Here is a 140,934-nt window from a genome sequence, read left to right as displayed (position 1 = left end):
GTCATATTATGGGGGTGTGGTCAAAGCAAGGTTTTATTTTGTTTAATTTATAAATATATTGCACCTGTTCAACAACATACTGCAAAGTGCATGATGCAACAAGAGTGCAGGAAGTCCAGTGATAATAAAATATGACAAATACAAACATTAAATTAGATCTCTGCATATAATTTCACAGGTTTCAAACAGGCATTAGAGTAATCCTAATCTGCTCATTTATATGAGGAGATAATGGGTAGACTGGTCTGTCGCTAAGCAGTTAAAGTCATAGCAGACTGAAATCATAATATTATTTATTTTTATTAATATTTACATGTTTTCATGTATTTTCAAAAACACAAGGGTTACAGTCAGTAGTGCATGATTCCTACAGTAGACATTAAAAAATACATTAAAAAAGCAACTAAAAATATACAAAATAAAATACATGATAATCATCCAATATTTGTAAAATATCCATCATCATTCATCATTTAACATCTCTAAAATATACAGGATCCACTCCATAAATGTGTTATGATTTTATCAACCAAGGACTTGAGAAACTTTTAAAAAGTGCTTTTTTAAAATAGCAGGTATCTCATTTAAAGCTGCAATAAGCCAATAGAGGGCGACAGAAACCACAACACATTTGTAAATAAGCAGCAAAGCCACTGGACTACAAAGACTTACAAATGACAAACATTGCAAAGCACCGTGGTAAATGCTAATTGCTAAGGGAATGGCTGAAAAACATTTTCAGGCTTTTAAACAGCGAGGGAGGAGCCAATGTAGGTTTTAAAAAATTAAAAGCTACTGAATGGACCAGGACAGGCAAGCAACAAGCAACAGTAAAAAACAGCAGCACAGCTGCTGCTGTGTGGATATTGGTTTCTATCATTATGTCTCAATGAAATCTCCACATAGCACACATTAGTTTCAGGACTGGTTATAAGGTCTGATATTGCTTATTGCAGGTTTAAGTACAAAACTCTTCATATACTGCATAAAAACACCAAACACTGAAGTGCACATTTACCAGCTGCATGGAGCAGTAAGTGTAGGCTACATATTCCCCAAGGAAAATATGGTAAATCTGTGCATAATGTGGACAGAAAACAGTAATCATGGCAGTGAAAGGCTCTCAGACAGTCTTTCAGTCACATACTGACTGTACGTCATGGTATGTTGGTTTTTGCATCACCTCACACACACAAACACACACACACATACAACTTTAAATCTAATCAATTCTATAGTCCCCTACCTGTTAAAGATCAAAGATTTGCATACATTTGGTTTTGTTTTGTTACTGGTTTGTTCTTTTTTCAGAGGAGTTTTCCGTTGTCTGATCTGTTCGTTCTCCTGTGGAGTTTGGGTCCTTGAGATAAAAAGGAGAAACAGTTAATACATTTCCACTTATTAACACATTCTCCCATACATATATCTATAACAAAATTACAAAAGCATTATCACTAGCCTTATTTTGAGACATTAAAATGTTTACATTAAACATCAACAAGAAATGTGGCAGCCTTTACCAGCCTCTATATTGTACTTTACATTGTGAGCCACCAGGTCAGATTTGGCAGGAAATCTGCTGTGTTGCTTTATTGCACAAAACAGGAAGAGGCTGCTGTAAAGCTTATGGACTTTCTGGCAAAGACAGAAAGTGGAACTAGTGAAAGGCCTTTGAAAAAAAAAAGATCACTTTCAAATTACTTCCATGTTTATCTTCTTCAGTAAAGCAAAAGAGAAAAGTTAACCCGAATTAGCAACATCGTCTTATATGGTATGGTATAATATGGTAAATCTGTACATTGCCCGGTTAATGTGGACAGAAAACACACAGAGAACACACACATACACACACAACTTTAGTCCCCTACCTGTTAAAGATCAAAGATCTGTGTGCACTTGGTTTGGTTTGGTCACTGGTTTGTTCTTTTTTCAGAGGAGTTTTCCATTGCCTGATCTGTTCGTTCTCCTGTGTGACTAAAGGAGCTTGGGCCCTTGAGATAAAAAGGAAAAACAGTTAATACATTTCCACTCTTAACACTTTCTCAAATACATATATCGATAACAAAATTAATTTGTGCACATCTCAGAATAGCAATTATGTGAATAAAGGTGCTAACTATGATTACACAGTGGTGCAAAATCTGGGTATATGTGATATGCACCAGGATTGGCTTCATGAATAATAAATATGCAGTAGGTAAGTAAGTAGGCACATAGGTGGGCAGGTAGCTAGGTAGTTGGCTAGGTAAGTAGGTGGGTAGGTAAGTAAACAGATAGGTTTGTAAGTAGGTAGATGGTCAGGAGATACTTCTATATACAAAATTGGCATGTTCGCATGAGCATGACAAAGTGCAACAGAGTAAACATTGAAAAAAGAATTTAAAAATACATAAAGAAGCAATAAAACTAAAAATGTGAGAGTGAATAACAGTAGTATGAAAGTGTCTTACTCTTGAGTTTCTTTGACTGTTGTCTTTTTCTTCTCAGGGTCCCTGTGCGACCTGGTGGAGGATATATAAAGAGTCAAGCCTGAAAAAACTATCATGCATGGATGTAGTCAGACAGGCCTCTGCTTTAAAGGTGCTACGTGTTTAATTTGTTTATTTTTTTTATCTGTTTATTATTAGGATCCCCATTAGCTGACGCCTAGACGACCAGCTAGTCTTCCTGGGGTCCAAGACAACATTACAACATTACATGATACACATACAGAAAACCCTAACAAACAAAAGAAACAAGAAAAACTAAAACATTAATCTAAAACCAAGACAAGACAACATTACACACAACACATAGACCTTAAAATTAACATCTGGACAGCGCAAGACATTGAATTAAAACAGAAAATAAAGAGCTGATATCGAGGACAAGAAAATGTAGGGAATCATCAGGATAGTGTATGTAAGTGTAGGTTGGATCTGAGTTTCTTTTTAAAACATGCCTTTCCTTTGATAGAACGTATATGACTTGGAAGGCAGTTCCATGACATGATAGCCCTGTATATGACAGTTTTTTTCAAGTAATTGGATTTTGGTCGGGGTAGAGTCATCTGCCCCCTACTGGCCCCTCTAGTGGAATGGGTATGAATATCAGAGCTGTAAATTATATCGTTAAAAAGAAATTTGAGTTTGAATGAGTCTTTGAAAATGTATAAGTAAGCTGGCAGATAGTCTTTTCTCCACAGTAAGCCATGTAAGACGTGAATGCATATCTGCTAAGTTGCACCTAGAGGAGCAGCCCAGCCTTGTTTTGTGCTACTTGTAACTTTCTGAGGAGACCGCATGAAGCAGCGGACAATAATACAATACAATAATACGTGACAGAGAACCAAAGAACCAACAATTTGGTGCAACAATGAGGGAGAAATGGTGCACATTTTCTGGTAGTGGCAACCGCTCTGCCCATCTTAGAGACTATTTTGTCGATGTGATCAGACCAAGACAGTGAGCCGTCAAGCCAGAGTCCCAGAAGCTTAGCTTTCTTTACTTGTTGTATATGTACATGTAACATATTATCATCAATAAATCATTAACACATTAATTTTGATACATTAGCATTATTACATTAAACAAATGAGACCATCACTGAGAAGACTGGCAGCCTCTACCGTCCTCTACATTTTACATAGTGTGAATAATGTGTTGGACTGCTGTGCAGCACAAAGCAGGAAGGAGGGAGCTGTTCTTTCAGTGCAAATGGAGGTAAAGCTTTCAGAGTTTCTGACGAGGACAGATGGTGTCTTGAAAATAGATTGAAACACACACCAGTATTAGTGGAACAGGAACAAAGATTCAAAGTAAAAATTGTAGCCACACATCGCGTTGCTGTGGAAACGTTTTTTTTTTGTGACCAATTTTTTGATTCATTCATACATGGCTATCGTTCCCCTTCCCCATTCCCCCTCTCAGGCTTCTTCAAAAAAATAAAAAAAATAATTTAGATGTACAAGTTTTGTGTATGTGAGTGTCAAGCTATCAATAGTACAACATTGTTTGGCCTGTTATCTATAAAACATCTATAGTATGTTAATGAAAACATTTACATAATTAGGCTGGGTTAATTAAGTAGTAAATGTATAACTGTAGTACATAGTCCATGGGAATAGATATCGGAAACATATTGAGATCGTCTTAGGTATTACTTATTGACAGAAACACGGTAAAGTACAACAATAATAAAGGCAAAATAAATAAATAAATATAAAACATATATTTAAGTATGTATATACATACACATATATACGCACACATACATACATACATGCAATACAATACAGTATGATATACTTTACACCCCACTAGTATTATATACAGCGTTTGACTAATTGGGCCGCATCTGTAAGTGCTCCAACTGTTTCCTTTTTTGCACCATTTACACTTGCTATTAATGATTCTAGAACAAGTATACTATAAAATAGAGACATCCACTGATCTAATTTAAGGACGTGTGGTGGTTTCCATCTCATTACTAAAATCTTTTTTGTTGCTGTAAGACCAGAGAAGAATTTTTTTTGTGTGTTTGTCTAATATATTGAAGGAGGAATCATCATTCAACAATAAAACATTAGGTAAACATGGTATTTCAGTGCCAATAATATCTAATAAGACCTGTGCAATCTGTACCCAAAATTATCTTACGCCTGAACATTCCTAAAACATATGGATGTAGGTGCCGATTGACCTTTGTGAATATAGCGAGCAAATAGGGCTGGGGGTTATCTGTAGTTGGCAACACTTTCTAGGCCATAGATCAAATCTATGAATCATTTTATTGTGCAACAGCTGATTATTATAATTGCGGGAGGTTAATGAAATGTTCCTCCATACTCTTCCAATCTATTGTCAATCCATATTTTTTCAAATCGGTATTCCAAACTTTAACAATTCCCATGTAACCTTGAGTGTTTTGTTGCATCTTTTCGTACACATATGACACAAAACCCACACCTGGATGGAGAGTTCTCATCATTTCCACCACTGGGTGCATTTTGAGGCTGATTCCATGGCACGCCATATGTGCGCATAGCAGTGCGTAAAAAAAAGGCAAATTGAAATCATGTTTCAGATCTTGGAAGGACCTTAATCCTTCGTCATTCATAATGTCTGGTAGAGTATAAATCCCTTGATTTTGCCACTGTGGGAAGTAGATTGGTTTCCCCCCAACATTCAAAAGGTTATTCCTGAATATTGGAGTATCAAGGTGCCAATCCAATCCCCAAGCGCCCAGTTTTTCTACACAGTTCCATATATAGATAGAATGAGCAACAATCGGGCCAAAATGTTCGAAACAATAATGGTCAGACAAGGCAGAGAACAATACGTCTTTAAGTGAAAAGGGTGACACTATTTGCTTTTCAACCTCTATGGCACCTTTGAGTTATCATGAAACCAATTCTTTAAATTGAACAGTTCACCTGGAGCCCACCCTCCTCCTCACTCTTATTTGCAGCCATAAACCCTCCCATACCCCCCTCAGTTCCCTGCTTCCCAAGAGAAGGGGAATATTTGTCATAATAACATATGACAAATGCCCTCCTCTCTGACTCCCCTTACTCTGCTTCACGTTGCAAAGCTGTGGCATGGAAAAGCTTAACCCATCAGCCCTCTGATGGTACCACCCCCAACCAGTCACTCGATCAATCAATAATATCATTGTTCACAGCAATGGAGTGGTAGTTGTTTTGTTCATACCAACAGAAAATAATGAAATAAAAAATAAAGAAATAAAGAAGAAAAAAAAATGCACTTCTTTAGGACCACACTGGAGTGTCTCATTATGCTGGTATAGATTGACGGTCTTTGGGGTAGTCCAATATCACCTCAGAAAAAAAAATATATAAACAACAACAACAACAAATGAAGATAATTTCTGTAGTAGTATAATAATAATAATACTAAGGAAAAAGATACTACTGAACCAGCAGACAAACAGAACAGCCAGATGGTTAAGCGGACATACCTTTGGAATTGTCTCTCATGAGTGCAAATATTAATGGAATTCAGTCTAGGTCTGCATCTGCATGACAGTCGGCCCCGAGTCATATAGGCAGAGAGCGCATCTAGGATTCCAGCGTTGGCTTGATCTCATATAGAAGTATTTCGCTTCAGATGCCTGCGTAAAGGAATGCGTCTTCTTGTTGAAGGTGATCAGAAGCTTGGTTGGTTGCACGATTCCGTATCTTAAGTTGGTCTTGCGTCCTAGTGCTCTCACCTCGTTAAAAGAAGCGTACTGTTCCCGTTGTTCCGATGTCATGTCGGGGTAGATGCTTATCCTATGGCAGCGGTACTGTAGCCCTTGTTTCCCCTTTTCTGAAGTCATGCGAAGGATGGTTCTTTTCACTTCAAAACTATTCAGCCTTGTTATCACGGTGCGCCTGTCATGTTCCGCTGGTCCGGTGCGGTGTGCAATATTAATTAGAGGAGACGGTCCAAGCGCGTCTTGGCCAAAAATCTCATAAAAGAGTTTGTTCACAAACTGGGTTGGCTTGCCCTCTTCTATTCCCTTTGGCAGTCCGATTATTCTCAGATTAAATTTTCTACTATGACTCTCCAGAGCCAGAGTCTTTTCTTTCAATTTGCACACCTCCGTCTTGAGCCACTTGTTTTCCTCCTCCAAAGACTTTGCGGTCGTTACCATTGCATTGGCTGCGGTCTCAAGTTCTTTTACTTTACTCATGCATGGCGCAACATTTGTTTGTAAGTCATTTAGAGATTCTTTGATAGGCTTAAGATTGTTTTCGAAGCCTTCTGTTATTTTAAAACGTTTTTTTAAGACAATAAAGAATTCTGCATCAGAGCTATGGGAGTGCGGCTACAATATTTTACTTTGAGAGGACAGGTGGTGGAACAAGTAAGAGGCCAATGAAAAATCATCCTTCTCAGTAAAGCGAAAGAGAAAATGTTCACCTAAGTAGCAATAACACCAATGTGAGATAGAGGCTACCAATCATCTCAAACATGGTCTCCATTATTAATTTGACAATAATATATTGATGTTTAAACTGTAAGAGAGCTGTAAGTCAAAGATTGTGTTGAAGCTGTTACCTGTTCCTACTCTTTTGTATTATCAGGGCAAAGATGACTGTTATCATAGTGATAAATACAGCACCAGCAACAGCAACAACAGCCGCTATACCGATCATAGTGGCACCTACGAGAAAAAGACGACAGTTGCTGATATGGCACACACAACATTCATAAAGAAAGCAACTACAAATCAAATATGAAAATTATGTTGAGATGACTTGAACACAAACTTACTGAAACCGCTCTCATCCACTGCAGATTCCTTATCCAAATCTGGAAAAAGAAAAAAGAAACCTCCTAAACATCAGCATCATGAAGTAATTAATCAAGTATCTATGTATCCATCTATATATAATATATAATCTATCTGTATATAAATGGTAGCATTGAAAGTGTTTCTCACCAACAGTTGAGGACTGACTGGACTCAGGAATCGTCTCAGGAATCGTCGTAAACACCTCCATCAAAGCACCAGAGAACAGTCGCACCTCACACCCGACCTGTGTACTGTTACCATGGAAACCTGACAGTACAGCGGTGGCAGTGACAGTGACTGTACCGTTGGCGTTGGTGACACTGGCAGTGCTGTAGTTTGAAGAGCTGAAGTCACGTCCAGGAACCATCAGCGTTACAGCGGGAGCAGGCCGGCTTGTGGCTGAGCAGGACACAAGTGACCGCCCAGAGTTTGATTTAGTGATGTGCAGTGTGGGCTCATGCTCTGTAGAGAAAACACATTAAAAAGACATCCGCTGGATTAAGTTGTTATCATGTATATACAGGATGTTCTTAAAGGAAAACAGTTTTTGGAAAATAAGCTCTTTGAACTACTGGCATGGTACCTGTGTGTGCCCAGTATTTTAGTTCAATCAGGAGAGACTAGGTTGAGCGACTGGAATGACAGCAGCAGCATAGATCCATGAGGAGCACATTAGCAGGTGACGTGTTTATACTCCCGTCACTTAGACGATTGGCTCTCTGAAAAAGAGAGGGAAGTGACGGCTAACTCTGATTGGTTCTCTGGAAAAAGAGGGAAAGTGTTCGCCAACTCTGATTGGGTAAAGAGAAAGCATGAATGAATGAATGGTTTAGGTAGTCTTCTCTTTCACACGTGGTTCCTTTTCTATAATGGGATTAAGGATAAATTGATAAATTAGTGAAACAAAATCATCTCAATAACCACAACTCCTAGACACGGCGTAAGAGGTTGATATGGAATTGATATGGACCCCCGTACCCCCTAGTCACATCACAAAATGGACTGATGGCAATTCGCGCGCGCGCACACACACACACACACACACACACACACACACACACACACACACACACACACAAGGATCTTACCATAGACTTTTAGGCAGGTTTTTCCAGCCAAGGTTCCTTCAGGATAGGTGTTAAACAAACAGCGATAGCAGCCTTCATCCTGCTTCGTTACACTGCTGATAACGATGGAGCAGTTCTGCAGTCCTGCATCTTGAAACTCCACTCTCCCTAGAAAGTCAGAATTAACCCTGGCGCCAAAGACTTTATTGTAGGTGCCAATATTCTTGTCCCCCTCTGGTAAAACCTTTTGCCATGTAACTTGATGAACTTCTTTAGACAGTGTGAGTTGACAGTTGAAATGTGCCTCCTGTCCCATTGTTGCCATCACAGTCTGCTGGGTTCGTATCGTCTCTGTTAGACCTGGTGGAGGAATTGACAGTTACAGAGTTGTGCAGAGATGTAGGGGTTGAGGTGAGTGTGTGTCAAGTTTATGTACAGCCCTTCATCACAAAAGCATGTCTCAAAGGTCTGTACAGAGAATGAGCCTACCTAGATCTAACTAATCAACAATCATAGAACGAAATGATGCGATACAATATGCAACAAAATAAAACACACTGAGGTGTGTGTATTTAGGGTTGGTAAGATGATTTCAAAATGTACTCTGTTACAGATTGCTGTTACCTGCTCAAAATTGTAATTTGTAATGTAATCTGCTAGAATATTACAACTCAGTGACGGAATCTGGTTTGTTTTGGGGGCAATTTTCTCTACAAACTGTACGAAATACACAGGCAAACACACAATTTACTCTAGACTGTAAATTGAAGAATGTTATTACCATGACCCACAACCACCATCAACCATTATTTCAAGATGTGCAAAATAATAATTAAAATCTCACAAACTAAATGCCCCTTTCCCTTAAAACATATGTTTGACGACTAACCTAATCCAATAGATGAAAACTTTTATTTTTTCTTTCAAAAACAACTGTGTGATCTGATTACTGTTTCTTCCTGTAACAAAAATCTGTGAACATTTACTGTTAACATCTCTGTAGTTAGATCAAAATCTGGCTAATCTGTCACATCCTCTGTAAGTGTTTTTTAAGAAATATACATTTATATTCATCAAAAATATTTAAAAACGAATCAAATAAAAAGTATTTCAAAACTTAAAACTCCCAGCAGAATTGCACCAACAGCCATCATTGTTGCATATGATATGAACTTCATTAGAACCTCCTTGATATGAAAGCAATGGAGCTTTTTTCAAATTTTCAGGCAGGTACGGCAGGTACAGTCCTTCACGGTGACGTCACACACGCACATGCGCACAGTCCCCGCTCTCAGCAGAGAGAGGAGGGCTGCAGTGTGTGTGAGAAACGGTATGATCATCAGACCTTTTTGGATTAGACAAACAAGAAGTGCAAACTGATATCAGCGATACCAATCTGTCACCAAATACTTTAGGAACCAACACATTATTGTTCCCATTGGCTGGAATCAGTCGCCAGATTTGTCGCTGTCACTTTTGAGAGATAAAGTCGCCAGGAAGTCTGTAAAGTCGCTCAATCTAGCGACAGCGTCGCCACGTTGGACCAATCCGACTGTGCTCAAAAAGTTGGTGCACTCTTTTGGTGACAGCTCAACCGCGACTGAGGTGAAGAAGACTCCATCTGTCATGTGTAGGGGGGAGGGGGGCGCGGGGTTGCAGGTCAAAGTTCACTAACCGGTAATGTGCTTCTCCCACATGAGGACAATTATAGTGCCAGCATCAGTTTAATTATGTTTAACTCTTATCAGTTTAATTATGATAGTACTGGTGGGCTATTATAGTTATTATACTGTACAATCCCACACTACACAACACTATACTATACTATACTATACTATACTATACTATACTATACCATAGGCCTACTACACTACACTACAGGTAGGCCTACTAGCTATACTATCCCACAGTACAATAGAATGCAATACTATAGCTACTATAATGCAGCTACACTGCACTATAGCTACTGTACGTTAGCTATTATACTATACTACTGAAAAGTAATGGGATGAAGAGAACAGCATGGACCGGCTATTTAGGTGTAGTGTCCTGATTGGCCTACAACACCAGAGAGAAGGATGATCTCTAGGCCTGATTAGGTTTATTCAGCAGCAATGGCAAGGATGGATTGTACTGAGAAACAGCTAGAAAAGGAAAACTCAATTGGAATTGAATCAAAATCAGAATTTGATTAAATGGCATATTTCAACTAATAATCTGTCACAGCATCTGTACAGAAGTTCAACAACTTAAACCCCCCCCCCCCCCCCCCCCCCCCCCCCGAATCAAACAAAAATAAGGACGATTACTTAAAACCAACTAGCATCCACTCTGTCTCTTAGGTAACATGCTGTAAAATCACTTTCTTACCTCCTTGAAAGACTCCCAGCAGAATAAGACGTATGACTCCACCTACAGCCATTGTGCATTTGAACAGGATGGAGGGAAATTCAAACTGAAGTTTGAACCAGTGAAAGTGAAAGAAAGAATAAGTTGCATCACCAACTGTAGCTCCTCCTCCTGTGTGTGTGTGTGTGTGTGTGTGTGTGTGTGTGTGTGTGTGTGTGTGTGTGTGTATGCACGCGCGCATGCGATTCTGTGGTAAGTAAAGAAGTAAAAATAAGTAATAAATAACAATATTTAATGTTCTATAGTACACACAAACATTGAAAAAGTGCAAAATATGCTAAGGCTTAGGTGAACATTAAACAGAACAAAATCAATAAAGCTGCATTCAGTAAGATTGGAATGCGGACCATGTAGAATGAATGAGTGAATGAGTCTGCCCACAAATTACATCCATATATATTCATACCAGTGCATTCCAATGTATTTTTGGAAAATGATATGCAGAGTATATGTTATATCTATTAAATACAAATGAAGACGTCCAACATTCCAACATGCTTTATATTCATTCAGTGTGCCATTGAACCTCACACTGCAAATTCAATCCCCATTCCCCTATCCTTTCTTGTATTACCATCAAAAGGACACCAGATGGCACCGTCACCCTCTCTGTCATGCACAATGCTCCAGCCTGTCCTGTCTTCAGCCTCCCCAAATTCTCCCATGTCACCAGATCGGCCTGCGCTCTGCGACCATCCCACCCAGAAGAGTCGCTCCCTGTCTTGTTGTAATTTAAGAACTCATCGTTTCAAGATATCATTTTCATCCTCTGTTCCCTCTCAGTAGTCAGCAACAACCATGTGGAAACTGTGCTGGTGAGGCTGAGGCTCTTAATAACTCAAAGCTCATTAAGCTTTGAAGATAGTCAACATCCTCAGCTCTTCATTTTTTTGTTGCATTAACCCCAATCCTCCCATCTCCCTGCTCCATAATAAAGATATAAAGTGCTTAACATGTCTGGATGCAAAAGAAATGTGAATGAATATGAGAGTTCATTTTCCAAACACTGGAAAAAAACAATCATTAGCTTAAATTCATTAAATATCTGTAAAGTATAGATGATCCAGTGAGCAAAAGCCTTTTCATTTTGTCACTCGGACATCCAAATCTTCATAATGCAGGAATGTCGCTTACTATCCAAAGTAACCACAGGCTAAAACTGATGTCTAAGAGGCTAAATGTTACACTTTTACATTTCCATCTCCTCTGTGGTAATATCTCACCTTTTTCGCCTCACCAGAGCAAAGATGACAATACAGGCAATGAATATTATAAGAACAACTACAACTGCAATCCCTGCTTTAGAAAGTCCGCCACCTAGAGAATACAACAAAGGATTCCAGTTAAGTAAAGGAATAACGTCAATAACATTTCAATAATAATAGCAGTCAATAACAGTTGTAGGTGCCAATATTCTCCTCCCCCTCAGGTACATTTTTTTGCCATGTAACTTGAAGAACATCTCTAGACTGTGCGAGTTCACATTTGAAACGGGCCTCCTCTTCTACTGTTACCATCACAGTCTGCTGGGTTCGTATCATCTGTGTTAGACCTGGTGGTGGAATTGACAGTGACAAGTGTGCAGAGATGTAGGATTTAAAGTGTGTGTGAGTGTGTGTGAAGTCAAGTTTATTTATAGCCCTTCATCACAAAAGCATGTCTCAAAGGACTTTACAGAGAATGAGCCTACCTAGATCTAACTGATTAACAATCCATCACAGAACAAAATGATGCAATACAGTATATGCAACAAAATAAAACACACTGAGGAGTGTATAATAGTAATTATATATCAGCTGTGTGAGAAGTTTCATAAGTGCTAGGCAGGTTTCCAGTTCTGCATTAAGCCACTATTTCTGAAATGTTTTCACGCAGACCACAGGTGTAAGGGAAGTGGTGTTGGGGGGTGGACAGTGAGATGAGGGGCGACTGCAACACATCACAGTCAGGAAGTAGCATCACTTTGTCATTTCATCTTCTTCATAGACCAACCAAGGGAAATCATTACTTTAGATTACTGGTCAGTATGGGTGGAAATACTGTTAAAGTGATGTTGATTCTGCTTGTTGAAGTATGCCACGCTTCTAAAGGTAAGAGATGTCACTCTGTCTTCAAAGCAAATACCATACTTTACTAAACTATATACTATACTGTACTAAACTATATACTATACTGTACTAAAGGCACGGGCCTACCAACATGCAGTATGAAGAAACACTTGTAACATGGTCTTTCTTTAGAGGAAAATTTATATTTGGTTAAAGTTCTCGTTTATTCTAGCAGGGAGAAAGACTTTTGATCTGCAAGCTTACTGACAATAATACTGATATCTTTTTAAAAAAAATCAATTTTCTCCCTATTTTTCTTTACGTAACACAACTTAATCTTTACAGACAATGCAGTCACTGTGGAGTGGCTGCACTGCCTGCAAGGATACAGTAGCTACTTTTTATATCATGCAGTTTATTTATTGCCTTATTCATTCTAGTGCATCTAAAAATGTATCAAGTGATTAGTCACATTTATTTGCATAATATATTATACAGCAACTGCAAACTAAATCAAAGTCTACATTTCCTATTGACTGCAGTGACTCTTGTGAAAACCATTGGGAGAGAACCAGATGTCACTCCAGTGTGCCTCAATAAAACACTGGATATCATCATATATACATTCTGTAAGATCAGCACAGAAAGGAACAGAGGAGAAGAGTGTCGCCTGGCATATCGGCATGGGCAGGACTTTGAACAAGGTTGTGACTCCAGGATCAAACTTATAAAAGAAGATCAGACTTTGTTTCTTCACCTGAACAATTTAACACCAGTGGACAGTGGGAACTACACTTGTGAGTGTGCATATCACGGAGGAGCAGATTTTCTTCATCTCAATATTACTGTGGAAGGTAAATGTGTGATTTATGTTTTGGTTTTTGTGTTATACACTTCATGTGTTTCAGTCAGATTCTGACTCAATTTAAAGTGGTTATTTTCCTGTATATGATAACATGAAGAATTTAAATGTCTGCAGTATCCTGTGTTTCTAGAAAAAAGCAGACTTGGCTGAATATGCAAGGTAAATCACAGTATAGAGTAATTGGGCCAACAAAACCAGGCTGCAGCATTGACATATGAAGAAATTGTTACTTACAGTAATGTCTTTAGGTCTGTTTTAACTTCTGTCATTTTACTGCATACTGTATTGATAGCTTAATACTGTCTGATTAGAGATGTAAAGCAGTGTGTAAAGCAGATTTTCTGAATGTCAAAATGAGATGTTGGGGTGCAGATATTAAATATTTGATTCAGAGAAGATGCTAGTCAATACTGCATAATACTGTGGATGGGAGAGAGTAAGGGCTTCATTTTCCTCTCCACATGGAGCAGATACTGATGCTATTTTCCCTGACAGAGTTGCTTGTTCTCTTTCACAATGTTTTAGAGGATGAAGAGGCCGGCACTTCTACAATAATGCTCATTGCTACAGCTGTGATCTGTGCTGCTGCACTCATCATTTTAACTGGAGTTATCCTTGGATTTACCTTAAGAAAAATTCATCATGGGTGAGAAATTCTTATAAAGTGACCTAAACCTTAAAAATAAAAATTATAAAAAAGTAAAATAATATTGCTAATTTATATATTGAGTAAAGCAATATAATTAGAAATGCTCAATGACTTCATAGCAGTAAAGGAGCTACATCAGCATTGCAGCTTTTGTTGCCAAGCAGAACAGTGTTATAATATTCTCTGTACAAATGAAGAGTTCATTTCCTAAACTTCATACCTACCCATAGACTACCCATTTTAGGGATCAAAAATTACCTGAAATTCATAATTAATGGCTTTAATGTAGAGGATCCTGTCTGTAAAAATGTTATGTTGTGAACCAAGGACTTAAGTTATCAACTATCTTTTAAAGAAGTACCATCATTTAGTTTAATTTTATGCTATAATTTTGTTAACATAGGTTTCACTGTTGCCTATCTCAGCTGAGCTCTTATTTTGAAGAACTTGACCTTGTTTTTGGTTACGTCTGAAACAGTGATGAGGAACATGGTGTTAACTTTTCATCCTACAAATTACTAGATAGACTATAATTCCTTCTTTAATAGTCTTGCTATGTTCAGTATTCTACTAACTCTGACATTCCTTCTAATTTACAGAAAAAACACCAGGTCAGAAGCATCTGAATTACCTGAATATGCAACTCCCTGTTCTTTGGTGAGCACTGTATATATTTTTTTTATACTTTTCAACTTAGAAAGTACCTAATTTAATGTATGCAGTCATTTACACTCAGCTATCCTGGCATGAGAACGTCTCCACCGTTTTTCAACCGCATTTAATCAGACTTTAAGAGTTTGTTGTTTTTATAGGACCAAGACGACCAGGACCCCTACACTAGCCTTCAGCACCCAGCCGGTGATCTCTACCAAACCGTCTCCTCAGGGCGCCGTCTTCATGATGCTGCGGCAAATCCAGCCAGCAGCAGTGACATGATCGCCCACTTGGATAACCAGGGAACAGATGGAAGAGAGACAGATTCCCATCCACACAGCAGGACAAGCTGCAAAATCTATCAAAATACTTAAACCCAAAGTCAAGATAATATTGTATAATGTCAATATTTTGAATTTTGGACTTGATTTTGTTCAAAGTAAATTCATTATGGAATAGCATTGACAGCCTGCTAAAGGAATTAGCTTTGCAAGAGGATGAAGCGCTAATGCATAGGTTTAGTTTAGTTGAAATAAATGTAAACATTTTCTCAGACAGGCAGATTGATTTGGAGACCAACGATTCATCACAGCACTAGAAAACCTTGCTTTGGAAATTGTCTTTAACAGGTTTCCCTTTAACAAAACATTGCAGCCTCTTCTGATTTTGACACTTTTTCAATTTGTTGTACATCCCTAATAAGAATAAGACAACTATATGATTGATTACCGATAACCTGTTTTGTTGTTATTTTACAAGAGAAGAAAATCCACTTCCCTCTGTGTTTTTACCTTCATCACTCAGCAGGAAGATTGACAGGAAGACGGGGGAGATTCTGGGATTCAATACTTGCCCTTTCATAGATGGAGGCCTTAACCAGAATACCATCTCTGGCCACCCAAACAGTCTGTTCTGATGTAAATACCAGGATGTGGTTCATGTTGGCTCTTGCTGACTGCATGCTGTTTCAAAACCGCAAGCTGACAGCTGCATTTCACCGTTACAGGTGTCAGCTAGGGAGGGCAGGTATTTCTCAGATGTATCAATAACTGCGAACATTTTGATGCAACACTTCCACTTCTTTCATCTTGTTGTTGAGAATTTGTTGTTTGTTGATAGGATTAGATAGAAGGATTTTGTAAAGATGCCCAGAAGACAAAAAGTCATTTTTCATTCAACAAGCTGATTCTTTTTATAGTAATAATCTGCAACCTTTTAATGTAAATAAAGGTCCATTTTCTATTTTCTATCAGTGATTGATACTATACAATACACTACACTATAGCTACTATACTATAGCCTACAATACTATACTATACTATACTATACTAGCCTACTATACCATAGCTACTATAATGCAGCTACTATAAGACACTACAGATAATGTAGCTAGGCTACTATAGCTACTATAATGTAGCTACTACACTGTTCCACAGTAGCTACACTGCACTATAGCTACTGTACGTTAGATATTATACTATACTATTGTAAAATAATGGGCCGAGGAGAACAGTCTGGAACAGCTATTTAGCTGTAGTGTCATGATTACAACACTGGAGAGAAGGATGATCTTTCGGCCTGATTAGATTTATTCAGCAGCAATTGCAAACACAAACATTGAGGATTAAATGATGAGGACAGCAACAAAAGGAAAACACATTTGGAATTGAATCAAAATCAGAATAGGATAATGTGTCACATCCTCTGTATAGAAGTTGACTTAAACGAGCACGAGATCCTTTGCAGACCCACGGCGCGCCAAGTTCTAAACATAAAATTAGGTAACATACTGTAAAAACTGTAATTACTGTGTGTGTGTGCGTGTGTGTGTGTGTGTGTGTGTGTGTGTGTGAAGTCAAGTTTATTTATAGCCCTTCATCACAAAAGCATGTCTCAAAGGCTACCTAGATCTAACTGATTAACAATCCATCACAGAACAAAATGATGCAATACAGTATATGCAACAAAATAAAACACACTGAGGAGTGTATAATAGTAATTATATATCAGCTGTGTGAGAAGGTTCAGAAGTGCTAGGCAGGTTTCCAGTTCTGCATTAAGCCACTATTTCTGAAATGTTTTCATGCAGACCACAGGTGTAAGGGAAGTGGTGTTGGGGGGTGGACAGTGAGATGAGGGGCGACTGCAACACATCACAGTGAGGAAGTAGCATCACTTTGTCATTTCATCTTCTTCATAGACCAACCAAGGGAAATCATTACTTTAGATTACTGGTCAGTATGGGTGGAAATACTGTTAAAGTGATGTTGATTCTGCTTGTTGAAGTATGCCACGCTTCCGAAGGTAAGACATGTTACTCTGTCTTCAAAGCAAATACCATACTGTACTAAACTATATACTATACAGTACTAAACTATATATCATACTGTACTAAACTAGATACCATACTGTACTAAACTATATACTATACTGTACTAAAGGCACGGGCCTACCAATATGCAGTGTGAAGAAACACTTGTGACATGTTTTTTCTTTAGAAGAAAATTTGTTTTTGGTTAAAGTTCTCGTTTATTCTAGCAGGGAGAAACACTTTTGATCTGCAAGCTTACCGACAATAATACTGATATCTTTTAAAAAAAAAAAATCAATTTTCTCCCTATATTTCTTTACGCATCACTACTTTACATACAATGCAGTCACTGTGGAGTGGCTGCACTGCCTACAAGGATACAGTAGCTACTTTTTACATCATGCAGTTTATTTATTGCCTTATTCATTGTAGTGCATCTACAAATGTATCAAGTGATTATACAGCAACTGCAAACTAAATCAAAGTCTACATTTCCTATTGATTGCAGTGACTCTTGTGAAAACCATTGGGAGAGAACCAGATGTCACTCCAGTGTGCCTCAATAAAACACTGGATATCATCTTGCTTATAGTATGTAAGAGCAGCACAGAAAGGAACAGAGGAGAAGAGTGTATCCTGTTATATCGGCATGGGCAGGACTTTGAGCAAGGTTGTGACTCCAGGATCAAACTTACAAAAGAACATCAGACTTTGTTTCTTCACCTGACCAGTTTAACACCAGTGGACAGTGGGAACTACACTTGTGAGTGTGCATATGATGGAGGAACACATTTTCTCCATCTCCGTATTACTGTTGAAGGTAAATGTTTGATTTATGTTCTTGTTTTTGTTCATTGGTGTTTCACTCATATTATGGCTGAGTTTACAGTAGTTATTTTCCATTATATGGTAACATTATGAAGAATATCAGTGAGTGTGATGCCTGTGTTCATCTCTGTGTTTCTAGAAAAAAGCAGACTTGTCTCAGTGTGCAAGGTAAACCACAGCTTAGAGTAATGAGGCCAACAAAATCAAAACTACTGACATATGACAACGCTATAAAGTAGTCTGACTTTAATATCTTCTACAACTCAAGTAATGTTGCTACATATTAACAGCTTAATACTGTCTGAGTAGAGATGTAAAAAGCAGATTTTCTGAATATCAAAATGAGATGTTGGGGTGCAGATATTAAATATTTGATTCAGAGAAGATTCCAGTCAATACTGCATGATACTGTGGATGGGAGAAAGTAGGGCCTATAATTTTCTTTCCAAATGGAGAAAATATTGGCAATAATGTCTCTGACAGAGTTTTTTTTTTTTACTTTCACAATGTTTTAGAGGATGAAGAGGCCGGCACTTCTACAATAATGCTCACTGCTACAGCTGTGATCGGTGTTGCTGCATTCATCATTTTAACTGGAGTTATTCTTGGATTTATCTTAAGAAAAATTCATCATGGGTGAGAGATTCTTATAAAGTGACCTAAACCTTGTAAAATAATATTGCTAATTTATATATCGAGTAAAGTAATATAATTAGAAATGCTCAACAACTTAATAATAGTAAAGGAGCTACATCAGCATTGCAGCTTTTGTTGCCAAGCAGAACAGTGTTATAATATTCTCTGTACAAATGAGTTAATTTACTAAACATCATAGACTATAGCCAATTTAGGGAACAAACAATACCTGAAATCCATAATTAATGGCTTTAATGTAGAGGATCCTGTCTGTAAAAATGTTATGTTCTGAACCAAAGACCTAAGTTATCAACTATCTTTAAAAAAAAAGTACCATCATTTAGTTACATTTTATGCTAGAATTTTATAGGTGTCACTGTTGCCTATCTCAGCTGAGCTCTTATTTTGAAGAACTTGACCTTGTTTTTGGTTATGTCTGAAACAGTGATGAGGAACATGGTGTTAACTTTTCATCCTACAAATTACTAGATAGACTATAATTCCTTCTTTAATTGTCTTGCTGTGTTCAGTATTCTACTAACTCTGACATTCCTTCTAATTTACAGAAAAAACACCAGGTCAGAAGCATCTGAATTACCTGAATATGCAACTCCCCGTTCTTTGGTGAGCACTTTTTATATTTTTTTTTATAATTTTCAACTTAGAAAGTACCTAATTTAATGTATGCAATCATTTACACTCAGCTATCCTGGCATGGGAACGTCTCCACCGTTTTTCAACCGCATTTAATCAGACTTTAAGAGTTTGATATGTTTTTATAGGACCAAGACGACCAGGACCCCTACACTAGCCTTCAGCACCCAGCCGGTGATCTCTACCAAACCGTCTCCTCAGGGCGCCGTCTTCATGATGCTGCGGCAAATCCAGCCAGCAGCAGTGAAATGATCGCTCACTTGGATAACCAGGGAACAGATGGAAGAGAGACAGATTCCCATCCACACAGCAGGACAAGCTGCAAAATCTATCAAAATACTTAAACCCAAAGTGTCGATTACCTACCAATGCTTTAAGATAGCCAAAGGAATTAGCTTTGCAAGAGGATAGAGCGCTAATGTAGTACTGCAGCGTATTGATGCCACAGTGGGAAAAAAAATTGGCTCAGTATCTCGTTATAACGAGAAACCTTTCTCGTTATAACAAGATCTTTTTCTCGTTATAACAAGATATTTTCACGTTATAATGACATATTTTCTCATTATTACGACATACCAACTTATCTTATTATAACGAGAAACATTTCTCGTTATAACGAGATCTTTTTCTCGTTATAATGACATACCAACATATCTCGTTATAACGAGAAACTTTTCTTGTTATAACGAGATACCAAGAAACTTTCAAATGTTATAATGAGATAAAGATCTATAGCCTAATGAGAAAAGGCCTTAACCTCTCTGGCCACCCAAAACCCTGTTCTGATGTAAATACCAGGATGTGGTTCATGTTGGCTCTTGCTGACTGCATGCTGTTTCAAAACCGCAAGCTGACAGCTGCATTTCACCGTTACAGGTGTCAGCTAGGGAGGGCAGGTATTTCTCAGATGTATCAATAACTGAAAACATTTTGATGCAGCACTTCCACTTCTTTCATCTTGTTGTTGAGAATTTGTTGTTTGTTGATTGGATTAGATAGGAGGATTTTGTAAAGATGCCCAGAAGACAAAATGCCATTTTTCATTCAACAAGCTGATTCTTTTTATAGTAATAATCTGCAACCTTTTAATGTAAATAAAGGTCCATTTTCTACTCTCTATCACTGATTGATACCGTACAATACACTACACTATAGCTACTATACTATAGCCTACCATACAATACTATACTATACTATACTAGCCTACTATACCATAGCTACTATAATGCAGCTACTATAAGACACTACAGATAATGTAACTACTATAGGCTACTATAGCTACTATAATGTAGCTACTACACTGTTCCACAGTAGCTACACTGCACTATAGCTACTGTACGTTAGATATTATACTATACTATTGTAAAATAATGGGCCGAGGAGAACAGTTTGGAACAGCTATTTAGCTGTAGTGTCATGATTACAACACTGGAGAGAAGGATGATCTTTCGGCCTGATTAGATTTATTCAGCAGCAATTGCAAACACAAATATTTAGGATTAAATGATGAGGACAGCAACAAAAGGAAAACACATTTGGAATTGAATCAAAATCAGAATAGGATAATGTGTCACATCCTCTGTATAGAAGTTGACTTAAACAAGCACGAGATCCTTTTGGCGCGCCCTCTAGAGGCCATCTGACAAAGTGCAGGCTCTGTGCAACCCGTCCCTGACCGAGCGACTGACCGAGCGACTGACTGACTGACTGACGGACTGAGTGACTGAGTGACTGACTGACTGACTGACTGACTGACTGACTGAGTGACTGACTGACTGACTGACTGAGTGACCTGAATTTGCCACTTTCTGCCCCCGGCCACATGGTGCGCCGTGGGAAAAAATAATCAAATAAAAATAATTAAGGACTATTACTTAAAAACAACTATCGCCCACCCTGCTTTCAATCAAAGCCCTATAAATTCTAAACATAAAATTTAGGTAACATACTGTAAAAACTGTAATTACTGTGTGTGTGTGTGTGTGTGTGTGTGTGTTTCTGTGTTAGAGGCCATAAAAAGAAGTCAAGTAAAAATAAGCAATAAATAACAATATTTAATAATTAAGTACACACAAACATTGAAAAAGTGCAAAATATGCTTAGGCACAGGTGAACATGAATCAGAACAAAATCAATAAATTAAAGCTGCATTCAGTAAGATTGGAATCCGGACCACATAGAAGCAACCATGATAGGCTACCATTACATTGAATATGGACATAATTTCATGAGTCTGTCCGCAAATTACGTCCATATTCATATATTCATGATTTTTAAGTGTGCCGTTGAAACTCACACTGCAAATTCAATCCCCATTCCCCTATCCTTTCTTGTATTACCATCAAAAGGACACCAGATGGCACCGTCACCCTCTCTCACTCTCTCTGCTTCAGCCTGTCCTGTCTTCAGCCTCCCCAAATTCTCCCATGTCACCCCTCTCCTCCCTGCTGCACTCCTGTTCCTCCAAGCCGTCGTCCAGATCGGCCTGCGCTCTGCGACCATCCCACCCAGAAGAGTCGCTCCCTGTCTTGTTGTAATTGAAGAACTCATCGTTTCAAGATATAATTTCCATCCCCCTCTCCAGTTTCCCCTGCCGTGACTGAAAATGCTTCCCCAGGGACAAAAATGTCCTTTCTACCTTTTCTTCCTGACTCATATTTCTTCACCCAACACTTTCCTATTGTACATGATTCCAAGGACAAAGGAATATTTGTTTCATGCACTCTCAAGTCGCACTCAGTCGCATCATTCAGAACTCGGCTGCCCGGATCATTACTCGCACCAAATCATCCGACCACATCACCCCCATTCTCATCCAACTACACTGGCTCCCTGTTCAATACCGAATCGACTACAAAAACCTCCTGCTCACCTTCAAAGCCCTCCACAACCTAGCCCCCACTTATCTCTCTGACCTCCTCCAGGACTACATCCCCTCCCGCTCCCTGCGCTCATCCTCAGCTGGTCTCCTGACCATCCCCACCTCCCGTCTCAGCACCATGGGTGCCAGGGCTTTCAGCTGCACTGCTCCCAGGCTCTGGAACTCCCTGCCCCCACACATTCGACAGTCTGATACCATAACATCATTCAAATCCCACCTCAAAACTCACTTGTTCAAACTGGCCTACTCATTGTAACCCTCACCGTACTATGCGTTTCCCCTCTTATCCTTACAGTTTTACTGTTTTTATTCCCCCCCCTACACGTGTCTGCCCACTCTATGTCATTTGTCTTGTCTATGCTGTTGTTGTTGCCATGTTTCGCTGTTTTTATCTGTTTCGAGTGTGTTTCTCTTTTATGCATTGTAAGGCGACCTTGGGTGTCCTGAAAGGCGCCCTCAAATTAAATGTATTATTATTATTATTATTATTACTGATCCATGCACTCCTCACTAGTATTTGTGTGTAATATTGGTGATCAAGGAACTGAAGCTTATTCTACTGTTAATCTGGAATAGAGTGTTAGTTAAATGCCTAAAATATAAATTCTGCATGTACAACAACTGTAGACTCTTTGTAAGCCTCATCGAACTAATTTGGTCTTCTCACAAAGGTCTTACCCGTCTGACACTGAGCAAAAGCATCATACTAAAACACGTTTCCTCTTATCATATTCCTGCAAAACCTTTTATATTTCCTGCATTTTCACTTCCTATAAAGAGCCAAAAGTGATTAACTGTCAGCAGTCAGCAACAACCATGACACTCACCAGCACTGGAAACTGTGCTGGTGAGGCTGAGGCCCTTAATAACTCAAAGCCCGTTAAGCTTTGAAGATAGTCACATCCTCAGCTCTTCTTTTTCTGGTTGCATTAACCCCAATCCTCCCATCTCCCTGCTCCATAATAAAGATATAAAGTGCTTAACATGTCTGGATGCAAAAGAAATGTGAATGAATATGAGAGTTCATTTTCCAAAAACTGGAAAAAAAACAATCATTAGCTTAAATTCATTAAATATCTGTAAAGTATAGATGATCCAGTGAGCAAAAGCCTTTTCATTTTGTCACTCGGACTTCCAAATCTTCATAATGCAGGAATGTCGCTTACTATCCAAAGTAACCACAGGCTAAAACTGATGTCTAAGAGGCTAAATGTTACACTTTTACATTTCCATCTCCTCTGTGGTACGTGACAATACTGCCGCCCTGCAACCTGTTAGAGAGAAAAGAAAGCACAGTTTATCATAGTGTAGGTGCACATCACACACAGATAGGACTCTGCTACTAGGCTTACATTCACCAATAAGTTGAATTCTAAATATCTCACTACATCTACTGGTAAACAATTGTCTGACACAGTTTTAATAAGTAATATCTCACCTTTTCCACCTCGCCAGAGCAAAGATGACAATACAGGAAATTAATATTATAAGAACAACTACAACCGCAATCCCTGATTTAGAAAGTCCGCCACCTAGAGAATACAACAAAAAGATTCCAGTTAAGTAAAGAGATAACGTCAATAACATTTCCAGAGAAGAGGAAGTTGGCATGTTTCCATGGTAGTCTTCTTTATTTTGTATGCTAATACTTGACTTCCCCCCCCCCCCCCCCCACTGATCTAATCAACCACCTATCAGCTGACTTCCACAGACAGCTGGTGTTTACCTAATTTACTCACGGTCATGCGTCAGAGTTTTTCTAGAACATGAAACCGAACTAGTGAAACTGAAACCAGTGTCTGTACTGTGATGATGTCAGATTATTAATGAGCTCTGGAGGCTGCAGCACTTTACTGCAGTGTAAAGCTTTAGAGGAATATATACAGCACAGGTGTGTAAATGTTGAATAACCTGTGCAGTACACACTTAGTATACTATACTGTACTGTACTGTACTGTACTATACTATGCCACACTACGCTGTACTATAGGGTATATACTTTACAGTAGCAACTATACTATACTGTATTGTACTATAGGTATTTTTCAGTAGCAAGTAGGCTATACAATAGATAGATAGATAGCTAGATAGATAGATAGATAGATAGATAGATAACTTTATTGATCCCAGAAGGGAAATTGAATCGTCATAGCAGCCAAGATACATTAAAACACAACAGATAAGAACACAAGATGCTATGATGGCTAAAGAAGAGTGACTAAATGAATAAAGATATAAATACTTGACTACTAGTGAGGTTCATAAAACTGTACTATACTATAGCTACTATACTGTACTATACTATACTATACTGTAGCTACTATACTATACTATAGGCTACTATACTATAGCTACTATACTATACTATAGCTACTATACTATACTATAGGCTACTATACTATAGCTACTATACTATAGGCTACTATACTATACTATAGCTACTATACTATAGGCTACTATACTATACTATAGCTACTATACTATAGCTACTATACTATACTATACTATACTATACTATACTATACTATACTATACTATAGCTACTATACTATACTATACTATACTATACTATACTATACTATACTATACTATAGCTACTATACTATACTATAGGCTACTATACTATAGCTACTCATACCTCTTTCTCTTTCTGCCAGGGGTTGTGTTGTGACAGTATGGCAGTATAGAAACAACACTGATATATTTACCCTGGTCCACTGTCTCCTTGTCACGCCCAGATAAATCAGGAATGTGAATCCGCTCCTGTCTCTGCCCCCTCGTCCCTGTGTTCAGCAGACAGTCCACATTTCCCCCCCAGTGTGGCGGCAGCCGCAGAGCGACGCTGCTGTTGGTGGTAAAGGTGTGGTCGTCGTTCGTCACCGTCCTGTGACTTGGCTCCTTGTCGATGCTGGATGGGATGTCCCACTGAACGGCCGGAGCCGGTTTACCTGTGGCAGAGCAGCTCACCACAACTTCCACGTCTGCCTCGGGCCCACTGCTGGGAATTTGCTGCACGTGCGTTGTCACCTCAGATATGCCTTGGTAGAGAAATGAAACTTATCATTTTGGTGCCATTCTGTGAGCTAAAGTTTCATTTATTTGGATGTCCTATATTTAGACTGTTACTTTTAGTGTTGACCTCTGCCCAAAAGACTGCTATTACTGTACATCGGACAGATGATAATATTTAATATATCTATGCTGCCATTTACCTTGCACAGTGAGGCAAATCTGCTTTCTTTTGGACCCATCGGGAAACACATTGAATGAGCAAATATAGCAGGCTTCATCTCCCCATGTTACATTCTTCACAGTGATGGATGTTGAGCTGAGAGACGCTTCTGTGAAGATCACTTTGCCCCGGTGAGGCTCATTTATTTGTTTACCAAACCGTTTGTTGTAGGATGCCAAGTTCTCTATGGCCTCGTCCTTGTAAAGCCTCTGCCACGTCACCTGCAGCACACCTGTTGGGAAGCCAAACGGGTCACATTTTGTCTCTCTTATGCATTCATGGTAATAACTGAAAAATGATTTAAAAAATGAGTGAGAAATTATATGAATATAACTCAACATACAACTCAAAGCACATACACAATCAAAGTCATTACTTCATCTTCTCTTTAAATTCTATAGATTTATTCATTCATTTACTCATTCAAACGTAATTGTCCCATAAGGGAATTGGTTTGCAGACAGTGTTTACAGTAAAAACACAGCCTAAAGCACAATGAAACATAACAAATTGCCCACATATAGTCTACCTACCATACAGGCAAACATCAGTTGGTAAAACAAGACAAGGGGTTATAGCTCCACATAATAAGAATAGCCTAATAATAAACTTTATTGTACAGCACTTTTCAGTTATAAAGTGCTTTACAGTGAGCTGTAAGAAAAAGCAATATGTAAAGTGGTAACCTGCAAATTAGCCTCAATTAAATTAATTAGAATTTAATAGAACAAATTAAGCATGAAAATAGACTTTAAAAAAATACTTTTTTTTTTTTTTTTGCTAGAACCTATAAAAGGAAATTATAAAATCGGGGATTATAAAAAGGCTTTTTCATAAAAATGCTTTTTAAGAAGAGATTTAAAACATAACCCTGCCTCTGGCTTACAAGCCATAATGCAACAATCCCCTCCCCACTATAAAAATAACGATCCCTGGAGCAACAAACGCATTTTTGGGCTATCTTATAAAACGGACCAAATCTGAAACATTCCATAGTCACCTGTTATATCTGTCACCGCGCACCTGTAATGTGCGTCCCCTCCGAAGTCAGCTGTGGCGTCTCCACTGACGATGACTTCAGAAGAGACGGCTATGGAAAAACAGCAGAATGTCGGTAAATAGACTGATAGTAAATTACACTTTGGTAATCAAGACTGGTGATCAAGCCATTATACAGATTTGTAGTGGTAGTCTAAATTAAAATTAGTGCGCACGCTTTGACCCCATGCAGGCGGCGATAAGCTAAGGTAAACAAATAAGGTAAACAACCAGCAATATAGACAAATATACTTTTTGTAAAGTAGTACTTATACCTATTTTCCATAAAAGACCGTGTTAATACATCAGTTTCATAGCAGGCTATACTTACCATCATGCAGGCTATATAGGATGAATTTTCATCATAAAGGTTAACATCCACCTAAGCAGTAAAACAAACCTTCGACATCCTGTAGAGTTGTGCAACCTACCTTTAAACAGCACGTACACGAGCAGCAGGACCTGCAGCATTATCTGGGAGTGTTCAAACCCTTTAGGTTTTCTCTCTGTGACAGGGACTTTTAAACAGAAGCAAACAAAACCAAAAGTGAAACTCAATAGGGGATTCCTTCTTAGGTTGGCTAATTGGAGAGAAACCTTCAATCAAGTCACAACATTCTATATTCCTATAATTTAAGTTGTAAAAACTGCTTTAAAGCCATTTTATGATCATTGTCTTATTTCAAAACTCAAGATAGAGCGAGGACTTCCAATTTGACTGCATATATTTTCCTTACAAGACCTTATGAAGAAGGACTAAAGTCCTATAATAATTTTTTATAAGGGTACTGTACAGAAACTAAAACCATAGGAGATAAACACATACTATAAAGTGTGATAAGGTCACTGTAAACTCATTAAGTACCACAGATGCACTGTAAAAACCCACAGGAATATTATAGTCATTTATGTTAGAAATAATGTATGAAACTTGTTCACTACAGCTCACACTACTGTATGGTGAAACTATGATTACTGGAAAGTGCAGTGACATACTTACTGTAGATTCATTCATTCATCATCTGTCACACTTGTTGAGAAGTCTCAAGTGGTCCAAAAAAAAATTTCCCAGAAGCAGGAAGTTCCCATGTTGTTCAGCTTGGCGGCCTCTGGTGTTTTGTTCTGAACTTTGTCATGTGGTTCATGTGTTGTCAGATCTTTGCCCCAGGTCAGAGTTCTAATGTAAAACTGGACCAGTACAAACCTACTAGCAGCAAATGTCTGATGAGCGTGTGATGATGGTAATCTGAGGTTTGAAATATGCTTTTCCTTGCTTTTACCTTATTCCCTCCTCAGCAGCCATTTTGAACTGCGTCACACTCAATGGCCACCGTGGGAATAAGGTTCTTGGCACCACTTAAAGGAATAGTTCACACAAAAATGAAAATTCAGTCATTATCTACTCACCCCCATGCCAGCTGAAACTCTAGTAAAGAATATAAAAGTCGCGGAGCTTTCCAGCACGACTCCATAGCAGCCTTCTCCAAAACAATTGAAGCGTTGGAGGACCGATCTTTAGAGTTCCAAAAATAACTCGTGAAGTATAATCCAAGTCGTGAAGTATAATCCAAGTCTTCTGACACCACACGATCGCTCTATGAGTGGAAAAAAAACAAAACTAAATTTGATCCATTATTTCATGAAAATCGAGTCGATCGGCAATGCGGAAGGAAATACAATGCAGATCGCCTTGGGTTTTATGAAATAACGGATCAAATTTAGTTTTTTTTTCCACTCACAGAGCGATCGTGTGGCGTCAGAAGACTTGGATTATGCTTCAGGAGCGGTATGGAGTAATTTCATGGTTATTTTTTGTTATTTTTGGAACTCTAAAGATCGGTCCTCCATTCCTAATTGTTTTCGGGAAGGCTGCTACAGAGTCGTGCTGGGAAGCTCTGCGACTGTCATACGGACTAACAAACTTCACTAGAGCTCCAACTGGCATGGAGGTGAGTAGATAATGACTGAATTTTCATTTTTGGGTGAATTAGTCCTTTAACATATCCTCCAGCGTTAAAATGACAAAAGATCGTCCCCCTCGGCCATCCTGTATGCATGCATGACTCACTCACAGCATGCTGGATTGGTGTTGTCATTCTGAAACTTTTCTCACTCCTGATGCAAGAGTTAAATATTCTATGATTGTATAACGTCCAGGAAATGGCTGTCAAAGATAAATTGTTACTGTAGTACTGAGAAGTCCTGTTTACTCACTGTGTTCCTGTGTAGAGCAGCAAAAAACCCCATGTCACATGATTTGAACTCAGGATATACGGTATGTGCCTTAACCAATTAACCCACCATTGTCCCGGAGCAGATGGTTTACCGTAGAGAAAGCACACATCAATAACAACAATTAATCTCATATAATTCAATCTTGCATGTGAAACCTACATGTTGTGTACCAAAACATTGTCAAGGGGAAGTTAGAATTCCTATTTACCGTTAACTACAGTAGGAAACTACCTAACTTCTGCTGACTATTGTTTATGTGTCTGTCAGGGATTGTTTATGAGCCACAGCCTTGAAAAAAACAAAGGTTGCACTTCAGTGGTACATTTGAAGAGATTTATTAAAGCAATAAGCCCCAAGAGGCTGTGGTTTACAGTGATTTTAGAACAGCTAAGGTGCCTAACAACAAACTGACAACTACTCTTAAAAAGTGCTTGGTAATACAAAAATGATAAAATATGGAGCTCATTAAAAGAATATGCACCTATATACATTATAGACAGTTAATGATGAACTTCAGGTAATGTTTTTTTTCACAATGCAAGTACAGCTTTTTGGACGTGAACCCTTCATTTTCACTTTTTAGCACACATGAATTTATCAACAATCACGTTCAAAACTAGCTACTGTTATCTGCAGTGATGCCATTTACTGACTTTTACTTTTAGATTTCAGGCATTAAGAGTTCAATCTTTAATTCCGGCCACAAAGGCGCTGATTGGCCCGATCGTTTTTTTTTCTGATCGAGAAATCGCCGTTCAACAGAGCGACACCAGACTCTCTGAATCGCTCGACCAAATCTGAAGAGTGGGCGGGTCACGATTCAGGAGTCTGGAACACAGGCTAGATAAGAGCAGATGTTACAACCTAAACCTTTCTCACGGTATTGTACTTTCAAATGAGTGGTTTTGCATTTATAATGAAGGTCAGAAAAAGCCAGAACTTTGATGGTGGCTGCCTGAAAGAAGTTCAAGGGTCCGGGGCTTACTGTACAAGAGTCATAACAAGGTATGTGTGTTCAAAAATGAAAGTGTTCATTCCAAAATGAATCATCCTTAAAGCATGTTGTGTTGCACGGGAATTGCATTTGTAGTGGGTGACACATGATGTGGTTTTCATTCACCAGCTAGCCTTTAAAGTGATAAACCACAAGATTCTTGGTTTTCTTGATTTTGGCGATTGAAGACACTCAATGTAGACTGCGGCTTCTTCTATTTATTCTGCCTTCTATTTATTCCAAACAAACCGCTGTTGCTTCTGTGCAGCTGAATCTGTATTTCCCAGGGGATCCCCTCAAAGGTGTTCAGAACAGCAAATGTAAAAGCTTTCATTAAGTGGCTGTAGGTTGAATCACTATTGTATGGTATCAGTCGGTGATAGAGAGTAGCAAAATTGACATGTATTTATCTGAAAATGGTGTGGATTACTACTTTTAAATGAATCATCTTGTTGAATGAAAAATGCTATTTTGTCTTCTGGGCATCTTTACAAAAAAAGCCTTTATCGACAAAAAATCCTCAACAAGATGAAAGAAGTAGAAGTGCTGCATCAAAATGTTCTCAGTTATTGATTACATCTGGGAAATACCTGCCCTCCCTAGCTGACGCCTGTAACAGTGATCCAGCATCTGACGCTGAAATGCCAGCTGGCAGCTTGGGGTTTTGAAACAGCACGCAATCAGCAAGAGCCAACATGAACCACATCCTGGTACTTACATCAGAACAGAGTTTTGGGTGGCCAGAGATGGTATTCTGGTTAAGGCCTCCGTCTATGAAAGGGCAAGTATTGAATCCCAGAATCCCAGAATCCCCTCCTGTCTTCCTGTCAATCTTCCTGCTGAGTAATGAAGGTAAAAACACAGAGGGAAGTGGATTTCCTTCTCTTGTAAAACAACAAAACAGGTTATCGGTAATGTCACAGCCCAGGCACAATGGACTTGACAAAAAGGGAGACCACACATTTTTCAAAGTTATACAACAAAAGATTTATTGTAACCTAAATAAGTAAATTATCCAAAATGAGAAAAAAAGTGTGTAAGTCTATAACATCAGTAGTGAATGCATTGCAGGGATGAGTGTAAAGTGTGGTGTATGGTGGAGGAAAAGAACCAAAAAGGAGCATAAGCTCAAACCATCCAGAAGGGTGGAGAGGAGAGACTGAATGAGGGAGAGAGAGCAGCCATGTTAAATAAGCTGGGATCCACCCATCCCAGGTGTCCCACATCAGCATCATCACCTGTAATAGAAACACAACCAGGAAGCACGCAACAGAGTGGGAGGGCTGTCACAGTAATCTCCAGTCAAAGTTGTTTTATGCTTATTAGGGATGTACAGCAAATTGAAAAAGTGTCAAAATCAGAAGAGGCTGCAACGTTTTGTTAAAGGGAAACCTGTTAAAGACAATTTCCAAAGCAAGGTTTTCTAGTGCTTGGCCTACAAATCAATCTGCCTGTCTGAGAAAATGTTTACATTTATTTAAACTAAAAGAATCCTACGCATTAGCACTCTATCCTCTTGCAAAGCTAATTCCTTTGGCTATCTTAAAGCATTGGTAGGTAATCGACACTTTGGGTTTAAGTATTTTGATAGATTTTGCAGCTTGTCCTGCTGTGTGGATGGGAATCTGTCTCTCTTCCATCTGTTCCCTGGTTATCCAAGTGGGCGATCATTTCACTGCTGCTGGCTGGATTTGCCGCAGCATCATGAAGACGGCGCCCTGAGGAGACGGTTTGGTAGAGATCACCGGCTGGGTGCTGAAGGCTAGTGTAGGGGTCCTGGTCGTCTTGGTCCTATAAAAACAACAAACTCTTAAAGTCTGATTGAATGCGGTTGAAAAACGGTGGAGACGTAAGCATGCCAGGACAGCCGAGTCATTCCTGTTCTATTGTAGACTGAAACCACAGCTTTTCAAATACTTAATGTGACATCCTCTCCCACTTATTCATATCCTCTTACCTCACTCTGATGGCTCTCAAAAAAAATCCCCCTGTCGTCTCTCCTTAGCCTTTATTGTCTTCTCCTAGCACTTCTCTTATACATGACACATCAGTCACAGGAGTTTTGTCACTGATCTGGAATTTAAAGAGTAACTAAACCCCAAACCCAAATCTGTGTAAAGCCTGACATCTAAAAAACATGCTACTGAAATCTGCTTTTGGCTGATCTTTGGTACCAAAGGTCACCTGGCACCAAAGATCAGCCAATAGCAGATGACATGAGATGGCATGCTTTTTACCATTAGATGTCAGGCTTTACACAGATTTGGGCTTGAGGTTGAAATAGCTTCTTCATGGTAAGTCAGCAAAATTCTTAAAATGTAAATGTGTAAATGACTGCATACATTCAATTAGGTTTCTAAGTTGAAAGGTATTTTATAAAACTATACAGTGCTCACCAAAGACCAGGGAGTTGCATATTCAGGTAATTCAGATGCTTCTGACCTGGTGTTTTTTCTGTAAGTTAGAAGGAATGTCAGAGTTAGGAGAATACTGAACACAGCAAGACAATTAAAGAAGGAATTATAGTCTATCTAGTAATTTGTAGAATGATAATTAAACATCATGTTCCTCCTCACTGTTGCAGACGTAACCAAAAACAAGGTCAAGTTCTTCATACAGAATCACTACAGTGTGTATTTGAAGTTTTGAGTTTTTCAAATAAAATAAAATAAAATAAAATGACAACATATGATGGTACTTTTTAAAAAGATAGTTGATAACGTAGGTCCTTGGTTCACAACATAACACTTTACAGACAGGATCCTCTTGTGTTGAAGCCATTAAATTATGAATTTCAGGTATTTTTTGATCCCAAAAATGGGTATAGTCTGTGATGTTTAGTAAATTAACTCTTCATTTGTACAGAGAATATTATAACACTGTTCTGCTTGGCAACAAAAGCTGTAATGCTCCTTTACTGCTATGAAGTCATTGAGCGTTCCTGATTATAATGCTTTATTACCTCCGCCAAGGAAGTGGGAGGTAATGTTTTCACCTGCGTCTGTGTGATTGTCCTTCCGTCCGTCTGTTAGCAGGATATCTCAAAAAGTTGGGCACGGATTTGCACAAAGCTTGGTATGAAGGTTTGTTATGGGCCAAGGAAGAACTGATTAACTTTTCATGTTAATTGGCCAAAAGGGGGCGTGGTGGTGGGCGTGGCATATCACCAAAAGGTGCATAACTGCCTTGCGGGGTGTTGTCAGACATGGCGGAGGTCTGTCCTCTACTGAGCACATTTTCTAGTGCAGTATATAAACCGGCAATATTATATTACATGGTTTAGGTCACTTTGTAAGAATCTCTCACCCATGATACATTTTTCTCAGGATAAATCCAATGATAACTCCAGTCAAAATGATGAATGCAGCAACACCGATCACAGCTGTAGCAATGAGCGTGCCGGCCTCTTCATCCTCTAAAACATTGTAAAGGAGAAAAAAAACAACTCTAGCATCATATTCCCATTAGAATTCTTCACAATAATACCATACAATGGAAAATAACCACTGTAAACTCAGCCAAAATATGACTGAAACACAAAAACAAGAACGTAAATCACACATTTACCTTCCACAGTAATGCTGATATGGAGAATATCTGTTCCTCCACGATATGCACACTCACAGTTGTATTCCCCACTGTCCACTGGTGTTAAACTGGTCAGGTGAAGAAACAAAGTCTGATTGGCTTTTATAAGTTTGATCCTGGAGCCACAACCTTGCTCGAAGTCCTGCCCATGCTGATATGCCAGGAGACACTTTTGTCCTCTGTTCCTTTCTGTGCTGATCTTACATACTGTAAACATGATGATATCCAGTGCTTTATTGAGGCACACTGGAGTGACATCTGGTTCTCTCCCAATGGTTTTCACAATAGTCACTGCAGTCAATAGGAAATGTTAGAGTTAGTGTTCACTATATATTACGATACAATATGATACGATTGAACTTTATTGTCAGATTTCACTGAAGTTTGTTATGAGTCTTGCAAATAAACATGACTCATTACATTTTAGATTTCTGCAGCACTAGCATGAATAGGGCAATAAATAAATAAACTGTATGATAAAAAAAAGTAGTTTGTGTATCCTTGCAGGCAATGCAGCCAATCCACAGTGACTGCACTGTATGTAAAGATAAAGTAGTGCTGCATAAAAAAAAATATAGGGAGAAAATGGATTAAAAAAACAGATATCAGTATTATTGTCGGTAAGCTTGCAGATCAAAAGTGTTTCTCCCTGCTAGAATAAATTAGACTTTAACCAAAACATAAATTTTCCTCTAAAGAAAAAACATGTTACAAGTGTTTCTTCACACTACATGTTGGTAGGCCCGTGCCTTTAGTACAGTGTAGTATATAGTTTAGTACAGTATGGTATTTGTTTTGAAGACCGAGTGACATGTCTTACCTTCAGTGTGGCATACTTCAACAACCAGAATCAACATCACTTTAACAGCATTTCCACCCATACTGACCAATCATCTAAAGTAATGATTTCTCTTGGTTGGTCTATGAAGAAGATGAAATGGCAAAGTGATGCTACTTCCTGACTGTGATGATGATGCATTGCAGTAACTTCCTGAACATGTTTGGTCTGCATGGAAATGCTTCAGATAGTAGTGGCTTGACACAGAATTGGAAAACTACCCAGCACTGGGCCTCACTTATGAAACTTCTCACACAGCTGATGTACAACCACTACCTTTGATCCCACCTCCTGCTTTATAATCTAAAAGGCAAAACTGGTCATAGATCCAAGTTTCAACTCTAATCTTGAAGGAGAAATCCACCATCGGATACTCTGACACCGTTATATATCATCGATCTGTGATGTTTAATGCATTCCAGATGTTATTTTTTGATGGGATTTACTTTTTTGGTGTATCCACTTTCCCTCAACCTGTCTACTTCTACTTCGGTTAGTGATTTCCTACGTTTCCCAGAATGCTTTTCAACAACCCCCAGCCTTCTCTTCTCTGAGTTTTCCCAACTGAGAAAAAGTGAGAGTGGAGAGAGAACAGTGGCATGGTGTGCCATGCCTGAAAAATAACAAAAAAAGCATTAAAGGTTGCGTTGTATTCAACACACTACTGATGACAGATCTGCAAAAGATGCAAGCTGTGGCTGCATTGCATTCTGGTCTATTGAGGCTGCTGTCAGTGGAGAAATTGGTCTCTCTGCCTCTTCTATGATGGATTTCTCCCTGTGTGATTGTTGAACTTTAGTGCAAAACTAACAGTGTAGCTGCTGGACATATCTCAGTATGACATCACATCGTTGTTTGGCCCGTTATCCACTGGAATAATAAAAATACACCACCAAAGAACAAAATGAAACCATTTATTTATCCAAGTGGCCTTTTACTGTGACCAGCCCTAGGCACACCTGTGCAATAATCATGCTGTTTAATCAGCATCTTGATATGCCACACCTGTCAGGTGGATGGATTATCTTGGCAAAGGAGAAGTGCTCACTAACACGGATTTAAACAAATGTGTGAACAAAATTTGAGAGAAATAAGCCTTTTGTGTCCATAGAAAAAATCTTAGATCTTTTATTTCAACTAATGAAAAATGGGAGCAAAAACAAAAGTGTTGCGTTTATATTTTTGTTCAGTATACATTATCTTTGGCAGACAGCATATTACATATTAACATAGATAAAGAATACACTACAAATTAATAAAAAAGTAATATAGATGGCAGTGTTTAAAATTAAATACATTGATAGAAAGGAAAGACTCGCACAGATGAGAGAAACACTATTAGTGGCATGGATTTCACAAGGCAACAGTGCCACCTTGTGGACAACATGCCCTAAAACAGTATATTCTCTCATACTGTATCATGTCTGGCAAATAGATGATTTACGTATTAGAGCAGTTCACTTTAGTAGTTGAATAAAGCCCATTTTCTCTCTGTGTGAAGGTGCTGTATGGCTCAATATCCAGTGGCTCCTGCAAAAGGACATTTATATTTTGAAAAAACGTTTTTTCAAAGTTAAATGAACAGTAAACATGAAGTAGTTACAACATTTTCCTGTACAGTACCGTGTTTGGAAGGCTGCTCAATGGTTTGGGTTGTTTTCTGTTGGGTAAAAGAGCGAACAGCAATGAATTAGAAACTAAACTTAATGTGTATATACTCTGCATTGTAAACCTCGCTTGTCCGGTCTATTTTCAGACAGGACAGGAAATGAAAGACCATCTTCCCCCTCATTGTTTCATACATAACCAAAACTAGGTCAAGTCCATGATACTGATGTGTGTGTGTGTGTGTTTGTTTTAAGAGTTTCATTTCAAAATGAGAACGCATCTACTTGAGATAGGTGACAGTGACAACAGCTGCAATGCTGATGTAGCTCATTGAGTGTTCCTAATTATAATGCTTCATTCAATATATAAATTAGCAATATTATTTTACAAGGTTTAGGTCACTTTATAAGAATTTCTCACCCATGATGAATTTTTCTTAAGGTAAATCCAAGAATAACTCCAGTTAAAATGATGAGTGCAGCAACACCGATCACAGCTGTAGCAATGAGCATTATTGTAGAAGTGCCGGCCTCTTCATCCTCTAAAACATTGTGAAAGAGAACAAGCAACTCTGTCAGGGAAAATAGCATCAGTATCTGCTCCATGTGGAGAGGAAAATGAAGCCCTTACTCTCTCCCATCCACAGTATCATGCAGTATTGACTGGCATCTTCTCTGAATCAAACATTTAATATCTGCACCCCAACATCTCATTTTGACATTCATAAAATCTGCTTTACACACTGCTTTACATCTCTATTCAGACAGTATTAAGCTATCAATACAGTATGCAGTAAAATGACAGAAGTTAAAACAGACCTAAAGACATTACTGTAAGTACCAATTTCTTCATATGTCAATGCTGCAGCTTGGTTTTGTTGGCCTAATTACTCTATACTGTGATTTACCTTGCATATTCAGCTAAGTCTGCTTTTTTCTAGAAACACAGGGATACTGCAGACATTTAAATTCTTCATGTTATCATATACAGGAAAATAACCACTTTAAATTGAGTCAAAATATGACTGAAACACATGAAGTGTATAACACAAAAACAACAACATAAATCACACATTTACCTTCTACAGTAATATTGAGATGAAGAAAATCTGCTCCGCCATCATATGCACACTCACAAGTGTAGTTCCCACTGTCCACTGGTGTTAAATTGTTCAGGTGAAGAAACAAAGTCTGATCTTCTTTTATAAGTTTGATCCTGGAGTCACAACCTTGCGTTAAGTCCTTTCCATGCCGATATGCCAGGTGACACTCTTCTCCTCTGTTCCTTTCTGTGCTGATCTTACATACTATAAGCACGATGATATCCAGTGTTTTATTGAGGCACACTGGAGTGACATCTGGTTCTCTCCCAACAGTTTTCACAAGAGTCACTGCAATCAATAGGAAATGCATTGTTTCAGTGAGTTAGTATTTGCCGTGTTTATAGATTTTATAAATAACATTGATCACATTTTACATTTCTAATTGCAGTAGAAATAACAGGGCATAGAAAATACTGGGCTGCCCTGTTTCAACCACAAAGTCAAGAAAATGATTACAGAATACACGACTATGACAAACCATAAAACTGACTTGCATGAAGTGTAAGTAATGAAAAGTAATTCCTGCACAGTACCTTCACTGGCAGCGCACCCGCTCAGTGGCAGAAGTAGAGCAAACCACAGTTTCCATCCACCCATACTGGTCAAGAGGACTCAACGACAGTCTTAACTGCTGCTGGCGGCGTACAGTAAATACTGTACTGAAGGGAGGAGGGCAAACATTGACTCGCCCCTCTGAATCGTTCTCTTGCAACCCAAACCTCAAACTCTGAACTGTTCTCATGGAGGTGTGAGCTGATGTGTCATGATGAGGAAGTGCGGGTCTGGAGGCTTGGTGGTCGAAGGTGTGAACCATATAAGTGTGACATCCTGGGTTCAAACCCGGCCCAGGACCTTTGTCGCATGTCATCCCTCTCTCTCTCTCCCCCAATCTCCCCTGTCTCTCTACTTTGAACTGCATAATAAAAAAAAAGAAGGCAAAAAAATAATAATAATCAGAGGATAATAATAAGAGGAAGTGCAAGTGCCTGTTTCTACTTTCACTCCGTAGGTCAATCTCTAACACTGGCTTTGCTGAAAAACATCAACTTGGGCCAGTTTCATTCCTGACTAAAAAACATATATTGATCCTGATGAATAAAAAACCTTTTACAACCTCAGCTTTATATAGCCATTAAATAAATTAAGCAATTCTTAGTTCTGTTTCTTGGAGCAAGGTTCCCACATTCACTCTGACATCAAATTCAAGGACTTCAATGACTTTCAAGGTCTTATTTGGTGAAATTCAAGGTCTCATTTAGCATGTTTTGGCATGGTTGAAATCAGACATCATAGACACCTCATGTTTTACTCATGATCAAGTCAAGTCAAGAAATCTGGGTAAAATCATTCATTTTACAACTGCTGCTGTATCAACACAAATCTCTATCACAGGGTTTTCATCGGGATGTGAACTGTTGATCCTTGGTGGAGAGAGGTGAGGTGTATTGATGACTTTGGGTGTTATATTTAAAAAAAAAATGTAAATCAAGTATTTCCAACACCCTCCATTCAGTTTCAAAAACTTTTCGGGCCTTATTTTATTTTTATTCAAACTCATAAACATTCAAGGATTTTCAGGGTTGGCTCGAACCCTGTTGGAGAAATGACAAGTCTGCAATGTGCAAATCAGAAGATAAAGAGTTTAAGCTTCAACTCTTAAACAATCCGCATTTATGAGTCTTTTATTTCCTTCCTGCAACAGACGCCCACCTTACACAAAATTCTGAACACAAGAGTAATCACAGGCAAATGAGTCGTGCAAATTGCTGCATAGAAACAAGATTGTCCAGAAGGCAGTTTCACAAAAGCTTGTTGACCTTTTCTCCACGGTGACAGATAAGTTGTTCGCCCCTGTCCCTCTACATTTGGTATCAATATTCCGATTTTAACCGAGCGGTCCAGTTACATTGGCCTGTCCCCAGTATGCTGTATGTAGAGCGTGGAGCACCATAGTGCTGTCAGTGCCATTACCAGGACAATAATGACTTTCTGGGTCCAAAGGCAGTGGTCCAACTTCTGCTCCAGTCGGCGGCTGCTGGCCACCACCTGCAGGAGCTGAACACAGCGAAGAAGAAGTAGAATTAACTGAACGACAGTGTAAAGCTGAAGGATTCAGTCAGTCACACCCTTTAAGTACTGATTTCTTCTCCTGCTCTGGAGAATAGGGGTGATGTTGAAGAAAATTACCAACCACAACCATTGAGTTGTGACTTCCTCTTGGTCTGAGCAGCAGAGTGAATTTAGCAAGAAAAACACATTTGATTTGGAGCCTTTTCTTAGCAGATGCAGAGGGCTTACTGGAAGACGTCACATTGGTTACTATGAATCACATGCCTCATCTTACTGCCTGTAAATCATTCACACCTTTCACCTTCTACACTTTGGGGCTGACGTTCAGAGCGAAGTGCAACAGTAGAGTAAGCTTCAGTTTCTAAATCAACGCTGCAAACAATCAATAATGAGTGCGAGAGTAAAAGGTATAGTCCCTGACAATAGTGCTAGAAAAGAAATAAATATAAGACCTCAAGGAGAAAGGTAGCAGAGGTTTTTCTATTGAGTAGAGGAGAAAGATGAGATTAGTTTTCAACGTACAACAAAAGATGAGGAGTGACTGCTGTTTTACTCCACATTAGCAGTAGCACCATTACTTTTTCTGCTGTTGAGCATCTAATGGTTGAAAAATTAGATGACGATGGGCGCAAGGAAAGCCTTTGGTCCGATGTGATGTTCATCTATATGTTCAAGTTCTCAAAATAAATGGTCCTGTGTGGCTCAGTCAGGGATTTGATCCCATTTGGGTCACCCATGCTAAAGATGTATACATCCATCTAAATGCATGTTACTGGCTAGCTTCAGCTTTTCTTTGGCTTAGTGATTGAGTCCCCAGCTTTAAGAAGGCAGAAGCATCACTGTGGCTTGACTTAACAACAGCAGAGTATGTGAATATTTGTGGGTTATTGTTGGTTATGAATAAAACCTCCCCGCAACAACGAAGCCGGCCTCTTAGCACGTGACTGACCATGGTGTGCATGTCCTGGTGGCCGTTCGTGCCATTTGTGATCGGTGGTCTGCTGTAGTTGTTGGCACTCAGACTGAGAGCGGGCTTTAGACCCTGCAGGACGTGACACTTCAGTCTGAAAAGGAACAACAACAAAAAAAGATGAATCTCCAAGCATCACCTTGTATTCGTGACATTTAAAGTATTAATGTTTCTTTTAAGTTTGTGCCAGTCGTCTAGGTTGCCATTCATTCTTATACAGTATGAAAAACAACTTCCACAGAGCGAGATAATCCATCACAGTAAACATGAAGCCCTAATTTGGTTTGGTCAAAGTTTGTTTTATTTTTATTTCATTGTGCGGAGTCGAGTGTTTTCATATCAGAGCTGCATTACGTTCCGCTCTGCTTCCCGTCAATCACCTGACACCCACAGGAAGAACTGGAAATCTCCTCCAGGCCATAATCCCTCAAAACATGTCGACTTATAAACTTAATTAGTCACATTCATGTCTTCTTATGTAGAGCATCTTTGTTAGCTGTGACAGCAGTTCATTTCAAGCTAGGTTTGACACCATGAAGTTTGTATTTTAAAACAAATTAGATGTTAAATAATCTAATTGCATATGGCATGCATTGCAAAATGATTGGGGGGAATGTAAACTTAGATGTAGGCAGTAGTAAATGGGCTGTAACTCTAAATGACACCAGTATTCTCCTTCAACAGGTTAAGGAGAAGACAAAAATAACCTGGTCTGATACCTGCCAGACCGATTCATAACCCAAACAATCTTTTTTATTAGTACAGCGCTTTTCCAAACACTTCTCTGTGCCCTGTTCTGCTGTGCTGTGTAAAACTCATCATCAGTCTGACCTGTGCTCCATGACTTTAGACTTGGGGATCTCCTTCCAGTACTGGGCCAGGTCCTGGTTTTCAACAGTGGTACTGGACTCCATTTCAGCAGCCATGATGAGGAAACGGTCCTGAGGATTCGACTGGGAGCCTGGGGAGCCAATCACAGCACTGACAGTCATGTCCAAGAACCAATCACAGCAGCGGCTACAGGTTGATCAGAATTTTCATGAATTTAAGGCAAGTCATTTTTGATTTGCGCACAATTTATTTGATTTTCTGACACATTCAGTGTACGTTTTGAAAAGCCCTTCGCTGTGTATCGACTACTTAATTATCCACTTTGAAAATAACACACATATCATATATAAATTAATGCTGAATGTTGTTGGGTATGGCTGAACATGGTGTGGTATGGACATTGCATGGTACAGACCTACCTCCATGTAGCGAGACTGTGATCTCCACGCTGGTCCCTGCTGCACAGCTGCTGCTGCTGGGCTTCACCCGGTACTTCTCTGGAGCTGTGGTTCGTACCTGCGACCACACACACAATACGAGACTCTGCTCAGACAACAAACCTAGATACTGTCAGAGAGACTTTGCTCCTGGAATACAGAGGGATCAGATTAGGAAGGCATTTTCTGGAACTCTCTACTGTCTGCCTCCTATTGTGTTGTTTTATTTAATCAGCTAGGCAGATTCAATGCAGTGCGCAGTGCTTTGGGGAATTACGGTATGCACTGTTAAGGCAGCGCAGAGCCCCAAAAGCCCTGCAGTACAGTAGAAGTCAAACAAGCATCAACCAACTGGAAGCTGGTGCACTGTGCATCTGCACACCAGGAAGTAGCTCGGGGTTTTTCTAACTACAGTGGCTACAGTGGCAAGTCAACGCATGAATTTTGTTCAGCCATTCTCTTAGTTACAACAACGCTGTGCTACCACACCGCTTTGGTGTCAACAGGCGGAGTTTTTAAAGTCAACCTAGTTTCACTCACTCCATTCATTCCATGTTTACGTAATATGGCGGATTTAGTTTAGTTAAATCTGAAGTTTTAAACTTTAAACTTTAAATACAAGATCTGTATCAATAACTAATCTTAGCTATTCATTTAATGGCTGCCTCATTAACAGTTACTTTGACTGTCAACTGACAATTCCAATGAAACTTCTAATGAATTAACTTGTAAGTGTTTATAGGTACTGGAAGGCTGTGAAGGGTGTTAAAAGCATTCCCATATTTTTTTTTTCTTCTTCCTTTATTTTATTTGTTTTGTTTTGTGTTTTTAGTGTGTGTTAATGTACTTATTTATATATTTTTGAGTATTTGGAGATTTGTCATACACCATTCAAATATTTTATTTATGTGTATAGGTGTGAATATGAGTGTGTGTACGCATATGTATGTGTGTATATACAGTATATACATATGTATGCATGTGCATATGTGTGTACATATATATATATATATATATATATATATATATATATATATATATATATATATATATATATATATATATATATATATATATATATATATATATATATATGTATATGTGTGTATATGTGTGTGGGTATTTGTATGGATAGGCATATATGTATATATTTTCTTATGTTTTGGAGGAAATCTTTAGAGATGGTGTATGTTTTGTAGTATTTGCCAATAGAAAAGTTTAAGTTAAAAAAGAAAAAAAAAAAAAAAAAGCATTCCCATCACATCTGGTAAGGGACATGGGTTCAATCCCCTGTGTTCAACAAAAAGACACTGAACCCCTACCTGCTTACTCATTGTAAGCTGCTCTGGATGAGAATGTCAGCAAAAAGCCTAAAATGTAAAAATGTAATGTAAACGAGTTTGGAGAACGGACCTTAAAGGCCACGGCATTTTTGGTGACGTTGTGGAGGACGATGAGGGATCTCTTGTCGGTCTCTGTCAGGCCAAAGCACAGCTCCTCGGCTGGACTGGAAACACACAGACAGAGTTTAAACAAGACAAACGAAGACTGGAGAGACACAGGCGGGCAGAAAAATAAAAGGTTAAAGTAGACACAGGCCTAGAATGGAGATGGGTGGGCAGACAGGAAGAAAGACAGAAAGGGTTACGAAAGACACAGACCAACACTGAAGTTGTTTTGCCTGTCGCGGCTCTTGTGTAAACCAGACAACAAGCATGTGTTAATACCAGTAAGTTTCAGAACTGTGGTTGAAGTGAAAAGGGCTGCTGCAGTACAATGAGTTGATTGTTTATGTAACTGAGAGCAACAAAGTAGGTCATGGTTTCCTTACACCACAAGCATAAGTAAGTAAGTAAGTAAAGCTTTATTTGTATAGCGGACACAAAAATATAGAGGATACGAAAACAGTAAGAGCAAGATTAAAACAAACACATTTAAACAAAATGGACATAAAAACAAAGATAAAACTTTAGAGAGGCTAGCCTATGAAAATGCAAAAAATTAAATAAAATAAATAAGACAAGCATGGCGAGATGGTGTGTAAGTGATACTGAATAATCTATCATCTACCTGTTCCAATTTTATTTCTGTGGTCAGGTACCACTAATAAATAGAACCACTTACATCGTCACATTTGAAGATGTATTGTCTTGCACTAGTGTATTTGTAGATATGAGAACTAACCGCCTCACCCACTCTATTGGGCTGTGCAGGTTATAGCTGAGCAGCACCTCAGTGAGACTTGGGCCTCTTCTCTGATCATTAACAGCAGAATTAAAAAAAATATATTTTTTTGGAAACAAAGTGAGCCTGAATGTTGCTCTTTGAGTGTAGACCAATCTTCTGCTTTAACGTGAAGTTTCCACCACAGAATGAACCAAGAGTGGAACCAAACACAGAAGACATAGAGCAGCAGGGAGGCCTAGTGGTCAGACTGTTCTGTAACTATAAAGACACAGGTTTAATCCCTGGGACAGCCATTTGTCCTGTCAGGGTCTCCTTTAGCAAGACATTGAGCCCCTACCTGCTCAGACATTTTAAGTTGTTTTTCAAGTGTCAGCTAGGATGGATGGATGGATAGATAGATAGACAGACAGACAGACACAGAGGTGTTGAGTTCCACCAAACAAACCAGAAACAAATAATAATCAAAACATAGAAATCAAAGTCATACATTCAAATAAACAGTTTCTCCATTCTCAGTTTCCATGCTTTGCCAATGAAACTGGCCACACTAAAAACTTCCTCTCTGATTAACCATACCAACTTAACTTCATCTCCTAACCAGACCAACTCAGGCTTCTTGTTTGTTTTGCATTTTCTCAAATAAAAGCAGTCTTAGTTCCTCATATAACGTACAACGAAACAAAAAATGAAATTCATCTTCGACAACACACAGTTCACATACAGTACAAAGTCTCTCCTCCTCAAAAATATAATTGAACCTGCCCACCTCAATTGCTGTAAAATAAATTAAAAAAAAAAATTAAAAATCATATTCTTTACAAAACGCAAAAGGCTACGATTTTTTCTTTTAGGAAAATGTGGTATGGACAGCTTTCTAAACAAGATATCCATCACTTTGCATGTTGTACAAAAACCTCTTATTTTATTCTAAATGTGCAAATTCTAAGCATTAATATCTAATTTTCTCTGAATTTCTTATTTTTTTTTACATTTATAAATGCTAAAAATGTATAAATAGTTGTGCTGACATGTATTGCAATTCACATTGCAATATTAAAAAAAAAAAGATTCAAATTAAAATAAATCACAGCATGATTTTTCTGCCTGATTGTGCAGCCCTAAAATCAGCTAAATGCTCGCCATGTAATTGTAAGATAGACCAATGTCTGACCTGACATGCAGCAGAGAGCCTTTAAATGTTGTGCTGGGCCTCCGGGCGGCTCGCACTCTGCTGGCAGCATCCGTATCCCCGTCATCTGCAAAACACACCTAGCACAGACAAATACCAACGGGGCTCAGGTTCAGACACTAGAAATGAAGAGATTTCAACCATTTGAAAAGTGCAACACTGACTTACTCTGACAAAATGATTGCTGGCATGGAAGTAAAACTCACTAAAATTATTTTAGCCCTTGACCTACAGGTGACAATTTTCTTTCCCCAAAATTACTGTATAGCGCTTTGGAATGAAGCCCTTCAAATACACCTTTCTCCTTCACTTCCGCCATGAAGATGATCTTTGATTTAATATTATTGGACAGGAAGGCTTGTGCTGTTTGATATGTAGTCATGTCAGATGTGCTACTGTTCTGAAAGGAAAACTAAAATCAAAGGCCAAAAGACAGAACAGAAACAATTTCACATGGAAGACAAAAAAAAATGCGACGAATTTGTAGACGACAAATACCATCATGCAAAGTAGGATTATTAACACACTCATGCCAGTCTATGTACCACTTCATTGACTGAATCATACTTTTTGACAATATTTAATAAGTTCCATTAATTTGGCAAAAGTTCATAAAATAAAACTAGTATTGTTGGTTGTTTTTCTACTAACAAATCTGATATCAGGTCTCTTTAATACATGCAAATTAGGTTTCAAGTCCAGCTCCAGAGGTTTCAAGGAAAAAATAAAGTATTATCCTCCCATTAGTATATATTATTAAGTTAAGTCAAGTGAGAGAAAGAAACAGAAGCCAGAGTACCTTTCTCAGTCTCAGCACTGGTTCAAAGCTCTCTTTGCCCTCCGGATCTCCATCCTTCAGCTCAGTCTTGTCGTCCAGGATGGGCGAATCTGAGATGGGCGACTGGAAGTCCTCGTCAGGCAGAGGGGGGTAGCTGTAACTGAAGCTGTCCTGGAGAAAAATAATCACAATCACTTACTTTCCTCTATTCGCCAACTGCCACTACTTCTTCCTGCGTGAACTGAAAACTCTTCTAGAAGAACTTCACTCCTCTCCTCCTCTACTTGCACTTGATCTTGCTGCTGTCATGTCAAAACAAGAACAGCAGCAGCTCCTATTCCTTCACCTTGTATTTCTCTATCATGCATACATATTCTTTGACATTGCACTGCTCACTCTTGCTTGTAATGTCGGTGATCTGAGAATTTAACCTTACTCTGCTGAGTAGAATATGATTGAGTGGAACGATAGACCAGATCCATCCTTGCTACACCTCACTATAATCAATGCATGGCTTGCTAGGCTCATTCACTAGGATAGCAGCATTATACATGAGGCCTACCAGCAGAGGGAGTAGTGGGAAAAAAACATTATATGACCTACAGTATATTTATCCAGGCAGTTGGATTGAGATTAAAAATCTCTTTTCTGTGGAGACTAGGGCTGCAAGATCCCGGCTAAAAAGATAATCTTGATTATCTTGCCAGATATTATGATCACGATTATTAATCAAGATTATTAGTCTTGATTATTTGAGGAACAAACATATTTTTTCTGCACTTTTGGCCTCTTGTGTCAACATCTTGACTATTTTCAACTACAGCAGACATTCTAAATGAAATGAAACGTTTCAATATTGATTATATTCTGCGATTAGTAATTGTGGAAACTAAAACTGCAATATTATGATTATACAAGATAATTGTGCATCCCCCCAAACATAAAAGTTGCACGCAAACAACATGTAGTGTGTGCATCTCTCTGTAGCACATTGAGTCTGAAACATCATGTACTGTCTGTATCTGTCTACAGGGTATCCGCAGTCCTTAAAGTCTGAAATAGTCTTAAATGCAGTTATTAGTTCTCATTTTTTCACCATGCAATGACCCACTCTAGATTAGTACAGATCAAGGTTAGTACAATATAGAAAACCTGTTTTTTTCATCGTATCTGCTTTACTAAATACACTTGGACATCATGTCCTTTAAAAACTAATTTGCCGTCGTCCTTTTTCTTACACTGCCCATTTATAGTTTCAGAATTTCCAATAGCTGCGTTCAATCGGAAATAGGCTCGTTTTGTCAGAATTGTTTCTTTATTTTGGTTTTTAAATTGGTCTTAAAAATCAATTCCAGATAGCATTAAAAACAACTTAAAAAGTCTTACATTTGGCTTTTTAAAACCTGCAGATACCCTGTGGTTAATATTTATTTGACATGTTTGTGTTGTGCTTCATGTATAATGTCATATCATTGGGCTGAGCCACACACTAAAGCCAATTCATTTCTGAGACCATTTTTGTGGGCATGCAGGTGTTCAATAAAAAGAGAATTCATGTATAATCTGTGTGTGTGTGTGTGTGTGTGTGTGTGTGTGTGTGTGTGTGTGTGTGTGTGTGCGTGTGTGTACATACCGTTCCTCCCATGTGACAGGGGAGATGCTCGGGGTCGATGTAGGTCTGGACGTCACTTCTGGTGGCAAACTTCAGCTTGCTGATGGCGTCTGGACCCAGCCAGCTCTTCACTATCTTCCAAGCCGCTGCAGATTATGAGCAACAATGGTTATGAATATAGCAATAATAATACGTTTAAATAAGTTTAAGAAGTGAGAAGTTTAAAACAGGAAACTGAATCTGCCAATCTAACACTACTGTGATTATGGGTACAATACAGTGATGCAACAGATACAAGCGGTGCAGCCAATCTTTAAAAAAAAAAAAGATTACCAATAGATTTGTAATGTCTGAAACTTTTTCTTAAAGATATATTACATACATGAGAACAAAAACAGAAGAAAACAAGAATGATTACCAGCTAGCACAAAAATTACCATGGCAACCAAATATGGGAATTATCAGCATGCATGGAACGCATCTTTGACCAATCAGATCGCTTTGATGAAACTATCCATCGTGTAATGGCAGATATTACACACATTATAAGTGTCGTATTCAATCAGGCAATGGCGATCCCTCAAGTTGTGTAACTTACCATTCATGATCCATGGTATTTCGTATATTATCATTTTAGCTGAAATGAAAAAGAAAACAACCTCATTCATGTGATGTCAACTTCATAGTATAAAATATCATCTTTTACGTCAAAGAGTGAACAAGAAATGGAGCTCAGGCTTGGGTTCATAATGCAACATTTATTATGTGAAACAGACATGGAGAGCATAATGTTTAACAAATACTTACACAGCAATCTGGGGTAGTACACTTGGAAGCAATTAATGATATACTTAATAAAATCCATGTCCTGCAATGGAGAAAAGACAGGAGATTTGTATTGTACTGAGACATCAATTCAAAGCACAAAAAGAGGAAATGTGTTTTGAAAAGGCACATCTGTGTGCATCTCTCCTGCCAGATCTGCAGCCTCGAGCCAAAGCGTGACCCAGATATACAGTAAAACATGTCTCACAGCACGCAGACGCTGCTGGTTTATTTTATCTTACACCCCCTGACATTCCTAAAATATCACAACGTCCTCGCGCATATGGTGTTACATTTTGGCCTTTCATGTTTTGAAAACTCTTCAAGACAAATATTCAAATCGGGGGTAAAAAAAAATAGATCTGGAATACTGGCGCTATTGCAAATATGTAGCTTGTGAAGCGAAGGGATTGACCTGCTCTGATTTGGGGCAAGGTGCAGGATATTACAAGTGAAAATATCCTCTTTAAATCTAAAACTCAACTTAAAAATTCCCTTACACAATATTGATTTGTGCAGCCCATTCAACACATTTATATGATACCACATATGAAACGATATGAAATTCAACTAAATTCCAAAAAAGAAAAATCAACATGTCTGTTGCCTTGTTGACTCATTTCCATGGCTCCAAGGAGATTCAACTTCACCTCTGACTCTCATAGCAATGTGTTTGGCCATATCACATGGTTCCCCACTACATCAGCTGATTCTGTCTCGGTCTGGGGGTGGGGGGTGGTGGGAGGAGGGGGATGTTGAGGGGGGGGGGGGTTTAGGCTGCACTGAGGGAATGTTAAGCTGCACAGAGGAAGTGAAATGGAAAGGAAAGAGAAACACTGGCAGTAAAAAAGGAGGGAATGTTTTCAAATTAGTACTGCCTGTCTATTAGAAAAGCAAGAAATGAGAAACGCTGACACACACAGAGACACGTAGACTGCAGTTTTGGTTTGACAATCATTCCTCTGAGGCAGAAATAATCGCACCGGTTCAATTAAACCTCAATGGGCGGAGCCAAAGAACCACAGTTTTTAGTAATGAACTGCCATGGATGGTTATAAATTAATTTAAAAAAGAAGTCACTGATATTTATATTTTTCATTTATATTTTGACCAGAGTTCCTTCTTTACCATGAAAGTTTGTCAGTTAGGAAACTTGTGCTCCAAAAAGCTTGTTCTTTGGCTCCGCCCACTGAGGCTTAACTCAACCAATGAGATTATTTCTGCCTCTGAGCAATGCTTGCATAACTAAAACACAGTCTCGTTCAAGATCAGCAGGTCCGACACGGCGCCCCACGCTTGGAGACGGCTGATTGAAGAAGATTAATTATCCTCCAGCCCTCACATCCACAAATAAACAAAGACAGACAGCTCGCTAAATCCATGTTTGCCCACCTGCTTCTATCGCCCTGCAGCCGTTTTCATATTTGTCTTAGTCCTATTTGTCCTAGTCTTTTTCATTTGATTTGAATTCCACTCCTGGGCTTTATACAGTGCACATCCTGGGCATGTAGTGAACATGGCACACACACGCAGCACCAAAAGTGTACTGATATTCACTGAGCATGCACACAGGCATATGTAAACACACACAAGCAAGAAAGAGACGTGCAGGACCTACCTTAGTGTGCCTTCCATTAGATGGTTAAAGAGAGATTGACAGAAACATTACTACGTTACAGATACTGAACAGCTTATAGAGAGAGAGAGAAAGAACGATTTTTGATGTTCCTTTGTAAATCATTTCATATTAAAACAGCAGAGGACAAAGGCTGAAAACATAAAAAGAGAAAAAATAGAGGGATACACAGAGACGAAGAGCGTAGATTTCTCACCACATTGCTCAGGCCGGATTCAGACATGTCGAAGACGACGGTGAGGAGCGCCCCCGGTTCCCTACTGATGTATCGCTCCAGCCAGAAGGCCACATACTTCTTCTTCTCCTGCAGCAGCCGCACATCCTTCACAAGCAGCTTCAGCCTGAACCAGACTGGAAATACACAGCGCAGATCAGAGGGGAGAGGAGTGCACTAGTACAGCCGGTGTTGCAGGTTTGATTCCCACTGGGGCCACCCATGCTAAAAATGTCTGCACTCATGGGTATTGAAAATAAGGTCAGACAGATATTAGGGCCGATACTGGCCTTAAATATCAAATATCAGCCAGTCATTTAGTCCACCTGATATAATGTTTCCTCCCTGACCACAGCTACAGAAAAAGTCTGTAATACCTGCAATGAAGTTTTACTTTCTGTTCACAATTCATTTATTTTAATTCAGTTATGATTTTTGTAACTTAATTCTTCGTTTAAAGATCCCAAAGTATCTTCTACCATTTAATAGGTGGGGTGGGTCGATCTGTATTAAAGAGCCGCAATCCCACCGAAAACAACTTCATTAGTCTGGGTTTCAAGAGAGAGTTTTTAGTATCCCATGATGGTCTAAATGCTGTTTCAGAGGCTTTTCTAATAAAATTCTGGGGGAAAACACTTGCTTGTACTTTTCTGGCAAGAAAAATGTCAAATTTGAGTGAATGTAGGCTCAAAATATCGGTCTCGGCCTTCAACAACCCAGATTGATCTTTGGATAAAAGCGTCTGCTATATGTTATGTTATTAAGAAGTGACAAAACCCCAAACACTTTCAATGCGTTCAACACATTTCCTAACTTATTCCTTCCAGCACTTCTGTGGTGAGTATAGACAGAGGCGGGTCTAGATAGAGGAATAGATCCAAAATATCCCAAAGGTCAAGCAACAAGTGAAAGTGCGACCTACACAACTTGTTGCCTTCCTTATCGTAGCCGTGGAGATAGTGCATCCCCGACTCCAGGAGAGACTTCTGCACACAGCTTTCATTGATTTCTGGAAGAGGAGATGAACGTAACAAAACCAGGGTGGCAAATGTTACGTGGCGCTAAGCTTGGTGGCATTGCAAGATAACAAAAAGTCAGTGTTTGTGTGTCAAGAGTCAAGAGTGAGAGATACATAGAAAGGGAGAGAGAGAGAGAAAATGATCACATGGACTTAGATTTATCTGGAGTCAACAAACAGTGAGTTCTCTATTTTGATATACAGTTGCTTTCATTGTAGACTATTGTAGACTAAACTGTGACATTTTAGTGTCACAGTTTCAGCCTCCAGTACTTTATTGATCCCCTTGGGGAAATTCAGGAACAGCTAAACAGCTAGTACACAGTAGTAGTAGTAGTAGTAGTAGCTAGTATACAGCTAAAGGGGCTTTTCTGGTATAGGAAATGGCAACATAATAGAGTCTATTTTGTGGAGGATGGGATGTGGTTGTTTACTAAACACATCCTTCCTTTTTTGCTGCTGTGGCGGGGCGATCAGGAAACCTCACATTACCACAATATGTTTTTCTCAACAACTATTGTGCATAACCAGGACACCCACCCCGCTTTCCTCTGGCGTCCAAAGGCCTGTATACTGGTAAAATAGACTCTTTTGGAAACCTAACACCAGTTTAAATCATAGCTTACCGTTCACATTGAGTTCTTTTCTCCACTGAAGGCTCTCGTTGATCATTTTCAAAGTGTCTTCCACCACATAGTGCCTCCACTCCAGGTAGCCCTCCACCAAGCCATCCTCCCTCCACAACCTCTCCACATCACCGCTCTCATATTTGTCTGTGGGCTCTGGAGAAAGTTAGATTAAGATTTCTGTGGTTTTCACAACTGTTGGTGTGGTTGTTCTTGTTTTTTTTGCCTAAGCAGTTTTCTGAAAACACCTACTCAGCAAACGGTTTGGCACATAGCAGAGTTAACAGTTTTTTTCTTCCATGACACAGATGAACTTTTACCTTGCATTTGGAAAACAAAACATGACTATTCAAATAGATAGATTTTTTTTGTCAAACGTAAGCTCTTGAGGACAAAAATACATTTCACATATCTGTATATTTAAGTAGATTTTTATGAATAACGTTACGTTTCAAAATGGCCAAAAAATTTTAATTGTTTACAAGTCTAAATTATGTTTTGTATTACCTGTAGGCTAGATGACATTCATTAATTTGAAATCAATTTTGAGTTGCCCAACTTGAAGATATAGCTACGTTGTAAACTGCACATAATAAGAAAATGTACTACCAGTGTTTTGATAGTTATATCAAAATGAATGCCATCTACTTGTAACGTAACGTTTTAACTGTTCATGTAACGTTAGCTTATTTGTTACAAACTGACTAAGTTAGCTTGTTGCCCTAACTTACCTTGTACATATTCAGAGCGGAACCTCTCCCGTGTTTCTTCAATTTTCCTTTGAATACTCTGTGAAAACGATACGATATTGAGCTGTTGATAATAAGCAGAAACTAGCAAAGCGTGTACACAAAATGACAAAAAGTTTTAACCATAGTTTACCTCCTCTGATTCAACTGAGCCAGTCGTCGCCATGGTTTTGTGGCTCAGCGGCCACGTCAAGCTAACAGGGATAGACAGAACAAAACCGGAAACCATCGATTTTGCCTTCAAAATAAAAGCGTAACAGAACGTTATCTATTTGGGTGTACAGAACAACAAAAATGGTATCGGAATACTCTAATAATCTGGCCTCACGCAAAATAGTCTAGAAATAGATAGTAAAAAAGATTGTTATGTTGAGGATTAGGTTATCAATAAAGGTTTTATTTTGAAAATGTAGACAGGAAATTGTAATTTTATGGGACGGCTTGACACTGGGATGACAGTGTAGAATATGCTAATATTTTTTGTGTAGCACTTTTTTAAAGAGTTTACAAAAATGATTTAACAGTGAAATCAAAGCAAACATCACACTTTTGCTAAATTAAAACGTGTAAAAGAGAATAACACACCAAAAGATATGAAGAAAAGAGGGTAAAAACATCATAACTTCCTTTTAGTTTTGGTTAAAAATCACTAAGGTGGTTCGCTCTTGTATTTTGCACATTTTTTGCCGACTAAATGCTTTTAACGAAATGGAAAATGCAGCGAGAGCATTGGCTTCGCTTCAGCATAAGTTACATACCATATTACAAACTATAATATCAGTTTACAGGTGCACTGTCTGAAATATTAACGCAGTATTATTGTATGTATGCACTGTATCCTCTAGCTGGCGCCACATAGCCAGGGATTTTGCTCTGACTCAAAGGCTGCTGGGAAATTATTGTCAAGGAAGCATGAGCTGCTAAACAACACGAGAGCACTAAGGTAAATCGGTCTTAGCGAGAGGCATTCAACATAGAAATACTGATAAATGTGTTTGATATAATGTCTATTCAGTTGCATAGCCTTGTATATTCGAATATTTAGTAAAACGTTTGATATCCAGTCTTCCTCCATCTTTGTTTTCAAGATGTCAGCATGTGTCTTTCTGCCCAGGCACAAGTAAAGTTAACCGCTACACAGATGTGTTTTAGCTAGTTTAGGAGGCTAGCTTCAGCTAATAAAGGAAAATAACGTCTAATGAACTGTATTTTGCTGGTTGTTCATGCGAGTTGGGTTATGGCTTTCTGACTCTGTCCACATTTCAAAGGGTTGCAGATGAGATAGCTGAGAAATCCACCGAGCTGCAAGCATCTGTCATCATGGTAAGGCAACTGAGAAGTGATGTCCCAACTGTAATTGTTCACAAAACTTTCTTTACTTGAGCGAATGAGCATGGTGATTGCTAACTGAACATTAAAGCTGCACTATGCAAGATTTTAATGTAAAAATACACCTGTATATCACAAAGTGGGGCTGCAGTAAAGAAGAGCGTCCCATCCCCACTAATTGAGATGCTATAGATTTGCCCTATTTGCCCACATTAAATTCTAGTGATGGCAGTGGACACCGGAAGTGACGGATCAAAGCTTTAGAGTGAAATCCATGCAGCAACCAACGTTAGATCTTTTCCTGTCTCGTCCCTTTGGTATCCTTTAGTATAAAGTGATTACAGACCGGTTGGGTTGGCTAACCCTTTAAAACCATCAGAAATACACCAAATAAATATTAAGTGAGTCAGTGAATCCATTAAATAACTGGACACTAAGCTTAACAAGTCTTGCACTGATTTGAACCCTCTCCTTGGCAGGAGGAGAGTGGCAGTGTGACTTCCTGGTTTGCGGAGCCGGTGTACGGGCGCTACTGGCAGCACTACCAGCAGGCCATGGCCTGGCACCAGAGACACCGGCATGCCTACCGAAAAGCCCTGGAGGCAGCCTACGGCCCTGGCTACTATCACCACCACCACCACCACCAGTATCCCAGCAGCTCCCAGCGCTACGCCGACTGGCACGCCGCAGAGAATCGAGGCAGGGCGGCGAGGAGGGTCCCGGCCAGGGAGGAGGACGGAGAGGACGGGGACGAGGAGAGCGGCTCGGACAGCGAGATCGAGTGTGACGTCAGCAACATGGAGATCACAGAGGAGCTGCGGCAGTACTTCGCCCAGACGGAGAAGCACAGAGAAGAGCTGAGTAAGACGGCAGCGGGACGGGGCGGGTGGTGGCTTGAGAGATTGTCCTGTAACCAGTAAAATCCCAGTGAAGGCCCATTCACATCTAGAACGATAACGATAAAAAGATTTAAATCGTTCTCAGTAAATAGACTGTCTGTGTTCCCACTACAGTGGTAACTATGAATACATCCAATACGATAACTAAAACTACAAGTTCGATCTCTGGGCGATTTGTTTTTCGATGCAGAGACGATAAAACATTTTCAACCAATGGATTTCTCCCTGTGTGATAGTTGAACATCAGCGCAAAATGTGCAAAAGCGGACATTTACCGTTGATGTTTTAGATAGATGAATAATTTTCTGTTATCAGACTCCATTGTAGCTGCTGGAAATATCTCAATGTGTTTTCTTATCTTTATCTTTTAACACTCCCTCCTCTCTCCTGTTCCTCCTCTACTCTGTCTTCCTTGCTACTTTTCAACTGTCTAAATAAAGGTAACAATACAAAAGGTGAGTGGACAGCCTACTATATCTATCATACTTTAATATTAAGCCCTGCTCTCCTCCTCCTCCTGCAGAGAAGCAGCAGCAGCTGGAGGCGGAGCAGGACAGCTACGTGCCGGCCGACCGCGACCTGCACCGGGTTTCCTGGCGGAGCAGCATGGCCCCTCCCTCCGAGCGGCCCGGCGAGAGACGCGGGGCCGAGATGAAGAAGCTGTACGGCGAGGACGCGGCCAAGATCCAGGCCATGGAGGCGGCCATGCAGCTGACTTTTGACCGGAACTGTGACCGCAAGCAGCCAAAGTACTGGCCCGTTATCCCACTAAAACTCTAACGCCTGGTGGGAAAGGCTAAAACCTGTTTTGATGCGGAGGATATCCCCGCTGTGAGCTGTTGTTCAGACACCAGACATGTCGTGTAATGGATTTCCGCCGTCAACTCTGCTGATCTGGAACTAATGGTTTGGGTTAGCTGAGGTTTAGAGAAGTCATTTGAGCACTTATGATAATTTGTTGAGCTTCTACTTTATCATTTAAGTGTAACTTAGATACCCTCCGTGTCACCGGCCGCTGCAAATGAAGACTTATTTTTAGATAATATAATCTTGGACCTTATGTGGGTTACGCTCGCACATAAATAGTTTTAACTCGTGGCTTTCAAGCAGCAACGCGCACTACTGGCCTTTATCCAACAGATAGCGCTGTTTGTTCCTCATGACTCATCTCTCCATTGCGTTTGAATCCTTAGTCGCTTTTTAAATTCAGGACAAAATCGCAGCGTGCAAGCAGAAAAGGAGTGAAATTTGTGTAAATTGAGGGTCAGACGTACAGTAGAAATGCCCCCGCAGGTGATGTAAATGGATTCAAGCAACATGCGCCCGTGTGCTTGCTCCTAATCTGTTTTGGTTTACCCTCCAGGTTGATGATGTTTCATGCTGCGGTGGCTCCTCTTATGCCTGTCAACTTAGTTTAACCACAAGACCAGTGTTTTTTTTTTTTTTCCTCTGTTCAAATTTAGAAGCGTTCCTGTTCGGCTGCTACTGAAATTCCACTTTTCAACACACATGAAGAATGAGCTGCTGTTGTTGTTGTTGTTGTTGTTCTTCAGCGCTGCACCTTTCTGATTCAGACATTTCATCGGGTTCAAAGCCGCCCATGCAGCTTCTCAGGAGGGATGTTGACTGTTTTATCTTCTCTTCAGCGGGGTCTTTGCACCTCGCTGCACTTCTTGGTGTTCTCTGTTTTTTTTTTAACTTAGCAGTTGGTATTTTTATATAAATGCTGTTGATATGGTTTCTAATAAAGTTTTCTATAACCGGTTGAAACCTGCTGTATCGGTGGTGTTTTCTCAGTTACCTCTCGGTCTAATCTGAGCCTGGCTCTATAGAAGTCATTCATATTTTTCAGCTTTTGAGCAACATGCACTCTTAAAAACAAGGTGTCGTTTTAAGCATATCCGTACGCCTTATTTGAGACAACACAAATTTGACTTACTTTTCCAGTTACCAGATTCTCCAATTAACAGTAAATATCACACTAAAATTGGTTTACAGACCATATCATGGCCTTGAACTAAAGCAGGGCTCCAGTTAATTAAGTCTCACATGGCTGTCAGACTTATTCTGCTTTAAAGGATAAATCCAGCCTCAGATCCTCTCACACTGTTAGATATCAATTTATAATGTTCAGTGCATTCCAGTTATTTTGTGATGAAGTATTTACATGCATTTTAATTCTATCTTATTTGAAATTTTAGGCTGCCTTTTAAACATCTGGCCAGGGACAGCAGATGAAAACTAGCCTTTCTGGCTAACTCTGGCTCCTTTACAGTTTGACTGTTGATTGATGTGCATTGTCCCTGAAAAAATAAATAAACAAATAAATTGTAATTTACTTTTTTGGTGAGCCCACTTTCCCTTAACCTGCCTCGTCTACTTCAGGTAGTGATTTCCGACATTTCCAAGAATGCCTATCAACAACCCCCAGAGAAAGCCAGAACTTGTTCCATTCAGCAGTGGGTTACACTGTATGTAATATGTATCTGCAAAACACAACCTGTCTTGATGCTGCATTGCATTCTGGTCTCTCTCCTGCTCCTGTGGGTGGAGAAATTGGTCTCTCTGCCTCTTTTACAATGGATTTCTCTCTGTATGATTGTTGAACATCGGTTCAAAATGGCGGCTCTAGAAAGAAGCCCTCGCTCTTTGGTTCTGAGGGACTGACACCAAAACCTGACTTTACTGTTGATGTTTTAGATCACTGAAACATTTTCTGCTATCAAACTCCATTGTAGCTGCTGGAAATATTTCAGCAAGACACCACATCATCCTCATTTTATACACAGGCCAATAGCTGTTTCTTAACAGTGTTCAAGTGTTTTTTTCCTTTGATGTAAATACACCAAGCCAACCAGTGTTGCACATTATAGTGCTTCATTATAAGCATGCATAGGCCCATATAAGGAAGAACAAGCACACAGACAGCCAGATATTTGAGTGCAACATCTACATGTGACATTTGTGGAAGGAGTGCACTGCAGCCATACAGGGGCAGAAGATGGCACACTGCACTGGGTCAAAGTCACACACACACACGCACACACACACACACACACACACACACCCTCCCAGCCCTGCAGGCATGCTAAAAGATTTCTCCACCACAGAAATGAAAGGGTTTATCTTCTGCTTTAAACAAAAGAGATGAGTTCTCATACTGGAGTAATGCTTCCCCAATATTGAGTTTATTAACTTCACTCCAGCGTTTCAACCCCATTGGGTCTTGGTCAGGACACATTATCCTCCATCCTCTAGTTTGTATCCTCTACTTTTCATTCACAGTCACACTATGTGTCATATCGGTTTTGGATCTGTAAGCTTCAGTGTGACAGATGCCTTTGGCTTGTTATGCAGAGGAAGTATCCTCACAAAAAAAAACATTGTAATATTCCTTTAGGGACCTTTAGTGTGTCTGGTACTCAATAGTGAGTTTACAGTGACCCTGATCTTACTCTGTGATAGTTTGGATTTCCTATGGTATCACTATATTATAGCACTACTATATATCTTTTTCGTAAGGGAAACTAAAAATTGCAAGTCATAACTTACTGTGTGTGCACATGAGTATGTGTGTGTGGGCATGTGCATGTGTTTTGATTGATCAACGTTTTTATTATTATTGAACAATGCCAATGTACAAATTACAGGCAATGCCAATATAACAGTAAAGAACATATGACTGCTTAAATTAAGATCTAAAGAATTACATTACAATTAGAGAAGAAGCATAAAAGACAGTAGAAGATAAAAAAAAAGAATAAATAAATAAATAAATGTAAGAAACAAACAAAACAAAAATATATTAAAAGTAAATAAAAAAAGAAAGAAAAAACTAACACTGCTCCTTGGATTGGTAATCAGGGTCTCGAAATGAAGTGTTTTTACACTTATTTTCAATAAGCCTTAGAAAAGCAATGAAATATTCTACTTCCAGTAACAACACAAAACACTTGATTGATAAAGTCTGCCAAGGATCTAACCCCGGCCGTGACGTCACGCCCCCCATCTGCTCCCCCTATTCCAAAACGGGACGTCCAGTTGTTTGCACGCTGGACCCCCTCCATTCAAGAAACCCGTGGCCAGTTGGGAGTGTTGTGACAGTGTCTCAGTGCCAATTTCCACACAGGGGCTTAAAAATGGGTAGGTGAACTATTTTACACACTTTTGTTTTGCTTTTGTTTTGTTTTGTTTTTTTCGTGCGGGGAAAAACCCGGGCAAGAAATTGGGTCACGTTTAGATTTGTCTGTCCGTGTGTTTGCTGCAGGAATAGCTGTTTGTGCTTCGTTCAGTGTGATGTATGAGTGCACCCGCGTCTTCTTCGGTGGTAGTTTACTCTAACGTGCATGCCGGCTAATCAGTTTAAAGGCTCAAAGCACGCGGGCAGCTCCTGCAGCCTGTTGAGTTTCACAGTTTCACTCTTTAGATTCCTCTCATCCTTTTGTCAGCGGCAGTTTTCCTTCCGTGAGACAAACAGGAGAAACATTTTTTTTATGATTCAGTTCTGAATTTATTTATCATTCCCTCATCGCTCAGTTTTATATTTGAATCATCCACATGTGCGTGCGCGCGCGCTCGTGCACGAATATCTGTAGTTATATGCGTGTATGTGTGCAGGAGTGTTGGGTGTTTTTATATTGACTGATGCCAAACTGTGCCAGCAGCAGAATAATCCATTTGTTTCTGTGTATGGGAAAGGAAAGTGTGTCCAGCTGTGTGTTAGTGCATGTGTGCCTTCTTTGTGTGTGTGTGTGTGTGTGTGTGTGTGTGTGTGAGTGAGGGCATGATTACTTAACCAGGCTCTGTTTTCTCTTCATGAATCAACCCCACTGTGCCTATGGACATGTGTAGCTTATTCATTGTGTGTGTGCATGTGTGTGTGTATATGTGTGTGTGTGTGTGTGTGTGTGTGTGTGTGTGAGCATGACATGGTTGCATGACACTGGACACGACACTCAAACTTACAGTCCTTCTCTTCTGTCACTCACACACACACAAACACACACACACACACACACACACACAATATCCAGCTATGCAATTAACTTTTTCCTAATTTTCCTAATCCTAGAGTAACTCAACCAAAACGGACTGTAAAGTTGTTATTCTGCGGACAGTTTGCTACCATTTCCCAAGCTTTTATTGTGTTTTTTATATGAATTTTATATCTCATTCTCCAAATATCAATGGAAATGCGGTCCTATAATGTCACCATGGTGGTTCCAAAAATTTTTCATGGTGAGTCATTTGGGATATTCCAGGAAAACGTCTTCTTTTGCGGAGTGACTGCAGCCCAGAGGTCGATTTGAGTGGAATTTTCCTTTAAGCGTTTTGCAGAGCGATTGCCTGACTGATTTGTAGAACAGCGGGAAACTTCAGCTCATCCTCCCAGCGTCAACTCCTCATGTGAGAGTTGACGCTGATTGGATTAACAGGGAGTGATCTGCCGCCTTACTGTGGATCATGCAGGCTGGGACAAGCTTCAGACACGGAAGACAATTGCTGTTGTGTATGGGACTGCGTGCATGTTGTGAGATTTGAAGGGTTTCATTCCAAAACTAGATCTAGGGAGTTTGCTATCTGAAATTTCATCAGTCAGTATTTCAAACACACAATCCTCAAAACTCAAACGTGAATATTTCTGGAAAGAAAGATCTTAAAACGACTGCCCAAAGAAAACAATCTAAGTGTGGTCGCACCTTTAGTTTTCTTTTTGTTTGGGACGGTGTAATTGCAGCTCAGTCTGGCCAAAATCTTGTAGTGTGCATGAAAGTCCTGGCAGAACCTCAGCAGAGTCTCTCTCTCTCTCTCTCTCTCTCTCTCTCTCTCTCTCTCTCTCTCTCACTGGAGGCTGACCTGAAATCAGTAGCATCCAGCTTTCTCTCATTAGGCCACAGAGGTTTTTCTTACCATTTTGTCTCCTGTATGTCTGCCATTTCTATCTCCATCCATGTCTTTGCTTTTGCCTCTTTCTCTGCCCCTCCTCCTCCAGGTCTCTCTCTCTCTCTCTCTCTCTCTCTCTCTCTCTCCCATTCATAACATCTGTTTTCAATAAGGCAGCAGGACTGTTTATTGCCTGCAGGCCGGTGAGAAGTTGAGAACAGACAGGATGTAGCCAAGTGACATGATTTACTGCGAGGGGTGGGGGGGTGGGGGTGGGGGGGTCTTTTCTCCAGGACGCCATCGTAAACTCCTCTTATTTCAACTCCCCTCGCCGCCCGTTTATTCCCCCGGAGTGCTCCTTTCGTCTCATCATCGCCACCATCATCATCCCATCTTTCATCTGCGCATCGCATCTGCTCCTCTCATCATCTCCCCGCTCCTTGTCTTCATCATTATTCTTTTCCTCTCTTCTCTCTCCTCCCCCTCTTGTGAATTTGCTTTAGCCCTCTTCGCTGCTCCTCTTCTTCCCTCCTTGCCTGCATGTGAAACCTCATATCCTCTTGTATCCTCTCCTGCGGATTCGCTGTGCTGATTTGCAGAATGGATGCTGTCTGTGTAACATGAAGCAGACAGACTTCAAGGGCTGCAGATTTTAAAAGAGAGTGTTTTACTGTGAAAGAATAAATGATCAGAGACGGAGGGTTCGCCCGGCTCTCAGCGGCAAAACAGGAGAAAGTGGAATGGCCCACTGACCTAATTACAGTAACAGTATACCAACACTTTAATAAAAATACTGGAATAATAACAGTCTGGGGTTAGTTAAACACAAGCCATAAAACTACATTTTAACCAATATATTTCCAGTTTATGTATTAAAACATATGAATTATGTATGAAACTGCTGATAGCTGATATTTTGTGCTGATATTCAATATCTTTAAACCATTTTCATGCCAAAAACGCATAAGGATTCAGTGTTTCCCACAAGTATTTTATTCTTGTTAGTGGAAAAGTCTCTGAAATGGCATTTAGACCATCATGTATCACTAAAACTCTCCATTGAAACCCAGAGTAATTACTTACTTCCTATAAATGAAGAATTATTGAACAGTTAAATAAATAAAATGAGGTCAGGGAGGAGCCTCCATCATATTGTAGGTGGACAACATGACTGATATTCAATGTTTAATAAAAAAGCGGCCCAATATATTGGCAAAACAATATATAGGTGTAACCCTAATATAAATATACAGTACATGCATGTGTAAATACATATTTAATAGATATATCTATTACATAATATATGATAATAGCACACTAGATGAGCATGTAGACAGGCAGTTTTCTTAGACATTGAAGAGGCAGAGGTGGGCTCTTGATCAAAAACCTCGATCAAAGCCTCAGAAAACAGTCAAACTCAGGACTACAGCAAATTTTCCCGGGTTAAAAAGTGTTGATTTTTCAGTGGCAGTTATTTGGAGTTGAAAAGTGTTGATAGGAGCGTTGATATAGGAAACAACTGAGATGGCTCTGGGACGAGGGGTTAAAAACGAATCTAAAAGTGTTAAATTAACTAATGGGTGTGGATTTATATAAACACTGGTGTATGTATGTTGATTTTTACAGATGAAAACTGACCATTTTGGAACCAGCAGTGGCTCGGCCTGCAGTTTACAGTGATTCTGACGAATGCCGACTACCTATAAAGGTCATAAATGACGGAGGTAAACTGTACTAAATTTGTGCAGGCCATTAGTCACTGAATCAGGATGCAGATACGGACAGAAGCAGGTGATTCACTCATCTACAGCTACATGTCTGTCCCCGCTGGTCAGGTTAATAGAGATGTTTTTATCCCTAAGTGATCTAGAGAACGTCATCCATGCTTTTATATCTTCTTACTTAGAATAACTCTGTATTCCTGCCTCAGTCAAATGTCTCTCTCTCTCTCGCCTCTGACTTTTATGAAATGCAACTAAAAAAGACAAGATCACATCACTGCGATTTTAGCATCTTTAGCCTCAGAATTGATTTTAAGGTTTTACTGATCACTTTTAAGGCATGATGGGGCTACATCACAAACCTTTTAACCCCATATGAACCAGATCGCAGCCTGAAGTTCTCGGTTTCCTATTTGGCAGTTCCAAAATGTAGATTAAAAACAAAAGAGGCGATCAGTTCTTCGCCATCAGCGCTCCGACCTGCCTGAGAAGCTCAGGCTGCTAAATCAGTTAAAATCACTTCATAAAACCTAATTTTATTACTTGTATTTGATCTCACATTTATGATTCTGCCTTGTTTATTGATTTTGCTGTTGATTTTATGTTTTTCTTTAGCCTTTGTAAAGTGCTTTGAAAAGTGTTATATAAATAAAGATTATTATTATTGTTATGACTGGTACTAAGGAATAGTAAAATGTTAGTGCTTTCTCTATACCTGTTCTTTACCACATCAGTACTGTGTATTTGTACTGTGCTGAGAATTATCAGAACAGCTGATGCCATTGAGTAACCTGGTCTTGATTAAGGCCTTTGAGAGACAAAAAATTAATTCCTTCAACATGCCCGCATTCCTTCTACACACCAACCCCCTCCTTTCCACTACAAAACCAAATAATGGATTTTATCTCTGCTCAGCCCCCTTGTCTCCTGCCTGCTTGCTCGCGGAGCATTTTAAGCTCAAACCCGACGGCGACTCTGATGTGTCGGAATCAGCCGTCGAGAGAGGAGACCTGTTGCCATGGCGACGCGGCGATGCGCGGAGCTCAAGGCGTCATCTCGATCCCCGTCGCGTGTGAACAGTCATGCATCTGATCACACAGCCCACACGGGCAAAAAATAGGCATCAAGCATACAAACCTGCAACCGGCAGGGGAACGCCATTCTCCCTCGCCTGTCCTTTCCCCTGCCTCTGCAGTGAGGAGGATGATGATGATGATGATGATGATGATGAAGATGATGATGAGCCCACCCTGCTTTGCCTTTTTTTTTTTCTCTCCACACAATGAGTCATGGTGTGCTGCCTAGATGAGACACACAGCTCTCATCCCACATTGCTGCATGGGTGTGCTGCGGTTCAGTACAGTAGGTCACAGGTGCAGCTCCTGCATCACATGACCGACTGAGGTCATGTGATGCAGGCAGTCCAGGAAGGGGGGTAGAAGGGTGTGTGTGTGTGAGGAGTGTGTGCGGTTGCAGTCGTCGGGATGCGATGACGACGACAACGTAACATCATGTGGAGCAGCAGGGCAGATCGCGGCCCGTATCTGGGCCAGCGGGATTAGTGGCTCGTCGGATAAATTGTTGGGTGGAAGGGGAGGGGTGTGTGTTTGTGTGTGTGTGTGTATGGAGGTGTGTGTGTGTGTGTGTAAAGAGGTAGGCCAGGGCGAGGTTAAGCCATCCGTACAGACAGGAGTCAGATATGGTAAATAAGGCGAGATCTCAGAGATGCACTCACACTTTGATTTGATCTCTTCACCTACTTCCAGTGGAGGGGGCGGGGTGCAGTCAGGCGAAATGATTCAGTGTGTGTACGTGTGTGTGTGTGTGTGTGTGTGTGTGTGTGTGTTACAGGGAGACGGATGGAGATGGAGATGAAAGAGCGAGCGACAAAGGGCAGAGACTATCCTTCCTTGTCTGGTGAAATGTTCTCAGAATCCATTACGCATTAAAACGAAACTCTTGCAATCGCATGCAAATTTTGGGAGGAAACAGGCGTCGCAGGTGATGTCGAAGCATGATGGAATTAGTTTGCATGAGTTTGCATAAAAGTTGCCCATGTGTCTGTATTCTGTCTGACCTGTAGGGTTAGTTGGTGGGAAAGAGAGTGTGTGTGTGTGTGTGTGTGTGTGTGTGTGTGTGTGTGTGTGTGTGTGTGTGTGTGTGTCCAAACCCATCTCACACCTCTCCTTTAAGCTGATAAGCAAATCCCGTGTCGGTGTCAGTGTCGGTTTCGAGATCATCGCTAGAAAGCCACGACTTTAAAAGCGTTGAAAGTGTTTGTAGGTATGGTCTGATATCTTTAGATTGTGTGTGTATGTGTGTGTGTGTGGATTAACGCCGGTTAGCATCCCACGGTTCAGTTCGGGGATGAGAGGGAGGCGTCTCCTTGGTGACCGACGGCTGAGGGGCGGGGTGGGGGCGAAACTGGGTCATCACCACTACAGATTAAGGGCCCGGATCTAGACACACACACACACACACACACACACACACACATATGCTCACAAACGCATACACACACACATTCTTACACACACATGGTCTGTACAGAATTTAGAGGAATCTTCTCAGGTGATGGGAGACAAGACAATGCAAGGTGCGGTGCATCGGTCTCACTTTCTGCCAAGGTTTCCCTTTTAGAGGAAGCCAGAAGCCCATTAAAATGGCAAGGATTAGACTAAAGCGACAGCGGGAGGCTCATAAAGCCGTCCCCGAGACTCCTGTGCCTGTGTGTGTGTGTGTGAGAGTGTGTGTGTATCGGTGTCTTTGTGTGTGTGCGTTCGCCTAAGTGATGGCCCGTTTCCAGCATTACTGATAAAACACCTCTATTTGACTAATGGATAAGATAAACCAATAGCCAAACAGCCAGACGAGCAGACAGAAACATTAAGGGTGAGACAGGCAAGCTGTTCGGCCAGATAGATGTTTTTTTTTTTTTCTTCTGCTCAAACGCAAAGTGCAGCAAGTAACAGAGAGCAAGAATTCAAAGGCTGTAAGCAGTGTTACATCATTCTCGTTGCTTTGCTAGCTAGCGGGTTGCTCTCCTTGCTCTTGAAGAAGAGGATGAAGATACTGTTCTGAAACGGAGGATGTAGCTAGAGTTGACATTACTCAGCAGGACACTGTAATGCCCAGTCTACACTAGAAGCGATTCAGCTGCTTTGTTTTTTAAGTCGTCTGTCTCTTGGGACAGAAACTCTCGTTTACGCTTCATACCGGTGTGAACGCACTATTTAAAACCCATTGCATAGACTGTTATACCAGACTTTTTGTGTATTTTCTCTATTAACCAGAGGAAGCTTTTGCAATCTCATTTTTGGTATACAGAGCTAACAATAAAAAAAAAATCACTGAAATAGCGATTCCCTAAATAAAAGAAATATCACTTTTATGAATGGTAGGCTATGCATCTGTATGTGAGAGCACTCTTGCAGAAAGTTTGTCTTGTTCCATGGCTCCAATAGGAAGCAATGTACAAAAGAGGCAAACTTACCCGTATCAGTGATGTATTTCAATTTCTGCTTGCGTATTTCAAGCTGGAAGCGCGGCTAAAAGAATCAGTGTGGACACCAACTGAGGTTTTGCTTGTGATGTGCTGCTGATGCGATGGGACCGGTGTAGACTGTGGGTATGAGGCAGTGCTAATTTTTTAATCTGTCTGACATTGATGTAATGTGCGGCACAGCTAAAGTTGCAGCATAGTCAACTAGGAAAAGCACGCTGCGTCCAAAAGGCCAGGTGCATAATTTGGAGAAGATGCACACCTGCTGCGACCAAACCAATGAAAATAACTGGAAAAAAAGGTGCAGGCACATGCAAAAAAGCATCCTCCTGTATGTGATGACGGCCTTAGTTCTCCAAGTCCCATGATTCTCACTCTGGATGCCCTACGATCGCGTATTAGACAGAGACTGACACAACCGGCTCTGTGTTGTGTAGCAGTGGTTTCCCAAGGCATGAGACAGCAGATACTGTAGGTCAGGGTGAGGTCGTCCTCGGAGATCAGAGCTCAAAGCTTCACAAAAGATGCATAATGGTCTTGAGCAGGGTGTCAGGAAGAGGGTTAAAAGGTCAATGTGGCGAGCCTGGGGTGGGGTGGGGTGGAACATCAGGACAGAGGAAGACAAGGAGCAGTGATGAGACAACAAGCAGCGTCTGAATCTAAACCTCATTAGTCCTTTCTCTCTTTGTCCTCCCCTTCTCTCCCAGTCTTTCCTGTCTCTCTCTACTTTGACCTATCCAATAAAGGCAAAAAATGGCCCAAAACAAAACAGTACACTGACGGGGACGCTGTACTTAAAGGTCAAAATTTAAAATACTGAAAGACCCCAACTCCTACATCAAAAGACCAATTGACGTGAAACTTGCGACACAAATCTGTCCGTACAAAATATGGGCCTAATGCAGGAGCTGTAATTAAAGGTCAAAATGTTTAACTCAAACATGTGACCTCAGGTGGTATGTCACCACTGGTCCGATTTTGACAAAACTCGGGATGATGCGTTTTGGCTCTTTGTTCTGGTTTTCAAAATGTACACTGATTTACACTGGTGTAATAGGGACACTTTACTATAATTAAAGATCAACATTTCTCACTTTGAAAGGCCCTAACTGCTCCGATTTAGATGAAACTTGGAGGGAAGATGCATCTTGTGACTGATTGGCCCAAGGGGCGCCTACATCACACATAGGGGACGACATGTTTACTTGTTTACTCTCTGCTGTAGCACTCGAGAGAGAAGACTCTACCTCTGACTGTGCCTTTCAGAGGGCGACACAGAAAGCTTGAGACATTCAGCGACAACAAAAACATCAGTCGCGTGTTGCAGGGTTGCATGTCAACCGCTCTAGATGTCAGCAGCCGGCCCGGTCACAGCAGAAGAAATTACTTTACTGATGACATTTCCGATAAGGTTTCTTCTAGTCCGTCCCTCTGCAAGGATATCTTCTTCTTCGTTTGACTTCTGGCTCTTGGTGGATTCAGTCTGCTGCGAGGCCACAGGAGAAGTTTTCTAGGAACTGATAGCGTCGCTAAAGATCTGCATCAGAGCAGCCTATCAGCAGTGTTGCACATCGCCATGGCAACAGCGGATCCCTTATCACTTTGAATTCAGGCTCCTCTGATGTTTGGGACGTGGCCATCATCATGAGAGTCCCAAATGTTGAACTTGTTGTGTAAAGCTTTGAAACATAAGTGGTTTCAGAGTTTGAAATAAATTTGAAACCAATTACGCCTTTGTTTACAGGGAGTCCAAAACCAGACTACCATGTTCGTCTTCTTCTTCTTCTTCTTCTTCTTCTTCTGTCCCATTAACTCCACATCTGATGGCCTGAAAGAGCCGCGATGTCCTCATTACTGTGGGACAGCCCCATTTTGGCTCCAGTTTCTCTTCTGTTTCACTGTAATGAGGGAAGACAGGCATTGGACAGGCACTCGTGTCTCTCCCCTTAATGGACGCCAAGAGTTTGAGGAGGCAGATAAGAAAAGTTGAACTGAAGCTTTGGGCTCTTTCTGAAGCCACATGATTGGCTAAACTTACGGGACATGATATGAACATTGAACATAAGGCTTCAAAATGTAACCGAAAGTATGCATTTAAAACATTTACTTGCCATTATACGCATGCACACACACAAACAATGAAGACACACATGCACTAACACACCGTATAAGGTTCACACTACAGGAGTGTGTGCATGGATTTATCTTTCGGTGTTCTGTCTTTGTCTAGTCCAAACCTCGGTTCATTGTTACTGGTTTCTGGATAATACACTCCACACAGGCTTAGTCATATGGCTGTAGAGGATTATATATGGGGGCTATGGTGAATCCTCTGTCACCACAGCCCACCCCCCCTAACACACACACACACACACACACACAGAGAGAGAGAGAGAGACATCCTTTTTCAGTATACACTCATTTGCCAACAAATGTATTAAGCTGGAAAAGTCACAGCAGAGTTTGTGCTTTTGTATAATTTATTGGAACTTTATTATGACCCATAACACAATCAATAATAGACACATTTTAAGTGAGTCAAGAGGTTTTGTATATTTTCCACTTAAAATATCAATGACCGGAACTCATTGTGAATTTGTCTGGACAGGAACATCAGCAAGCATTAGCAAGCTGTGCAGTCAACTGCCAAAGAGTCTCATGTGTGCAGGAGAGTCTTGAGTACTTTTGTAATGATTTAGATTGACTTGATGCTGCGTTCAATTCAAAGTTGTAAGTCTGACATTCCCAGTTGGTAAGTCATAATTCCAACTTCTGTGTGTTCCACTAGTCCAGCTTGGAAAAACCAGGAAATGAAATGAATATGGATGAGATTTAATTTGCCCAACAGAAAACACTGGATAATGTTACTGGATGTCAGTGAGATTTGGTAGCATAGATTATTGGCAGCTGTAAGCGCAACTTAACTTTTCAAATTTAAATGTTTAACCATTTACCATACAGGTGTTTTGATGGGTTTAAGGTCATGCAGCGCTGTAAAACCAAGTTAAATGTATTTCAAGGATTTTTAACATGTTAAAAGTAATGCTGTGTTGTGTTTACAGTATATGCCACCATGTTGACGTGACGTCAGATAACTGCAGGGTTGAAAAATCAGTTTCCTAGTTGGAATTTCAACTTGAAGGGCCATTCTGTTGCGTTTTTCCTAATAAAAACTCTGACTTTCTGACTTTCCGACAAGTCTGAAATGTAGCATTAGTTAGGGGTTAGGGCCAGAATCCAAGCACTGGACATTGTGTGTGTGTCTGTGTGTGTGTGTGTGTGTGTGTGTGTTGTGTGTGTGTGTGTGTCCCTATGACAGGGTGATAGTGGAGAGTGCCAGGGAGCACTGTATCTCATCTTCTGGACAAGTCCTTAATCTGTGTGACCCAGCAGGGGATTATGGGGGTGCTGGGGGAAAAACGGGACTTGAAATTCGCCCTTCAACTCCGATAACTGGGAGTTTAGAGTTTGTGTGATGCTGCTGGTGTGTGTTTATGTGTGTTCTTTCTTCCTGCTGATCGCAATAACCGAAAGAAGCGCATTACACTTTCGTTTCTCTTTATTCACTGCTTCCCATTGTGCCGCAGTGGAAACACAAAAACAAAGTACAAACATTTATTTGTACTCAACTGCTAATGTTGGCTCAGTGAGTTAGGGTTAGTGTTTTTTGCTCATCTTCTATGTAATTTGAATTTCACATTAAAAGATTAATAAATGGCAAATGAAAAGAGGGTCAGGTGCCACAATAAACAATGTTAAAACAATGATACTGACAAAAATGAACAATTTTGAGCTCACAGTCCCAGTACCACAAACTATCATTGATTGGAAACGATAAAACGTTGCAACACAGCCTGTAGGTTGTGAAAACATTTCCTGAATCAGTTTCTGTGCTTTTTGTTTTTTTTGCATCATGTCAAACTAAATAAATTTCTACTATCTCAGCTTCTTAATGTCCTGTTTTTGAGGCTTGATGCACTAACTGGCTGATGTGTATACTCCTTTTCCCTTTTGATTATGTTTTAGAGCATGACACTCACTCTAACCCACACATGATTAAAAAGTAAAGCTAAAAATCCTGAGATCCTATTATAACATGATAAAACAGGTGCTTCAAAATTAACTTTTTGACTCCCCTGCCAAGTACACTAAACTAAAAAACTAAAAAATATAACTGTTTATAACCTGTTTTCAATGACGTTTCATGTATAGAATCAAGTGCTGTGTTAAATTAAAACATGCTCACTTACATAGGCAATGGATCAAGTTTGTAATTAATCATGAAGAGCAACAGAACTCAATAAAACTGATGCATTCAAATGTTATCGTCTCAAAAATGTACCAGCCGATGAGATGGGTGACACTGATTGATTTAATCTTACGAGCGTGTGGCGCTTGGTGGGCGTTCATTTCAGCCTCTGGGTAAATACATGCATATGTCATGTTAGCCATTACTGGGCTGCTGTGTGGGTGTTTCTGTATAGGATCAAAACATTAGGTGTTGTTACCTCTGTCTGCAGTCTGGAGGGGATTTCCTGGACAGTTGTGTGGGCTGAGCTTTGTCTCGCTCGATTCAGGTCTGCATCAGGGCCACGTGTGCCCGAATTAAAACCTGATTAAAGAGGATTCAGGACAGATGGCGTCCCATTGTTTCAGGATGTTTATTATTAGAAAATGAGGTGAATGGAGGAACCAACCCCCTCCTTCCCTCCCTCCTGTTTGCCAGCCACACCCACTTTTAAACATTTTTTATGAATTCAGGGGTCTCGCCTCATTTGCTTTCTCATTGGACGGCGGGAGTCTACCCTCGGCCAATCAGCATCCTCCAAAAGAGACAAAGAGTTGGCCCAGGCCCCCACTTCAGTAAAGCATGACTATTGTCCATACATACAGTAAAGTACGAGGCTCTGATTGGTTAAGATCCGATCAAAGTTGAAATAATTTTTTGCCATGATTAGAAACTACTGGGATTTTTAAGGAAAGCTTGTTTCAGAAGCAAAGTGATGTTAAAATAATAGAAGTATAATAAGTGTACTTTTCCAGAATAATAGTAGTAATAATGGACATACACTCACACAAACAGTAGGATAGTGATATTAATTATGGACATACACATAAACACACACACACACACTAAAAATTCATAGGACACCAGGCTTTCTTCTGTGTGTTTTTTGCCTACTTTCTGGATTCCAGTAGGAATAATAACATTTGACTTTGTTTTGACATCCTGGACGATTATATTTACACTTAATGTGCTTTTAAAGTCATCATACATACCACATTTTCTAGTGTTAATAAGTGTTGATTTTTCAGTGGCAGTTATTTGGAGTTGAACAGTGGTTTGTCCATTAAAAGAGCTGATATGGCTCTGGAGCCGCTATTTAAATCTATGTAAAAGTGTTAAATTAACTCTGATAGGTGTGTGGACTTATACAAACACTGGCATACTGCAGAGTTAATGTTTAGACTCTCTGGGTTAAATTGTCACTTGTTCGATTTCCATAGCCACGCAGAGAAAAAGTAAAAACCAAGATTGGTCCTTTCCCTCTCTCTCCCTCCATCCATCCCAGACTCTCACTTTTATCCACTGCCCTCCTTCCGCTCACTTACACTCTCTTAGCACAGTAGATCATCTTCTTCTTCTCTTTTTTTTTGCTCTCTGCCCCCCCTCCTCCTCTCTCTCTTTCTTCCTCCCTCCCTCTTTCTTTCAAGCCACCAGATGGAGAGGGGGCGGTGTGTGTGTGTATGTGTGTGTGTTGTGTATGTATGTGTGTGTGTGTGTGTGTGTGTGGGCCTATTCATGCATGGTGGTGTACTCATGAGTTTGCATATTTACATCTACTGCACATTTTGTCCTTATACAGTAGCCTCTGACTCACTGTGATTAAAGGAGAAAAAAAAATCATAACCCAGTTTCACCTGCAAAACCGAGAGAGAGGAAGACAGACTGATGAAATAAAATGAAATTTAGTATGGATCAGGTGGATAAAGGGAGAGGCTCTATTACCACAATCCAGCATTATCAAGTAGGACATTTAAAACAAAAAAAAACACGGTTTCATCCACAGCCAAAGTGGGATTGTAAGTGACGTAGGGGCCAGAGCGCGTTATCTGGCATCGTTTGGGGGGCCGCTAATCTGCATGTGCAAAAATAAATCCAATCTGACAGCGCCTCTGCATCTTGAAACGGGATTGTTAATATAGAGAAAGAGAGTGCTAAGCTTTTGACAGGGGAGAGAGAGAGAGAGAGAGAGAGAGGGAGAGGGAGAGAGAGAGAGAGAGAGAGAGAGAGAGAGGGTGTGTGCGAGGCGAGGCGAGAGAGAGAGAGAGAGAGAGAGAGAGAGAGAGAGAGAGAGAGAGAGAGAGAGAGAGAGAGAGAGAGAGAGAGAGAGCACCAAGTCACCAGGATACAGCATCCAGATAGGTACAAGTACCACAAGGAGACTATTTACCAAAAACCATAATGGATGGGACAAAGCCGGCCATGGAGTCCAACGCGGAGGAGACTCAAGAAGAGGGGCAGGAGAGCAAAGGTACGCAAAACCCACCGCTGACATTACATTTTTTTTTAAATGTTTGGAGATATTAGCGTGTGCGCCAGGCTGAGCGGTTTAACCTAGTTGCAATGGCTTCTCGGCGCGCGACACAATAGCGCCGTTTTCTCGGCGGCTCAGACTGGCCCCTCACCTTTTTTTTTGTTTTGGAAAGCAATAAACACCTCTCCGGTGCCACCGCCGACCGAGATTATTCCCATATCCATAGGCGTTATTTTATGTTTTATGCGTTCATTTTACGCGTTTGGAGGGGTTTGGACGGGAGGGAGATATAACGGGGTGGGTGGGTTGTCGGGTTGGGGAAGGTGCACGGTCTGTTTTATGGAGCAGATTAATCCCAATTTGTTTTTGCTTTGCTGCACCATCATCACCCTATGTCTACCTAATGAGCGTTAGATAAATGACTATATAGCCTGTATGTGGGGATCCATTGTTGCATTCCGTGATATCTCGCCGCAGAGAAAGACAAGCCGCTTCGATTATTATCTGCCTGCTGTCTGATCTATCCGCTCGATTAGTCGAGGGTGTTGCAATAGGAAGCCTGTGTGTGTTTTGTGTGACCGCAGTGATTCAAGGTTCCTGCAAAAAAAGAAAGAAAGGATCAACAGTGGAAACACTTGACGCAGAGGGATGGCTATTATGTCCATCAGTCATTCCCCACCACCCAGTCCTATTATTATAACGTAATCAGGGTGCACACGCTGAATTTTGGCTTTGCAATAGATGCTCTAATTGGAATAATAAGGTGATGTTGCTCTGAAATGAGCGCCCTATAAATCCCACAGCCTGAGTTTAAGGATTTCTAATAAAAAAACACCACAATTCTTTATCAAACCCATAAATGCCTGGTTTCATGTGCCTCAATATACAAAAGAAATGAAAAAACCAGTGGTGTTTCTTTTGTATGCCATTCACCATGATTACATTTAATTATTTATAGTATATCCAGATTATACCAAACTTTTGCCATTTCAATAATCATATTGAATCTGTGTATTGGAAAAGTGTAGGTGTGTCTTTGTGAATCATAGGTGGGCGGTGAGGACTTAACACCCATACAGAATGCATGTACCTGATTTGTTTTTATTGTGGCTCGGTAGTAAAATCGCACCTTTACCAGGTTGGAGATGACACTGTTGGCCCTGCTGTGATTATAGGCTGTTTATCATGGCCAACATGTTAGGTTACCTACATATAAGCAGGGATGTAGTGGAGGATAAACCCACCTAAACACTGTGTACCCACATTTTAGGTGGGATATAAATCTTTATGATGTGTAAGTTCATAGTGTACGTCATGGTAAGTTGTGTCAGTCTGGTACAAGAGATATACAGATGTTTTTTCCTGAAAATGTAGTCTTTTACTGGAAGTCAAAGTTCACCCACCTTTTATATATACAACTACATCAGTGAATCAGTGCTGCAGCAGATCTGGCATGACGCCTTTTGGTCCTGTTGGCTACAGAGAGCAGGATACACACATTTGAAACCAAGTCAGAGCTAATGGGCCTAAGGGGCTTTACACACACTCTCCTCACAGCAATGTCCTAATTACAGTGCTTCCCCTGCCTTTTTTCTTTTTTTTTCTCTTCCTGTCATGCAGTTTTGCCATCAGTTTCGCTTGTGCCAATGTGCTAAAACGAAGGGTTTTGTTTCAGAACACTACAGATTAATTTTTCAAGTGATTATTACCTGGAATTAATTACTCAGTGTTACCAAACGCCATGACTCTGTCCTCCAAAATGTTGCTATTTTGGAAGCAAAGCGGTTACAATTCTGCTAATAGCTTCAGTAATATTCAATTATGGATTGTAGTTAGTTGTGCTGCTGCAACTGTTGAGAAGCTGTCATTTTTATAATAGTGGATATTTTGGGATGAAACTCATTTTAACCTCATGTCAGGCCTATTTTACACCTTTCTTTACAATTTCTCTTTAAAATCGCGACATCATTTACTAATTCTTCCTGCATCAGTTGGACCCTGCCGCTAGGTCACAGTCTATATGGAAGAGTTTTTTTTTCCCGGAGATGTGACGTAAGGTGCAGAAGAGTGGGGTGTCCCTCAACGGTGATGTTTTAAAAAGACATTACATCATCCTCTCCTGAGGCACGCTGCTACGCATCGGCCAGTGTCCAATGAGAGCCCAAGCCATAGAATTTAAATGGACAGAGTGGGCGAGCCTGTTTGAATCAGGATAGTTGAGAGAGCAGGCATTTTTAGATGTAGCAATTAACCCTTTGAACTCCATTATCACTATTTTATTTTACACCAGTCAATTTACCGTGGCGAGTCCTGGCGTTTTTTACCCACTTCAACTTCTGCAGCCTGGACTGCTGTGTTCCAGGTGTGATGTTGCACAACTGAGTCCACCCACACCAGCCTACTGAAATAGATTGGATTTGAGGATGGCCTATTTGTCGGTGCAATCACTTGTGTGTGCCTTTGACATCTGGAATGTGACCATCAGCTTATAGCATCCATTAAGATGCTAAAGATTTACAGTGGGGGCAAGAAGGCAAGAGCAGCCATATAAGAGGCTTGGGTCTGTGTGTGCCACTGCTGCTTCTTTTGCTTTGGTACGACACGTTTCCCTTTTAAAGCAGATGTGTACACACTACCAGTCAAAAGTTTGGACACACCTGATTGAATGTTTTTCATTATCTTAAAGCCATTTTGATCTAAAGGTTTATGCTTAAATGCTTGAAATGTGTTTCTTAGACAAATATAAACAGTGAAGTTGATGCCTATGTATGAATTTCTTTCCAAAGCCTTTGCCTTTCCATCAAGGCAAAGGGCGGCTACTTTAAAGAATCTAAAAGATAAGATAGTTTTGATTTGTTTAACACTTTTTTGGTCACTGCATAATTCCAATTGTGTTATTTCATAGTTTTGATGTCTTTACTGTTATTCTAAAATGTGAAAAATAGTAAAAAAAATAAAGAAAAATGCGTGTGTCTAAAACTTTTGACTATAGCGTATGGGTTTGGGGAAAAATACTGGGTGTAAAAAAGAATTATTCCTAAATGCACGACACAATCAGAAGCATTCGAAGCAAAACAAACCATCAGAGAATCCTCTGGTATTTTCCGAGCTCAGTTTCCGAGCATGCCTCCCATCTAATCCGGTACTGTAAGGGAATGTGCAAAGTGCTGGCTGGCAAAGGTGGTGTTTTTTTCCAGTGATCAGTAACCCAGTAACACTCAAACTTTTTGCACTCAACAGACCAGAGAACAATTGTCTCTTGGGGACTGAGTGCCACGTCAAAGCATTGTCACCCTCAGGGGCCACTTTATGAAAACTAGAACCCTGAAATTTGAAGCTACAAAAGAGACGTTTTCTACCTTTCATCTGACAAGTATGTCCAAGTCTGCTCAGCAACCCTGAGTTTTACTAACACTGACTTACCCAGAACCTCTAAGCTCAATATAATGACAATTTCCAAACATCTGCCCTGTCGTCTGAATGCTATGACTGTATTTCTCCCAGCTTAGCCTTAACAAATCGGAAAAATCTCAGTTCTAAAATGTTTTACATAACAGAACCTGTGCCATTTGGTAGCCAATTTCATCCAAAGCACTTTACAGTACCATGGGTGCGTACAGTTCTAGCATAGGCGGCCGTAATGGGAATTGAGCCCCATTGAGCTACACAAGACCACTTTTAGGGCCTCTAATTTTAGGCTTTAATCTAGCGCGGCCGTATTTCCAACATATTGCTCTGCGGGCACCGGCGCGCTCTCTCCCAGCATGCACCGACATCACAGGACACGTGTTCACACTTTTGCAGTAAAGACCGCGTTCATTAGTAGCGGCTGCACCTTAATTATGCTAAACAGAGAGCCCGCGTTCTTGATTGCGGATGCTCACAGAGAGGAGCGTCTCTCTCCGGTGTCTCTGCATGACATTGAGCCAAGAGCAATTATAAACTGGAAAATGAACACAGAACCCAGAACACAGGCCGGGTTTATAATCCTAGAGGAGTGGGGGGGGGGATACAGATTGATCTTTTTGCCTGATTGCTTGGTATAATCTCTAATCTGTACGTCTATAGACGTGCACTGTGCTCAGGACTCAGATAAAGAGACACCAACCCCTCGTATGCCATCTGAGGTACAATTATGTTTGATTTCATTAGTCTCTGAGATATTTTGATCAGAGATAGCGAGCATTTCCCAGGTGAACTGCAGACATTTTTTTATACATTTTTACTTCTAATGTGCTTTCAATGGCCTGTGTAAAGCTGCTTTGAGCATTTTTGAGCAGTCGTGGGTGTATTTAAAGTTGCACTGGCTCTCTGGAATCTATCTATCTATCTATCTGTCTATCTATCTATCTATCTATCTATCTATCTATCTATCGATCTAAATCAATCCTTTGTTTGAAATGACTGGCCTGTTCACACACGCCTTCCTCCCCTGTGTGTGTGTGTGTGTGTGTGTGCCCACTCTTACATAACACAGCGCTGGCTCGCCGTCCTTGGGTATGATGTTCAGATCAGAACCGTGAGAGATTACATCATCGTCTGGAGAGGCGACGGTTTTTGTCGAATTTTCTGCGCGGATGGGGCAGAGCGGTCGCACTCGCTGCCTCTGAACACTCAACACCCAGAAACATATCTCCTCTTAATCACCTTTTAAGTTTTTTCTCACTGCGTTTCCGACTGTTTGGATTGACAGGAGGTAGAGCTGGAGATCGATTTGTAATTGCCACCTTTTACTTCCCATTTTGACCAGTAACATGGCTCCGAAACATTGTAATGCCATTGGAGTGCATTGCTGTACGTTGCATTCGTCTGTGGATTTAGGCAGTGAGTTGTTGTAGATTCACAGGAGAGGAGGAAAGGAAAGTTCAGCCTAGTCACAGTTTTAAAAAAAAGGCTAGTTTCCAATTCGTCACTTACTTTCTGCAGTAGCTGGAAAGAGGGTTAGAAAATTGACTTTTTTTTCGTAATATCCTTCTAAACTTGAGGTCTGATTACCATTCATATGCATCTACGTCCTAATCTTTGTTATATTTGCACATTGCCATGGTGTGACGCTGTCCCTCTTATGATTATTTCCCATTGACGACCCCATCTTTGCTTATTACAACATTTCTGCATAATTTCATAGGTTTTATTGGTCCAAAAGACATTACCGAATCCTACACTGAGCAGCAGTGATGCTGCAGAAAGAGGAAATCGCCTAAACCAGGAAGATACCATGTGGGACAAATTTTGCAGGCAGGCTGGGGAAGTTCAAAGTCATCCGAGTGTCAGGCAAAACAAAAGCACCGGTAATACAAACCAGCTGAGTCCAGGTTGTGGCCTCGCCTCTGAAGGCCGACACCTGTGGAGCAATGTTGTTTGATGGGCATCAGTTGGGTGATGAGGTGGGACAGAGAGGGAGAGGGGAGAAGGCAGGGGCAGTTTGGTTATCATAGTTACTCCTGTGGTTTGGACTATTCTCCTTGTTGGAACTGAGATTAGGGTTTTTGTGCAGGATCCCCAACCTGGGCCTATAAGATCAAATTCCACGACTTTTCATTTCCAAGAGTGGTGATGTAAGATTTAAATTTCTTTCTAGAACATTTGTGCTGCTTTTCAGCTCAGAGAAGTGGAAGGATTTTACCAAACTAGGTGAACTCATTACTGCAGTTTTTCTCCAAAACAAAAGATGTGTGACTCTTTTCACTTGTTGTTTCAAATAGGCTAAACAATACTTTTAAAAAAGATAGTGAGGGCTTCAGGTATCCGCAGGTGCTCTTGGATGTCGAGAACAAAAACAATGAAGGAGGAATAATTATGACAACAAAGGAGTGAAATGTGGCATAACAATTCAGGATCAAGCACTCATGTGGGTCTGATTATTTATTACTGGAAGTTTTTCTTCATTTTAGTTACGCTACGTTACCTCTGGTCGTGGGAAATGCTACATGGCTTTGCTGTGGAAAAGTGGACAGTGAATTTAAAACAAGACTAGGTGTGCCTAGTGGTGGCTTGGCTATTCTGGTTCAATAGTAAATGGATTTTCTTGCCCATGTTGCCTATGTTTAATGTTATTCTGTGCTGTAATCCACTTTACAGGGCAATGCAATGCACTCCAACACACACAAATGGCATCCAGCTTCCTCTAAACGGACTTTAAAGATTGTAAGTTAGCAGAAAGCCACTTATTATTCAGTTTAGTAGAGTGCAAAAACTGGTAATGTTCATCATTTACTACTTTAGCACAGCTAATGGCACAAAAGAATACCAAAATACTTCCTAGATCAATTGAAAGATGCGCCTACCCAGTATTTGTTTGTGGTGCTAGACCAAAGTCATATAGTTCCAACATCCCAAAGGTAAACAGGTAGCACACAGATCATCAGGATGAAGTTGACTAATCTGAATTTCACCACTTTATTTTGGCCATGTCAACAAACATGCTAACGTTTCAGCCTAGGTAAAGAGGTAAACAGGCCTTAATAGAGCATGCTCTGATAAGGCCTTTTTACCTGTTTAGGTATTTGATGTTAGAGCCAAAATGCTTCCTCTCTGCCTCTGGTTTCTCCATGCTAGCTACAGCTAGCAAACTCCACGAACAGAACATTCGGTAAAAGACTGCTAACCAACATGAATAATACTGTATTAGTATGCTTTACTGAAAACCACTGATAAAATAGTTATGTTATACAATATCAGCATTATTGGCAATTCGATTTAGCAGTAAAAACTGAAGAAGTGAATAACCGTAGTTCTATGCTAAGCTAACACAGCTAACAGACCTAATCTCTGTTTGAGGCAGTAAGCTGGAGAAAAAGCAACAGCTCGCATCTTTTCCCTGGCTAAACCATTCTTAACCACGCTAGGCATCATTTTCTATGGCTGACACGTACGTTTCAAAACGTTCAACTTGCTAAACGATGAGACAGACTGACTTTTAGAGCTGGCACGCAAACTACACCTCCCAAATTTCCACGAAATTCTAGAAATTTCTCCACCAGTGGGAAGGCTGACTGTAATAGTAGCCGATTCTTCAGGGGACATTTTCCACTGGGGCGGACTATAATTATGCAGCTGCTTCTCTTTCTAACACACACACACACACACACTCGAATAGATTAGCTTTTATTCCTATCCATCTTCTACTTGAAGAGCTTATGCCTTCCATCCTTACACCTAACATGCCTCTTTCTCTTTCCTTCCCTTCCCTTTCTTCTATGTCTCTTTTCCTCTCTCTCTACCTCTCTTGCTGGTTATCTGTCTTTCACACACACACACACACACACACACACCCCTCGCCTATTCTCCTCTCGCCCCGAAGGTGTATGAGGTTGCGAGAGCATGTGAAAGCCGTCACACAGGGAGAGGCTCATGTGTTCCTCATTTGAAGCCGTTTGCCCAAAGCATGCTGTCAGCCTCCATCTGGATACGTGTGTGTGTGTGTGGGCGTTTGTGTGTGTGTGTGTGTGTGTGTATGTGTCAGTGTGTGCGCTTGTATTTGTTTACGTGTCAATGACCAGGAGCCGTTCAGGGGAATGTCTGTGTCGGTGCAATGGTTGCGCTGAAGGAAAAGCTCTATTTTTGTGCGCACATGTGTGGGCGAGACCATGTGGTGCGCTATTGTGTCTTCATATTCAGCTCTCTCATTCCTCACACTGCGCTCACATTTACATTTAAAAGCGCTTCCTCTATTTGCATGATCACAAGGCAGGCAATATGCGTGTCATTGCCTGCACTGCATGTATGCAGTGCTGGGGAAAATCCCTTTTAAAAGTAATTGGTTACTTTGCGTTGTTACTTACCTTGAAAAGTAACTGTTAGTCCTTATTGAAAGAGAGCATGTTAGAGTACTTTTGCGTTACCCATTTCAAAACATGCTGTAGCAATGTGGCTTTTGCTGCCACCCCACTGAGCAATTTTATGTTGTTTGGCCGTTTAAAATGGTCTAAATTATCGTCTAAATCAGTGGTTCTCAACGTGGGGTCCGGGGACCACCAGGGGTCCTTGAGAGGATTCAAGGGGGTCCCCAGCAAAGTGATGAAGTGTTAAACTTAACCATTATTTCATTTACAAGAAACACCATTAGAGAATGTAGAAGAATTACTATTTGGACCATAGTTTCACTGTTATCTCTCTATCTACAATACAGATACTCATGGAATTCTGGAAAAATCATATCTAACAATAAAAATATTCTCAGATTTGGGACAAGAGACAAAATCTCATCAAATGGGGGTCCGTGGTCGTAATGTGTACTAAATCAGGGGTCCTTGATATGAAAAAGGTTGAGAATCACTGGTCTAAATGGTTATAGACATCTAAGCTAAAATGAGGCCACATAGGGTTCAAAATTGAAAGTTTAATAGACGTCTTAGACTACGTCTTCCAGGATATATGACAGAAATAAAACATTATCTTGTAGTCTACATATAATGGACTGCTCTGGTGCATATGCTTGATATTTACAGCTGTTTATGCATTGTTTAAATATGTAATAATGTATTTACTGCTTGGTCTATACTTAGCCACAAAAAGATTCTGGGCCATATGAGAGCTAAAGCAGAGACGTGACGTTGAAATGACATCTACTGCGCGATCATCCTGTTTTTAAAACAGTAAGCCAATCTCATGTAGATCAAGCATACATAGACTGCAGCAGGACTTTCAATTTTTCTACTTAACGCAAACAAAAATAAAACCATATGGAAGGAAAATAATAGTGACGGCATTCTAGTTTTTATAAGTAACTGATAATGCATTGCAAGAATTGAAAACATGTTAAGTTACTAGTTAGTAATCAGAGTACTCAGAGACACAGACACAGAGTAATGCATTACCCCCATCACTGCCCCTGTGTTTGCACTGTGCGTCTACATTAGTCTACAGTGGGTATATGAATAGCAGCGAGTGGCAGGTTGGCGCAGCAGGCCTTGTTCCTGAGCGATGCCAACCTCCTCTGGCCTTCCTCCATCACCCACTGATGCCCAATCTGCTCCTCTCATCCATATCCCATAAACTGCCTGATGCCGATTAGCGCTCGTCATCATTAGCCATGACTGACATCAATAAATTGCTCCGCCTGTAATGTTTTGTTACACTGGTGGTCGCGGGTCACTTTGGTTTTGGGTTTCAGGTCTGTCTTTGTTCTGGTCCCGGTTTTGGTTCAAGTGCAGGTTAAAGCGATGAAACTGTTCTTATCTGGATAATTTATGATGATAGAAGATGTAATTGTAAACATTAGCCAATTTTATGCTTGGCTTTTTCGTTGGGGGTGGCTCTCCACTGCTGAATGAATATGAAACACTGAATTGCTAATGAAAGATCAACAGCCCGAGAAAAAATGGTGAATTATATCAAATCTTTTTGCTATCTAGCACAGAACTCTCTAAGAAATTGTTCCCCTTTTCATACCTTCATTGCAGTTTAAGCTGTGGTTTACTCTGCTTCCCTCATCTTTGCTGAATAATCACAATAAACACCTAACCGTGTAATTTGGACTACATTTATATTCCACATTTTAGTCAGCCTACACATAAAGTGCTTTTGTGCTACAGTAAATGAGACTCTCCACAGTAAATCATATTCGAGAGTCCACGCTCATTTAGACCCCCGCACCATCCAACCACACACACACACACACACACACACACACACACACACACACACACAAAATGTACGCCCTGCCCCTGAGGCCAATGGAAAGTGAATCTCCATAATCGCATCAGAGAGAGGGGAGTGGAGGCAAAGGGGCCATGGGAGGGCCGCCGACTTCTTTGACATCTCAGGGAAAGTGACATTAGCCAAGTTGGTTGCGTAACCGCTGAGCCTTAGACGGCACGGTACTCCTGGCCAGAGGGGCCATTTTACATTTTGGTGGAACAGGACTCGGCGACTAAAAGCGTTCCTTGCGCTCCGCCGAGTCGGCCGATCGCGGCGCAGGACAGGTGATCGCGCGGCCATGATGCTTTTGAATAAGAGAAGATTTAGGGAGCAGGGAGGGGGATGAGAGAGGGCTGATGATGATGAAGAGAGTTTTGACGCTGAAGAGAAGAGAGTGTAGGAGGTCAGTGGACTTGCTGCCATCTTGGTTTAGATCCTTTCATGTTTGATGTCAGTTAAAGCTCCTCTGATATTCTGCGATTAATTGAGCTCGCTTGATTTTGCGAAATAACCAAAAGGAAACGAAGAGAGCCTCCTTGTATCAGATTATATGATATAGCACCCCAAGTTATAGGATTCCTTGAAGATGTACCAGGTTTTGCAAACTTTCTTGAAGTCTTCTGCACCCCAAACATCCTACCGCACATTACAGGTTTCTCTCTGTCATTTTGGTCAATCCCTTACTTTCTTAGCCTCCTTTTGTCCCCACTTTTTCCCCACTTTGCTTCTGTGAAACACACTGAAGAGTCCAAAAATGAATAAAACTCCATCCATGTGCCGCCACAGGCTGGCATGTGCAAGCTGTTGTGAAAACGACTTAAAATACACTTTGACCCAGGTCGGTCATTAACTTCCATTTACCAGACTTAGTGTTGTCAGCTGTTGGATTACGCGTCAAAAAAACACAATTTTGCAGTAAATGGGAGTGGAATTTCATGGCTACCATCAGGACCAGCACCTTCATAGTTTAATCGGACTAGGAGATTAGAGTCTTTCGAAGGTTTTTAGGTTGCAGGGTGGGTAGGATACACATATTCAGGATTAGAAAATACTGTAAATGCATATAAGTGATGGGACGGCCTGGTGGGGTCGAGAAAACTGTCCTGTAATTGTCCAGCAATAGCCAATGCGTCCATCCCTATTGAAGTGTCCTTGAGCAAGATGCTGGAATGCATACATGTACAGTACAGAAGGTGTGTAATATAGTTACTGTTGTTATAGTTATAGTTATTATAGCTGTTTTAGTTTGGGAGATTGGTTTTAAGTACTGCTGAAAGTGCTGTTTATTCCAAAAAATCTCAACTTTATCATTCATTATTGCTTAAAAACAGAGGATCGATCCTGTGAAAACGCTCTCAAACAAGGACTTCACTTAACCGCAATCCTTTAAAAAGTGCCATTATTTGTTTTAATTGTACGCTATTAATCATTTTGCTCAAAGCGAATGAAACTCTTCGCAGTGCAGCTCTGCCTGTAGTCGGCCCTCGCAGGTGAATCTGGTGCCTGGTGAACAGGAGCGATGCCTCACTACGCTGCACTCCTCCTCCCAGGCAGCGGAGGAGTGTGAAAGCACTCCAGCTGCAGCTCAGCCGGCCTTCACACACCGGGAGATAAGTAGGAGCGCAGAGACGAGGAAATGCTCCTTACCTCGCCGAGAGAACGCGTGAATATTTGATGTCGCGGAGTGTAAATTTAGGTCTTTAAGAGAAAACGTGAGCAATTAGCTGTTCGTTAATTGAGCAAAACAAACCGAAGTCGTTTTTTTTTTCTTGTAATGTTTGAGTGAAAGTTTTACTGATTGTGATTTATGTCGTTGGCATGCAGAGGCGCCGCCGCTGAACATGGCGGTTCAGATGCAAACATGTAAACAGGCTTATACAGTAATTTATGCCAGATGAGGAATTTATGTCTGTGCGTGTGTGTGTTTGTTTGTTTGCATCCCTCTGTGTGTGTGTGTGTGTGTGTGTGTGTGAATGCATTTTGTACACAAGCATCCCCTCTAGTGTACGATCCATCTGTGCTTCCGTATATTTAATTGTGTGTAATTTCTTTGTACATTCAATATGTATGAGTGTGTGTTAGTGTATGTGTGTGTCTTGGGAGTTGAGTCCGTTGCCCAGCTTTCAGAGTTTAGCCCAGATTGGCCACAGAGAGAGAGAGAGAGAGAGAGAGAGATCAGGGTGGAGGATGGGTGGGGGAACAGCAGGAGGGAGCGAGCCTGAACTCCTGCAGATCAGTGGGATGAAAGTATTGATCACCCAGCAGAGAACGGGATTTGAGAGCCGTTCATTTCATAACGCTCAATTACGCCCGGGCAGATGCTGACCTTGTGGCCCCCCCGGCCTTCATAAAGCTGCACAGCCAGCCAAGGGTTTCTCACAAACAGAAGATTAGGGTCAGTTATGTACCGTGGGAAAAAAAAAAAAAAAGGGTTTCTGGTTGGGAGCGGTGATGGCCGCTGGCGTGATCCTCTTACCTGGCGTGGAGCATATTGTCGGGTCTTGATCGACACCGCGAGCAAGCCGATTATTGAAAGCGTTTCGGCCCCCGATAATGTGTTGTTTTTCAGATGACTGTTTCCGTCTGAGGAGGGGAGACGAGCGAAGGAGCGGAGTTGAAAATGATTTGAAATGAAACGAAATGCGTGTTCAAAAGTATTTTCCTCTGGTGTGGAAAATACTTTTGATACTCTTGATCGTGCATCAAGCGCCGCAACAGGGGAAAAAACAGTGTATTCCTGTGTTTACGTTCTCGTGTGTTCAGGGACTAAGAAGAGCAGCCTTGTTTTTAGCTTGATTTCAGTGCATTTCTGATATTATCCAATGGGGTTTTGAAAAAGGTTTCAAAAGGTCAAAAGGTGGGAGAATTTTCCCAACCCATAGAGGAGCATGTAATCCTTCAGCTGAAGTGAAAACAGGAAAATCACTGAAGTTAGAGTCAGAATGTTTTCACTCAACAGCAGCTCATGCAAGTGTGTGTGTGTGTGTGTGTGTGTGTGTTGTGGTCTGCTCCTGTCAAACAGATGGGGCTTCTTTTTCATCTGCAACTCATCTAAAGAAGGCGGCGGCCATTTGAATTAGTTCATCAGGAGATACACCGCCTCTCTCCCTCTCTTTCTCTTTCCCACACCTTGCCTCTTTCTCGCTCTCTCTCTCTCTCTCTCTCTCGCTCGCTCTCTTTCCCTTGTAGGTCCGCCACAGCTCTTCTGGGAATCTACCCATAATGCACTGTGAGGAAATTGCCCCATAATGAATACGGCGCTTCTAAATTGGAGTACCGCCCCGGGCAGGGACCAGACCGGCCGTTGAAATATTCACAAAGCTTTATTATCGCTGTTATTCCTCGGCAGATGCACTGAGCGTAGTAACAGTCGGGGATAATCACACTGTGCCACTGGCTTGTACAGTTTATGGCAAATCATTAACTGACAGGAGAGTCGATGTAATGCTCTTTATCACTCTTCTTCTCTCAGTTATATTTAAATCTGTTTTATAGGCATGACAGGACAGAAATCGATGGTACCAAAGCAATACGGTGTATCAGGTAATATAGACATCAACAGATGACAAGTAATAATTGCTATTAAAGGAGAACTTTACAATGTCAAACCTAGCTTGACATTAACTGCTGTCCCGGCTAATGAAGACACCCCAAATAAAAAGGCACGGATGTGACTAATAAAGTTTTAGAGGCGACATGTTTTTGAGGGATTATTTCCTGGAGGAGACTTCCATTTCTTCCAGAGCAGAGCGTAAAGTATAACCACAAACAATGTCAGCGATTGGTAAAAAAAAGTTTTGTCTACATCCTATGTTTACATCATGACATCCAATCAAAGAGCCTGAAATATTCTCTGGTCCAATGAGAGGCCTCTAAATCACGCGCACATTAATATGAAAACACTCTAAATAAAATGGAAACAAAACCAAATGAAGGCTTTGTGTTTACTGTGATGGATTCTCTCGCTCTGTGGAAGTTGTTTTTCACTCTGTACAAGAATGAACGGCAGCAGATGTCTTCTTCTGCAGTAGGAAAACGAGCGCTGATATCTCCAACTACGCTGACTGTGTGCAGACAAACCAGGAGGAATGGAAAGGAGAGGGGCGACCTAGACGACTGGCACAAACTTATAAAAACACAGATATTATCCTTTAACAAAGATGTGTAATTAGTTCCCAGATGTGCAGTGTGTGTAGTGAGTTTGGGGATAATCATCTCGTGCTATTTGGCTGTACAGTTTCTGACAAATCATTAACTGCCAGGACTGTCGATGCCGTGTAACGTTGCATAATGTCAGCGTGAGTCACAAAATCCCCTTGGAAATGTATCAAGTAGAGTAAAAAAGATTTCAGCCAAAAAAAAAAAAAAAGCACAGGTCTCAGTCTCTCTCTATTTCTATTTCTCTCTCTCTCTCTCTCTCCATCTCGTTCTCCCTCTGCCTCTCTCTCTCTTCTTCTCTCGCTCTTCCCCATCTATCTTTTACTCTCTCTCTCTCTCGCTCATGTCAAACAGTAGAATTTCTTTTTGACCCAGTTGTATAAAAAACAAAACGGATCACCTTAGCGAAGAATATGGATAGAGCTACTCGCATCACCTACTACAACCTGTTTTTTTACCTTCAGAAATAACATTGAAAACCTATTTTTTACATTCAGAAATACCATTGAAAACCAATTTTTTACATTCAGAAATACCATTGAAAACCGATTTTTTACATTCAGAAATACCATTGAAAACCAATTTTTTACATTCAGAAATACCATTGAAAACCTTTTGTTGTCGTTGCTTCAAATGCTTTTAGACCACATAGCGTGTTTATTGGTTTGGTCGGGGTCGACTGCCACCGTTTAGAAACCTTTGGGTTTTGATTGAGGTTACATCACTCTACTTTTGTGTATGTGTGTGTGTGTGAATGTGTGTGAAGAGTGAAATGTGTGTGTGTGTGTGTGTGAGAAGAGCGAAGCGGCTGCGAAGGACTACGCTACCACTGAACTGGGTCGTGGGTAACACGTTGCCATGGCAACTGCTATTTGCCGGCCCCGGGGCCAAGAACTGCTTTTCGCTTACACACTCTCTTCTTCTTCTTCTTCTTCTTCTTTGCTCGCTCTGCCTCTTTCTTCTTCTTCTTCTTCTCTCTCTTGCTCCCTTTTGTTTCTCTGCTCTCTGTCTATCATTCGATGTCTCTCTCTCTCTGTCTTCCCCTCCGTTCACCTCTACCTCTCTCGCTCTCTCTCTCTCATTCTCTCCCTCTCCCAGTCTCTTTCTTTCTTTCTAATTGCATCTTCATCTCCGTCTTTCCATTCCCTCGCTCACATTTTCTTGCCCTTTCATCCTTGTTTCCTGATTTTATCCCCCTCTCTCTCTCTCTCTCTCTCTCTCTCTCTCATCTCTCTCTCTCCTACTCTTGCCCTTTCTTTCTCTCTCATTTCATTTTCATCTCTCTCTTCCCTTTCCTCCATCCTCCTGTCTCTTTCTGTCCTCCATCTCCTCCGTCTTCATCCCTCTCTCGCTTTTTCCTGTCCTCCCTCGCTCTCTGTCTCTCATTCCCTCCATCCCTCTGTGTCTTTCTCTTCATCTAATTCCCAATCTTCATCACTCTTTTCTCTTCACCCTCGCTCTATCTCTCCCTCTCTTTCTTGTTCCTTGTCTTCATCTCTCTCTCTCTTTCCATTTCTCTCCCTCACCTGTTCTCTTCATCTCTTTTCAAATGCCTCTGTCTTTTTCTTTCCCTCCCTCATATTGTCTTGTCTTCTTTCACGCTCCGTCTTCATCCCTCTCTCTCTCTCTCCTCTCATTTCACATTCATCTCTCTCTCTCTCCACCCTGTCTCTTCCTCTCTTTCTAATTCCATGTCTTCATCTCTCCCTGTCTTTTTCATTTCCCTCCCTCACATTGTCTCGCTCTTTGTCTTTATCCCTCCATCTCTCCTCTCTCTCTCTCTCTCTCTCTCTCTCTCTCCCTCTTTCCTGGCCTGGCATCACAAAGCGGTGGGCTGAGTATCTTGACAGCTGAACCGCTGTGCTGGAAGTGTCTGGTGAGTTCGCCGTCAGGAAAACTCTTGCCGTTTTTCGCTGGCAGAAAAGAGAGAAAACAAAAAGAGCAGGAATCTATTATGATTCTCTCCCACCATCGCTGCTTGATTGTCACCCACGGCCGCCAGCTGAAATCCTCATTTAAGCAGGGGAACATTCTCCGATTCTGCTCCAATCACATATCTTTTTTTGTTAGGAGAATAGGCTTTAACAGCAGGGGAAGTTAATCCTTAATTGCAGCCCTCATCTATCAAATCGTTGGCTTTTCAGCTGCTCACCTAAGCCGCTATAAAACAACATTTCCCAAACGTTTCGTTCTTGGATATTGGCAAGCAGCGGCATTGCCACCTTCACCACACAGCCTAAAAAATACAAAATAAGAGATTATATTAGAACTAATGCACATGAACGTCCCACACAATCCCTGGATCTGGGTTGAGAAACAGTGTCATAACCTATTGGCTCTTGGGTCTGAGTGTGTAACATGATACAGCATCATAACGAGAGCGTGACATACTGCCCAGGGTCGCGCCGATGAACCCCGGCTGTCTCACTGTAAGTTTATTGTGGCCTTGCAGTCATATTTCACCTGAGGGAGAGAGAGAGAGACGGAGAGAGAGACGGAGGTAGCGAGACAGAGCGAGGTGAAGTGAGAGCGATGGGCCAGCCTCACTGTGTCACCTAAATTCTGCTCTAATGAATAGCCCATTGATTTCCATTAGGGCTGGCCGGGGCTGACCGCTCCAGCCTGTCTGTTTCCCATTAGCGCACTTTTAAACTGCGGCTGACAAACAGTCAGCAGGCGTAGCCGCGGGCAGACCGGATGAGGGGCCTTTTCACTGTTTAAAACCAGGGAGGGACCTGTGAATTCACCCATGAAGCTGGGGCCAGGCAGAGGACAGAGTGCACTGCAAATAAATATCTGTCTTAACAAGTCATTTAAGCTTGGATTTTATCTCAAAAATCCAGTTTTTCTTAAAACAAGTGAACAAAATCCGGTAATTTCGCTTGTTTCTAGTGCCGTTTCAAGGATTTTCTTGAAACAAGTGACGATTCAAAGTATTCTGTTCCACCACCACACGTCTTGAAAATAACAGGTGATTGTAATCAAATGGCAGCTGCAGCCAATGAGCTGTGTGTATGCTAAAGCAGCATATTGGTAGGGGCAATGCATGTGACATCATGGGAATACTATGAATACCTTGAAATGAGGCACACATACACTCCGCTGGTATCAAGATAACGTCACTTGGATCAGGAAATTCTTGATTTGCATTGGAAACAAGTGGGATTATCACACCCGCTTGGTAGATTTTATTCACTTTCAAGACTAAAATACTAAATGACATGGACCTTGGACCTTGTTTCACAGGATAGAGTGTCACTGAGGCTCCTACCAGCCCTCCGGTTGTCACAAATCGACCGGTGAGTCCATTTCAGCCCCCGGTGGCCTGGCCTGTTTCTGGGCTCAGGGCCTTATCAGCTCCACCTCTCCCCAGCCTCGCTCCTTCATTAACATTAATAGGATTTGGATCTATTATGCAACGGGCCTCCGCTCCGTTACGCAACGAATGAGTCTTCATCAGCAGCAGCACACTTAGGAGGGGAACAGTTGCATCTTAGATTCAGCTCTCGGCTTTGATTCGCTCAAGTGTGTGCAAGGAGTTCAGGGGTCAGAAAATAAAAAAGGCCTTTAAAATACAAGAAAATGGTATTCCTTCAGAGCGTGCAGATAACATATTGCTGTTGTCGGGTGAAAACCTCATCAACTTTTCAGGAACTAAGAAAAGCAGCCTTGTCTTTCGCTTGACCACCAGGCATTTTTTTAATTTATCTACTTGGTTTTGAAAAGGCTTCAAAAACCCAAGAGTTGTAGAATTTTCTCAGCCTATAGAGGAGCATGTAGTCCTTCAGTTGAACTTAAAGTCACCAAAATTGGAGTTACGAGGTTTTCACCCGACAGCGACGATATCTTACCAAGTGCACCAGTGATGCTTCACCCCTCAGGGGGCAGAAATCAATCTGTTCTTTTAAGCCGGTCAGTGTCAGCTGTGCCTGGCTTGCACAGCGGCTTTTGTGCAATTCAGAAAAAAGACTGGAAGTAGTTTTTCTTTTCAAAAATAACAAATTGCGGTAAATTGCATTGTTATTGCGGTAAGGATTTTTGTCTGATGACCCTGTTTTCATGGTGTCTCCCAAACCAAGCTTGGGAAAGCCCAGTATAGTGTGTGTGTGTGTGTGTGTGTGTGTGTGTGAGTGTAAGCTGAGATGGTTTATCTGGACGGATATCACTTAGATCTCTCAGTGTCTCATCGGCTGTCAGAAGCTATTGATTTAGTTTGAGCTTGATGCAAACTGACATGGGGTCTCAGCTCCTGCCTGTGTGATTTCTCACCAGGTTCGAGTGAATCTCTCATGTATCACAGGATCCTTCGCCACATATATATCACACAGCACCTTTACTGGCACCATGTGTGTGTAATCTTAACAGCTAGTATCAATCTAAAGTTCTGCAGAACCGCGCACGCAGAGGGAGAATTTGCAGGATATGTGTTGTGGTCAATCCATATTTTTTTTCAAGGCTTTACTAATCAAATAAAGGGCATTTACATTCAAAAAACGTCTGAACGTGAAATAATGATGCTTCAGAGTTGCCAATTGGAGCAGGTTGTCATGGAAACAGCAAAGTGGCACACACAAGACAGTTCAATTCTTTTTTTTTTTTTCTTTTTTTTCAGAGTAACTTCCTGCTTTGCCGGAGGAGCTATTTTTAACGCCCGTTATATAAGATGCAACTCTTGCGCTAGATATAATGTGTTTTTTTTTTTTCCCTCCTTTTCATTCCTTTTATCCTCTTGACTGTGATGGGAGCTGCCTGCCTGTTTGGGAGGATCCATCCAGCGCGCATCGCCAACACACAAAGCAAAAAAAAAAAAAAAAAACCCATTTCCCGTACCTGTATCACACACACAGGCCGAGCTCATGACTCACTGGGAAGCTTCACGCGCCGCCACAGTTAATGGAAAACAGAATTTCAGAATTCATCATCGTCGTTCGGTAGAAATTGCTCGAACACAAGGGACAAATTTTGATCGTTCATCATCATTCTGGAGTCACTTTGTGAAAAAACGAGAGAGAGACGCTGTAGAAAGATGGAAAAAATGAAAATTAGGTCAATTTTAGCCTCTTCTTCTTTAGTCTCTCTTGCAATTATCATGTCATATTCCTCTTTCAATACAGATTTTTTAAATTGTATTGAAACCCATGCTAAATTATGCAGGGCAGCAGTACCATGAGTAGCACAAGTCCGGCTTATTCTCATTTTCTACCTGTCTGATTAAAACCAGAGAAGAAGAAGAAGTATCTGGCGGGGTTCGACTCCTAACAAGCGCCACTTGCATGTCACTTCTCCCCGTGCCCTAGAAAACGGCTCAAGTCATCTATTTTGAAATAATTTATTTACAATTAGATCATGGGTTATTCATGCAATCTGGTGAAAGAAAAAAAAAAAAAGTTTTCAAATGTTTCTTTAAAGACAAAAGGGAGGCAGAGGGAGGAAGGGAGGGAGGGAGGGACAAGTCTTCTTAGAGGAGATGGTTTGGATGTGAGCGGCTCACATGTAATATTCAGCACTCCCGGCAGAGGCTCAAAGAGTGCGCGCACTAACTGGGAGAGCTTCTCTGATTAGATGGTTGACACGGCTGACAGGGAGAAGTGTTGTTCCTCTCTTGTAGACTCTGAGGGACGAGCACGGCGGTGAAGGTCCCACCGGGCGGCTTCTTAATTCCGCTTACCGGTTTGAACTTCCACGTAGGTTTTTGAACACATTTAACGAAACAGAAAAAGGGGGGGGAAAGCCTGTTGTACGCACTGTAGGGATGGGACATAACCGGTGTTACTATATATCGCGGTAATAAACAATAACGGTTATGACACCGCCGTGATAACTGGCTCCCGTCTGTCATCTTTGTTATATTCATGTTACTGACTGAGTTAAAGTTGATCTAGGTCAGTAGCACTTTATTTGAGACTTTATTAATTTTAGATGCTGTTATTTGGGTTTTTATTTGTGTTGTTAAAACTGTCCTTACAGTTTCTATAAGCTAAACCAGCATTTTATCATGTTGTTTTTTAAGAAAATAGTCAAATGTCTTGTGATTGGTATGATAAATTAGTTTTTAAGTAACTGGAGCGTATTACAGTATCGTTTTTAAAGTTTTCATCTTTTCAATTATCGAGATAATATCGTATATCGAGATAATTTTGGTCAAGATAATCATATTGTGAATTTTTCATATCGGAACCTTTTTATCCAGCATCATCTCTCTCTTCAGTCCACCTTCCTCCTGCTCATTTAAAAACATAAGACTGGTTTGCAAACAGTTTTACACCAATCATGCGCTTTCAAATCTGCACTGCATAAGGAGCGAGCGTTCATGATTTACTTCTCTCAGCTTCTTAGTGCTGTCATGACACAGATACACTTGTGCTCCAACTGGCTGAGCAATAAGGCCAGCTGATGCATTTCCATTGTATTCTTATTTTTCCAGCTGCGGAGGGCCACCGCAGCTCAAATGAAAGCAAAGGAAGACAACAGAAGCCTTGTGGTTAATTCCCCTCTCTCTGCCTCCCCCTGCAGGATGCTTTGAGTGCTGCATCAAGTGTCTGGGCGGGGTGCCCTACGCCTCCCTGGTGGCCACCATCCTGTGCTTCTCGGGCGTGGCTCTGTTCTGCGGGTGCGGCCACGTAGCGCTGACCGGCACCCTGACCATGCTGGAGAACCACTTCTCCAGGGTGACCAGCGACCACGCCACCCTCACCATGGTGTAAGTCAGGGTGGAGGGGGTTTGTTCGACTCCTGCTGGGACGGCCTGTCTTAGAAATATATGCAGTTGAAGTGTAAGATGTTTTGAATAAAAGCATCCACCAAATATAATTTGTTAAAGCCACACTTGGCGAGATTTTCTGTAAAAATACACCTGTTTTATCAGCCTAAATCACAAAGTGGGGCCGCAATAGAGGAGAGCGTCCCATCTCCACTAATTGAGATGCTGTTTGCTCAAATTATGGACACTTCTCTGTCTACAGTAAGTGACAAATCTAATTTTTAGAGTGAAATCCAAACTGTCTCCTAAACAGCACTGAGAGAAAGCTGGACTCACCAATGTTAGATATTTTCCTCTCTCGTCTCTTTGGTATCTTTGGTATAAAACATCACAGAGCGGCTGGGTTGTTAAACATGAGCGAGCCGTGTGACGTTTACTGACCTCACATCTCACATTACAGGATTTCTGGGTATCGAAGTTCAGATTCTTCTCACTGCCATTTGGAGCTGACACCGTGCAGAGTTGCCTCTTGTAGTTTTAAATGGCGCATTGCTGCCCTCGGGTGAAAACCTTGTAACTCTAATTTATGGGGATTTTCATGTTGTAAATTCAAATGAGGGAGGATCACATGTTCCGCTATAAGATGAGATATTTCTACAACCTTTGGGCTAAAGAAACCCTTTCAAAAATCCTTTGGATAAGCTCATAAATGCATTGTGGTCAAGCTGAAAAACGTTAAATACACATACACATAAATACACATTTGTTTCAAATATTTGTGTTTTGTGTTAACACTTGTTTAAGGTTCAATCTTGCTGAAATATTGTCTCTTCCTTTTTGTGTGTGTGTGTGCATGTGTGTGTCTATCTGTATCTGTGTATGTGTCTTTCTCTGTGTCTGTGTCTGTGTGTGTGTGTGTGTGTGTGTGTGTGCAGGATTCAGATCCTCCAGTACATCATCTACGGCATCGCCTCCTTCTTCTTCGTCTACGCCATCGTTCTGCTGGCCGAGGGCTTCTACACCACCAGCGCCGTCAAGAAGGAGCTGCAGAGCGACTTCAAGACCACCGTCTGCGGACGCTGCATCACCGCCTTCGTATGTCAACACACACGCACACACACACACACACACACACACAGTCGATTATCACTGCACATCAGCCCGTTGCCCCAGTTACACTGCATTTGAACAAGCCATTTAGCCTCCACTTGTTCGCTTGTTTCAGGGATTTTCTAGGAACAAAATGTCAATATCGTTAAATAAAGCAGGTTAAAGGCACTTCACTCTTCCAGGATCAGGAAAAAGATTAAAGAAAATTCATGAAACAAGTTGATTTCTATTGGAAACAAATGAAATTATCTCCCCGTTGGCAGATTTCTTTCACTTGGTTTAAGAAAAATAGGACTTTAAGACTCTGTGTGGGATGAAATGACTTCGATGGATATTATTTTCCAGTGTGTGGGCTAGCATAAGTCTCTAAAGGCTTGAAAATATGAATAGAGTAAAGAGTAAAGGCAAAAAAAAGGCTTCAGGCTGTGTGCACAAGCCGGGATAAGGGTCATAGTGCAGTGTCGGTCTTTCGAGTGTACACACACCATCACACACACACACCACATCAAAGTGTTCACACACCTCTGCATATCTATGCATTGTACACACATATAAGAAAAATAGACATACGCATACACTGGTGCACACACACACACACAGAAAAGCAGAAAAGCCCAGTTGAGCCCTTGAGGGGAACTCTGGCACAGTTTGTCCTTTCTAGCCTGATTACGCTAATTACTGCAGATGTCCAGTAACATTAGTTTAAATATGGTATCTATGTGTGTGTGTGTGTGTGTGTGTATGTGGTGGGCGGAGGTCCTTAAGGAATAATGTTAACCTATTTTTTGGAGACGCAATGCAACATTTTGGGGCGAGAATCGTGATGAGAAAATACATAATCTCTCATTTTCTGCCGCTGATTTTAGTATTCATGGGAATTTAAAGCTGTCCCTCCTCATTTCTCCTTCCCTTTCCTCCTTTCCTCCTCCCCTCCCCTCTCCTCCAGTTCATGTTCCTGACCTACATCTTGGCCTTGGCCTTCCTCGGCATCTTCGGCTTCACGGCGATCCCCGTCTTCCTCTTCTTCAACATGTGGAACACCTGCGCCGCCATGAGGTCTCCCTTGGCCAACCTCACCTTGTCCGAGCTCTGTGTGGACGTCCGGCAGTACGGTACGCGGCTCCGCCTCGGCTCACCAGCATGCTGCAGTAGTTACAGGAGCTACATGCAGCATTTTACAGGAAAAAGATACATTTGTTATCTATTTGTGATTTACTTTTTTGTTACGTCCACTTTCCCTCAATCTGCCTCGTCTAATTCTACTTCATTTAGCGATTTCTTACATTTCCCCTTACTCAAAATGCGGCATGTCTTCTGGCTGCATTGCATTCTGGTCTATTGAGGCTGCTGTCGGTGGAGAAATCGGTCTCTCTTCTTCTTCTACGATGGATTTCTCCCTGTGTGATTGTTGAACGTCTCTTGGTGCAAAATGGCGGCTCTAGAAAGAGGCCCTCGCTCTTTGATTCTGAGGGACTGACACCAAAACCTGACGTTTACCGCTGATGTTTTAGATCGCTGAAACATTTTCTGCTATCAAACTCCATTGTACCTATGCTGCAAATATCTTAACATGACGTCACGTTGTCTACATTTAGCCAGTTATCCACAGGAATGAGAAAAATACCAAACAACAAAAATAGACGCAGAAATGCAAGGTACATCGCCACTAGCTGTTTTAGTTCGTGTTTTAGGATGGATTTTCCCTTTAACATCAACAAATCATTATGAGATTAATTTTCACACATTAGTATAATTACCATAAACAAACAACACCATTACTGAGTAGATTGTCAGCCTCGACACAGCAGTTTACTTTGTGTGTCATCAGCTAAATACAAAAAGCAATGCCTTTATGCTAATGAAGCTATCTTTAAAATTGCTTGCAAAAAGGTGGTTATAGGAGTTAAGGGAAAATCTTTCAAAGGAAACAGCAAAAACACATTTTCATGTGTAAAATGTAAAAAAAATATAGTCATATATCCCTTGCGTATTTTGAGTGAAATGTGTGTAATTCTTTCCTGAGTCCTGATATAAACAAAATTACATTTTTGTGTCCGTCCAGGTTGGATTATATGTGATATTCTATACAAGAAGAGGTAAAAAAAACATTTAGATGATTTAGAACTTGATTGAATCTCCACATGAAAATCCTCCATCATGCAGGTATTACAGTGGAGTAACACTCTCCTGTGATTGCATATCAGCCTATCTGTCTGTATGGTGGTCTAATGTATGTGACCCACATTTGGAGGACAGCTGGCCTGCTTAGAAAGTGGAGCGAGGATCACATATGCTTCTCTGGCAGCCGTACTGCACTGTACTGTATAAAACATTAACTCCAATTGCTGGCAGAGCTTAAATTTCTAACAACATTTACCAGCTTGATAGTTGTGGTGGTGCCGGGCCAGGACCCCAGCCAGGACGGGGCACCAGGTTGGCCTTTTCCAACCGCACAAATAAATACAAAAGCACAGATGTCTCTTCAGTTTGTCAATGAATCAGTGTTTTAAGGGGAAAAAATGGCTCGATTAATAACAACAGGGTTCACGCGGGTCCTTAAAAAGAAACTTAAGGTCATAAAAAGTATTAAAATGTCTCAAATTCAGTTATTAATGGTCTTATTTCTCATCCTGTAATGCCAGTGTTTCTCATAATTGTTTCCCCCTCCGCACCAAAAATAGTGTTTTTTTTGGCGAACATGGTCTTTGATTTACTCACACAGGCACCTTTTAGTAAATCAAATCAAGTAAAGCAAAATGTTTGGGTGATGGAAGTGGAACAGGGAGACTTGAACACTAAACTTCTAGTATTGTGCCGGCGCAACAAAACGTCCCTTCTTCTTCTCAAAGAGTCTCAATAACATGAAGAAAATTCTCTCTCAGTGAGGACAGCAACTCCCAAACAGACTGCAACTTATTTACTCTTAAAACAGCTTTCTTTATTGTTAAAAGCGCATGCCTTTCGACATATTGTCTTTGTCAAAGTACGTCACACAGGTTAGTTGCTCCTTTTCTTTCTTTTTGGTGATGAATAATGAAGAACAGGTGTGCCTATTAATCCGGAACGTCAAGTACCAAAACAAGTGTCTACACTGTGGTTCTCTCAGGTTGGGGGGGGGGGGGTGTCAACAAAGTGTCAGCCATTTCCTTCCTCTTTTAAAGGGGAAGGGGAGGAGCTTCCACAACACCTGACAGGTCCACTTCTGCAGGAAAACAGGAAATGTTCTTTCAAAATATGCAAACGTGTGGTCAGAATGAAAAAGAAAACACACAGTGGACCTTCTTAATTTGGGCTACAGTTGATCATGGATTGCATGTTTTGATATATTTTTTCCCACTTTCATTTTCAAGGGACACCAATGAATTGTATCATTAATGGGTTTCCTAATATAAAATAACAATAATAATGATTTATTTGTATTATTATTCTTATTAGTAGTAGTAGTAGTAGTAGTACTAGTAGTAGAAGTACTACTAGTAGTATTTAAGAAACAATAAAAATTATAAACAGAATTACTAAATGTTATACTGGCAATTAAAGGATAATAAATAAAGATCAATAAGGTAAACAATAAAAAAAAAAATGTTAAAAAAAACCCCAAAACAAACAAACATGTTCAGGTCTGGAAAAATGTTTTTAAAGAAGTGAATCAAAATCTGACCCATATTTTTCCGTCAGGCAAGCCGTTCCATTGCCTTTAATCTTCATGTGAGGCTTGTTCATGATCCTTCAGTCGCTCTCTCTCTCTCTCTCTCTCTCTCTCTCTCTCTCTCTGAGGAGGAGAGAGTCTTCTGGTCTCAGATGAGTGAGATCAGTCCTGAGTGGTTTGGTCTCTCTGTTCCTCAGGTGTTATTTCCTGGAACGCCACACCAGGAAAAGCCTGTGGAGCCACACTGGGAGACATCTGCGACACCAGCGAGGTGAGACCGGGCTGACGGGTCAACTCTTCTTTTCTTTCCTTTCCTTTCCTTTTCTTTTTTTTCTTTCTTTTTTTCTCCTTCTTCTCTTCTCTGCTCACTGTTTCTCTGCTCTCCTCATTTCTCTTCCTTTCCTTTCCTTCCCTCTCCACTTTCTCTTTCTTTTTCTCTCTTCTCACTGTTTCCCCATCTCCTCTCCTCTCCTTTGTTCTCCTTTCCTTTCCTCTCTTCTCTCTTCTCTCCTCCCTCCTCTCCTCTCTTCTCCCCTCTCCTCCTCTCTCATCCCCTCCTTTCCTTTCCTTTCATTTGTTCTCCTGTCCTCTCCTCTCCTCTCCCTTCTCCTCTCCTCCTCCCCTCTCCTCTTCTTCTCTACTCTCCTCCCCTCTCCTCTCCCTTCTCCTCTTCTCCCCCCCTCGTCTCCTCTCCTCCTCTCCTCTCCTCTCCTCTCTTCTCCTCTCTTCTCCTCTCCTCCCCCCTCTCGTCTCCTCTCCTCTCCTCCTCTCCTCTCCTCTCCTCCTCTTCTCTCCTCTCCCCTCTCCTCTCCTCTCCCTTCTCCTCTTCTCCCCCTCTCGTCTCCTCTCCTCCTCTCCTCTCCTCTCCTCTCTTCTCTTCTCCTCTCCTCTCTCCTCCTCTCCTCTCCCCTCTCCTCCTCCCCTCTCTTCTCCTCTCCTCTCTCCTCTCTTCTCCTCTCCTCTCCTCCCCCCTCTCTTCTCCTCTCCTCTCCTCTCTCCTCCTCTCTTCTCCTCTCCTCTCTCCTCCTCTGTTGTCCTCTCCTCTCTTCTCCTCTCTCCTCTCCTCTCCTCTCTTCTCCTCTCCTCTCCTCCTCTCCTCTCCTCTCCTCTCCTCACTAACAGAGAATTTATCTTTTCATTCACAGTTCTACCTGTCCTACCATCTCTACATCGTTGCGTTTGCCGGCGCCGGTGCTACTGTCATCGCATTGGTAAGCTTTTCATGATGCCACCGATAATGCGCTGAAATTATGCATGTTGCCATGGCGTGCTTATCGGTCGCCATAGTAACGCTGCCTCTCATGTTTGTGAGCATGTCATCCTATGGGCTGGAATTCTGCCCTGTAGCCTGCCTGTGTGTGTGTGTGTGTGTGTGTGTGTGTGTGTGTGTCACTATTTTTACAGTGTTTTACTGTACCGAGGAGGTAGTCATCTTTGTTTTGTGCCCAGGGAAATGGAGATGCAGCTCCAGTGTGTCTCGTTGTAGGTAGAGCAAAAGGTTATTGAGTCCATCACATGGGGCCTTTACCGATCGCTCCATCCAATCAGTTTACTTAGTGGGTAACACTTTGTGCTTAATTGATTGATGAGGCCTGGTTGACCTTAGTCTGCAGGCTGCTAACTGTGGAAACAGGCTAAAAGCAGCAGAGTACCACAGGAATCTGTCTGCTGACATCTCTTCTTTAAGGTTATGTAGTGAAGTATTTCAGGTCTGTAGCAGATTTATGGATTTCAGTTACTAATTCTGTTATGTAGCCCTGTCCAAGTTGGGTGCAGTACCTGTTGATCAGCAGGCTGTTATACTAAATTCAAAGTTTTTCCATAAACATCAGTACGTTGAAAATGCCTGAATGTTACACTGATTTAGTCTTTCATTCTCTCTTTCTGTGTGTGATTGAGCAGACAATGGCAAAATGCTAGTGATGTCAGCCTTGGCTTCAGCGTGATTTGAATGTAATTGGTTGAAAATGGCACTGAATTTCTGCCACAATGTACAGTACAGTTTGTATACTGTCAGGATTGCATATGTACTGTACAGACATCAGACATAGAACGCGTCTCAGAAAGAACATTTGGCCATTTGATTCGCAGGCTTGTCTATCCAAATGCATGCTGGGTATTGTAGTTTAATCTTACCGTCCGTCTGTCTCTTCCCATATGTCCCTATCAGATGAACTGCATGGTGGTCACCTATAATTAGAGCATTCTCAAGCAAGATGATATAAAGTTTTAGAAAAAAGCAGATGGTTTTAGTGCCCAAATAGATCTACATTACAACATGGACCCCCATTTGATTAGACTGCATCCCAAGGAACCCCATTTCACTCACTCTTCTCTGGCTGTGAGTAATCCCACTAACTTGCTTACCCTCTCTACCCCGCACCTTCCCGCTATTCCCTTCCCCCTCCGCTTCCCACTCTCGGTTTCTCCTCAGATCCACTACCTGATGATCCTGGGGGCGAACTGGGCCTACCTGAAGGGCGCCGTCACCACGCACGAGTACCAGGACATCAAGACCAAGGACGACCAGGACCTGGAGGCCGAGGCGCGCTCCAAGGAGGGCCAGAACTCCTCCTCCTACTCATAAGGACAGACCAATCCCCTTCCCTCTCCGCCTTCGCCCCATCTCCTCTCCACACCTTAACCCCCCCACCCATGACCCCTAACACCCTCCACTACCTGAACCCTCCCTCTGTCTAAACAAACCACCTCCGTCATGTTTGATAGCCCCGCCCCCCTCTTTCGAACTCCCGATTCTCCATCCTCTTCCCTCGTACGAAGTCTATTACCCCTCCGTGTAGAGTTGCGGGAAGAGAATCGAGGATCGGGAATGCGACGGCAGGTCCCAAACGGAGGCAGGTGCTTCAGATCGGAAGAGTTCCCCGTGTCGGTCGAGCTCAGGTACATCAGTTCAGAAGCGTCTCCTCCTCCTCCTCCCTCCATGCTTTTTTTGGGGCGGCGGCCCGGCTGTGACGGCCCACGCCCCCCCACCCCCCACCCCCCCCCGAGCCAGCGGCCAGCTCGCTCCACAGCTCCTAACAGCCTAAAAAAAACCACTCGCTCACTGTCTGCTTTGACCCCCAGGGAAGCCAGGCAGCAACTAACTTCCTCCGTTTTTTTTTTTTTTTTTTTTGGTGTTTTATATGCATATATATATGAATATGAATATATTGTGCGAATGTGTACGAATGTTGTTGTTTTTTTTAATACTCTCTCTCTCACACAAAAGTATGCCAGGTACTACTACTATGATCTTTTCTCTCTTCTTTTTTCTGCGCTCATCGTTTTTTCTCCTTTTTACTGTTCCTCTCCATCCTCTTTGGTACTTTTTATTGGTAATGCTCGATACGTTGTTGCACTATTTTAAGGAAAAAAAACACAAAAGGGAGAACGGAAAAAGTCCCTTAAAAAAAAAACACACACACACACTCACACACACACACAAAGCACTCCCTCTCGCCCCCCTTTCCCCCTCTTTCTCGTCAAATTACTTAACAGATTTTCAGTAGTATGATATCTCAAGGATTATTCACCAAGATTTTAACAGTTACTTTTTTGAGACCGGAGGTGTGGCCGACTTTTACCGAGAGCTTAAAAAAGACCTTCGTGGTTTTTTCGCTTCACTCATCACCAGCGGCGTGAACAGCAGCAGAGATCGAGGATAGATTGGTCTGGTCTTCTCATGTGACACACACACATACACCTCAGGTATCAAACCAAATGATTATTCTGATTTTAGCCAGTTCTGTTCCAAAGCCAGACCATAGAAACACTCTCCCTTACAGAATCGGTATACTGCCATGTGGAATATAAAACACCCTCTTCTCTCTCTCTCTCTCGTTTTTCTAAACTTTCACCCTTTTTCGCGAATGAAGTCCACTTGTAAATAGACGAATCACCCCCTTAAAAAGATCTCGCGTTCAACACCTCTCCCGAAACAAAGGGGGGGAACACGGTCAATGTTTTTTGCCATGCTCTTTTTATTTTTCCACAAATATGTAAATGTACCCTTTGGGATATGTGTTTAGCATTCAAATAACTAGTTCTGCATTTGATATAATAATTGTAATGTAACATCTTAAATGATATGTCGTGAGAGGGATTACAGTGCAGTCATGATATGATAATGATGGGTTGAGGTGCTTGTGACGTATACATTTTAAAATGTGAAAAAAAATAAAAATAAACAATATGGACATTGATTTTAACGTTTTATCAGTTTTTAGGCAGCTGAGTTCTTCTTGTGATTCGGTAAATAATAATTTTATGGAACTTTTTTTGTGCTTATTTTACGACGGCCAGCCAAACGAGTGACGCGTCCACGCAAAAGTCGAGGAAGTCACTTTTTATTTTATTTTATTTTATTTTTTCTTCTCTCTCATGCCTGTCATATGAGCCACAGAGACTGTTTTGGATGTTTACACTATATGAATAAAACAAGTCAGGAATTTTCATACATTAATTTTATAATCAGATATTGTTTAATAATCATGAACTATATTCTATATATCGATCATCACTGGTTAGTTTACCCTCAAAAACACTGAAGATGACGACAACTTTTTGAACTTTCATGAGATAAGCATGTCAGTATCGTCCATGTGTGCAGCTGTCTATTCTGTATAAAAAAGGACTATATTGCCATGTGTGTTATGTTTGATATACGTGCTTTTTGCCGCCAGGTTGATGTAGGCAAACTTCAATTTCCTCTAAGACGATGCGTGTCAGGGTGTTGTTGTTTCCTCGTTATTTGCATGAAGGAGACATGACTGTGTCTTTGCAGTTTTTCAGGTGATGTGTAGTCAATTGTACTGACAACTATGGTAGGCGGTGTTTGCCCCCCCCTCCTCCTCCTCCTCCTCCCTCACCCTCACCCTCCTCCACTCTCCCCTCCCCCCTCTCTCCACCCCACTCTTTTCTAAAGGAAAAACTCCATTGTACTTTGATGGCATTGTAGTCCCTGTAGGTGTTTCATTATGGTTTTATTTTTTAAGTTGGAAATAGTTCTATGACTCCTATATAGTGATGATTTTTGTAACCTTCTCTAGTAAAACCGATATTTTTTATTATCGTGACACCGTTGTCTGCTGCCTCGTTCTTGTGTTTTGGTCTCTGAAGTGCTTCAAGTTTTGGTTTTTGAGTTTGTATTTCCTAAAGGACAATATACAGCGAGTTACCTGCTCATTATACAGCTACTTACCTATTACTTATATTGACATCTGTAGCTAGCACTGTAGTAGAAATGTAACTATCACAACATAAACAAATCACCTACACCCTGGTTTTAATGAATGCTCTGATTGGTCGACAGTATGCATAGCTAATCAGGTGACAATAGCCACTTTAAAGATCCAGTGTAAGCTTGGGTGTAGGTGACATCATATCCACCAGGAAGTAGTTGGAATTCTAAATTGATTCTGTTGAAAACCAAAGGGAGTTTTTCAAAGGGCGTTAGTCAAATTTCCACAGTGCTGACAGTTATAATTTGGGGAACTTAACATTCACACCTCCTTTGTCAAATTATACCATGAAATTGAGCAATGCAATTGTCATTGCACTGGACCTTTAACGTTCACAACTACAAACTGGAGTCCACTAAGGAAAATTAATCACCATTTAATGCTGGTATTCATCATTCAGCCTACTTTGCCTCTGCAATATGTGAATCATATTTCTGATATAAATATCACTTGACAGTCCCTGTGTAAACGTGACCATGCAGTTGTATTGTCTACTGTAGGCAGCAGGCACAAACTGGGCGTTGTTCTTTGAAGCCATTTATATATGGACGCCACCAGGTGGACAAACTGGGTACTGCTGTTGAAGATTTGAGATTTATCACCCATTGATACAGAGACCAACATTTGTTAGATTATATAACAAATATTATTCAACAAGCAAATTAATGAAGGCTTGATAACCTAAGAAGTGAGATTTTCCTTTTTTTTTTTATTAACACAGAAAACATAACACAAGACTGTTTTCTTTTCTCTGTTTCTGTTTTTATAGTTAAAGTGTAAAAAAAAAAAAAAAAAGTGTAGTCATTTGACAAGAATCGGTGCTTCTGAAGATCATGTAGACTTTACCCATTACAGGCCGCAGTGCAATTACAGTCAGTTTGAATCTTACATCAGCAGTTCTGCAGAGAGCCTTGCAATCCGGAAACACTTTACAACAGGAAATAAAAACTCCAGCAAATTCAACAGCTAATGCAACAATAAGTGAGTTAAACTGGCTTTGGGGCATTTGCAGTTCACCTTTTAAAAGCGCTTGTGGTCTTTCTCAATTCAGGCACACAACTGACTCATGGATCAGTATAGGGGTCCTTAGCTTTTCAGAGACCTTTTGTCAATGATGTGATCACTTCAGTTTTGATTGGCTTCATATTTTTCCAAAACAGAAATATAATTCTTTGATTGGTCTAGAAACAGGGAAAATCTGGCCTTTCATCATCATTTCAGTCAAAGAATTACAGAATTAATTTGGTTAATTTGTTTCAAAAAACCAACTACTGGCAGCCTCTTTTCTTGTTTAGAAAACCACCAGCTTACCTATATCATGGCATTGCTGCTGATATAAAAATGTAATTTATTTAAAAAAAAGATTTAACTTACAAATCAGCAACATTTATAAGATCTCTGGTTTGGCACAGTCACTCCAACAGAGTAGACAGTGATAGTGGTTTATTTAAAAAATAATAAAAAAAAAAAAAACATCTAAATGAGTCATTACTTAGTACAACTACATGATGATATGATTAGCATAGTAGTCCGCCTCTTAGAGGGAGGAAGGCAGACAGAAGGAAATCTGCAGCACAATAGTCATTTAATTAATACAGTTACAGTAGCTGTCATCTTTATGAACTGGAATCTGACAGCTTTTTGAGCGGCCTACAATTTACACCTACGTAAACTTCTTGTGTGTGTGTGTGTGTAGCGTTAGACTGATATATCAGGCCGATATAGGCCTTGTACTAAATAAATATCAGCTATTGGCTAGTCATGTAGTCCACTTCTGATATGATGACCACAGCTACATAAAAACGTCTATAAAACCTGCTATGGCTTTATTTTCTTTGCACATTTTTATGTATTCATTTAATTGTTTAATTATGTTTTTATAAATTAATTCTTCATTTAAAGGCCTGATGTATCCCAGAGTTTCCCTACCATTGAATAGGTAGGTGGAGAGTTTTAGTGTCCCATGGCTGTTTCAGAGGGTTTTTCACCCTGACAAGAATAAAATGTGAGAAACACTGATTACTTGTAATTTTTTGGCAAGAAAATGATCAAATTTAAAAAGAAATATTGAATATCGGCACAAAATATTGGTGACTCCAATCTAGAAATATCGGTATCGGCCTTCAAAAGTTGATATCGGTCGAACCTCGAGTGTGTGTGTGTGACAGAGAGTGTCAATCCGAGGGTATGACATGGAGCCGAGTTACAAACCAGTGCGGAACAAAAACACCAGTTCCTCTTTTAGCAGAGTCACAAACCACAGCCGGGCCCACGAGGCAACAGCAGACGCATCAGAGCCAGACGCCATTTCCACCCATCGAGTCCACAGCGCCGCAGTTCAGCAGCAGGAGGCGTTGGACTGGCTCTTCCTGTGCAGGTCTACCGTGTTGGTCGGGATAAGGTGCTCGCCTCTGTCGTCCAACGCCAGCACGCGCCGCACCGCCTCCTCGAAGGCCGAGGCCACGTTGGTGGCGTCCTTGGCGCTCGTCTCGAAGTACGGGTGGCCGCCGTTCTCGCGGCACCACTGGCGCGCGTCCTCGCCCGACACCTGGCGCTCCGGCACGTCCAGCTTGTTGCCCAGCACCACGAAGGGGAAGCTGTCGGGGTCCTTGACGTCGGCGTAGTAGGTGAACTCCTTCTTCCAGTTGGCCAGGTTGCGGAAGCTCTGCCCGTCGTCCACGCTGAAGGTGAGCAGGCAGCAGTCGGAGCCGCGGTAGAAAGGCGTGCGCAGGCTGCGGAAGCGCTCCTGGCCCGCCGTGTCCCAGATCTGCAGGGTGACCGCGCGGCCGTCCACCTCCAGCTCCTTGTTGAGGAACTCCACGCCGATGGTGTGGAAGAGGTGCGTGTCGAACTTGTTGGTGACGTAGCGGTTCATGAGCGACGACTTGCCCACGCCGCCGTCGCCCAGCAGGATCACCTTCAGCAGAGACGACTTGGACGTCATGGCTGGGCCGAGGCGCGGAGAGCAGGGACTGTGCGGGGCGTTTGAGGACACCAACGATGTGGGAAACACTGCAACCTGGGGAACAAACAACTTTGATAAATCAACAGAATAATAATATCCACAAAACAAATCTTCTTCTGAGTAAGCTTGGCTTTGCTTGTGTACCGTTTCAACCTATCGTGGGTCTATATCAGGCAATATAACACTAAAAATGACAGTATGACAAAATGACAACACACCAGGTTGAAACACTGTTTTCTGAACGCTTACTTGGAGCAAGATTCGGTGCGTGGGTATTCCTTTATTTTGTTCAACATTGACTTTATCTTTAACCTTTGACCCGAGATAACGTTGTGGTTGGGAAGTGAAAGTTCCATTTTCTGTCTCAATTGACTTTCACTTCAACTCGGACTGATTGATCGGGCTGGATTTTGTGCAAGGAAACGACCCAGTCAGTCAACTAGCTAATGCAATTAAGCAGCCACAGCCTGCTCATTAGCCCAGGCAACTAATGAACTTCCTACAGTATCTGCAATATTAGTTATGCATGCAATGTTCAGCGTTGTGCGTCACGTGGACAGCGATCACAGGACCAATCGCTTGGCCGCTAGTTCATCCCTTGCGTCAGAACGTCCAACGACAAAAACAGTGACTTCATTCGAAAATAATCTCTCACCCTTATTTCTGCAGACGATTCATGCTTTCAAGGACCTGCAGGGGAGACAGAGAGAGAGAGAGAGAGAGAAAATATTTAGCTTTACAAATCACCACGCATCCAAGGAATTTCATTCACTTGCAAACCTACCACTCAGGAATGAAGAGAAGTGAGAAATTCCAATCCTATTAGCCAAAATATTTGCCGGGGAAAAGGTTAACCCTCCTTCTTTGACCAATGTGCAAATGTAATCTGGCACCGCACTTACACACTTTTAACAGTTTAGTGTCCGTTTAGGCTAATGACAATCATTCAACCCTCATTCCAGACCAGACTCTGAGATGAAAGTGTGAAAGCTTCCCAAGAGCAGCCTGAATGTGAGGAGGAGGGTGAGAAAGTGCTTCGTTACAGGATCGATCCATCAGTCACTGTAGATAGTGAGATGGAGCATGGTGAGATAGGATCGCCTCCCTACCAATCAATCACTGACTAATCAGGTTATTTTGATTTGGATAGCTGGGGCTTGGCATTGAAAAACAAAAGATATAGACATTTTTGGTACCAATATTTATTTTAAGGAATAAGTATCTAAAAGGTAGCCTATATCAGGTTTTCTACTGACCTAGGGCATTTTCTTAAGTCAATTGAGCACAGTTTGGTTTAACTGGGGGAAGTAGATTAAATGAATGAATGTTACACAGAAAATAACTAAATATTGGATAATGATGTGCTTTCGTGTTGAAAAAAATTTAAGTGTTTTAGATCCAGTATGGAAGTAAAAAAAATAAAAAAATCCAGTGATACCCAGTTCTAATCTCATCTGTACACGTGTCTTCTATAGAGGTTCAACTGTTTGACTGCAAGTTTGAAATATTATTTCATGGTTGAACCTATATTTGATTACTCCCCCGTCCAAGCAGTGTAATAATGATAATATGCCATGGTGAAAATTACACTCCTAATGCAATAACATTCAACAGTGGTGTGCTGTGCAGACTGCAGCCCATTAGGGTTCAGATTCACCAAACTTACGAGGAAAAGTTACTTTGCAGAGTTCAAAGATGTGAATGCAGTGAACAGCTGACTTCTTCATTCCAAATTAAAAGTCAAGATGCTATCTATGTGGCTTAGGACTAATGGGCCTTTATCCTAGCTGGGAGAACAGTGCTCACATATGAAATGGCAGCGGTAATATTTGCATGACTTTCCATATATTTTCAGCCCAGGATCCAAACTGACCTCATGTAAACCCATCAATCTTTATAGGGAGCAGAGTTCTGCAAGAGGCACTTCTCTGTGTGTGTGGTCATTCACTGAAAGACACACACACACACACACACACCAAGTCATGTGCCTACTTCAGCAGAAGGCTAAGATTTAAAGGGGGAGGCTCTTCTGCGGTTCAACCACCATGATTTGGTTAATTCCTCTGAACAACGAAGCACAGACTTTGGTCTAAGCCTACAACATTATATTTCCACCAACATTATCTTAATTCACAGTCTGAACTATCTAAGAGCAAGGGTGTTAAGTCTACAGGGCAATAATTTACCCATGCCATCCAAAACTTGAGCTACTTCAGGTGACACACCTTAGCTGAGTATTATCCAAAACCTTTCCTACCAACAAACAGGATTTACATGCCAATAAATAGGATTTATATACCAACAAATATGATTAATATACCACCAAGAAGTGGGGAAAGCAGCCCCCAGGTGTGAAACACAACATAACAGCACTTGACAGTTGACATTACCCGTCTAAGCCAGGGTTATTACAGCTAAGACACTTTGAAAAACACGTCGTTAAAATGCCACGAAATGTTTATGACAGCTTTGCTTGCCTTGCAGTACTACTTTCTATTTCTTTGGTGCGGTTACTAACTAGCTAACATTCAGAGCTGCATTATCGGACACGCAGCCAAGCCCTGTCGCGGCTAATGTTATCGCCCGGTATTGTTTTGGCTTTTCGTCACTTCCACTGTCTTCCACAACTTTTGTTGAAAATATGAAGATATAGGCTAGAGCAGAGCCCAATCATACAAGGTTTAAGAGCATGGAAAATACAACTAGTTAACCGCGACCGCAAACTCGCTCAGAGCTAGCTTAGGGTGATGCACCTTATCGGTTCCGATTAGCAGAGATCAATTTGACTTTGTACTTCAAAAATGGTGTGTATCGTTACAAAAACTGCCATGCGCATTTGTAAACGTGTTTAAATACCGTGAACTGGCTGTTTGTGTTGAGTCGCCGTCCACATTTGGCGAAAAAACGGAAAGAAGCACATCAGCCGGGTACGCGTCCGATAATGGATGCCTCGCCACAAACCTTAGCTGTCCGATAATGGGCGCGTTACGTTGGGCCAGACTTGACAGTTTACGCTCCGATGCTCTCACGACTTTTCTTATCGATTATTATGGCTACGAGTGAAAAACGCCGCCGCCGAAAAGAAGGTTTTGTACTTGCCACAACTGTACCTTTCTGTTTATCAGTCACGGCTGGGTCGTAGCGGTTAAATTCCTCTCATCCATCCTGCACCGTGTTCAGGCTGGCCGGTGACATGGCGCTCCGGTGTCACCGCTGCTCTGGCCCCAAACCGCTGATGACGCTCATATGACCCGAGTCTGTCACGCCTACTGATATCATGCGCTTTCCTGCATGCAGTCAACAGTCACTGTGGCTACTTGTGGCTTAATCCAAATTTTATGTGTTTTTGTAACAGCGCCTCTTTTGATTCCTATATTTTAAATTTTGATCTTTTAATTGTAGTAAAGATAACGCAAAATTGCCAGAGCTCTATTTAGAAGTACAGGACTCCCAAATTTCATTTCTTTTGTACAGCTGTGTATGTGGTACCCAAAGGACAAAAAATTGCCTAATAGGCTAATTCACACAAATTAAGATATAGGTATGAATAATGTTGCAAGAGCAAAGATAAGTAAATCAAAGATAAGTCTTTTCACTCTCCATCTCCTCCATACTATTCCAATCCATGCTCACCTCAGTATCTCTGGTTGGAAGTATACCTCTGCTCTATGGGTGTGCCATGGAAAACAGATAGGCCATGGGATACAATGGACCCAACCTGGAAAATTGGTCAACTATGTTCAGTTTAAACTTCCAGAGTCATTGGTTGACTCTCAAGCGTGTTAGAGTCGAGGAATCGACTCGTTGGGGCTCGGCCTCCACCAGCTATACGCTAAAAAATAAAAAAATAAATCACATCAGGGGAGCATGTAAGACCAATGTTCCCTCTAAGCTCACAGCTAGGTGACCTACATCTTGATAATTTATCACATTGCTGAAATAATAATGTCTCGTGAGTCGTTGCTCCACTTTGTCCCCAGAAATGTAGTTGGAAGTTTTGGTGTCGAATGATATTAAATGCAGACTTCTCTTCTCTTGTCCCCCCTCCACAGGGAGGTCAGAGGTCAGAGGTCAGGGTCTGGAGCTGGTTCAGTGTCTTGCTCAAGGATGCTTCAGCAGGGCGGACAGTTGCCGATGTTGTGCTGTTCTCTGTCGGTTTGCAAGCCTATTAAAGCATACCAAGGCATTACCAATTAAAAAAACTTGAATTTATGACCACTTCAGCTTCTTACTTCAGTCTGCAGTGTGTTTTGTAAGTGTGTGTGAGAGAGAGAGAGAGAGAGAGATGGGTGCAGACTTGGGGGACTGACAGGCCACCGAGACTGAAAGGGTGAAATCCTTCAGCCGACACAACACACAGAAGATAGGGAGCATCTGAAAGGAGACACTACACAGAGAAATGCCACAGCGTGAGATACCGCCGCCCCGCTATCTGACCGACAAGGCCGAGCCATATCTGACAACATTCACTTAGCTGGGAGAACGAGGGGGTTTCTGTTACAGGGGGGTTTTCTGTTTGGACTTCCCTAATTTGTCCTCTTGAGCTTGTTGAAACTGAACTCAAAACCAGGGGAGATTCTCAACAGACAGATGAACAGGAGGAAAATAACTGCAAAAAAAGAAATAAAATAAGAGCAGGTTATGCTTTATTTGCAGCATGATCAAGGGGTAAAATTCATAGATTGAAATCTGAACATAGAGTGCAGAAAAAAAATTAGATTTCCACGTACTAAAAAAGGTCAGACTCTTATATGATGCTGCCATGAAAGCAGTGACTCAGTACGAATTATTACTGCAGCTGGCCTATCTTGTATTTATTATTGCATAAAGTAAGTCATGTCATTTTCCCACTAAATAGTAACACTTATGGGTTTCCCAGTAAAACCTTTACAAGATTCCAGTTATTTTCCTTAGAATTTCATTTCTTTCAATGCACAATAACTCAATATTGAATAAAAGTCAATAAGATTAAACAGCGACACCATTAAAGAGTTATTAGATTTATCAATAAAAATGCCATGAAGAAACACTCAAAGGCACGCACATGCAGTTACTTCACAGGTGCTGGAGAAATAAAAAGAGAATGAAAAATGTCTGCACACTGCACTAGTCCCATATGCAAATTTATTAGCCAATTACCAGCCATGTAGCGTTTTGTAAAGGATAAATACATTAATACATAAATACATACAAATGGGAGCAGAGGAGTGTGCAAACTCTATTTTTCATTTACCAATAAAAATGCCAGACATGGAACTGAAAACAGGGTTACACAGCGTTAACAGAGGCAAAGTTTAACAAAATAAAAGCCCGTCTGTAAGTGTGTATTAAGGAGATTTAAAAGATGATACTGTTCTTCCTAAAAGCTGAGGTAAAGGCCCCCCTCCATGTGATGTCACAATGACGGGTAAATGACTCACTGTGCCACGTCGACCGCGCGGGGAGAGCGGAGGATCATGGGATACCCACCCCGAAGGCTGTTTGGGAGGGCATAAGATTACTGACTCACATGCTCACTGTTTTCTAGGGTCACATGTCTCATCCACTGGATCCACTTTGCTCCAAATGAATGGGATATTGTAGGTGGCTAGGGGCATTTAGCAGAGTGCAACAGTAGAATACGCTTCAATTCCTAGACCACCAGAATTACAAGTAATGGTCAGGGCCTTCGTGGCTTTACAATATTCCTGTGTATGAGAGAGAGAAGTGCTGGGAAATGCAGCAAAGTAAAGAGCTGCAGTAAGGAGAGAGATAGAAGGGAGAGCAATTAGAGCGATGTGATTCAGCGGAGAGAAGATGATGTGAGCTGCTTGCTGAAAAGATGAGATGAGATGAGGTTTCAGCCCACGACAGATAGGGAGTGACTCAGCTTTTCCGAGCTGGAGTGGGAAGGTCATTCCACCATTCTGGGCTTTTACTTATGCATTTACTGATAAAGAATGCTAAAAATGATAAGGAATTCTGAATATTCCGGCCAGAGCGCTCTGTTTTTTGTTTCTGCTCTGCATTCCTCCCGCCTCAATGTAGAAGAAAACTCTTGACGCAGTGGACTGGCTGGAAAAGCAGAAGTCTATTTGTCTCCATCATGTTATCTTTGATTTAGTATACGAAACACACAGCGCTGTTGTTGGGTAAAAACCTTGTACGCATCTCCAAAATGTCAACTTTTCAGGAACTAGGTGTTTCTGAGTTTATCCAGTGGGGTTTGAAAGGGTTTTATAAGCCCAAGGGTGGTAGAATTTCCTCCACCCATAGAGGAGCATGTCATCCTTCAACTAAAACTAAAATATATCGAAATTCAATATATCGCAATGCAAAAATGTGACAATAAGTATCGTAAAGCAGACAAATGAATCATGAATAAGTAGCTACATCACAAATGAGACGGCTTGCCCATTACAATTTCACAAGCTCTCCATTTGAAATTATATTATTTGTACTTTGTAATGACATTTTTAGATTGTTGTTCACATTCTAGCAAGCCAATGCCATCACTAGAAAGATTTGTGGCTCATAAATAAACATAATTCTGCACAGTCAGACTTTGTTGTCACTGTACTTTTATTTATCACATCGTATCGTGGTTGTATCGAATCATGAACTCCATATCGCGCATTGAATCGTATCGTGAGATAAGCAGATCGTCCCATCACTAGTGAAAACACAAAAATATGTCAGTGGATTCAGAGGCAGACCCAGCCGCTGTGGTACCACTGCTCCCCACACCCGCTGCAGGTCACAAAGGTCATGGCGTCCTCATCAGGGCCACCCTGCCGCACCCAGGCGGGCAGGAAAAGGGTGCCCCGGGACACCTGCGTCACCCTGCAGTCCGACCCCTCGCACCGTTTGCAGCGGATCTTCTGCGTCGGCGTCCCCTCCACCCCGCGGGGCAGCTGCCGCTCGCTCACGCCCCGGGACGAGTACTCCTCCCTCAGCCGCCGCAGGTCGGCGCCGGCCATCTCCTCCGCCGACATGCGGGCAAAGGCTTCGGGCGACAGCGAGCCGCTCAGGAGGCCCTGCCGGAGGTGGACGCTTTTTGGGTTCCTGAGGTTGGACACCTTGCTCCTGACACAGGCCTTGTATTTGACCCAGCTGGTTCTGTGGAGTTCGTAGATGTGGCGCTCGACGGCTCCGGCCAGCTCCGCGGCCTCGTCTTCATCAGGAGTCTCGGAGCAGAGGGCGGCGAGGAGGAGGCGGACGCATGTGGACCTGACGGGTGAGGAATCTGAGGAGGTAGAGGCGCCGTCTGCAGCGGAAGGAAGTGATTTGGAATCGTCTGAAAGGGCGTGGAGGGCGTGGAGGGCGGAAGCTGCGGTCGACGGGTCATCTCTTGCGAGCGAAGACGCCGCTTCTTGTTCTGCAGCGGCCTTCGCACTCTCTTTCCCACCCTCACACGTCTGGCTCTGTGTTGAACCAACCCCCTGCTTGGAAATGACTCTTTCATCGGCGTCACCGGCAGCACCGCCATCTGTAACAGAAACACCGCAAGAGACTGTCGCACTCTTGCTGTCCTCCGTGCATTTTAGGCCCATTTCTTGGCTGTACTGTCTCTTCCACTTAGACAACAAGCACTTGACTGTCCGTTTCACGCCGGCATCACTGCAGGTTTTTAGGAGCCGGTAAAGGACCTTGACGATGTCTGTCGTCTGCAGCTGCTCCGCTGTGATGCCCGACTTGTCGAGGTCACCGAGGAGAGTCACCATACTCCCGTAGCTTCTGTCCAGGTGTGATTTCTCCAGTTGACGAGCACAGTGGATGATCTGTTTTGCATCCATGGTGGCTGCAGAGAGGAAACAAGGAAATTAAATGGTTAACATCATAATCAAAGATACCATAATCTAAGAAAAGTGAAAAATCTAGTTTAACATATACAACTGATATCTTTTACACAGGTATCTACAGTTTATCACTGTTGCTGAATTTCCCCATCAAGAGCTGCAAATTAGTGAAATTAGATGTGATTTTCAGAAATGTAATGGCATATTTGATTATATAATGCCTGTTTGCCTTTTAAAACCATAATAACAATACCAATAGCATCAATAACACAGACTTTTGCCCACTGACTGTAATTGCAATGCATGATGGTTTCGCCTTGTGCTATTTACCAGCATGTTTTATCACTCTGTGTTTTAAAAATATTTATTTCAGTGTGTGTGTGTGTTTTAGTTTACCTTTGCTCCCTCATGTTCTGCAGCTACTTCACACCACAATCCTAAAACGTCTACATGTAGGCAGCCATGTTGAATTTCCTCTCCGGGACTCAGGAGAATGGGGGAGTTGCCTAAATCGCCTCTAGATGGCGCTGCATCCTCACACATCCCGAACCGCAGTGTGACCAGGTTTAGGGTTGGTTTGCCATAAAGCTCTTATCATGACACTAAGATTACTTGGAGCTCATTAAGATGTATAATATACATTTTCCTCTATCCACCTTACTTGTCTAAGACAAACTATAGGCAAAAGTTTCTATGTAAAATATACTATAAACTTGCATTTATATTTTTCCTCTGTATTTTGTGGTATGTTTTTATCTTTCATGGTATCACTATAATATATTCCTATAGATACTTGTAGTTTTGCTGTTTATGTGTATAGTATCCTTCTAAAATTTACACCAGGATTACTATAGTTCTTTTTTGTGAGGATGCTGTTGATAAAACTGGAGATTTATTAGTTTATTTGGCTCTCTGTTAGTTATTACCAATCTGACAGCTATTCAGTAAGCGAGCATCATGTTGTAGATTACTGTATATTTTCTCAGGCCGTTTCTATACATGGACAGTAACAACAGAGCTGGATTATATGTGACAAATGTATAGGAAAGGAGTTGAGGGTGTGACCCGGTGGAGCAGGAATTGAAGTATGATGTATAATAAGTATGATAATGGATATTTCTTACTTTCTGCTGGATGATTGGGATGCTGATTGATGCTTTGCAAAGTTACAATGACAAAGCAGAGGTGGCTGTTTGGAGACGATGTGCAGAAACATGCCGTCCAGCCAAGCAGAACACGGCCTCCAGCCAAGAAAGGGAAGTATGTATCTACAAGAAGAGGCAAGTCCTTCGGTTCTTGTGTAATCGCATGTTATGTAGGAAGAATGTGATGAACGTGTGTGTGTTCAGGATAACATATGGTTGTGAAACTGTGTCTTTTATAAACACTGCAGTGGAAATACTGGGAAGCAGACAATTATTTTCTTGCTTCAAAGCTAAAACAAAATCCTCAAAGCTAGTGGGATGTTATAGTAATATCACACACTTTAGAGTGACATGTGGAAAGTGTAGAAATTGTTGGTTAATTCAATATCTGCATATGGATTAATGTCCACATATCCATCCATTTTGAATGGAACTACCCCAAACTAGTGTCACTGCATGGCAGCCAGACTTGAGTTGCCTTTAAGGGGGGAAATCCACTCTAAAACACACTTTAATTCAGTTATTATGAGTATATAGGGTGTGTTATACCTTCACATGTCTGTTATGATATTTTTTGGGTGACATTACTAATATTTGTGAACATTAACAAGCAAAGTTAGACCACAAGTCAACTTTCTAATCTGTGATACTATAAGGAAAGTCCCTTTGGAGTGGCTCCATTGACAATGAATGGAAAGCTTTTAAACTTAAACCGTGTAACTGGACTATAATGTGAGATTTTATACCTAAATTAACTTGAATCCATTGTAGCTTCATAGCAGTTCACCACTGTAATTCCAAAACTCATAGAAGGCCTTCATTCAATATACGTCATTATCCATAATCCATGCACACATGCTTTCATGACACATTATAGATGAGCGGTGCCATTACATAACGCATCGGCACCAAAAATGACATCATCCTCTCTATCTTATATTCAAAATTTGCTTTCAAGATTTATGCAGCTGCAGCCAATAGCTGTGGAAGGCCTGAGGGAAAAATTGATTTGGTGTCTCCTAGCTTAATAGCTTTTGGCTCTGGACTCTTTAAACAGTGGCTTTTAAAAGCCCAGATGGAAGCCAATGCTTTCAGGAGGCTTTTAGCAATGTTAATGTTTAACTTTTTCTTTCTGAATACGAGCGGGTCGACTCAGGAATTCGTCTGCCGGTGTATCCGGCAGCCAGCGTCTGCATTCGGAGCGAGCGCAGCGCCACATCAGTTTCAAGATGCATTATTCATCCGTATAGGAGGGGAGGGAAGTGCCTGCACGAGCGCGTTCCTGTCTGACTGCCATTTTGCATTTACATCCACCTTTCTGAGCATTTAGATGATGCTCTTATCCATGGGGGGTGAGCAGCTTTGCGGGTCAGTGTTTTGCTCAAAGACACTTCAACAGGATGCACTGGCTGCTGGGGGGGATTGAACCTGTGACCTTTCAGTTACAGGAGGGTCTGTCAGCTTTAGGCCACTCTGTCGCCCCTATATGCTTTATGGAAGATGAGTCTGTCGCATCCCAAACATCAACCTTTCTGCAAACTGTGTGCGTTGCTTTTCTCTGTGTGTGTAGAGGGAGATGGGTGGGGTCAGGCTGGACCTTCAGTGAACAGAGAGAGAGAAAAAAATCCTCTTTCAGCTTTCAGCAGCCGACACACAGCAGGTCTTTGCCTTTTTTTTTTCTAGCAGCAGAGATGACTGGAATTCCTGAAAACGCACTCAAGGCTCCTCGGGTCTTATCGAATGATTTCCCCCGACCCTCTGTTGCAGTCTTCTGTCCGCACTTGTGCGTTCCTTATCTGTGGGAATGGAATTTTACCAGAGCGGCGGGCGCCGTGCGGCCCGGCGACCATGAGGTGGCGCTCTCTGCACTGCTGTGGCTTCACCGGAGCTCTGTGAGGAAGTGGAGTCCTGCTGTATCACATCCTGCGTTTTGTCCCCGCCCCTGTCCTGTGCAGACCACGCCACACTGAGCGGCGTGTACGCATGAGCACACACACACACACACACACACACACACACATGCTACCCCACCCCACCCAGTGTCTGAGCTTGAGAAATCATTATAGGAGGAGGGAAGCTTTCTTTTTAAAGTGATCAGGTTGTTCACAGGCAGACATTCATGACAACATGGTAAGCTCCCTCTCCAGCACAAAAACACTCCAACACATGCATACCAAGCACAAGTGTATGTGTGTGTGTGTGTGTGTGTGTGTGTGTGTGTGTGTGTGTGTGTGTGTGTGTGCATCACAAAACACAATGGAATAAAAGGCAAAGAACAGCATCGTGCATTTGCTCATATGTCATTTTCTACCTGCCTCATTATAACAGCCACATAGTAGAAACTGTATTTTCACTCATTCTTGAATCGACTGTCAATGAAATGCGTATCATGAATGATTACATAGCTTTCTTTGTTACCGGCTGTTTTCAGTGGCAGCCTGCTTCTTCGATCCACATATTTGGATTTGGTTGGATGTTATTACATGTGATGGGGCTGATGAGGATCGCATTTTTCCCTCAGGTTGTCACTTTTACCACATTAGGGTTCAGTATTTAGTCGGCACCAGTGCAAAACGTGCACAGTGTGACAGGCTGTTAAAGGCTGTCGCTGTATTATTCATGCTGCGATGCTTAGTCCTCAAGTATGAGTAAGATCCAGCTCTATGTTGTTTCAGTGCTTAATGCTACTGACAGTGTGTGTGTGTGTGTGTGTGTGTGTGTGTGTGTGTGTGTGTGTGTGGTAGAGGGTGAAGGGGCGGGGAAGGATGGCTGCTCCCCCACTCCTTCACACACCCACCCATCACAACCTTGAGGGTGATCATAGATGACTGGTGTGTGTGTGTGTGTGTGTGTGTGTGTTACTTTCCATCTTTTGCTCTGTGTGTGTTCATGCATGCAAGTGTGTGTTTACTTTATCTCGACTTCATCCAATGAGTTCATTTTGTTTTTGGACGACGCTCTGCAGGGTCTTTGTGTTTCTTGAGTGTGTGTGAAAGTGTTTACAGACTCTTTTTTTGCGCTGAGTGTCTGCACTTTTTCACACTGTATATACACTGCAGTGCCTCACAATACTAGCGACTGTTATGGCTGCACTGGCCGATCATAATATTATTCTTGTTTGATAAAAGCCTGTGTTTTCAAAGCCAGAAATTAATGAGGAAATACAAACAGTTGATATCACTCTGTTTGTGGTTTGGTCTTCAGTGGAGGAACGAGTGAAACAGAATCACAAGGCACAATTAAACTTTATAGTTTTTTTTATTTGATTAAGGATAAACTGTGCAGTTTAAGTAGCTTCTGAAATTACAATAAATTGAATTTCATAATGAGGGCTTTGACCTGTGCTGATCTCAGTCAAGTCAAAAAATAACTATTGTTGCAGCAGATTTGTTAATATGGTTACAAAGAGCTGCACAATAAAAGAAAATGACTGCATACTCAGTATTACATAGCCATAAAGACTTAAAAGGGCAACTGGTCTCAACAACAATTAAAAATGAGGCAATTAGCAGACACTTATAGAGCAAGTTTTCCCCATTGCAATGGTAGAAAAGGTCAGTATCTGCAATTCGTAAGGTCTTCAGTCCCATTAGTCTCTCATTGCTGATAGAATTCAGTTTTTATTCTGCAGAATGGGCTGTTTCAAGCCAGCAGGTCGTCCCTTTAGTCTGTTGCTGTTTAGGTAGGTGCAGAGCAGTGTAGTGGTTGTGTAGAGGAGTATAATCCAGATCTGAAAGGTTTTTTGGCCTTTTTTTAAACATATGATACAACAAGTCAGATGCATCAGATGCTCCAGTCTAACCCTGTGTTCACACTGTGAGCAACAAGTCAGCAGAAGTCCATTCATTTCCTATAGAGCTGAGCAACCAGCTACAACTCAGTCAACAAGCTTGTCGGCTGAGAAAACGTTGTCCATGGCTGAAGTTTTCACGGTCATCGGCCGTCAACAGCCAATCAGGTTTCTGCGGTTCTTTGTTCCCCTACTGATGTGATTTAGTTTCATGAACAATAGTTTCACCTTGCAAGTGCAAAATGGACAAGAAGTTAATTACAGCCATTCAAAGCTTCCCAGTTCTCTACATCTTTTATTTGAAAGACTACAGGAATAAACACGATGCTTGGAGAACGGTTGCATCTGTCATTGGGGTCGATGGTCAACTCTGAAGTAATTAAAAAAAAATTCTGATGATTTTTGATTACTGCTACGGAATTAGCACTTGCTAACTAGCTATGTTAACCCATCAACACAATGTAACATTATCAAAAACAATACCAAAGTGTAGAATACATGATTGGTTTACTGGTTTATTATGATCCCCATTAGCCCCATTACTCCTCTTGGGGTCCACATGAAACACAAAAACACAACATTATACAGCACAGTAATGAACATCAACAGTACACAAAGATCAACACAGAGACAAAATTGCATTACATTACGATTTACCTGTTCAAAACTGTGTAGCTGCAGAGCACTACATAGAGCCAATCAGAGCCTCTGGCCCCGCCCACAACCAGTCAGAACACAGTGACACGTCAACCAAGTGCCAAGTGGAAAGAAAGAGACACTCACTAGTAACATCAAGACGCAGAGTATTATGTTACACCACATGTTTGGATCCCTATGACATCACCTATTACTGTATCGCTGAAATGTAATGAGAGAATATGAGTATTGATTTCAACATGCTGCTCACACACACACACACACACACAAACAACTTGACTCTGCTCTGAAGGACGTGCCGCGTCAGTCCCTTGTGGTTTGGACCACATGTTCCTCCGGGTGCACAAACAATTAACTGCATTGATTCATCGCATTTGTTTTCCCATGAAACCCCCCATCCCCTCCTTCCTAACTGGACACATGCTCGGCCTTATGGGAAAACCACCACCAGTGGGCCTGGATTACAAATACCCACATCCTCCCACGCTGCTCACAGTTGTGCACTCTATCATGGCCTTACAAGCCCCTTGTAATGTGATCAGAGAGGAGGGATTTGCTTCAAAGTGCCATCTGTGCACAGGTGCTTGAAGTATTTTAGGGTGCGTTCACACTGAGCATGTTTGGAGCGGTTTGTCCAAACTCTGGAGCGTTTCCTCCTTTAGTTTGGTTAGTTTGTCCAGGTGAAACGATATGAGGCCATTCGCACTGAGATGAGATGCATGAAAATGTGAGTCCTCCTTCAAGGGAACTGCAGTACGGTTCATTAGAAGTGAGAATGTAATCTGAACTACAGGAACTGACCCCAAAACACAAGGATATTGACATCTGATAGCCAGCAGTTACTCATGCATGGAAAGCCTAGCATAACAAAATGAATAGAGGGCAAACTTATTACTCATATTCAGCTGTTACTCATTCTCATATTAAACACAGACAAGTCCATCACGCTTAACTAAAGTTACAGGGACTGGAATAAGACTTGTTTCAAAATCTGCAACCTGGCAGGATGACAGGTTAACAAAACTGTCCAATAAACAAGCTACTTTTGAGTCATGTGACTTTTGTTTACAAGGCCTGGCTCCCTTGGAATTGGGCAACATGAACCTAAACGAACCAAATACAAAAATGCAACAAATTAAACTTTTCCACTATGGTTCGCATCAAAGAAAACAAACTGTAGATGTGATCGCACCTTTAAATCAATGCCACTACAGTATTCTTCTGCAGAAATGATCCAAAGGAAGGAAAAATCTTTGGTCTATTTGTACGCTTAAACTTTGAAGGACCTAAAGCAAAGTATTGTCAATGCTACTCAGCGTATGAGAGTTTATCACAGCCATAGAGGACAGCTGTGTTTACAGTTCACATAAACTCATACTGCGCTCTATAACTTCCCTCATTTGTCTTATACAGTAACTGTCAAACCTCACAGGTAGCGCCCACTGTGAAACTGGAAGGGGGAAACTGTGCAAGATGGAGTTAAATATCTACCTATATGACTTGAGTTTAAACAGGTGTGATGGATAGCGAGTGGAAGATAAGGGCTGAAACAAGAGGGCTTTGTTTGGAAGGGTGACACCCAGTGTGTAAATCACTATTGTAACTGGAGGGTTTTGTATAATGTGGCTTATGCGTTCTGTATCCTATCTTTCCCTCACTCAACCAAGCAGATACGAAGCAGGATATCAAGTTTTTTTGGGGGGATCAACTCTGGCTTTAAACCCATATTCCATCGAAACAGAAATCCCCAAAGAGTTCTGCTGCAGTTTACACTTGAATAGCAGGAAGTTGGCCCACGCATGAGATAATGATTCATCTGTTATAGAGGTACTTGCATGCAGAAACTTTTGGTGTGAGAATTCAGACAGTGTGCAGGACTCCCCTCTGACACAATGCAACTATCAAACTTGAGCACAAAGTATTCTTCTCAGAGCGGAAAAAGGACAGAGGCAGCATGTACTGTCCTTTTTCACATTTTTAGGCTGCCACCCCCCCCCCCCCCCCTCCTTGTCTCCCTCCCTCCCCCGTTTCTGGTAATTTCCGTTGAGCAATCGAGTCTGAATTCCAGATATCCCACAGTTAAGATTCATGAGCCTGCGGTGTGTGTGGATAGGCCGCTACTTAACCCCCTGCTTCTTCCCCTCTTCTCTCCTCCTCCCACCCCATCTCCTCCTCCTCCTCCTCCTCCTCTTCTTCTTCTCCTCCTCCACGTCACTTCTCCTCACTCCCCTGCGGATTTCCCCCGATGCATTCCTCCTCTCGGCGCCCCTCCTCCGCCTCCGCCGCCTGATCGATGCACGGCGAGAATCAGATGCCGTTATTCGCAGGGCCGAAATATGAAATGACACGCTGAAGATAGAAGGATGACAAAGAAAAGTGGAGGAGGAGGTGTGTTTGGCCATCAGCGGTGGACACGCACGCCAAGAAAACACACATGTTCATACACACACGCACTCACAGATACACACTCACATTCTTGCTTGGTCATGTGGCAAAGACATCAACAGTAAGCTGTGAGCAGAAGAGTTGACCCATCTCTCTCTCCCTCTGTCTGTCTCTGTCACTCTCTCTTCCTCTCGCTCTCTTGCTATGAGTAAGCGATCCAAGAATACACACACACACACACACACACACAGGAGATGAGAAAAAAGTTTTGTGTGACAGAGAGTGAAGTAGGTGTCTAAAAAGGTGTGATCACACCTACAGTTTGTTTTCTGTGGTCTGAATCAAAGTGGACAACTTTGTTTTGTGTATTTTTGTATTTGCTTTGTTTAGGTTCACACTGTTCTCACTCACATGTAGTTTGTTTATTGGACAGTTTTGGTAACCTGTCATCCTGCCAGGTTAGACATTTTGATTGATTGATTGATTGATTATGATATGATTTCATACCAGTTGAGAACACATGAAGAAAAAGCTGAATATGAGCATCAGTCCAGATTGTGGTTTCATTTTGTTCTGCTCGGCTTTCCAAGCATGAGGAACTGCTGGCGATCAGATGTCAGCATCCATCTCCTTCTACCCATAAACCCTTGCGTTTTGATGTTGTTTTAGTTGGTTCAGATTATGTTCTCGCTCCTAACGAACCGCACCTTAATTCTCCTGGAAGAGGACAGACGCCCGGATTTTCGGGTTCGAACAGCAGTGTTCTCACCTGCCCAAACAAACCAAAATAAAGGAAGAAACTCTCCAGAGTTGGAACAAACCGCTCCACACACGCTCGGTGTGACCGCAGCCTGAGAGGAGGGCTTCTTCAACTCACACACACGTGACGTCGAGCTGTCTGAAGCTCAAGCTCCCTCACCTTAGACACTCTGCAAATACTTAACCTCTGAACTATTGCACATGTGGAATCTGTTTTGCGAAACTCAAACAAGACTGCGGGACAGAGTGTGGCAGAGAGAGGTGGTGGGCACTGACTCTGTCCGCTCTATTAGAGAGGATGAAAGATACTTTATAGTGCTCTCAATGAGGATGGCACGATGAAGCCACACACACACACACACACACACACACACACACACCCTAAGTGGGAACATCTGAAAAGCGAGTACAGGTCATGCTCTTTTCATTCCCACTGCTTTGAACTGAAGTCCTTTGTCACTTGGCTGATCTGAGGTAAACCGCACACAGCGCTGCGTCTCACTTCCTCGATTCGAGACAAAATGCAACACTTGTCTCATCCCAGAAGGGGAACTTCCCAGTTAAAAAAAACAAAACAAACACATTGTGCTTGAAGGGAGGAAGTAGCATTAGACATACTGCTATGTGCCTTTACAAGATCTTTACAAGTCATTTAGTGTAGCACTGAGGCTTGAAATCTTGTTGTCCTTATAACAAGTGCAAAAATCTGCCAGTGGGGTGAGATGGTTTCACCTGTTTCCAATCCAGTTTCACCTATTTTGAGAAATTTCTTGCAACAATACACTCCGCTTGTATCACAATAATGCTGATCTGCATCGGAAATAAGTGAAACTATCAAGAGAATGTGGTTTACAGGCCTCTAAACTGTATTCATGTAATGGAAGACTACCTAGGCCTCACCGGTGCTGCTCTCTCCTGGTTCCAGTCATATCTCTCCAACAGAAAACAGTTTGTTACCATCAGTGCCTCCAGTTCCACCCCGGCCCCAGTCAACCAAGGCGTACCTCAAGGCTCTGTGCTCAGACCCCTCCTCTTTACCATCTACATGCTCTCCCTTGGTCAGATCATCCGCCACCACGGTCTAAGCTTCCACTGCTACGCTGATGACACACAGCTGTATCTCAGCACTAAACCATCCACTCAGCCCCCCCCACAGTCTCTTGTCAACTGCCTGCATGAAATAAAAATATGGATGTCATCTAACCTACTCATGCTTAACAGCAACAAAACAGAGCTCATGGTTGTGGCTCCCAAGGCGCTGCTCCGGAAGGTTGGAGATCTTCTTCTCGACGTGGACGGCTGCTCCATCTGCCCATCCCCAGAAGTCCGCAACCTGGGTGTCATTCTGGACTCCACCCTCTCTTTTCAGTCACACATCAAATCCATCACCAAATCCGCTTTCTACCACCTCAAAAACATTTCCAGACTTCGGCCAGCACTCTCTGACTCCGTGGCAGAGACCCTCATCCATGCCTTCATTACCACCCGCACCAAGCCCTGGCAGCACATCACCCCCACCCTCATCCACCTTCGCTGGCTACCGGTCAAGTCCCGCATCTCCTACAAAATCCTCCTCCTCACCTACAAATCCCTCCATGCCCTCGTCCCCCAGTACCTATCTGACCTCCTGCACCCCTATACCCCGTCCCGGGAATCTGCGGTCCTCAGACACGGGTCTGCTCTCCACCCCCCACATCAGCCTGCGATCTTTTGGGGACAGAGCCTTCAGTGTGGCAGCCCCCACCCTCTGGAACTCTCTCCCGGCAGAGATCCGCAACGCCCCATCTTTGGACACTTTTAAAAAAATCCTGAAACAAACAATAAACCTGATTGTGAAAGTCATCTGAAGTAAAAGGTTTTATTGAGGGTTTTATTGGCTACTCAGAAAATCAGTAGGCCTATCTGCTGTTTCTTATCTACCCAACTTCCTTGTAAGACCCAAGCCTTTTATCTATGTAGGTGCTCACCTCAGCTAAATAGCACTACAGGGATCATTGTTTCTTTATTTAACCGAGATAACAAAATTGAAACTGCTGATCCGACTGCTTTGCTTGGAGGCTGAAAGCAAACTACAATCAAAAACACACAAAAAGTCAGAGCAAAGACATATTTTGCTCTCAAAAAAAAAAGGCAGCGGTTACATCAGATGCTGTGTATTTGGTAAATTACCATTTTAGGCCATTCTGTTTCTTGAGGCCAGTCGTATAAACAGCCACTCTGCCCAAAAAGCAGTGCAACGTCTCTCTGGTTAATGGTGTGTACTCCGATACTGACAGCCGGTGAGACGCAGCAGCTGTGGCCGGGGTGGAAAAGGGGAAATGTTTTCTCCGCTCGGTGCAAAGGTTCACTATCTTGCCCTGGCTGCCTCAACACAGTTACATAACAGAACATGTGAAAAAAAAGGCAGGGGGAGAGAAAAAAGAGGGGAGAGAGAGAGAGAGAGAGAGAGAGGGAGGGGAAAAAAACCCAATGATGTCATCTATTTCATAGTAAGAGATGGCTATCGAGTCAGCAGGGCAAACACACACACACACACACACACTCTTTCTTCATCTCTCTCTCTCTCTCTCTCTCTTTCACACATATGCATCCAGAGAGCCGAGAGTGCTCGCCTCATATTTCAGCAGATGTGGCGAACCGGCCTTATTTGGCATATCCCAGCAAAGAGAAAAGGAAGGAAGGAGGCGAGGGCCAAAATTCCACATCGGGTTTTTATCAAAACCAAGACTGATGTGGAGTCGGTGTAGCCTTTCAACCTCTGCTGTGTCTGCTGAGAGAACTGAATAACAACAAGCTCGGGGGCGACCGGGTCATTTTGAGAGACGGGGGCCTAAAGCGTTTCTAATGGCATGATATGATACTTCCCTCGGCGTAAACAATGAGTTCCTGACCTTAGGTAGCTTGATATTCTCCTGTTCGCTTGTGTAATGGTACGAAATGAGAGGGAATGGTGATTTGGTTCAATCCAAACAGTGGATTCCTGTTTTTTTAGCAGCAAAAACATTCAAATCTGAGGAGGTTCAGCCCATACGGAGGTTTCTCTCTCTATCGCTGAATCGGTGTGTCGACCTCAGAGCACAAACAGTTCATTTTGACACATAAAGACACATTCAGCCGCTCAATAGACACCGACTGTAGGCGCACATCTGACAAAACAACCAACAGGAAAGCCAACAGACACCTCCTTGTCTACTCTGCTGCTCGCTTGTTTTCAGAAATAGCCGCCCCCGCTGTTATCAACCCCGGGTCACACTTCCTGCCTTTCTCCCGCGCTGAATACGCGCTAAGGGATTGTGGGTAAGTGGGGGGGCGGTGGGGGGGGGGGGGGCAGCAGGAAGTCAGCGCTCCCACTTCCTCGTCGGCGGCAGTGAATGCAGAAGTGGAGGCGGTTCAGGCAGCGGGGAGAGCGCTCTCAGTTCTCTATCTGTCCCTCTTCGTCGTCCTCTTCCTCTGCGTTATCAGGCTCTTTCTTCCTTTTGCATTCAGGAGGGACGAATTCAATTCCAAAATATTTTGCATACCTGAAGTTTATCATTCGGTATCTCTAAAGCGAGGAGTTAACGGACAAATCCACCCTAAAACACTTTAGCACTGGTAAAAAGAACAGCTATAGGCGATGTATTGTTTGTTACATTTCTGGGCCCAATTGTGTTTTGACTAAGAGGTGCAGCTGCATTCTGGGAAATGTAGGAAATCTCTAACTGTAGTAGAAATAGATAAGGCAGATGAGGGAAAGTGTGTTCACCAAAAAAACGTAAATTACAACACTTCATCACAAAATAACTAAATTTTTTAAAATTTAAATTTAAAAACTAAATAACTAAGTAAATTTATTAAACATCATAGATTGATGATATATAACGTCCTTTAAAAAAGTATTATCTTTTGTTTTAATATGTTGGTATCAATCATTTTGTAAGACTAGGTGTCACATTTATCAAATAGTGGATATCTAATTTTCGTATAAAACTGTTCACTTCTTCCTCTTCATCTAATCATTTCTTAAGCATCCATTCTCAACAGCCTCAGTACAACAACACCAACACCAATCAATAGCAGGGGCAATGCTGGGAATTTTAGGCCCCTGACATGATGGACCCCCCCACCCCCAGCCCATCCCACCCCACCCCCCATCCTGAAGATCTGATTTAGTACAGTATCACATAACCTTCCTACAGACCTCCCTCTTGCTTGGGCCCCTGAAAGTATCCCCCCTTTGCGGTCTAGTATCCCCCCTTTGTGGTCTTTTGTGTGACAGAATTACACAAAGATAATGTCAGAGAGGTGACTAATGTACAAAGACGTCATGCAGATGAAACATGAACATGAGAAATGAAAACACTTGATATCTCTGCTGTATTTCATGAAGGATTGCTTATAGTGAAGGGTTATATATACTGTAGTAGTACATAGAAATACATCATGTTTGGTATAGAGGAGACTAGGGTTTGAATTCTGTCAGTTTGGTGTTTCTCTCCAGCACCAAATACTAGTAAAATTTGACTTTCATGGATCAATAAGCAATACTTTCTCAATTACTTCCTGAGATGATAACAGTTGAATTACCTCAGCTATACACAGTGTTTGGTCTTTGTCTCTTCTCAATCTTTGACCCCGCTGGCCACCGTAACACTCTCCATGACCGTGAGCCAATCAGATCAAAGCGAAACAATGGTTCTACATCAAACAGGCTTCTGATTGGCTGATCTATACACAAAGTGATGGCATCTACACTTCTGTTTTCTTGTGCTGCAAATAGCATTGAAAACAGGTTGGGTGACATATTTCTATGAAAATATACTAATTATGTAAGAAAATGATCTAAGAAAGTTTATCTGTCCCACCTAGAAGTCCAGTTTTGTTGGTGAAAAAAAAAGTGGATTATACATCATTTAAAAGAATTTAGTGGTGTTATTTTTGTTAATATGAAAGCCAAACCCTGGGCTTGGCACTGTGCTCTTAACACACACAAACAGTAGATACTGCTGTTTGGCTTTGTAGGCCAGAGCCGCTCTGCTGGGCTTATAAAACACAACATCCCTCCCACATTCCTAAAACAATGGCTGCTCTCTGTACCAAAAACAGTGGTTCTTTGGCTCGGAGGCGTATGGTGAAAAAAAAAAAGAAAAAAAGAAAAGTCCCTCTTGATGTGGTTACATATTGTCCCTGTAATGGGCAGGTTATCTGGCTGGTTTCAGTGTAATGGAGGAAGGGACGGCCCACATTCCTTAGAGCTGACCTCACCGTTGAAAACCATTATGCCTCTTCTATCACCTCTGCCTGGAAAAAGAATGAGTGTGTAGCTTGGTTTTAGAAAGCAAAAAAAAGTCTATATGTCTGCATGTGTGAGTGTGTGAAGCCAAGCAACATCCTCAGCTGATATTTTTTGGTGTGAGTTATGTGTTGCATCGCATCCACTACCATTTTTACTATTTCCCACATTTTTGAGTAATAGTAAAGACATCAAAACTATGAAATAACACAATTGGAATTATGCAGTGACCAAAAAAGTGTTAAACAAATCAAAACTATCTTATATTTTAGATTCTTTAAAGTAGCCACACTTTGCCTTGATGGAAAGGCAAAGGCTTTGGAAAGAAATTCATACATAGGATCAACTTCACTGTTTATATTTGTCTAAGAAACAAATTTCAAGCATTTAAGCATAAGCCTTTAGATCAAAATGGCTTTAAGAGAATGAAACACAGTACATTCGATCAGGTAGGTCCGAACTTTTGCCTGGTGTATCTCTACTAAAACCATTTCAGCGTCTCTTTGGATTATTCCTCGTTTGTTTGCGATTTTCTGGAACGCGATAAGAGGAAACTAACGAGGCGCGCCCAATCCCAACCACACTGTTTCCTATTGGATGCGTGTAAAGGATGAACAGGGTGTAACAGCACAGGGGATTTGATGTTTTGATGGATTAAAAAGGTCAAAACTCCAGCAACACTTGTAGTATATAGAACAACTTTATTGTTAGCGTTTCGGCTTGTGGCCTTCATCAGGGTCATCATGAAACACATTACAAACAACATTTAAATAGGGTGGCAGAAAAAATTCAAAAAGGTAAAAAAATAAAAGACAATCAATCATATAAATCCACACACATATCAGCCAATGGGGTACCTACAAAGATGGGTTGGGTATATGGTGTTTAGTGTTTTGATGGATTGAAATGCTTGTTCAAATGATTTTCACGGTGCAGCCAATGTCGCAGATATAGTTCTACACACACATTTCAAATGGCTTGGATTTTACTTTTCTCGGAGGCGATTCTTTTTCTATTCTATTCTTAGATAGCAGAGTGAGGAAGAAATTAACTGTCTCATTATTTCTTATCCCCTCTCTCTCTCTCTCTATCTGAATAATGTACTGAGCCAGAAGCATCTGTTATCATAGTTTGAGTACTGGAGATAAGGCCCGACTTGAAAAATTCCTGTACAGAAAATGGGGGCATGTTCTTTCATGTTCTTTCACGTCCTAATATGGTGGTGTGCTGGCAAAATGAGGTAAGACAGAGAGATTTGAGCGTGTGTGTGTGCTCCACATGGGCGTCCCACAGGAAAAAGCCCATTTTTTCTGCCGCCCACGCGATGAAAACGAGAGAACGAGCCCCTGACCTCAGGTGGCATCTCAAAGCGTTGACATTTCAAAAGAGTGAGAAAGCGTTGATAAGTTTGCGTTTTCCACCCGCTGCGCCAGAGCAGGCAGTTTGTAGTCCGTCACAAAGATGCCCACACACATATTTCCCAGCAGTCCCAAAACCTCTCATGCATATTCATATCCTTTCTCTTACTTTACCTGCCACAGTCAATTCATCACCGAGCTGCTTGCACACACACACACACACACACACACACACACACAGAGGGAACAACAAAGGCCGCTAATGAGCAGCGATGCCCACAGATCAGTGGAACAGCACGACAGCTGTCTCAGCAGGGGGCCTCTTATTGGTCGGCTGTTGTCCGCCGCCATCGGTGCCCCCCAATCAGACAATGGCGAGCCGGGCTTTTCCCGCCACGGGCATGTTAATACTGTACAGTGTGAGATGGAAAAAAGAACAATGGGCAGAAAAGGAGTAGGCCAGGAGGGGAGGCGGGAGCGAGTCGCCTGCTGCTGCAAAACGACAAGAAAAAAAAACGATCTTCCTTTAAAGTGTCCATCCAAAGCATCGACTCTGCTGCTGAAATCTGAATATTAAAAGATAATTCCGGTTATTTTCAACCTGAGCCTTACTGTCCTAGTTTTTACCTTCATGACTTTACGTTCATGAGCTTTAAGTTCCTCCAGTTCGCAGGGAGAGTGCCGACGCAACCTCCAACGGTCAAACCCAAAAAGTGATCAAAGCGATTAGTCATGTTAGCGTTTGGAGAGTTACATTTGTATGTAGCTGCCATGCTTTACCTTCTTACTTGTTCCAATGTTTACATTTTCGCCATCAACATTATAGACCTATTCCTAGGCCTATTCCTGCCCTGTTCGTCCAATGAGGGCTTTCTGAATGCACGCTTTATTTAAAAAAACGTTGAAAGCTATTAAAATAGGAACTACTTTTCATTCACAAAACAATGATTTTATGGGTGAGGCTTATAGCAAAAATGTTGCAGATGCACATATCTCCTTGATGGATTACGTTCCTACACTTAGTTTGCCATATCAGAAATTTGGTTTTGATATCGTTTGGAGTTGAATGAAATGGAATGGCATGGAGGTCGAGAATTAAGTCAAATGATAAATGTTTCTCTGATAATAGCGTGTTAAAATCCATAGAAGGGAGAGAGGACACTTAACATTCACTGTGGCCTGAATCATCCAACAATTTTACAGAAGAGTGAGAGTGAGTTGCCGCACTCCCCATGCAGTATAATGACTTGTTATTGTACACATATGCCATCGTACTGCACACACACACACACAGTCATTAAACACACAACCATCCTCCATATGAAGCAAAACAAGTGGAGATTTATACGTCACTCTTAATTCAGAAACAATGTGTGTAATGACGTAACGCTAACAGGAGCGGTTACAGTAATTCCCATCTGCTGCGGCGGCCTGCTCTCATGTCTGTGGAATGCACAACAGGAGACTTCAGCTTGGGGAGGAGGAATGCTCATAATTATGGTGAGTCTGGGTGGTGTGTGTGTGTGGGTGAGTGTGTGGGGGTGAGAGTGAGAGTGTGTGTAGAGAGAAAGAGTGAAGCAGGGAGAAAGAGCGAGAAAAATGTGTATGAGGGAAAATGTAAAGCAGTTTAGTTCATCATCAAATAGCTTCTAAGGCAAAATTAGGGGGAGTAAATCTGTGTGTGTGTGTGTGTGTGTGTGTGTGTGTGTGTGTGTGTGTGTGTGTAAGCCACTCCTCCATAGTTTGTCCATCTTCACTGTGCCGCTCGATGGATGCAGGGATTACATAACCTGCGATCTGATTGGTTGTTTCCAAGCAGGACAACTGGAAGGCTTTGCACAGATGCACCCCGGTGGATTATGGGAAATATTGGAAACTTACATTAAGGGGAGACGGTCTGTTTTTTTCAGTGTCTCTCGGCTCTGTGTGCGTTCAGTCCCCAAGCTGGTTTCCAAGGCCAGGTTATGTCTGCTACAAAGTTGTGTGTCCCACCTGATATTGATACAGATAGAGTGGCAGTTCTAAACAGGAAAAATACACTATAAAAATCTTTATTTGTATTGCACTTTTCAAAATAAAAGTCCCAAAATGTTTCACTGTCAAGCAATGAATAGAACAGTAATAAAATAACTTGAAATGCATGGAAAACAACTATAATCGCAGAAAAAATATTCATTCTAACAAAAAAAAGAAAGAAACTGATGAAATAGATATAGCAGTGGGACAGTAAACACGGAAGAAAGTTGCATAAAAGCAAGTCTGTTAACATTTTAAAAAGGGATTTCAAGATACTGCTCGCCTGGTCATTCCAAAAGTCCAGCGGCTCTGATTGCAAAAGCGTTTAACCTTTGATTTTAAGCTTGAAATGGCGGAGAGACCCCTTGCCTGAGGATCTGTGAGATGTGTTTGCAGTGTCACACCCAGTTTTGACATTACTGGCATTTTCTGGCTTGTCAGAACAAAGAGTCGGGGGGCGAGAGACCCAAGGGCCGGGCGATAAAGGCTGGCCTGCACATACTTGCTCCCAGTGTACACACACACACACACACACACACACACACGACCTGCGAAACACAACCTGTAAGCAAGTCCAAACACTCTCTTCTTGGGTTTGAAGCAAATCAGCGGATCAGCTAGTTTGAGTCGGAGCCATTGATTTCTCAGGCCATCTGCTCACTTTTGGCCCCGCCGTCCGTTTCCATGACAACGCCGTGTTGATAAATGGAGGAGAGTCTTATTTAAGCCTGCAATCTGCTCACATAGCGAAGTTAATTCTCCATCGCTCCCTCTGTATGTTTATTAAAATGCCTGAGTGTCTGCAGCCATTGTCTTCTTGACGCTGACATTTCGATGTGGGCTCGCTTCTCTGGCAGAGATGAACTGCAATCCTGGACTAACATTTTCTTAATGGAGAGAAAATCGCCGCTGCAGGGTACAAAAACACAAATCTGCCAATTTTCAGGAATGATAAAAGACTGCGGAGCTTGTCACTGACAGCCATGTATTTTTGGAAAATATATAGTGTGGTTTTAATAGGTTTCAAGGGCCTAAGAGTCATGAAACATCAACAACATTTCACTGTTGTCGGGCGAAAACCTTGTATCTCCAAAATGTCAACTAAGCACAGCCTTGTTTCTAGCTTGACCACCATGCATTTTTGGGTTTATCTGATTGTTTTTTAAAAGGTTTCATAAACCCAGTGGTTGCGTGGAGTTTTCCCAGGAGGAAGACAGAGGAGCATGTAATCCCTCAACTGAAGTTAAAACATGAAAATCACCAAAATTTGAGTTACGAGGAGATAGGAATGACCATGTGAACTTTCAGCTCAAGTAAGAAAACATCAAAAAATGTCATTTACTTGCTTTTTTTTTTTTTTGACTTGCTAGTGATTCCTTCTAATCTCAGCCACAGCATAGTATACCAACTCTTCTCTGAAATACTACAGTTTTTGTGTCATCAAACTTGTTTCTTTTCTTTTGTTTTTTTCATATTCCCCGCATAGAGGAAGTTCACACCGGGGGAGACACTGGTTTTGAAACTTTACCCCAGGCCCAGCCAACAAAACAAAACATGACCAAGACTGCTCCAGTTCCCATGAAAACAGGTTGATCTCCTTTGTGCAGGAGGAGATCCTCTTTCCTGTGACCTTTTCTCTCCCGTTTTAATCCCAAGTTTTTAATTCCACGGGTTCCTCCACACCCTCTGGTGTATAGCTTCTTTATCGACAAATTAACACCTTCAGTCGAATTCGATAGCAGTGCGACCTGCAGATTGAGACGCTGTAAAAGTGTCACAGTGAAGAAACTGACTGACTGCAGGTGTTAACCCTTCATCACAAAGCACAACTTGGCCTTAAGGTGGATTTGTTTGACTCGTAGATGAAAAAATAAGCTTTTCGGCACTTGTTTAGAGCATGTAAAACTCATGTTTGGTTGTCAGATACTCTCAGACTTTATAACAAAACCACAGACGATTAATTGCAGAATAAAAAAATGGCTCCACTTGCCAGTTGTACATTTCACCTGGATGAAAACTGTTCAAGCATGTAAAGGACATGTTAAGTTAGCTAAATGTAATATTAAACACTTTAAGTTTGTTTTGTTGCATAATGAGTTTCAGACTCTTATTTTGAAGCTCAACACAGTCTTTTCAGACGATATCATCACATATTGAACTCTGTCGCCTCGTCCTTTTTACATTGCATGGGAAAGTAAAAGTAAAATTTCAGCAAAGTTCTACTTGAGTAGTATATATTTTCATAGTCTTTCTACCTGTTTGTGGAAAGGTGGCCTTGGACGAATCCCTGGATAAGAATGTCAGATAAATGGAAATGGATAAAAAGGAAAGCTGGGTCAACTGCATCTTTGACAACAGTAGAAAGCGTATACATGGTAGAATATAAGCCCCCGAGGAACCTCATCCTCCATCTGTCTGACTGTCTGTCTGACTGTCTGTTATGAGTTATGTAAGAGGACCATTTCTTTTTCAAATGTAGCCTGAGGACACACACACACCACACACACACCACACACACACTCACAGTAGCTTGACAGGATGACAGGACCTGCATGTCTGGCTGAAGGAGCTGGCAACACTCCTCTATCTGATCAGCAACTTGTCAGGGCGGATTAGTGTGTGTGTGTGTGTGTGTGTGTGTGTGTGTGTGTTTTCTTGGACAGTAGGGTGAGTGTGTGTGTGTGTGTGTGTGTGTGTGTGTGTGTGTGTGTGTGTGGGGGGGGGGGGGGGGGGGGGGGGGGGGGGCAATTAACACACATGCCTATTAGATTCAGGGAGCAGTTCACATGCACTTGGTGTCCCTTGATATTATAATAATACTCAGCACAGCCAAAACAAAACAAAACAAAAACATCATTTTCATTATTAAAATAACACTAAAATAATTTATGCAGCGCAGTAAACAAATAAACAAAGATTTCATCTTGAGCTTAAAGACCAATTTTAATTGCGTTTAGGCCAAAACTGTGAAAATTGAAAACCTCAAGCGTTATGCTCTCTTGCTAAAAGTTGAAATCTTCTTAACCATAAAAGCATGTTAAGCTCTAATGCATCAGTGTGTCCTTTCTATTGAAAATCAGAAGAAAAAAAAAAAGCCAAGCCAGTGCTGTACAGAGAGTTTCCCGACATGCAGCCTTAGCTAGAAGCAGCCGTTGTCCTAGTTATCAGCACCAAGCCCGGCCTTGAAATCCAACTAAACCGTTTTACCCCCCTGGCAACCAACCAGCCCCGTTGCCGAGGCCTGACATCACATGAGTGTGCCAAAGAGAGAATCCATTTAACAGCACTCTTCCCGTCACTGTGCAAATTGATTAGCTTCTAATGGGTACGGGCTGTCTATGGGCCGATCTGTCCGGTGGATGCAGGAATGCGACAGGCTGCCAGTCCCTAACATTAGCCTATTGTTTCCATATCAGATGCTGACAGGCCGATAGAGACTGTATTGTAGCGGAGCTTGTGGTTTGACTTGATCGCCATCTAATCTCATCTCCCTGTTAGCGGGGAGGAATGTAAATTTGCTGTAAACCTGCTAAAATACCCATATATCCATAATACAGTTAATAAAAAACCCTGTTCTATCTCTTTCTTCTTTGACTTCTCCACCACTTTAGCTTTGGGCTGTTAAATTTGCTCTGTGGTGTTTGACTCTCCTCGCTATCACAATGTCAACAAACCATTACGCAGCTATTTCTCATTGTTCGCTTTAGCAAAAAGCACTCAACTTCAGAGGCATTGTATACATTCTGGATTTACTAAGTCCCTCTTTTTCTGTGCTACTCTACACTCCTAAAACCAGCTTGTTTGGTTGAAGTCTAATACGTTTAACTACTCCATTGGACACGGACAGTAATTACTCCTAAGGGCATTATGCAACAACCTTGGTTTTGCCTTCGGGCTGCACCGGTTATGGTAAGTTGGGGTATTAGTAGTAGACCTCGCCCACAGAAAAGGCCTTTTGACTGACCTGCGTCAACCCACTCTGTCTGACATCGAAAATACTTCCCACACTCAATTAAACAAACAGACACTTCAACATACAGATGCATATACATAAATATACCTCACCATCAGTGTGTTTTCTTCTGTTTTGGTGTGAAACCTCTGTCCTTAAACCATAACTCCAATTCTTCTGACCTTTGACCCTATTTCCCCATCATTTTCCATCATACCGATCGATTCGGACGAAATCCTCACCAACTGCTTCACTACAGAGCTTCTTACGTCTTCCTTGCCCAGGTGCAGCTCTCCAATACAGTCCTATAGGGCCAATGGAGGCTCCAAAAATCAACCCCCAGATTCAGATCATTTTCAGAATAAGACAATGCATGGGAAGTCTTTGTAAATATATTTTAAGATCCAGTCAAAAACAGCAGTACCCAGCGCTGACTGGATCTTAAAATGCATTTGCAAAGACTTCCCATGCATTGCCTTATTACCAAAGATCACCTGCTCATTCTGCACTAAGAATCCACTCCTTCCCTTCTGTTTTTGTCAGATAATGTTCATTTGGGGTTGATTTTTGGCTGAAATTTTGGTCAGTGTGATGGAAAATTATGGGAAAATAGGGTCCGGGTCAAAAATGGAGTTATGCTTTAAGGGCAGCAGGGTGGCGTAGTGAGTAGAGAGACTTTCTTTCGAACTGGAAGATCCAGGTCAAATCATGGTGTTGGCAAGCATCCATCCTGCTGAAGCAAAACTCTGAATGTTACCCTGACCTCTGAACTCCCTCTGGAACGGTAAACAAAAAGGAAATTTCCCTCCATTGCATTATTATCACAGTAAATTTTGCTGTACGTGTCAGGAGGACGACTGGACCTCACACAAACTGAGAAACATGGACAGGGCAGACTATACATATCTCACTTCTCTTCACATATACATTCAAGATTCTGTAGCCGTGCGAAACCCATTCGGCTCTATCAGACAGAAAGTTTTGTAACCCGCGTCTGTTGCTGCAAGAGAGCCTTGTGGAGATTTGTTATGGAAAGAGAGAGCGAGAGCGAGGGAAAGGGAAAGAGAGAGCGAGAGCGAGGGTGGGACTGTTTCTGGGAAGTAACCCTGAGTGTGACCTCTCTGAGGGAGAAGCCGGGGGAGGGTGGAGGAAGGAGGAGAGGAGAGGAGAGGAGAGGAGAGGAGAGGAGAGGAGGATTCTTTGGGATTGTGGCTGCCCTCTTTCTCTTCACCCCCACCCCTCTTTCTCTCTCTCTCTCTCTCTCTCTATCTCCCTCTCCGTTAAGCTAATCCTCTTGTATTTCGCCTCACATTTCCCCAAGGAGCCGAGGGCCAAATAATGTTCATAACAAGCCCGTACCCAACCGCACCGAGGAGAAATGCTCCCCTCTTAATCAAAGGAAAACAACGGGGAGATTGCCTTGGGATTCACTCCGCTGGCTCTCGCAGCGGTTGGCGAATATTTGGCTGCAGGAGGGCAAGGCCAGGTTCATTTTACACACCGTCATACCTGAGGCATGTCTTCGTTTTCATTCAGCTGCTTTTGTGAGGATACAATAAAACGGATCCCATATTACTTTTTTGTGCGTAAATATGTGTCTGTGCATGTACCGGTATGTATGTGTTTCTATGCCTGCACAGACAGGTATAGGCCCTATAAGCAAGGGTTCAAGTAACTAATTACTTTCACTTACGTTACTGTAATTGAGTAGCTTTTTTGTGTACTTTTGTTGTACTTTTTTGAGTATTTTTTAAAGTCAGTAATTTTACTTTTACTGAAGTACGCACTGAAAGAATCTAGCTTTATGTTGTCCGTGCACTTTATTTTGTATTTTTTAATGTTTACAATTAAAAGAATCTAGTTTGAACTCTGTCCTCTCGTCCTTTTAGAACTGTTTGGGAAAGATCACATCTCACACTGCTCTCTCTTCTAAAAAGTAGCGCAGTAACTTTTACTCTGAGTACAGCTAGTTTTTACTGTTACTTAAGTTGATTTTTACACCAGAACTTTTACTTCTACTTAAGTAAAATATCAGCAAAGTGTCATCCGACTTCCATCGTCCGGTTCATGCCAGGAGACGCCCGGGCAGGTCGGTTGTTCCAGTCCCGGGTCGACCTCACATGTCTGACATTCCCTTCTCCCACTCCAGCTATTCCCGCCTTCTTCCACCGAGGTCTGAACTTCACCGGAATGCTAATCTGTTGTGCAACAGATGGGGCGCAAACCTCGGCTTCTCGCCTGCCAACCCAAACATTTACATTAAGATGAGCAGAGTTTCATAGGAGGAGGCCGATATCTGGGGTTTTCACTTCTTCTCAGATGTGGTTTTGCTCATTGCTTTATTGCAGCCACTGCTTTCATCCGTGCCAAAATAATGAACAATTTCGTAATTTTACATTTGACTTGTTTTTCTCTTGTCAGAAGGTGCAATAAATAAGCTGTTGTTGGAGAGACGTTTGTGTTAAAATATGCTCCTTCACTCCCACTTTGCAACATTTGGAAAAGAATGAGCTGCGATGCTGGTGGAGGACGGATGCAGGGTAGTAGCATGATGAGCAACTGTGATGGCTGCTGTCGCACTCTGCTACACACATGAAAATCAAAGCATGGACAACTGGTTCTCTGTCCAACCATCTCAAACATCCTGACTTATTTTGACTCATTTCAAAAAACAGTAAAGGCTTGAGTATTGCCAAATGTCTTCTTAAGAAAATACTTAAGTGTCTCTAGCGGTGCGTGGATTCAAAAAGACTCTCATTCTTGTCTGTCTCTCTTGATTCTTGCACAAAAACAAAAACAAGAAATGCGGTTGGCAAACTAAAAATGTCTCCCTAAGGCTTCATCAGATGATGTCAAACACAGACACGACTGTTTTAAAGGGTAGAGATCTATAATTATATCCAGGTGTATCCAGGTGTCCGGGATTTGTTGGTCCGGCTGACTATACTTATCTTTTTTACTGTGGATCAAGCGGTTTGGACAATGTTTAAGTTTCAAGCTAGGGGTGCAGGGTTGACATAATTGTTTTGAATAATGAGCTCAAAAGCTGGTCCGAACAAATCCCGGACACCTGGTTATTCACATAATTGCAGATCTATATCCTTAAAAACAATCACTTGCATGTTTGATATCATAACCAGATGAAGCTTAAGGGTTAAAAGAAGTAATTTTTAGTTTAGGCCTGTTTAGGCCTTCCACATTTTTGGCTTTTGTTTTTGTGCCAGAATAAGCAAAGACAAGGTATGTGAGTGTGGATTTCATTTTTTGAAAGTTACTCATTGCAAAAAGAAATCTGTCCAAAGCTACGCCTCGCTGTGACAATTGAGACAACAAAAAACAGTGCACCAAATTGCACCCACTGAGGCTCTGCAATGGCGTGGTAACTGCGCACTCACTCCACACGAGCAGTGACGCCATTGTTGTTGTGGCCAGCCGCCCTGGCGCCGTGCCTACGCTGGGGCAGCGGGGAGTTTTTAGGGGCAAAAGGGGCACGGGGAACAAAAGGGGTGGGCGTGGGCGGCGTTTGGACCTCGGCCCACGGTGCCAGGTGCCAGAGCCGGTCATGTGCCAGATCCGCGGACAAAGAGGGTGAGTTGGTGCTCAGCCGGGCAGGAGTCCAGCCGAACCCAAAGGAGGGGGGTGGGGGGTGGGGGGTGGGGGGGCGAGGGAATGCAGGCACACGTCTGACCAGCCTTTATGCAAGGAGGGGGCCTCAACGGACAAAAAAGACACAGGGACCGGCTGTTTTCCCCCCCGCAAAGGCAGAGAGGCGCTCAGGCATCTGGGATTCTATTCACCCAGCAACGGTTGCAATCTTTTATGCGAGCAAAGTGTTTTGTAGAAGTAGGTGCTTGCTGGAAGTCCTGTTTGTGGATTTATAGTACACATGGGCAAAAGGCAGAGCCCGTTCCTCTATGTCTCCACCTGAAGAATCCTCATTAGTCCCATCTCATTTCTCATTTCCCCACAGTCCTGTGCGGCCACTTCTCATTTTGTCCCTTTGGCTTCTTATCACTGGAAGCATCTCCTGCTATAAACAGGCGTTCTGCCCACACACCTCCATAATTCAATAAACCCCAGACCTCAGAACAACGTGGTTTCACCTTTGATATTCAGATGGAGGAAACTTGGCAGAAAGGAGAACAGTACAGTGCGACTGAGCCAAAGAATCTCCCCCAAAAACAGGAAGAGCAATCAGCTCCTTGACTTCCTTGCACAGCGACAGCAGCAGAAAGTCCAGTGAGTGTTGTTCTGCAGAGCAGAACCTGCAGAGGCCTTCAGCACCCAAAACACCACAATTAGAAACACAACACTTTATTGTCAGGTAAAAAAAAGTTGTAGGAATTTGTCCGCAGCATTAATACATACTGTAAGTCCATGTACACACACATACACACACATACACACCCCATTTTAATCTAAAGAGATAGACAGGCTTGACGAGAATGACTCACTGGACTTTTACAATTGAGATGAAAATCAGGTCTCATTATCTTTATTGATAGCGTATCGACCTAGATTGCACATCCACACCCACACACACACATATACACACACACACACACACTATCAGTGAGTCACTTGGATTTTCTTGCTTTATCGCTGCAGTAAACATTGGTACTTGTAGCCATTGACAATAAAGTCAGCTAAGTGCTTGTGATTAGGTTAATCAAGAAAATAGCTGACCTAAATCATGCACAATTGCACTAATATATGAATATATAAAACACTAATGTATGACCATAAAAGAGCCAGATAAATTTGGGCAGACAGTTGTTTACACGCTTTACTTTCCCATTGGTTTCAGCAGGTCAAGGCTGGATTCGACTGCAGTGTAGACCTAACAAATGGCTCTGCTCCACATTTTGCATACAAAGTGAACAGAAAGCATCCCGTCCTGCTGCTGCAGAATCAGTTTCCACATCACTCCCTTTCACTTCTTTTCCACCACGCTGGACGGTGGTTTCAGCACGCTGATTTTGAGGAACACGCCGTAATGGGGGAGCTTTAACGATCCTCGAGTGAACGAATTAGGTGTGCCTGAACGGTAGAGAGATGCATTCATGTTTAGCAGTGAGCGGCATGCTGAGAGAGAGTGTGTGAGAGAGAGAGAGAAAGAGAGAGACAGACAGAAAGCGACAGGCTGCACATCATTTCAGCCACGTATCCAGAAGGGGCTTGCATGTCTGTTGCCATGGAGACAGAGTATAGACCACCTTGACAACAGTCACACATGAAGGGGACAGCACTACAGTCGCTGCTTGTAGCAACTGATAATGTACACACTGCTGGATAATGTAATTACTGGTCAAAATGTAATAAAATGTCCCTCTACATGTGTCAAAAATGTTCTAAAACCTGTTAATGTAATAAACCGCATCTTCAAATAGCATCTTCAAAATTATATTATAATAATATATAATGATTGCTGGTTAACGTACTGTAATAATGTATTAAAGCCTCAGGAAAATATATTACAATATTAGTCTGAAGATGTTATTACATTAACAGGTTTTATTACGTTTTCAACCCATTTAGAGGGACATTTTACTACGTTTTGATAAGTTATGGCATTATCCAGCAGTTATTACACTATCAGTTGCTACGCTGCACCAAAGTAAATATTAGTAAAACAGTCAAGACACTAGGAACCGTGTTGATTTGCAACTTCTTCTTTCCTTTCAGCTCTCAAAAATTATCTCACACACACACACACACACACACACACACACACAGTCCTGTTGTGATGCATTTTCATCCTTTAACTATATGCTGGGTACACTCCTTGAAAAAATTGAGTCTCTGTTGCATCTTGTGACATTATCAAACCACGTGGAACTACTGTAAACTCTCTGTGCAATGTAAGATGTGATGCAAACCAATACCGAAACTTTGCCAATTAAAGCAGCATGGCACTATTACTGATACAGTGTGAGAGGAAGTAAAGCCCCTGACTTCCCCCTTTCTGAACAGAGAGAGTGTACAAAAGGCCTCATTCATCTGCGTCAGAGGGACAGAGACACGCAGCACTGGACAGGCATGCTGGGACATTCAGGGAGCCCAGGAAGCTCAGTGGATTTTTGGCCATGATCAGGGCTCAGTCCTCCAAGCAGGGTAAAAACCCCCAGTGGGCACGGGCCTCCTGGAGGCTGCAGTAAGTGGGCTGAGGCAAGCATGATGTACTTGCAATGTTGTGGGTTTGAGTCCCAATCTTGACCTTTGGTGACATCACACCTTCCGCCCCCCCTATGGCTTCCATCTTTCCTGTCATCATGCAACACATACCATCTGAAATGTCATAAAATATCTAAACACTGAGCTAAAGATCAGCCCAAACATTAAATAAGCATCCAGATTTGGTTGCTGAAAGATAGGAAATCGACTCCAACTCAACTACTGTAATGATAATGTGACATTTAATTGAT

At 41.6% G+C, this 140,934-nt stretch overlaps 8 protein-coding genes and 2 long non-coding RNA genes across 12 annotated transcripts; 4 read left to right on the top strand and 6 right to left on the bottom strand.

Annotated features, from left to right (window-relative positions):
- Positions 1–2,635: 2,635 nt before the first annotated feature.
- LOC139926259 (OX-2 membrane glycoprotein-like) lies at positions 2,636–10,770 on the bottom strand. The gene is made up of 5 exons (XM_078290969.1): positions 10,719–10,770; positions 8,370–8,708; positions 7,429–7,743; positions 7,260–7,298; positions 2,636–2,667 (listed from the first exon to the last, which is right to left on the bottom strand). Exons 1-5 carry the CDS (start codon positions 10,768–10,770, stop codon positions 2,636–2,638), a joined length of 777 nt encoding a protein of 258 aa, XP_078147095.1.
- A 1,982-nt stretch (positions 10,771–12,752) lies between these two features.
- Positions 12,753–14,316, top strand: LOC139926001 (uncharacterized). The gene is made up of 3 exons (XR_011785290.2): positions 12,753–12,847; positions 13,348–13,659; positions 14,196–14,316. It is a non-coding gene; the product is annotated as an uncharacterized LOC139926001 (long non-coding RNA).
- A 2,861-nt stretch (positions 14,317–17,177) lies between these two features.
- Positions 17,178–18,742, top strand: LOC144543036 (uncharacterized). Its single transcript, XR_013507613.1, has 3 exons — positions 17,178–17,277; positions 17,793–18,104; positions 18,628–18,742. It is a non-coding gene; the product is annotated as an uncharacterized LOC144543036 (long non-coding RNA).
- Positions 18,743–24,911: 6,169 nt separating this feature from the next.
- On the bottom strand, positions 24,912–27,047 carry LOC139926270 (OX-2 membrane glycoprotein-like). Its single transcript, XM_071917924.2, has 4 exons — positions 26,985–27,047; positions 26,516–26,605; positions 25,496–25,747; positions 24,912–25,321 (listed from the first exon to the last, which is right to left on the bottom strand). The coding sequence occupies exons 1-4, from the start codon at positions 27,022–27,024 to the stop codon at positions 24,912–24,914; spliced, it is 792 nt and encodes a 263-aa protein (XP_071774025.1). The 5' UTR covers positions 27,025–27,047.
- Positions 27,048–30,804: 3,757 nt separating this feature from the next.
- LOC139926498 (uncharacterized) lies at positions 30,805–37,655 on the bottom strand. 3 transcript variants are annotated; one of them, XM_078291043.1, is made up of 5 exons: positions 37,452–37,655; positions 33,350–33,661; positions 33,089–33,197; positions 32,179–32,236; positions 30,805–31,573 (listed from the first exon to the last, which is right to left on the bottom strand). In XM_078291043.1, exons 1-5 carry the CDS (start codon positions 37,513–37,515, stop codon positions 31,358–31,360), a joined length of 759 nt encoding a protein of 252 aa, XP_078147169.1. In that variant the 5' UTR covers positions 37,516–37,655; the 3' UTR covers positions 30,805–31,357. The 3 variants fall into 3 exon arrangements, 2 of the variants coding, with proteins under 2 accessions (XP_078147169.1, XP_078147170.1); XM_078291044.1 differs by lacking the exon at positions 37,452–37,655 and adding an exon at positions 34,191–34,287; XR_011785309.2 differs by lacking the exons at positions 30,805–31,573; positions 32,179–32,236; positions 33,089–33,197; positions 33,350–33,661 and adding exons at positions 35,407–35,738; positions 35,832–35,868; positions 36,237–36,357; positions 36,895–37,206.
- Positions 37,656–38,584: 929 nt separating this feature from the next.
- On the bottom strand, positions 38,585–52,248 carry LOC139926353 (motile sperm domain-containing protein 2-like). The gene is made up of 15 exons (XM_071918061.2): positions 52,194–52,248; positions 52,043–52,100; positions 51,312–51,467; positions 50,590–50,676; positions 49,650–49,804; positions 47,800–47,860; positions 47,591–47,629; positions 47,014–47,138; positions 45,402–45,551; positions 44,585–44,682; positions 42,640–42,733; positions 41,209–41,305; positions 40,790–40,919; positions 39,938–40,052; positions 38,585–38,973 (listed from the first exon to the last, which is right to left on the bottom strand). Exons 1-15 carry the CDS (start codon positions 52,224–52,226, stop codon positions 38,821–38,823), a joined length of 1,551 nt encoding a protein of 516 aa, XP_071774162.1. The 5' UTR covers positions 52,227–52,248; the 3' UTR covers positions 38,585–38,820.
- A 706-nt stretch (positions 52,249–52,954) lies between these two features.
- gemin8 (gem (nuclear organelle) associated protein 8) lies at positions 52,955–56,046 on the top strand. Its single transcript, XM_071918195.2, has 4 exons — positions 52,955–53,003; positions 53,329–53,383; positions 53,869–54,250; positions 54,812–56,046. Exons 2-4 carry the CDS (start codon positions 53,381–53,383, stop codon positions 55,066–55,068), a joined length of 642 nt encoding a protein of 213 aa, XP_071774296.2. The 5' UTR covers positions 52,955–53,003; positions 53,329–53,380; the 3' UTR covers positions 55,069–56,046.
- Positions 56,047–71,849: 15,803 nt separating this feature from the next.
- Positions 71,850–100,123, top strand: LOC139926102 (neuronal membrane glycoprotein M6-b-like). Its single transcript, XM_071917692.2, has 7 exons — positions 71,850–71,930; positions 92,247–92,433; positions 93,369–93,528; positions 94,490–94,655; positions 97,390–97,463; positions 98,338–98,403; positions 99,627–100,123. Exons 1-7 carry the CDS (start codon positions 71,861–71,863, stop codon positions 99,777–99,779), a joined length of 876 nt encoding a protein of 291 aa, XP_071773793.1. The 5' UTR covers positions 71,850–71,860; the 3' UTR covers positions 99,780–100,123.
- Positions 100,124–103,180: 3,057 nt separating this feature from the next.
- On the bottom strand, positions 103,181–108,608 carry LOC139926109 (ras-related protein Rab-9A-like). The gene is made up of 3 exons (XM_071917704.2): positions 108,508–108,608; positions 106,053–106,087; positions 103,181–105,451 (listed from the first exon to the last, which is right to left on the bottom strand). Exon 3 carries the CDS (start codon positions 105,374–105,376, stop codon positions 104,771–104,773), a length of 606 nt encoding a protein of 201 aa, XP_071773805.1. The 5' UTR covers positions 105,377–105,451; positions 106,053–106,087; positions 108,508–108,608; the 3' UTR covers positions 103,181–104,770.
- Positions 108,609–112,017: 3,409 nt separating this feature from the next.
- On the bottom strand, positions 112,018–113,621 carry tceanc (transcription elongation factor A N-terminal and central domain containing). Its single transcript, XM_078291191.1, has 3 exons — positions 113,572–113,621; positions 112,785–113,177; positions 112,018–112,643 (listed from the first exon to the last, which is right to left on the bottom strand). The coding sequence occupies exons 2-3, from the start codon at positions 113,170–113,172 to the stop codon at positions 112,081–112,083; spliced, it is 951 nt and encodes a 316-aa protein (XP_078147317.1). The 5' UTR covers positions 113,173–113,177; positions 113,572–113,621; the 3' UTR covers positions 112,018–112,080.
- Between the last annotated feature and the right edge of the window lie 27,313 nt (positions 113,622–140,934).

Source organism: Centroberyx gerrardi, chromosome 21 (genome assembly GCF_048128805.1).
Source record: "Centroberyx gerrardi isolate f3 chromosome 21, fCenGer3.hap1.cur.20231027, whole genome shotgun sequence".
NCBI lineage: Eukaryota > Metazoa > Chordata > Actinopteri > Beryciformes > Berycidae > Centroberyx > Centroberyx gerrardi.
The sequence above is the reverse complement of the archived record's forward strand: the minus strand, read 5'-3'. Positions and strand labels throughout refer to the sequence as shown.

Coding starts and splice junctions, on each gene's coding strand:
- LOC139926102 (XM_071917692.2), top strand. CDS start 71,861: ATGGATGGGACAAAGCCGGCCATGGAGTCCAACGCGGAGGAGACTCAA. Junction 71,931..92,246: donor AGAGGGGCAGGAGAGCAAAG/GTACGCAAAACC, acceptor CTCCCCCTGCAG/GATGCTTTGAGTGCTGCATC. Junction 97,464..98,337: donor ACATCTGCGACACCAGCGAG/GTGAGACCGGGC, acceptor TTTCATTCACAG/TTCTACCTGTCCTACCATCT.
- tceanc (XM_078291191.1), bottom strand. CDS start 113,172: ATGGATGCAAAACAGATCATCCACTGTGCTCGTCAACTGGAGAAATCA. Junction 112,644..112,784: donor ACAGAGCCAGACGTGTGAGG/GTGGGAAAGAGA, acceptor CTTCCGCTGCAG/ACGGCGCCTCTACCTCCTCA.
- LOC139926259 (XM_078290969.1), bottom strand. CDS start 10,770: ATGGCTGTAGGTGGAGTCATACGTCTTATTCTGCTGGGAGTCTTTCAA. Junction 7,299..7,428: donor CAGTCAGTCCTCAACTGTTG/GTGAGAAACACT, acceptor TTCTTTTTCCAG/ATTTGGATAAGGAATCTGCA. Junction 2,668..7,259: donor AGTGGATGAGAGCGGTTTCA/GTAAGTTTGTGT, acceptor CTTGGACCCCAG/GAAGACTAGCTGGTCGTCTA.
- LOC139926109 (XM_071917704.2), bottom strand. CDS start 105,376: ATGACGTCCAAGTCGTCTCTGCTGAAGGTGATCCTGCTGGGCGACGGC.
- LOC139926498 (XM_078291043.1), bottom strand. CDS start 37,515: ATGGGTGGATGGAAACTGTGGTTTGCTCTACTTCTGCCACTGAGCGGG. Junction 33,662..37,451: donor CGGGTGCGCTGCCAGTGAAG/GTACTGTGCAGG, acceptor TATTGACTGCAG/TGACTATTGTGAAAACCATT. Junction 33,198..33,349: donor TATCAGCATTACTGTGGAAG/GTAAATGTGTGA, acceptor ACAATGTTTTAG/AGGATGAAGAGGCCGGCACG.
- LOC139926353 (XM_071918061.2), bottom strand. CDS start 52,226: ATGGCGACGACTGGCTCAGTTGAATCAGAGGAG. Junction 51,468..52,042: donor CCGCTCTGAATATGTACAAG/GTAAGTTAGGGC, acceptor AACTTTCTCCAG/AGCCCACAGACAAATATGAG. Junction 45,552..47,013: donor CCTGTCACATGGGAGGAACG/GTATGTACACAC, acceptor ATTTTTCTCCAG/GACAGCTTCAGTTACAGCTA.
- LOC139926270 (XM_071917924.2), bottom strand. CDS start 27,024: ATGCTGCAGGTCCTGCTGCTCGTGTACGTGCTGTTTAAAG. Junction 25,748..26,515: donor CGCGGTGACAGATATAACAG/GTGACTATGGAA, acceptor GCTTCCCAACAG/GTGTGCTGCAGGTGACGTGG. Junction 25,322..25,495: donor GATTTGCCTCACTGTGCAAG/GTAAATGGCAGC, acceptor TTCTCTACCAAG/GCATATCTGAGGTGACAACG.
- gemin8 (XM_071918195.2), top strand. Junction 54,251..54,811: donor GAAGCACAGAGAAGAGCTGA/GTAAGACGGCAG, acceptor CTCCTCCTGCAG/AGAAGCAGCAGCAGCTGGAG.